Source organism: Misgurnus anguillicaudatus, chromosome 21 (assembly GCF_027580225.2).
Source record: "Misgurnus anguillicaudatus chromosome 21, ASM2758022v2, whole genome shotgun sequence".
Lineage (NCBI taxonomy): Eukaryota > Metazoa > Chordata > Actinopteri > Cypriniformes > Cobitidae > Misgurnus > Misgurnus anguillicaudatus.
The window spans coordinates 4,230,355-4,374,533 of record NC_073357.2 but is presented as its reverse complement, the minus strand read 5'-3'; the positions used below and the strand labels follow the sequence as shown (position 1 = coordinate 4,374,533).

The 144,179-nt window shown below is 40.7% G+C and overlaps 6 protein-coding genes across 6 annotated transcripts; 3 read left to right on the top strand and 3 right to left on the bottom strand.

Moving 5' to 3' along the window:
• Nucleotides 1-5,703: 5,703 nt before the first annotated feature.
• Nucleotides 5,704-42,000, bottom strand: LOC129419150 (E3 ubiquitin-protein ligase TRIM39-like). Its single transcript, XM_073859901.1, has 8 exons — nucleotides 41,883-42,000; nucleotides 41,232-41,321; nucleotides 40,564-41,114; nucleotides 40,367-40,462; nucleotides 40,038-40,271; nucleotides 7,487-7,628; nucleotides 6,927-6,950; nucleotides 5,704-6,793 (listed from the first exon to the last, which is right to left on the bottom strand). Exons 2-8 carry the CDS (start codon nucleotides 41,299-41,301, stop codon nucleotides 6,246-6,248), a joined length of 1,665 nt encoding a protein of 554 aa, XP_073716002.1. The 5' UTR covers nucleotides 41,302-41,321; nucleotides 41,883-42,000; the 3' UTR covers nucleotides 5,704-6,245.
• A 2,324-nt stretch (nucleotides 42,001-44,324) lies between these two features.
• LOC129419222 (E3 ubiquitin-protein ligase TRIM39-like) lies at nucleotides 44,325-49,893 on the bottom strand. Its single transcript, XM_073859640.1, has 8 exons — nucleotides 49,620-49,893; nucleotides 48,375-48,454; nucleotides 47,772-48,289; nucleotides 47,572-47,667; nucleotides 47,240-47,476; nucleotides 47,013-47,154; nucleotides 45,219-45,245; nucleotides 44,325-45,103 (listed from the first exon to the last, which is right to left on the bottom strand). Exons 2-8 carry the CDS (start codon nucleotides 48,442-48,444, stop codon nucleotides 44,556-44,558), a joined length of 1,638 nt encoding a protein of 545 aa, XP_073715741.1. The 5' UTR covers nucleotides 48,445-48,454; nucleotides 49,620-49,893; the 3' UTR covers nucleotides 44,325-44,555.
• A 9,497-nt stretch (nucleotides 49,894-59,390) lies between these two features.
• Nucleotides 59,391-60,970, top strand: LOC141353353 (lymphocyte antigen 75-like). The gene has a single exon (XM_073859911.1). It carries the CDS (start codon nucleotides 59,830-59,832, stop codon nucleotides 60,607-60,609), a length of 780 nt encoding a protein of 259 aa, XP_073716012.1. The 5' UTR covers nucleotides 59,391-59,829; the 3' UTR covers nucleotides 60,610-60,970.
• An 8,088-nt stretch (nucleotides 60,971-69,058) lies between these two features.
• fancd2 (FA complementation group D2) lies at nucleotides 69,059-95,037 on the top strand. The gene is given in 43 exon segments (XM_055173747.2): nucleotides 69,059-69,137; nucleotides 69,825-69,959; nucleotides 70,079-70,146; nucleotides 70,229-70,332; nucleotides 71,388-71,445; nucleotides 71,544-71,596; nucleotides 71,752-71,830; nucleotides 72,002-72,126; nucleotides 72,319-72,406; nucleotides 72,589-72,693; nucleotides 75,116-75,207; nucleotides 75,711-75,813; nucleotides 75,892-75,927; nucleotides 76,018-76,164; nucleotides 76,359-76,493; nucleotides 78,396-78,527; nucleotides 78,638-78,745; nucleotides 78,948-79,057; nucleotides 79,146-79,200; nucleotides 79,285-79,404; nucleotides 79,483-79,556; nucleotides 85,164-85,310; nucleotides 85,442-85,542; nucleotides 85,624-85,739; nucleotides 85,824-85,932; nucleotides 86,105-86,203; nucleotides 88,027-88,118; nucleotides 88,440-88,607; nucleotides 88,709-88,822; nucleotides 88,914-89,042; nucleotides 89,241-89,359; nucleotides 89,560-89,670; nucleotides 90,081-90,214; nucleotides 90,681-90,780; nucleotides 92,018-92,140; nucleotides 92,221-92,314; nucleotides 92,394-92,465; nucleotides 92,624-92,662; nucleotides 93,142-93,216; nucleotides 93,453-93,527; nucleotides 93,619-93,765; nucleotides 93,898-93,978; nucleotides 94,828-95,037. Coding segments are annotated over 43 exon segments (4,305 nt in total). The 5' UTR covers nucleotides 69,059-69,073; the 3' UTR covers nucleotides 94,897-95,037.
• A 1,008-nt stretch (nucleotides 95,038-96,045) lies between these two features.
• rcn1 (reticulocalbin 1, EF-hand calcium binding domain) lies at nucleotides 96,046-105,615 on the bottom strand. The gene is made up of 6 exons (XM_055173858.2): nucleotides 105,187-105,615; nucleotides 100,393-100,586; nucleotides 100,059-100,237; nucleotides 99,913-99,973; nucleotides 99,467-99,666; nucleotides 96,046-96,682 (listed from the first exon to the last, which is right to left on the bottom strand). The coding sequence occupies exons 1-6, from the start codon at nucleotides 105,405-105,407 to the stop codon at nucleotides 96,575-96,577; spliced, it is 963 nt and encodes a 320-aa protein (XP_055029833.2). The 5' UTR covers nucleotides 105,408-105,615; the 3' UTR covers nucleotides 96,046-96,574.
• A 7,921-nt stretch (nucleotides 105,616-113,536) lies between these two features.
• Nucleotides 113,537-121,384, top strand: LOC141352960 (E3 ubiquitin-protein ligase TRIM39-like). The gene is made up of 7 exons (XM_073859201.1): nucleotides 113,537-113,950; nucleotides 114,052-114,632; nucleotides 114,736-114,831; nucleotides 114,925-115,158; nucleotides 118,237-118,375; nucleotides 119,075-119,110; nucleotides 119,235-121,384. The coding sequence occupies exons 1-7, from the start codon at nucleotides 113,881-113,883 to the stop codon at nucleotides 119,777-119,779; spliced, it is 1,701 nt and encodes a 566-aa protein (XP_073715302.1). The 5' UTR covers nucleotides 113,537-113,880; the 3' UTR covers nucleotides 119,780-121,384.
• The last annotated feature ends 22,795 nt before the right edge of the window (nucleotides 121,385-144,179 follow it).

Below are 144,179 nucleotides of genomic sequence, written 5' to 3'. Positions count from 1 at the left end.
ATATATATATATATATATAGAGAGAGAGAGAGAGAGAGAGAGAGTTGCAAAACGAGATAACTCTGTTTTTTAATTGTTCAGAAATCTCGTTTTTTGGTTGCATTCCAATTAATATCAATTCAACTGCAGTTGGTTTGTTTTGATTTAAACCTTCATAACTTAAAAAATACAGCTAAGTAGCACCATAAAACTAAATAATAACATGATAACATAATAATAAACATGTTTTGACAAAAATGTTAAAAACGGATATATCTCGTTTTGCAATGATTGATACATATATTTATATGACAAGTGAAATACAAGATATATAATTGATTAATGTAAATACAAATAAAAAGAGTAGGCCTACAACTTGAATTTTTCCAGTGTTGTGATCTCACACCATTGAATGTTTGTCTTGTGTGTTACAGATAAACTTGTGTTTAAATCCAGTTGTATAAATTTTGTTTATCTTCCAGATGGTCTTTGACAGTCAGTGTAATTTATATAACTGTGATTTGTTTAATCCACATTGTTTTCGTGCTGTTCTGGTCTGTGTAATGACAGATATAGACAAAAAACACAATTATAGACATAAAAAGCCTATAGCACATTTTTAAATCTGTTTCTGAAGTTTTACGATAAAATAAAAAAAAACACTCAGTGATTGACAGCATAAAGCAGTCGATCGTGTTTCTCTTCAACAGTTTAAGCATAAGATTTAGATTTATAGATGTATCTGTTTCTCTGAAGATTATTAAAATAGATGAAGGACTCATTTAGTGCTGGGCAGATGGTGAATGACAGCGCAGTCTTCTGGCTAGTGTGTTTTTAAATATTTCATTGCTTTCTTTTAAATTGCTCAAAGTTATAACTGATTTAAACACACTTGGCGTCACATTCATGATTTTATGGTAAAATTACACTTTTTCGCGTCAATCCACGACCATTTAAACCATAAACAAAACACTGTCACTTTAATTGTGCGTGAGCAGCGCAGCAAAAATAGAAGACGCCAAAACGATCACAGCACTGCTGCTTCAGCGATGCTCCTGTCACTTGAGCACGCACTCCTCACGCGTGCAGTGTGAATGGCTTAACTTGTTAACATGAGCCCGCAAAAACATGCGGTGATGAAAAAAATTGCAGTGTGAAACCGGCGTTAGACATCCCCTGTCATCCTCACTACATCTTCTGTTAGGGATGTGGACCGAGGCAGCTGATCCATACTCAGTGGTTTATTTACTTATAAAACAAAGTTATCCAAATACATAAACAAACGAAGTATCCACAGAATCAAAAGAGAATCCACATACAACGACTGACAAAAGACATCTGGAACACTGCCTGCTATATATACACGAGAAACAATCAACATGAGGACCAATAGACGCTTTTACAACCCACGTGATCAAATAGCATGCGCGCGCATGTAGGCAACAGAAGTGGTGTTATTCCTCATTGGTTCTAATGTGTTAGCACTTTCTCTGTCTGTGTTGCTTCACTGCTGATTCTTACCATACTTCCGTTGCCATATTGGACACAGAGGGTTATTATAGTTTTCAAAAAAAATATTAGTTTTTATTTTTATTTAGTTTTGTAACGTGTTATTTTATTTCAGTTTAGTTTTAGTTCTTTTAAGTGGTGCATAAATAGTTTTGATTTTGTTTTTATTTTTCAAAAATCATTACTTTTAGTTTTTATTTAGTTTTAGTATAGATTTAGTCTTTATCATGGTTGTGTACATACTCCTTGCCAAATCTGGTAATGTTGAAAATAAGATAATAAGATTTTTTTTTAAATAAGTTTTTTTATTAAGTCCTGTCAATCAAAGGGCAGGACAAATACCACACCAACCAACACTCTAAATTCTGCTAGGTTATTTAAGCTATAATATAAATATATAAATATACATGTTTGGTTATAAATAATCATATGCTGGGTTGTTGTTAACCCAAACATGCACTGTAAAAAATGCATGTGAAATCTACAGTAATTAACTGTGTTCATGCACAGCAAATAACTGTAATAAAGTTCACAGTGGATTACAGTGCATTCAGTGTGAAATTACAGTAGTGTTTTAAAACTGTAAAAGTCACAGTAAAAAGGTATGTGCTGTAAAGAGTCACAGTGAATAAAATATCCTGCAAAGATTCACAGTAACCAGCAATGTACTGTAGAGACTCACAGGAACCAACATTGTACTGTAGAGACTCACAGGAGGGGTGAGCAGGGGCGAAAGTAAAATTTTTCAGAAAAACTTATTTTAAAAGATAATGTTATAGACAGATATATTTGCTGTGATCAGTAACTCACAAGTGTGGATTATGAATTCCAGGTGAAATTTGGAAACGACTTCAGTATAATTTCAACATAAGTAGTGCATTGTTGCCTTAGATTCTGTCAGCAGGGACAAAAGTAACACACAGGTGGCTCAAAAGTAACGCAAAAGAACAAGATAGATTTTTGTGTAACACTTGTTTTTAGTAAATAAACATGACTATGATCTTGTATTTTCGGTTAAATTTCAGTTTCATCAAATGTTTCTAAAGCAACCTGACAGTACAAACTTGAATTGTTGAAATTAAAAAAAATGTAACAGTTTGAACTCAATAAAATTAAATCAAATCATATTAAAAATATATAAATTTTCAACATAATGCAACAGTATTGGCAGTGGGAGAAGAGTACCAAGTGCTACTTTCATCCCTACAGGAACTCCTGACATTTAAACCTGACTGACTTTTATTTTGAAAAACTCTGAGAAATCAAACTTCATGATGTGTTACAGCACATTTTACATTCTGCAAACTCATAAATGTATTTAAGTCCAGTCAACAACAAATTTTGTTAGCAACATGCTGATGTCTAATCTTATTCAGGATACACAAAATAAATATAAAAAAAATATATTTTCTTCAATAATCTTTGTTGGGAAAACATTTTAAAGTATATTTGATCTTGTATTATTTTAAGTATTATGCTAGTAATGACAAATTAGATTTATTTTCTATTTCTTTAAAGGAGAAAGTTCACTATGATTATTGAGACCATTCCATTCAATATGTTACCACACTGAAATAAATTGTAGGTTACACTTTATTTTGATAGTCCACTTTAGAAATTCTACTAACTATAAATAACTTTTCAACTACATGTCAAGCAACTTTCACTGATTTGCAACTATATCTCAACTAACTATCCTTAGAGTATTAGTAGACTGTAAGTGTTAGGGAAGAGGTTAGGGTTAGTGGAATAAGTTGAAATGCACCTGCAAAGATAGTCAGTTGAATGTTTGTTGAGGGATCATCACAATAAAGTGTGAATAGATATTAAGCAGACAGTCTACTAATACTGTAAAGATTGATAGTTGATAAGTAGTTGCAAAGTTACTTATAATTAGAAAATGTCTAAAGTGGACTCTCAAAATAAAGTGTTACCAAATTGTATTGGCTGACTCGTCATGTTGCTTTGAGTATGATTGGTTAATATGACTGTCATTCAGTACACTAGCCTGTGACTGCTGTGTGAGCACTGGTTTAGTTTGAACAAAGTAAGGGTGCAAAAGTTGTAACAAAAGTTTAAGATGTTTTAAGATGCATTTCTTGGGAATTTATACTTTTTCATCCAAATTAAAATGTTATTTTACAAATGTTAGCATGCATTTATTGAATTTGACTGTAATTTTTTTTTTTAATTTAGTAATTATCTGTGAAACAGTAGCATTTTCCCTCAAATCAGAAAACTTATTGTATTGTTTTGTAATTTAGCCTATTTAAAGTGGATCATTAACGTTGTGACTTATGTACATTTGATTTTTAATAAGTTTTACATGTTTTCTTAGCCATTTTATTCCATTTGATCCTTTTGCTATTTTATGTGTGTATGTCTTTTATTTTGCTTCTTGGTATGTCTGTCATGTGAGGGGTCACATGACATGGAACTTTGTATAAAAGGAAGGAGCAGGAGCACATGGTTAGCTGACGCTATAGCTAAAACAAGCGGTTGCTGGTGTGAGGAGTTTGTGTATTTGGGCTTACCGGTCCAGTTACATTTTATAGACTTTGGATATCACTTTCTTGGATTGTATATACACGGTGGAAACTTTGCACATTTGGACTTTTAACACGCTTGGACTTTTAAATTGTTTTAGATTTGTTTTTTGAATTTCCTTCTTTTAACAGTCTTGAGTTTTTAAATAATTGTAACTCAACCTTTAAGGCTGACCATTACAACTTTTTTTAATATTGATGAATGTTTACAGAAAATAACTAACCAATCAAATGCTGTAGGGAAAACCACAATTAACTATATATTAAACATATATCATCTCTGGCTAGTTAGTTAAAAAATCACAGTAGTTACCTGGCAGCCATTGACAAGTAACTTACTGTGATTTTTTTCTAAAGTAAGTTACTTGTCAATTGCTGCCAGTTAATTACTGTGAATTTCACAATATGTTTTTTACAGTGTACTTTATTGTTACACTTTTATATTAATTTCTGTTGTCAAATAAATAAACCCATTGAAACATTTCATATGATACCAAACAAGACCAGATTCAGATTCTTTGTGCATGTAGAATGTAGTATTCCATATACAGTTTGTCCTGAGAGAATGTGAAGAGGGGGAGATGGGCAGGAAGTGATGTAGGGTGTGACCTCAAACCAAGAAGTGGCTTGTAGATGTGAATTCTTAGAGAGGGGTCTCAGATGTTATTTCAACCAGAATTAGAAAACAGTTCCCTGTGGATTCAACCATTTGGTTTTGGTCTTACAAATATCTTTTATCAGGGTTTGGTACACCTTAAAGTTAGTGTAATAAAACCATGATTTTGCTGACAGTAATCAATACACCAAAAACATGGTTACTACACCTTTACCACAACAAAATCATTGTCAATTTTCACAAGGGTAAAACGTTTTAAGAAACCTACATTCTTAGAGCTTGTGAATTTCCTGTCAAGACCATAAGGCCTGTATCTGTGTTTCCTGAATTTTCTGTCAAAACCGAGATGGTCACCCCTGAGTTTCTTGTGTCCTGTAAGTCAGCCAACATGGCCACTCCCAGGCTCCATAGACTCTCTGCCCTTGCCAAAATGGCTATGCACGATCTCAAAGAATCTTTGCCATGTCCAAGATGGCCGTTCCTGAATTCTCTAACCCCTCTTACCACTCTGTCCTGTCCATAATAGGGTATTAATGTTACAAATACAGTATGAAATAACAACGCCCTTACAGAACAGTCCCTTGGTTTTCACATGTGCAAATTCACACGTGAAATGCGTTTTTGAAACATTTTTGTGTGAATCCCATGTGAAACCCATGTAAAAAATGTGTTTGAGTCATGGTTTAGTCAGTAGTAAATTATTATAATATGAAAATCTAGACTACTTACAGCCTGTGAGTCAGAAGCGGGTGGAGGTATCTGCCATGCAGGCAGTGTGTCCCAGGCGTAAGGCTGAAAACACAGTAAGGCATGCAAAGGAATTTTAAATTTGAGTGAACGTGGATCGATTTCACTGGAGCGTGATAAAATTGTAGGTGAGTGGGGAGTGGAATTGAGCTAAGCGGTCTGGTCCGACATTTGGCGGTGAAGCGAGGTTAGCGAACACCCACGTGAGCGGGGAGTTGAATTTCTTACCCCTCAGCTCCACTCACATGCTCTGGTTCGGGCACTGGTAAGGACCCTAGCTCACTTCACATTGGGACACTGTTCACACTTAAGTGTGTTGTGATAATGCACAGCTGTTTTTTCAACAACAAAATTAACATCTATCTGACTTCATTTTTAAACATGTGTTCAAGTATTTTATGAAAAATGCTTTCATTATTCTCTTACATACCCGTGCATATATTTGGAGAAATAGTATATTTAAGTTTAAGTAGATTATGGTCCCTTCATATTAAAACTAAAACAAACGTTTGTCTTTATAAAAGTTCTGTTGCATTTCATGAACTTTTAAGGACCATCAGTGCTCACTGGTTTTTGCATTGCAAGTTTGTCAGATTTAATAATTGAAATTACAATTTGTCTTAAAAGTTAGAGTTAATTTAAATAAAACAACCACCATTGCACTTAACAAATTAACCAAACAAAATTACTTTTTATGTCATTTTTAACTCTTTATTCTGATTCTGCAAATTACAAAAGAATGTGTAATTAATTATTATTACAGATGTGTAAAGATAATTACTATTTATTATTTATATTCATAAAGATTAGTTAAGTTTTATTTAGTATTTTATATTCTGGATGTTAATTCATTTGTTGTAATGAACAGGTGAGATGATCAGAGGAGCTGAATTTTTACCTTTATCATTAGGACATGGGCAGAAGTAAGGAAAGAGTTTCTCAGTGAAAGTTTGAGCAGTGAAAGAGTAGATATGAGACCTGGACTCTACATCATAAAAACAAACCAAACCCTCCTCATAATCCACAAACACCCCGACCTTCTGTGGTTTTACTTTCAGAAACAGAGAGACAGCGGGATCCTCACAGGCCAAATATTCATTCTCATTCCTCAGCCACACAGTCCAGAATCCATCCTGAGGAGTTAATCTGATCGGTCTCTTTCTGTTAATAGATTCTCTGGCCACTCCTAAATTCCATTTAGTTTTGTCCTTCACCTGAACCTCAAAATAAAATCTCCCTGAGGTGAATCCCTCTTTTCCCAGGACACTGACACACGAATCAAATCTCTCTGGATTATCTGGGAGTTTATGTCTAATGTCTCCATCTCTCACTTGTTTTCTATCTCTAGACAGGATGAGATTTGGATGAGCTGTATCAGGATCCAGAGTCACATCCACTGAGAGAGAGATGAGAGAATATGAATGACAATATAAAGATGTTGATGTGTTTATAATAGTAGAGATGAGTTTGTGTATGTAAAGTATTATTGTTAGAGAATGTGAGAGAAGAGTGTAGATCACACATTGTACCTGCATACTGCTGCATCATCAACACTGTCAACACAAATCACAATAAAACATCAGCAAGAGTTTACAGAAGAAACTTAAAAACACTGACAGATAACAAGAATCAGTAACTTTATCTCTATAGCAGATAATATTTGGGTTTGTCCTTCATCACTTTTATACATGGACTTAAAACACTTTTTGTCTAATTTGTTTACTCTGTATATACATTTTTTAAATACTCTTTTTCCATTTTTTGCAACATTTCTACAAAGCATAATGTTGAGAATTAATTGAGAGAAAAAGTTTCCTGACTTTTATTCATAACTCATTTTCTAACAATGTCCCTCTATGCATTAAAGCATTATTTTCATAAAATAGACTTTTAAATGCTTGAAGTAAAAAAAATTGTTTTTTTCATATTTTAGAATTGAAGCTGGTGTCTAGGAAAAAAGCAAAACAATAAGACCCTTCAATAAAAACACCTGAGAAAACAAAGTTAATGTTATTGAAGAAACACCGCAAGTGTTTGATGGCAGACACTTAACAACACAAATAATCATTTGTAACTAATATTAACCTACCAGTTTGAGTGAGTTTCTCATTGAGAGTCTCCTGTAGTTGAGTCAGAGCTCTCCTAAGAGTCTCCACACTCACATGAGTCTTCATACTGATCTCAGACCAGTTCTTCATGTCTAGAGGTCTGTACAGGGATGATGAGTCAATCTACAGCAGGAGAGAGAGAGAGATGAGAAATACATATCAGTATAAGAGAGAGAGAGAGAGAGAGAGAGAGAGAGAGGTTTAACAAGACTTTATTAATTACAGAATAAAGACAAAAATCACATCATCATCAAAAACTCAATCAAATAAATAAGTTTAAAAATTAAGAACCAACTGGCCTTCATCAATTGCACACAAAACATCATTAAGACACCAAATATCCTCAAAACACTCCTCATTGTTTGTAAGTTTATAATATACAAACTCTGTATTTAATCTTCCAGCAACCAGGCTTTTGAACATTAATTCAGCATCAGTACTAAGAAGATTCAGCCCTTTATTCTTTCTCGTCTTCCAAATCGCTAACTTTGCCGTTCCAATCAAGTAGTTTAACAGACACGCTTTCCTTCTGATTAAGAATTTGTACATCACACCCCCAATAAACACTTCCTCTAAGAATTCCTCATCAAAAGCTTGAAACCATCCATCAAGTAGATTAAAAAGATCTCTCAACCTATTACATCTTAAGAACAAATGTTTCAAATTTTCTATCATTCCACAAAACCTACACTGTTCACCCACTGCTGGATTCAGGTGCGCTACATGTCTGTCCGTAGCTATCGCCCCGTGAATAAGCCTCCACTGCAGATCAGCCGTACGCTTCTCTATAGGAGGCTTATACAGGGCTCTCCACCTGTCCCTCACAAGGAAGTCTGGCTTCAACAAACCTGGCCACCTTGAGACTTTTTATCCTTTAAGAGAGTTCTGGTGTAAAACTTTAACTGTAGAGTAATATATTGCTTTTTTTGATGCAAACTCAAAGTATTCCAGCTCTGGAGTTCTAAAAGATAGAATTGACCCCGCATTTTCATCTTCATACTCCGTCTTTATAAGATGAGAGATTTTAATTTCTGGAAAATCTTGTTTGTTCGTCATGCCCATCAAAGTTCCTCTCCCAACATACTCTCTGTAGCTACTTGGTAATGCGTTTACAATCTCCTCAATGAACTTTTCTGTCAGGCGTGAAGATCTTAAGAAATCTCTGTGCTGCTTGGATTCTGAAAGCACAGATTCTGCTCCTCATGTCCACCAGACCTTGGCCTCCTTCTTCAACTGGAAGATAAATTGCTGCTGCACGAATCCAGTGTTCTCCACTCCAAAAGAAGTTCACAAAAGTCCTTTGTATCCTGCAGATCAACTCATCAGGTGGCTCCAATACCACCAGTCTATGCCACAAAATAGAGGCAGCCAGGTTGTTTACCACCAGAACTCTCCCTCTGTATTACAATTGTGGTAATAGACATTTCCATTTAGACACTCGAGCATTCACCTTTTCCAGCATTCCCTCCCAATCTTTCCCCTTAAATGTTGCATTTCCTAAAAAAACACCTAAAAATTTTAACCCCTCTCTTACCCCCAGTACTCCACCAGGTAATTTTGGAGGTCCCAACCCTCCCCACTGACCGATAATCAGCCCTTCACTTTTTCCCCAGTTCATTTTTGCTGAAGATGCATTCTCGTATTTCCTAATAATTCCCGTTAAAATATCAACATCATTCTGACTCGTGATAAAGACTGTGATATCGTCCGCATAGGCAGATAACGATACCCTACTACTACTATTTATACCAGGAAGTAGAATTCCATTCAATTCTCTTCTTATCCGACACAACAATGGCTCAATAGCAAGGCTATACAATTGTCCAGAAAGTGGGCATCCCTGTCTAATACCCCTTAATACCTGTATTGGTGCACTTAATCCTCCACCAGCTTTAACCATAATAATAATAATAATAACTTTATTTTTATATAGCGCCTTTAAAGTAGCTTCTCAGGCGCTTTACATAACAGAAAATAAGAAAACAACGCACACAAAATGAGACAAGTAATGCATACATACATGTAAAAATAACACAAGTAAATGCATACGTACATGTAAAAATGAGACAAGTAATGCATACATACATATAAGAACACACAACGAATAAAAGGGTCATAAAAAGGCTATCCTAAAAAAGTTAGTCTTTAAAATATAAATAAAACTACAAAAGTTCTATGCTTCTCAGATGTAAGGAGGGAGTGAATTCCAGAGTCTAGTTCCGTACGATGAAAAAGCCCTATACCCAACTGAGCGCAGCCGTGACTGTGTGACTACTAATAGTCGTGCCTGTAAGGAGTGCAAGTGACGCGTGGGTGTGTAAAAAGTTAAAAGTGCTGACAGATACTGGGGGGCAAGACCATGCAGTGCCTTGTATGCAAGCATGAGGACTTTAAAATCAACTCGGAACCTGACCGGAAGCCAGTGCAGGGACTTGAGAATTGGTGTAATGTGCTCATTTTGCCTGACTCCAGTCAGGATCCTAGCAGCTGAATTTTGCACATATTGTAGTTTATTCAGTGTGGTTTTAGGAACTCCAATCAGAAGTGCATTGCAATAGTCAATGCGAGAGAACACAAAAGTGTTAATAAGCCTTTCAGTCACCGAGCGGGACAGCATAGGATGAAGACTAGCGATATTTCTGAGATGAAAAAATGAGTTCTTAACGGTGTAACGAACGTGGGGGTCAAAAGACAAACCAGAATCAAAGATTACTCCTAGGTTTTTTAATTTGGTTTGTGCTTCCAGGACAGAGCCATCTATGTTTAGCGATAGTGAGCCAGCTTTGCGAAGCTGGTGAGGGGTGCCAAGAAGCAAGACCTCCGTCTTATCACTATTGAGGCACAAAAAGTTTTGAGACATCCATGATTTTATCTCAGCAATACAGTGAGTCAAACGAGAAAGGTCCAGATTATGATTAGTCTTGGAGTGAATATAAATCTGAGTGTAGTCCGCATAAAAGTGATAATTTAGCCCAAGTGATCTTAAAAGCAATCCAAGTGGAAATATGTAAATGCTAAAAAGTAAGGGGCCTAAGATGGAACCTTTAGGAACACCCGTACAGACATAACCAGTGACGGACCGGAATCCACTCATAGATACAAACTGTTGACGATCAGAAAGATATGATCTAAACCAAGTTAAAACAGTCCCAGAAACACCAAAGACAGTTTTCAAACGCTCGAGTAGCAGCTTGTGGTTAACCGTGTCAAAAGCGGCACTAAGATCTAGGAGGATCAGGATGGAGAGAGATCCAGAATCTGAGGCTAATAACAGGTCATTGGTGACCTTGACCAAGGCTGTCTCAGTACTATGAAATTTTCTAAAACCAGACTGAAGGGGTTCGAAAAGATTGTTAACTGTGAGGTGACTATGTAGCTGCAAAGCCACCAAACGTTCCAGAATTTTGGTGAGAAACGGTAAGTTTGAAATGGGGCGATAATTGTTAAAGTTGTCCAAGTCACCGTTATGTATTTTTAGAACAGGTGTTACAGCAGCAGTTCCCTTTCAGTCGGTCACTACGACGTCACGTCGTGACCGACGAATTGGGAGCTCGCTTAGAGAGACCAATCTGCTTCGAATACTACTAAAACGCCAATGAACTTGGCATTGAGATATTTGCATAATGCTGGCGCCGCCCCGCCAGGTGCGTATATAAGGCGCACGTGCAAATAGGGAAATCAGCTTTTTATCGCTTCGAAAGCCGGCAGTATCTGCTACTGAGAAGCTACTTCACTCTGTTGGGATCGATTGCGGAAGTTGGTTGGACTGGCAGTACCACAGCGGACGCTTCGCAGTATTCCACAGGCTCTGCATCTTTTTTGTTTGTTTTGAGTTTAGTGTGTGCGTTGCCTTCCCTGTGCGCATCATCAACTGAGCATCTGAGTGAATTTCCCTAAAAGAGTGATACGAGAGAGCTTTGTGCCTTGTTAAAGGCAGCCACTCTCTCGTATATCCGGACATAAGCGTCCTTTTCAGGATGTCTTTTCGTCCGTGCGATCTTGGATGCGGGAAGTATATGGGTCCGAAGGACGGTCACGAGCGTTGTCTTTCGTGCTTGGGCATCGAGCACGCTGAGGCAGCGTTCGCTGGGGGTAAGTGTTCTCACTGCGAGAACATGTCCCTTGTGGATTTGCGGAGACGGTTGTCTTTCCTCCGGGAAAAACGCAACCCACGTCCGACGAGCTCTGATCGCCGCCACGGTGCGGCTGTGAAGCTCTCGAAGGATGATCTCCGCATCACTGTGCTGAACCGGGCAGGGGATTCGTCCTCTGCCTCTCAGCCTCCTCATCCACAGCCGGTTGATGCGCCGATGGAAACTTCAGAGTCGTGTTATAAGATTTCAGTTGGATATGTCGAGCCTCCCTCCGGGTCCAAGGAGACCCCAGCATACCAGGGTGGGCCCTCTACCTCTGAGGAACTTGATGTACTCCCCCCATCCGGACGGGTCGTGACGCCGGATTTCGATCCAGAGATGGTGGCCGTGCTCTCTCGAGCGGCGGAGACCGTCGGGTTGGAGTGGGTTCACCCCCCACAGCCCGAACCGTCCCGCCTGGATGATTGGTTCTTTGGAGCTGCCCGGGTTTCACAACCCTCTCCGCCGGTGCCTTTCTTCCCCGAGGTGCACGAGGAGCTGACCAGGACCTGGAGGTCGCCGTATTCTACCCGTTTACGGCCGTTTCAGCCCTCCCCCCTCACCTCCCTCACCGATGGAGCCGCTAAGGGCTATACGGGAATCCCCCCCGTGGAGCGTGCGGTTGTGATGCAATTGTGTCCGGCCACCGCTTCCACCTGGAAGGATCGCCCAGCCCTCCCCTCCCGTGCTTGCAGACAGTCTTCCGGTTTAACGGGGGCTGCCTATCATGCATGTGGAGAGGCGGCTTCAGCCCTGCACGCTATGGCGTTGCTGCAGGTCCACCAGGCCAAGGCCTTGAGAGATCTGCACGAGGGAGGACACGACTCGCCTGTGCTTTCGGAGCTCCGGGCCGCTACGGATCTGGCCCTCCGTGCTACGAAGGTCACGGCACAGGCGATCGGTCGTGCGATGTCCACGATGGTGGTCCAGGAACGCCATCTGTGGCTCTGTCTGGCTGACATGTCGGATGCAGAAAAGAACAAGTTCTTGGATGCGCCCGTATCCCAGGCAGGCCTGTTCGGCGAGTCGGTGGAGTCGTTTGCCCAGCAGTTCTCCGCCGCCCAGAAGCAGACGGAAGCGATCGCTCAGATCATGCCCCGGCGCAAGCGACCTGCATCTCGCCCCCCAGCGCCGGCGGCCCCGTCTGCTCCTCGCCGAGGGCGCCCTCCGGCGGCTGCCTCCGCCCCCCCCGCTAGAACGTCTTCTAGACCTCGGAGAGGGAACAGCCGTCGGCAGCCCGCCCCGCCCGCACCACCCGCTTCCCGTGGCAAACGGAAATCGAAGCGGCCCTGAGACGGGCGACCTGGAGTTGGATGGGATCACTCTACGGGAGACGGTGACGGCACCGCTCCTTCCACCGGTAGAGGGCCGGGTGGAAAATCTTTTGTTTCGTTTTGTTTCTGTTCCGCCGGCTTCTCAGCCGGCACCCACAAAACCACAAAAAGAGTGCATTCCTATTCCTTCTCCAGGTCTCCAGAGGATCGAGAGAGATGTGAGCGGGCAGTCAGATGCTCTTCCTCCCTCTCCTCTGTCGCCAGTGGGTGTTCTGAGGAGTTCGAGCTCTCCTCTTCGGAGACCGGACCACCAGCAACCCCTTCGGAGTCTGCGTCCTCAGCTGAGGAGACCGGACGACCGTTTACCTCAGCGGGCTCAGGTCAGTGTCACACACACACATACTGTAGATGCTTATGCTGTCACGGCAGACGCACCGGCAGTCCCGCCTGTCCCGCCTCGCTGCCCCGCCGCGGGTACACCGGTAGTGCCGTTAATTCCTCTCGTACGGTCCCTGGGGGCTTGGCTTCAGCTTCCCAGTCCGTCTCGTTGGGTTTTGCGCGCGGTCCGCCTCGGTTGCGAAGTTCAATTCAATCGGCACGCTCCCAGATTTGCGGGCATGCGTTTCACCGCGGTGAGGGCGTCCGTTGCACGTGTGCTGCGTGCGGGGGTCGAGGTCCTGCTGGCGAAGGACGCGATCGAGCCGATCCCTCTTACCGAGATGAGATCGGGCTTCTACAGCCCGTGTTTCATGGTGCCCAGGAAGGGCGGCGGGTTACGACCGATTTTGGATTTGCGTGTCCTGAACAAATCTCTTCAGAAGAGGTCTTTCGGGATGATTACACCGAAGCAAATTTTCAGTGCGGTGCGCCCCCAGGATTGGTTTGCAGCGATAGACCTGAAAGACGCGTACTTTCATGTGTCCATTCTCCCTCGTCACCGACCGTTTCTCCGGTTTGCGTTCGAGGGGCGGGCATACCAATACAAAGTACTACCGTTCGGGCTGTCTCTCTCTCCCCGTGTGTTCACGAAAGTGGTAGAGGCGGCGTTAAAGCCCCTCAGAGAGAGCGGTGTTCGCATTCTGGCTTACCTCGACGATTGGCTTATAATAGCGCATTCTCGGCGGACGCTGTGCGAACACAGAGATCTAACACTTCAACATCTCGCCCGTTTGGGTCTTCGGGTCAACTGGGAAAAGAGCAAACTCTGCCCCACGCAGAGGATCTCTTTTCTCGGTATGGAACTGGACTCGATCGATTTATCGGCGCGTTTAACAGAAGAGCGCGTCCAATCAATTCTGACTTCCCTCGGTTCATTCCGAGGGAAGAATGCGGTCCCTCTGAAACAATTTCAGAGACTCCTGGGGCGTATGGCAGCAGCAGCGGCCGTGACACCGCTCGGGCTGCTCCATATGAGACCGCTTCAGCGTTGGCTTCACGATCGAGTCCCGAGGAGAGCGTGGCGCGCTGGCATCCATCGTGTAACCATTACACCTGCGTGTCGCCTAACATTCCCCCCGTGGTCAGACCCCGCGTTTCTCAGGGCCGGCGTGTCCATGAGACAGGTCTCCCGGCATGCTGTTGTGCATACAGATGCCTCCGACACGGGCTGGGGAGCCACGTACGACGAGCTCACGGCTTCGGGGGTGTGGACAGCACCCCAGTTGCATTGGCATATCAATTGCCGCGAGTTATGGGCAGTATATCTGGGACTCGTACGCTTCGCTCAGGAGCTGCGAGGGAAGGATGTACTAGTACGCTCAGACAACACTGCGACCGTAGCGTATATCAACCGTCAAGGCGGTTTGCGCTCTCGTCACCTGTCGCATCTCGCTCGTCATCTCCTCCTTTGGAGTCAGAAGCATCTGAGGTCCCTTCGTGCCATTTACATACCGGGCTCGCTCAATACAGCGGCAGACGCGCTTTCCCGAGCAGCGCGCCCCGGCGAATGGCGACTCCACCCCCAGACGGTCCAGCTGATTTGGAGGAAATTCGGTCGAGCGCAGATAGACCTATTTGCGTCACCGAACAATACCCATTGTCGCCTGTTTTATTCACTAACCGAGGGCAGCCTCGGCGTGGATGCGTTGGCACACAGCTGGCCGCGGGGCCTGTGCAAATATGCGTTCCCCCCAGTGAGTTTAATAGCACAGATACTGTGCAAAGTCAGGCAGGACGAGGAGAGCCTTTTAATGATCGCCCCATATTGGACGACCAGGAATTGGTTTCCGGAACTAATGCTCCTCGCGACAGCCCCTCCCTGGCGGATTCCCCTGAGGAAGGACCTTCTTTCTCAGGGAGGGGGCACATTATGGCACCCGCGCCCCGACCTGTGGAATCTCCACGTTTGGTCGTTGAGCGCGCGCAAGGTTTAAGTGATTTGCCCCAGGCGGTATCTAACACTATTGACGCGGCTCGAGCTCCGTCTACGAGACGGGCTTACGCGTTAAAATGGAACCTTTTCGTCACCTGGTGCTCTTCGCAACGCGAGGACCCCAGAGAATGCCCTATTAACATTGTGCTTTTATATCTTCAACATAGGTTAGATGGTAGGCTGTCACCGTCCACTATTAAAGTTGATATCGCCGCTATATCTGCGCATCACTCACTTATTAACGGCAGATCAGTGGGCCAGCATGATTTGGTTGTTAGATTCCTGAGAGGCGCTCGCAGGCTAAACCCCTCGCGCCCTCCTTCTATTCCTCCCTGGGACCTGTCCATGGTGCTGAAAGCGCTACAGAGTCCTCCGTTCGAGCCTTTGCAGTCTGCGAGTCTGAAGCTTCTATCCATGAAGGCTCTGACCCTACTAGCATTGGCCTCGGTGAAGAGAATAGGGGATTTACATGCATTCTCTGTTGACGATTCGTGCCTTCAGTTTGGTCCTTCTGTCTCGAGCGTGACCTTGAGACCCAGACCAGGCTACGTGCCCAAAGTTCCCACTACTCCCTTTAGAGATCAAGTGGTGAGCTTGCAAGCATTGCCTTTGGAGCAGGCAAACCCAACCGAAGCTTTGTTGTGCCCCGTACGCGCACTGCGATTCTACGTGGACCGCACGCAAAGCTTCAGGACCTCAGACCAGCTCTTTGTTTGTTATGGTGGCCAGCAGAAAGGGAAAGCTGTCACTAAGCAGAGGATGTCTCATTGGATAGTTGATACTATCGCCCTGGCTTACAATTTGCAGGGTATTCCTTGCCCCTTTAATTTGAGAGCGCACTCCACTCGGAGTGTTGCCTCATCTTGGGCATTAGCTCGTGGTTCCTCGCTAACAGACATCTGTAGAGCTGCTGGTTGGGCGACACCTAATACGTTCATTAGATTCTACAATGTTCGTATCGAGCCTGTATCCTCTCGTGTTCTGTCCTCACCAGGGAGGACACGGAGAGCAGACTCGCAAGTCGGCTTGCAGCCTCCGACTGAGGCTCTAAATTGAGTTTTCAGTATGGAAGGCTAACAGAGCAAAAATGCGTAATGGTTTGATTTGCTCTCTCCACTGCCTTGACAGCCTTTGTTGCGGAGCATTGGCTGTCAGCCTTTCACTAGTTGTATTCTTACGAACCTACGTGTTTGGCCAGGGCCCCACATTGTGTCCCAACGGGTTCCTTTGTGAGTATTATTCCGTGGGGTTAATCCAACTAGCCCACGTTTCCCTTAGCAGAGCACTGCTTTGCTTACACAGCCACGGCTGTCATTTATACCTCAACTACGGTTGACTTTCGTCCACCATTAGCCCTTAACGGGGCGGTGGCTTCCGCAGCGTCCCTATACCGCTCAGTTAGGGCGCTTCCCAGTCGCTGGCACTACTGTGGGGTTAAAGGAACATCTAGTGCCCGGCCTTCTGCCTTGAAACCTAATTCTCCTATCCTTAAGTGGAACCGGAGGGCTTTAAGCAGACACTGGAAGAGGTCAGCCCCTAGTGGCGTTTTAGTAGGGTTTCCCAATTCGTCGGTCACGACGTGACGTCGTAGTGACCGACTGAAAGGGAACGTCTCGGTTACGGATGTAACCCTCGTTCCCTGAAGGAGGGAACGGAGACGTCACGTCCCGTCGCCACAGGTGCTGCCACCTGCTGTTTAGGCCGGTCCTTCCGGCTTTCTCAGCGAACAGAAGCTGATTTCCCTATTTGCACGTGCGCCTTATATACGCACCTGGCGGGGCGGCGCCAGCATTATGCAAATATCTCAATGCCAAGTTCATTGGCGTTTTAGTAGTATTCGAAGCAGATTGGTCTCTCTAAGCGAGCTCCCAATTCGTCGGTCACGACGTGACGTCTCCGTTCCCTCCTTCAGGGAACGAGGGTTACATCCGTAACCGAGACGTTTTCAATGCTGCTGGCACAACACCAGTATGCAGGGAATCATTTACAATATCGAGAACTGCAGGACACAATGAATTAAAACAGGATTTAAACAGGCTTGTGGGGAGGGGATCAAGTACGTAAGTGGTAACTTTCATACGTGACACCTCCCTAGTGAGCAGCTCATTGTCAATTTGTGAAAAGGTAGAGAAGGGTATACCAGAAAAACTAGGTGAACAAAATGTGGATGATGATACAGGTGCAGCATGAATAAGTTTGTAGACATTGTCAATTTTAGAGCTGAAAAAATTAAGAAAATCATTACACAACTGATTTGAAACAGATAGAGAAGAGCCAACGTTAACTTTGAGGAGTCGGTTTATGGTGTGGAAAAGATGTCGTGGATTCCTTTGATTGCTGTCGATGATCTGGGAGAAATATGCAGATCTTGCAGACTCAATTTCAGCTCTATATTCCCCCAAAGTGTCCTTCCAGGACTGATAGAAGACAGTCAGACCTGAGTCACGCCACTTGCGCTCCAATTTACGACAAGCAGTCTTCTTAGCACGCAGGTCCTCATTGTACCAAGGGGCAGAGCGAGCAAAAGAGACACTGCGAGACTTTAAGGGAGCAAAAAGCTCCAAGTTAGATGCCAGAACAGTGTTCAGTTTTAGGATCTTGTCATCAAGTGGAGCCAAGTGAAGATCACTAAGGGAGGGAACTACAGAGCCAGCAAAATCTGCCGGGTGTATTGATTTCCATTTACGGAAATTAACAGTATGTGAAGGTGATGCACATGGAAGATGCAATTCCAGATTAAAGAAAATTGCCATATGATCAAAAAGACCAATGTCAGCAGAAGACAGCTGAGAGACAATTGCATTATTTGCAATCACAAGGTCCAAAGTGTGACCTTTATTGTGGGTTGGGCCACTTATAAACTGTTTAAGATTAAAACAGTCCAACAGGAATAAAAAATCCTTTGTTATCAAGCAGTCATTTGCATCGATGTGAATATTAAAATCCCCTAAGATGAGGATGTTCTTAAATTTAAAACACAGCATTGACAACAGGTCAGCAAACTCAGATATAAAAACATCATTAGCCTTAGGTGGTCTATAAACAGTAGCAATAGTAATTGCCATAGGAGCAGAAATACATAACACCAGGCATTCAAATGAAGAGAACTGTGGAATACACACAGTGCTGATGGTAAATTGCAGTTTGTGAACCACAATAATTCCCCCACCTCGACCAGTAAGTCGCGGTAGATCGACCAGTCCGTACCCCTCAGGAGTAAGCTGATTAAAGATGAGCCCATCATTTTGTTTGTGCCATGTTTCTGTTAAAAAAAACCATCACATAAACATTGGAATATAACAACTTAATATAAGATATAAAATTTTCTCCAAATCCAAATTGTTTTAAAACCTTAAGAAGATACACATGGTCAACCCGATTGAATGCTTTCTCTTGATCCAAACAAAGAATACCCAGATTTAAATGATTAAATTGGTTAAAATCAATTATATCCCTTAATAAAAAGAGGTTATCCATGATTGACCATTTGGGAATACAATACGTCTGGTCATTTTGAACCAATAAGTCTAAATAACACTTTAACCTATTTGCTAAACACTTTGACAATATTTTATAGTCCAAACAGAGTAACGAAACTGGTCTCCAGTTGTTTAGTAGACCTAGATTTCCTTTTTTTTGGAAGCAAAGACAGTACAGCTCTACGGCAGCTTATAGGAAGTGTACCACTTTTGATACTTTGAATGAGTACTTCATACAGATCTTGTCCTAATATATTCCAAAAAGCTTGGTAGAATTCAACTGGCAGTCCATCAATTCCCGGAGAACGACCATTTGAGAACTGCTTCATTGCTTCTGTAATCTCTTGAAAAGTTATTTGACTGTCCAGTGATTTTTTCCCCTCATCTCCCACCTGAGGTAAATCACTCAACAAATCAGAAGCACTCTCAGCATCACAGTTTTCAGCATCATACAGTTCTTTGTAAAACTTAACTGCGAGCATCTTTATTTCCACAGAGTCTGACGTTATAGTCCCATCGGGCCGTTGAAGATGATATATTTGTTTTTGTTGGGAGCTTTTCTTTTCAAGGTTGAAAAAGAAAGACGTAGGAGCGTCCATGTCTTTAATGGAACAGATTCTCGCCCGTACAATTGCTCCTTTCACTTGCTCTTGTAATAATGAGCCTAGTTCTTTCTTCTTATTATTTAACAGTTCACTCTGGCCAGTTCCATTGTTATTAAAAATAGTACTTTCCATTTTTTGAATGTCTTTCTCCAAACTTTTTACTGCAGATTTCACCTTTGATGTATTATGTGAACTATAATTTTGACAAAATATTCTTATATTTGTGTAGCACCCTCTTCCCTCTACAGACTGTTATTTATCTGAGATATTAGGGCGGGCACTCGGGTTCTTAATAAACAGTCTCTCGACTAAATTGGGACTTCTTTTCCCTTGATACAATAACTTTATATAAATTTCCCCTCTTTACTTTATTAACTGTGATTTAAAGATATCTCCACTTAAGTAATGAAAGTAATGACACCCCTTTATATATACAAAATGAAAATGTTTAATATAATAGTTAAATGATCATAACCAGTAGAAAAGTATTCTAAAAGATAAAGAAAAGATGCTCAATAAACAAAGGTAAACTGGTATACTATACCAGACTTTTACAATATTGTATAGCAAATCTTACAAATGACTTAACTTTGTAAATAAACCAACTTTAGCACAATGACATTTAAATATCCTTTTGAATTTCCTGAGTAAACCAAAATGAATTTACATTTTTAATACAAAACACTGACCGTAATGAAAATACACATAGCACATGAAATACCGTGGGCCCACACTCACGCACACACACAGTCTCAAACTACCCCTCGTGGCAGGCCTGTAGCGTGGCTCGTGTACGTCGTGGCCTTGAAATAAACAACAACTGGCCGCTTCACTCCGAAGAGCCAAACAAAAATATTAAATCGTACCTCAAACTCCTGAGTAATGCACGTGAAATTTCAGCACCGTAACGTTTCGTCCCAGACGAGCTCGTCCATGCCTCCAGGGAAATTACCCGTTGCCAGGGAAACTCTGAACCTTGCGGCGATTACAAGCACAACCTGAATGTCTTCTCCACAGCGTTTAAGATCGCAGTTATTCACTTTGATCCATCAAACTAAACTGTTACTTACAATTCGCCTTATTTAAATACTGAAGACGATCATCTTTAACGTTGGTCCATTGCAGGCAAATCACTCAGCGAGAAGTAGATTAACAACAAAAATAATAAACTGCACAGCGATCTGCTGAATCACATATTACACTCGTTTGGAGTGAATCAATATCAAAATAATCAAACTGAATTACTATATCAACCCGGGTTGGATTAATTTACAGCATCAGCAGGTTCTAGCGTGAGCGAGCTGCTCGTTACTTTCGCTTTCTCTGCTCCACCTGCGTATTCTCTCTCCCACTCTAAAGACCCAATAAAACATCCCGTCTTTCCACTAGGAGGCGGGCTTAACAACTTAAACACCAATAAATGAAAAGAGTTCAAACTTGCTTGCAAAAACCCACGTTTTCTCACATGTACATTGCAACCAAACAAGACATTTCTTAAAGGAACAGTTACACACATACATATAATGAAAATAAACAATTCCAAACCACAAACACAATTAAGAGCATTACATTTAACCTCATTTAAATTAAATGGGGTTACATTCTCCCCCCTCTATATTCTCATGTCCCCATGAGATGACCAGAAGAATCAACATTAGATTTACATGATAGCTACAGTAGCTAAATTAGAACTTACTTTTGTACACTTTGCACACTGAGCTAAGGGATGACACCAGAGTGTACCACAAAAGGTTTTCTTCCTAGAAGAATATTCAATATGTATAACCATACCCTTATACACAACAGACAAAGGTTTGTCTGAAGGTTTACCAAAGTCATCATAACTAAGCTTTATGACAGGTTTCACAGTCCTTTTCGGACGACTGTCAGTAGATGCTGCTTCTACTGTTGGAACATTAGTGACCTGAATTTCTTTCTCTTTTGGTGACTCTAACTCCCTTATTGAGTCTAAGTCCTCCCCCCTATCCTCAACTAGACTTGTGTCAATTACACTATTTCTGGGAGTTCTAGTACCATTAGTATTGATCACAGCTTCTTCAACTGTAGGTTTGTGGTATGGCAGCATAGTATACAGATGCTCTGTGGATATTTTCCCTCTGACAACATCAGATGTTTCTACATTGTCAAGTTCACTTGAGATAGCTACTTTGCCTCTTAACTCTCTTTTCTTTACAGTTTGAGATCTAGTTACAGGAGAGCTTTGGTCTTTTTCCCTAATACTTGGGGCAAGCAGTCTCACACTGTCTCCTATTGACAAGAGATGGTCTCTGTGGAGGGTCCTCACTCTCCCAGTTCCAGTTTCAGGTCTCAACTTGTAAACAGGTAAGTTTCTGTACTTTTCCACTACAATGTAAGGCAAAGAATCCCATCTGTCCTCCAGCTTATGTTTTCCTGTATGAGCCAGATTTCTTATGAGAACACGATCTCCTTTTTCCAGCATTTGAGGTTTTACTCTCTTATCATAACGCTGTTTATTCCTTTGATGGTTTTTCAAGGACATTTCTGTGGCCAATTGGTAAGCCTCTTGGAGTTCATGTTTCATCTTTTCCACATACTGCTGGTATGTTATTTCTTTATCCTCATCAGGTGATGTACCAAAGCAGAGATCTACGGGTAGACGTGCTTCCCTTCCAAATAAGAGGTAGTAAGGCGAGTAGCCTGTAGCTTCATTTTTGGTACAATTATAAGCATGTACTAGCTGGCTAATATGTTGACTCCATTTTGTTTTCTTTGTGGGATCAAGGGTACCCAACATGGAAAGCAGGGTGCGATTGAATCGCTCAGGCTGAGGATCTCCCTGAGGATGGTAAGGCGAGGTACGGGATTTTCGGATCCCCAGCATCCCAAGGAGCTCCTTAATGAGACGACTTTCAAAGTCTCGCCCTTGATCTGAATGTATCCGCGCAGGAAGGCCATAGTGCACAAAGAATTTCTCACACAGAACCTTGGCAACAGTCAGTGCTTTCTGATCTTTTGTGGGGAAGGCCTGTGCATATCTCGTGAAATGATCTGTTATCACTAACACATTTGCAATCCCTTTGGAATCTGGTTCAATGGAGAGGAAATCAATGCATACAAGGTCTAGGGGCCCACTGCTAGTAATGTGATTAAGTGGGGAAACTTCTGTGGCAATGTTTTCCGGGTAATACACCTCCCACAAGACTTTATATATTGTTCCACATCATGGTTCATTTTAGGCCAGTAGAACCTATCTCTTAAAAGCTCAACTGTCCTTTCCACTCCCAGGTGTCCAACATCATCATGAAGGGATTTCAGTACTTGTTGATGGTACTTCTCAGGTAATACCAGCTGGCTTTTTTCTTCTCCATGGTGATCTTTTGTTACTCTGTAGAGAAGATTATCTCTGATAGTTAACTTTTGATTCTGTCTTTGTAACAGCATCACAGCATGATTTAAACTTTTGGGCATGGCATGTATGGTGTTTAAAGCTATTCCCCTTTTCACTGGGGCTATAACTGGGTCTTGATCTTGAGCTGATATCAAGTCTGCTTTTGTCCACCTCTCCAGCTGACCAATTTCTAATTGAGTAGGACAAGAATACAACTGGGGAATACTTTGTGGAGTGACACCGAGTTGGTCAATCAACCTTGTTGGTGACTCATCACTTTGGGAGTTAGTCAAGTGACACACAGCTTTTACTGCAGAATGTGGTATCTCTTTCCATTCATCAACATCCACACTGTATGGACATCGAGACAGTGCATCTGCATCCACATTTTGTTTGCCAGGACGGTACTGCAGGCTGAAATCATAAGTGGCTAAAGCGGCTAGCCATCTATGTCCAGTGGCATTCAACTTGGCGCTCGTCAGAATGTATGTGAGAGGGTTGTTATCTGTTCTTACAACAAATTTAACTCCATACAGGTAGTCATGAAATTTATCAACCACTGCCCACTTGAGAGCAAGGAACTCAAGTTGATGAGTAGGATAATGTTGTTCTGTCAGACTTAGCTTTCTACTTGCATATGCCACTGGACGCAAGCCCTCTGGGTATTCTTGATTCAAGACCGCCCCTAAGCCATTCAAGCTGGCATCAACATGAAGCACGTAGGGTTTAGTAGGATCAGCAAAAGCCAACACTGGAGCATTAGTGAGACAGTGAACAATGTGCTTGAAAGCATCCGTGCATGATTGATTCCAACGTTCCCCAAAGGGTTCAGCTTCTTTAAAGTATTTTCCTACAGCAGCAGCGCTTCGTGTTCCTTTCACTGGGGAATAACCCTTGGTAAGATCTGTCAGTGGTCTTACTATGGCTGAATAGTTCTTAATAAAACGCCGGTAAAACCCACAAAAGCCCAAAAAAGATCGTAGGGACTTAAGGTCTGTTGGCATCTTCCATCGGGTAACTGCTTCCACTTTGTCAGGATCTGGAGAAATTCCAGCAGCCGAGACAATATGTCCTACATACTTGACTTTCTCTTGGCAGAATTGACATTTATCAATGGACACCTTTAGTCCAAATTCTTCAAGACGGTCAAGCACTTTGAACAGTCTCTCTTCGTGTTCTTCAAGCGTACGTCCAAACACAATCAGGTCATCCAGGTAAACGATAACCTGAAGTAGATGCATGTCTCCCACTACCTTTTCCATGAGGCGTTGGAACGTAGCGGGAGCCCCAGTCACGCCCTGTGGCATTCGTTCGAATTGGTAAAATCCTAACGGGCATATGAAAGCTGTTTTATCCTTGCTCTCCTCTTCCATCTCCACCTGATAGTAGCCACTTCGCAAGTCCAAAACTGAAAACCATTTGCTACCCGAAAGGCAATCCAAAGCTCCATCTATTCTCGGCGTGGTATATTGATCAGGCACAGTTCGGCTGTTTAAGGTCCGATAGTCGATACACATCCTTACACTCCCATTTTTCTTCCTAGCAATCACAATTGGTGATGCATAAGGACTTCTAGACTCTTTTATTATGCCAGCAGCCAACAGATCTTTTATGTGTCTGCGCACATCATCAATATCTGCAGGAGCTATGCGCCTGGATCTCTCTCTGAATGGCCTCGAATCATGCAACTGAATGTGGTGTTTCACAGCCTTGGCTAATCCAACATCCCACTCCTCCAAAGAGAAGACATTGCTCCTTTCAGACAACTTTTGACGTAAACGTCTCTCCCATTCAACAGGAACAGCAGATGTGCCAAAGTTAAACAGGGATGGATTCATCTTCTTTGGTACAGTTTTCTCTATGCGAGGTTCAGTGACAGTATCAGTTGGGAACATGTGAGCAATAACAGTGCCTGGGGGAACAGCAACCTCTTTGTATGTTTCGTTCCGTACAGGTAACTGAAAAGTATTTTCATTTACAGCTGAAGATGGAAGCACCACTGGAGGAATAAAGAGCCCTGCAGGTAATTGATCCTCAACAGTGGATTCGACTACAAAGATATCTTTTTGTAAAGGCTCTTCTGATTCCATCATACAGTTTGCAAAGACCTCTCCTCTTGGGGGAACTACAAGGGTGCCTGGACCCACCCATTTGAATCTTCCTGGTTTTTGCACAGAACATACGTCAGGTTGACGAGTCTGAATCCTTAGAGCATGAACTACATTAGAAGTGTCTGACTCTCCACTTAACGCAGCTAATCTGCCAAAGAAACTTGCATTCGTCCCAATTATAACAGGGACTTGCTGGAATCCTTGAGGCTCAGGACAAACCAACGCCAGGATGGAGATAGACTCATTCTTTCCAGTAAGAGCTGTTGGAAATGAAACGTCAATCACAATGTAGCCCTTATAAGGGTAACTTGAAGAGCTCAACCCCCAAATTGAAAGTCCATCAAGGGGCTGCAAAGACACATCAGGCAGGTATTTGGTATACCAGGAGTCAAATACGATTGTCACCTGAGACCCACTGTCTAGCAATGCTGTACATGGATGTCCATTGATCTTTAGGTTGACAGTGGATGATGGACCCACCAACCCTGTTGGAAGACATTTTGCTTGAGAAACATCAACTTGGCTCCTTACTGAATTACAATCATGAGCTCCAGCCTTAGAACTGTCAATAGCTCCTTCGATCCTCCCACTCTTAGCTTTCCTTAGCGAACGGACTAATTTCTGAATAACCAGGGTAGAGTTTTCAGGAGCTTTACACTTTGTGGCTATGTGCCCATTTTCCCCACAACGGTAGCAAAAATACTCCTCTTGGTCTTTAAGAGCTCTAGCCCTTGGCAGTACAGAGACAGGTCTAGGTTGCCGTTGAGCCTGGTCCACTGGCTTACCATATCCAACACTCATTACTCCTATCTGTTGCTGCAATTGTTGTATTTGTTGTTTTAGAGTTTCAAACTCCACGTCCTTTGGTGTCTCTACATTTTTCCTAACAGGCTTTGATTTTGACTCCTGGGGCTTGGCAGTGGTGGAAATCTTTACAGGCTCATCCACTAGTTTTGCTCTTAAATCCTGAATTTCCGCTCTTAGCTCATTCACTACTGCAACACTGAGTTTTTGTTCTTGACACTGCACTGATTTTACCGTAGCTTTGATTTTTTTGTCTGGCAGCTTCACCTTCCTCTGCTTCTCGTATCTCATTTAAAAGAGTTAAGAAAGTAGGTGGTTGCATTTTTCTTTCTCGCAACCTTGGCTGTAGAAGCATCATGTCAGACTCTACTGCTCCTCTAATCAGTTGTTCTACTCTCACTCAATCTACCATCTGTAATGACAATCCTCCCTTTTGCACTACTTTGTTTTGTGATTTTTCCATTCTGCGCAGGAAATCAGACAGCGCTTCACCCGGCGATTGGCGGAGAAGACGGAAAGCAAAGTACAAATCTTCGCCTGATTCAGAGGTTCCAAAAGTATTTTCTATAGCCTCTATATATTTCAGAGCATCTGCTTCAGGACAGGAGAATCTCACTGCTTTAACTATGTCAAGAGCGGGCCCTTTTAAGCTCTCTATGATTCGCCGTCTCTTCTCTTTTTCAGAGCACTCACACTCTGAGATCATCATGCGAGCTTGGTCAACCCAGCTTTCCATAGTTTCTTCCCCAGGAGGTATAGGAAAAGAACCTGAAAAGGTACGTAGCCTTCGGTATGCATTGGTGTCTGTTTGTCGGCCAGTTTTATCCAGCAAATCTCCCACAGCTCGAATTATTGACTCTGGAGAGCCTACACTTGGACTGGTAGGGGCAATTAAAGACTGTAAATCCAACAAAGACTTCCCTTCATTGGCCAGAAACATTGCTAGTTTTTCTGCAAACTCTGCTGCATTGGTATCACCTTCTTGGACAATTACCACTTTCCAGGGATCTCCCCCCTCTACGGGCAGTAATTCAAGGGGACTGGTTTTAGAGCTAACTACCTCCCTACATTCACATAGTACATTTACAGTATTTGAACTAGTACCTGTTTTTGTAGCTCTGACACGGACTCTGCCCCAGGCTTTTACTGTTTGAGCAGCCTCCTCAACCTGAGCCACATCAAGCTCAACTGGAACCCCTATCAGCAAAATAGCATGAGTTTCATCTAACACAGCCTCCTTACACCATGCAGTAAGTTCTGCTTGGAAATCAGAACAGAAAGCCATCACAGCAGTTATAGAAATAACAAATAAAAATTTTACATAAATCAGATTGTGACTGTATTTGTTACTGTACAAGGGTAAACACACAAAAAGTCCCCGTACGGGCCACCACTTTATGTAGCACCCTCTTCCCTCTACAGACTGTTATTTATCTGAGATATTAGGGCGGGCACTCAGGTTCTTAATAAACAGTCTCTCGACTAAATTGGGACTTCTTTTCCCTTGATACAATAACTTTATATAAATTTCCCCTCTTTACTTTATTAACTGTGATTTAAAGATATCTCAACTTAAGTAATGAAAGTAATGACACCCCTTTATATATACAAAATGAAAATGTTTAATATAATAGTTAAATGATCATAACCAGTAGAAAAGTATTCTAAAAGATAAAGAAAAGATGCTCAATAAACAAAGGTAAACTGGTATACTATACCAGACTTTTACAATATTGTATAGCAAATCTTACAAATGACTTAACTTTGTAAATAAACCAACTTTAGCACAATGACATTTAAATATCCTTTTGAATTTCCTGAGTAAACCAAATGAATTTACATTTTAATACAAAACACTGACTGTAAGGAAAATACACATAGCACATGAAATAACGTGGGCCCACATTCACGCACACACATACACACACAGTCTCAAACTACCCCTCGTGGCAGGCCTGTAGCGTGGCTCGGGTGCGTTGTGGCCTTGAAATAAACAACAACTGGCCGCTTCACTCCGAAGAGCCAAACAAAAATATTAAATCGTACCTCAAACTCCTGAGTAATGCACGTGAAATTTCAGCACCGTAACGTTTCGTCCCAGACGAGCTCGTCCATGCCTCCAGGCAAATTTCCCCGTTGCCAGGGAAACCGTGACCCTCGCGGCGATTACAAGCACGACCCGAATGTCTTCTCCACAGCGTTTAAGATCGCAGTTATTCACTTTGATCCGTTAAACTAAACTGTTACTTACAGTCCGCCTTATTTAAATACTGAAGACGATCATCTTTAACGTTAGTCCATTGCAGGCAATTCACTCAGCGAGAGGTAGATTAACAACAAAAATAATAAACTGCACAGCGATCTGCTGAATCACATATTACACTCGTTTGGAGTGAATCAATATCAAAATAATCAAACTGAATTACTATATCAACCCGGGTTGGATTAATTTACAGCATCAGCAGGTTCTAGCGTGAGCGAGCTGCTCGTTACTTTCGCTTTCTCTGCTCGCACCTGCGTATTCTCTCTCCCCCACTCTAAAGACCCAATAAAACATTGCGTCTTTCCACTAGGAGGCGGGCTTAACAACTTAAACACCAATAAATGAAAAGAGTTCAAACTTGCTTGCAAAAACCCACGTTTTCTCACATGTACATTGCAACCAAACAAGACATTTCTTAAAGGAACAGTTACACACATACATATAATGAAAATAAACAATTCCAAACCACAAACACAATTAAGAGCATTACATACTTTTAACCTCATTTAAATTAAATGGGGTTACATTTGCTTTCCCAACATCCCACCACTGACACATGTTTTCAAAAGAATCTTTACGCATTTTCCATTTATTCCAAAATAATTTAAAACTATCATGAAATAAAACATCTTGTAACAATTTTACATTAAAATGCCAAAAATAATTGGGTTTTGTAGTTATCTTCATGTTTAGGTCAAATAAAACCAAGTGGTGATCTGAGAACCCAACAGGTAAAATAACAGCATTCATCACCTTGTTATTCCATGTTTTATCAATATAAAATCTATCTAGTCTTGCCCCACTAACTATATTCTCCGAAACTTTAAGCCATGTATATCGTCTAATTCCTATATTTCTTTTCCTCCAAATATCAATCAAATTTAACTCTTTTATAATTTTTGATAATACCACACTTGACTCATTATGAGGTTCTTCCCCATTCCTATCAATGATAAAATCAACAGTGCAATTCCAGTCACCTCCTATGATAACTGTGACGAGACTGACAGGTTAGGTTCCATTTGCAACTCTTTATTGATGTTCTCAAACAGCAAACAATAGTAAACAATGGGCACATCCAAGTAATCATAAACATATAACAGACCAGGTTCGGGGCAGGCGGCAATCAATCATAAACGTAAATCAGTCCAAGATCGGGGCAGGCAGAAAGCAGTCGTAATCGTAATCCAGTCCAAGATCGGGGCAGGCAGAAAGCAGTCGTAATCGTAATCCAGTCCAAGATCGGGGCAGGCGGCAAGAATCAATAAACCAAGAGACAGTCCAAAATAACACCAGGAAATCAAACACGGGTACACACAGGGAAAACGCTCAGAAATGCTGCTAGGGCAAACAAGACTTCGCAAAGTTCAAGTGGCAGAGTCCCAGGTTAAATAGACCCGCTGATACGCTGCAGCTGGTGTGTAATCAGCGGGTCACAGTGCATGATGGGAAATGAAGTTCAGTATTCGGGTGAATGGGAAGTACCGGGAGCGTTGGCGCTGACATCGTCACAGAGCCCCCCCCCCCTGCGAGCGGCTCCAGACGTGGGAAGTGTTCTTTCGGGGGGCGACCTCGGGAACGAGGGGTTGGTTTATCCGGGTGTAGTCTGTGAAATTCATGGATGAGGTTGGGATCCAAGATGTCGTTAGCGTTCTCCCACGACCTCTCCTCGGGACCATACCCCTCCCAGTTGACGAGGTACTGTAGGTTGGAGCCCTGACGTCTGGAGTCCAGCAGCTCGCTGACCAGATAGGCCTCTTCACCGTCCACCATGATGGGAGGGGGCCCTGATCCTCCAGAATCTACAGCCGCTCCCGGGTCCTCGGCAGGTTTTAGCAGGGAAACATGGAAAGTGGGAGAGATACGGTAATTAGGGGGGAGATCAAGACGGTAGGAGACAGGATTAACTTGTTTCAAAATTTTAAAAGGACCAACATACCTGGGACTCAACTTCTTGCAGGGGAGACGAAGCTTCAGGTCTCTGGATGAAAGCCACACCAACTGACCGGGTTCATAGTGGGGTTCTGAGGTTCTATGGCGATCCGCCTTCTCCTTGACCTTCTTGATGGCTCGAGACAGATGAACGTGAGCTTCTTGCCAGGTTTCCTGACTTCGAGTGAACCATGCATCAATGGCCGGGATGTCTGCGAGTTCCTCGTCCCAGGGAAAGATGGGCGGCTGGTATCCCAGGACGCATTGGAATGGAGTGAGACCCGTGGAAGTTTTCTTAAGGGAATTCTGTGCATATTCCGCCCAAGGTAGGAAGCGACACCAGTCATGCTGATTCTTGTGACAGTAAATTCTGAGAAACTTAGTTAACTCTTGATTAAGACGTTCAACTTGACCATTGGATTGTGGATGATAACCGGATGTAAGACTGATGTTGATGTTTAAAGCTTTGAAGAATGCTTTCCATACCTTGGACGTGAATTGAAATCTAGTGAAGAACAGAGCCCACCTAGCCTGCCGGGTATTAAGACGTTTGGCAGATTGTAAATATTCCAGGTTGCGATGGTCTGTGAGAATCAGGAAAGGGTGTTTGGCGCCCTCTAGCCAATGCCGCCATTCTTCCAAGGCCGCCTTCATGGCCAAAAGCTCCCGGTTACCCACATCATAATTTCTCTCAGCAGGATTCAGTTTTCTAGAATAGAAAGCACAAGGGTAAACTTTGCCTGGGTTACCTTGTCTCTGTGATAATACCGCGCCCACTCCAGAATTCGAGGCATCCACCTCGACTATAAAAGGCTTCTCGGGATCTGGATGATGCAGAATGGGGGCTGAAGTAAAGCGGGTCTTGAGGTCACTGAAGGCAGCTTCGGCTTCCGGGTTCCATGAAAGCTTGTGATTGGACTTGTGCACAAGTGAAGTTAAAGGGGAAGCAACAATACTGAAATTCTTGATAAATCTTCTATAAAAGTTAGCGAATCCCAGAAATCTTTGGAGTTCCTTTACCGTAGTAGGTTTGGGCCACTGTAGAACTGACTCCACCTTCTTTTCATCCATAGCCACCCCGTCTGGACTTATGATATACCCCAGGAAGGACGTAGAGGACTGGTGAAACTCACATTTTTCTGCTTTCACGTAGAGCTGGTGTTCAATGAGGCGTTGGAGGACAGTTCTGACGTGTACCACATGTTGTTCTAGAGAATCAGAATAAATTAGTATATCATCGATGTAAACAATCACAAATCGGTTAAGCATGTCCCGGAGGACATCATTAATAAAGGACTGGAACACGGACGGACTGTTAGATAGACCGAAGGGCATCACCAAATATTCATAGTGACCATCACTAGTGGAGAATGCTGTTTTCCATTCATCCCCTTCACGGATACGAATCAGGTTGTAAGCACTACGAAGGTCCAACTTGCTGTAGATCTTGGCACTGCGTAGTTGTTCCAAAGCAGCTGGTACTAGGGGTAATGGATAGCGGAATTTCACTGTGATGTCATTCAGGCCCCGATAATCAATACATGGTCTAAGACTGCCATCTTTCTTGCCCACGAAGAAAAACCCTGCAGAGGCTGGTGACGTAGAATGACGTATGAAGCCCTTCTCAAGTTCTTCTGCGATGTATTTCTTCATGGCTTGTTGTTCTGGTTCTGATAGAGGAAAGATGCGTCCTCTAGGTGGCACAGCATCGGGTAACAGTTCAATAGCACAATCACTGGTTCGATGAGGTGGTAACTGTGTGGCTTTGATCTTGCTGAATGCAATGGCAAGATCTGAATACTCGTGGGGAACATTATCAGGTAAACTGGGTACTGGATTAATTTGTGACGTGCATACAGAAAGATCAGGTGACTCACTCAAACAGGATTTCATACATTTATCACTCCACTTCAGAATGCTCTTTTCCTTCCAGGAAACGAGTGGATTGTGTAAATGCAACCAGGGGAATCCCAGAATGACTGGATTGTGAGGAGACGATATGACGTAAAAGACAATCTCTTCTGTGTGGTCGTGTTCGGTAACTAGTGTGATGCTTTGAGTGATATGCGTGACGTGACCGGTGCCCAATGGTCTCCCGTCTAACGCTGCGATAGAAAGAGGGGGTACACAAGGGGTTACTGAGATTCCATGAGATTTCACTAATCCCGCATCAATAAAGTTTCCCGCAGCCCCGGAATCAAGTAATGCCTTGGTGTAAAATTTACTTTGTTGCCATGTCAACGATACAGAAACTTCCATACATTCAAATGTAGTAGATGAAATAGATGCACTCACCCGACCTAAACGTGTCTGAGCTGGTCGTGAGGGACAGACAGCCAGGACATGGCCAGCCTCACCACAATACAGGCATAGACGTTGATGAAAGCGGCGTTCTCTCTCATCCGCCGTGAGTCGTGCTCTGCCCACTTGCATGGGTTCACTCGTGTCAGGTGAAGGTACAGAATGAGTTGTGTTAGTCTCAAATACACGGACTGTTCTGCGACAGCGTACTAAATTATCCACTCGTATAGCCAGCTTGACGAATTCATCAAAACTCCTCCCTTCATCACGGCAGGCTAACTCGGACTGTAATTCTTGACTTAAACCTTGACGAAACAATGTCTTCAATGTATCTTCCACCCAGTTGGTCTGTGCAGCGAGTGTGCGGAAGGTCAGAGCGAATTCGGCCGCTGAGCGGCGCCCCTGTCTAAGGGTGAGTAGCTGTTCACCTGGGTCTCGACCTCCTGCTGGGTGTTCAAACACAGCTCGCATGGTGCTCTTAAACTCATCAAAGGTACATTGGTTAAAGTTGCCAGCTGCCCATAATGCTGTAGCCCACTCCAATGCTTTCCCAGTAAGCAAAGAACAAATCAACGAGATTTTACTAACCTCCGTGTTGTAAATGTTGAGTTGCTGGGCGATGTAAAGCTCACACTGCATGAGGAAGCCTTTACATCGGTCTGGAGTGCCATCAAACTTTTCAGGGAATGCCAGACGGGGTGTAACTGAAGCCTGGGGCGTGGCTATAGGTCGAGGTGGAGGAGGCGTGGGAACTGGTGTAGCGGCGGTGTTAGCCGATGTAGCTAAGCTCTGCACAGAGCGAACTAATTCCTCCGTGAGAGATGTCAGTCGGACTAACTGATGTTGATGAGCCGCCAGGATGTTTGCTTGTGTGGACAGCTCGCATGTAAGCTGTGCCACGGTTGCTGGAGCCTGTGGTGGCGAAGTCTTCTGTGACGAGACTGACAGGTTAGGTTCCATTTGCAACTCTTTATTGATGTTCTCAAACAGCAAACAATAGTAAACAATGGGCACATCCAAGTAATCATAAACATATAACAGACCAGGTTCGGGGCAGGCGGCAATCAATCATAAACGTAAATCAGTCCAAGATCGGGGCAGGCAGAAAGCAGTCGTAATCGTAATCCAGTCCAAGATCGGGGCAGGCAGAAAGCAGTCGTAATCGTAATCCAGTCCAAGATCGGGGCAGGCGGCAAGAATCAATAAACCAAGAGACAGTCCAAAATAACACCAGGAAATCAAACACGGGTACACACAGGGAAAACGCTCAGAAATGCTGCTAGGGCAAACAAGACTTCGCAAAGTTCTAGTGGCAGAGTCCCAGGTTAAATAGACCCGCTGATACGCTGCAGCTGGTGTGTAATCAGCGGGTCACAGTGCATGATGGGGAATGTAGTCAGTATTCGGGTGAATGGGAAGTACCGGGAGCGTTGGCGCTGACATCCGTCACAGAGCCCCCCCCCTGCGAGCGGCTCCAGACGCGGGAAGTGTTCTTTCGAGGACGACCTCGGGGACGAGGGGCAGGTTTATCCGGGTGTAGTCTGTGAAATTCATGGATGAGGTTGGGATCCAAGATGTCGTTAGCGTTCTCCCACGACCTCTCCTCGGGACCATACCCCTCCCAGTTGACGAGGTACTGCAGGTTGGAGCCCTGACGTCTGGAGTCCAGCAGCTCGCTGACCAGATAGGCCTCTTCTCCGTCCACCATGATGGGAGGGGGCCCTGATCCTCCAGAATCTTCAGCCGCTCCCGGGTCCTCGGCAGGTTTTAACAGGGAAACATGGAAAGTGGGAGAGATACGGTAATTAGGGGGGAGATCAAGACGGTAGGAGACAGGATTAACTTGTTTCAAAATTTTAAAAGGACCAACATACCTGGGACTCAACTTCTTGCAGGGGAGACGAAGCTTCAGGTCTCTGGATGAAAGCCACACCAACTGACCGGGTTCATAGTGGGGTTCTGAGGTTCTATGGCGATCCGCCTTCTCCTTGACCTTCTTGATGGCTCGAGACAGATGAACGTGAGCTTCTTGCCAGGTTTCCTGACTTCGAGTGAACCATGCATCAATGGCCGGGATGTCTGCGAGTTCCTCGTCCCAGGGAAAGATGGGCGGCTGGTATCCCAGGACGCATTGGAATGGAGTGAGACCCGTGGAAGTTTTCTTAAGGGAATTCTGTGCATATTCCGCCCAAGGTAGGAAGCGACACCAGTCATGCTGATTCTTGTGACAGTAAATTCTGAGAAACTTAGTTAACTCTTGATTAAGACGTTCAACTTGACCATTGGATTGTGGATGATAACCGGATGTAAGACTGATGTTGATGTTTAAAGCTTTGAAGAATGCTTTCCATACCTTGGACGTGAATTGAAATCTAGTGAAGAACAGAGCCCACCTAGCCTGCCGGGTATTAAGACGTTTGGCAGATTGTAAATATTCCAGGTTGCGATGGTCTGTGAGAATCAGGAAAGGGTGTTTGGCGCCCTCTAGCCAATGCCGCCATTCTTCCAAGGCCGCCTTCATGGCCAAAAGCTCCCGGTTACCCACATCATAATTTCTCTCAGCAGGATTCAGTTTTCTAGAATAGAAAGCACAAGGGTAAACTTTGCCTGGGTTACCTTGTCTCTGTGATAATACCGCGCCCACTCCAGAATTCGAGGCATCCACCTCGACTATAAAAGGCTTCTCGGGATCTGGATGATGCAGAATGGGGGCTGAAGTAAAGCGGGTCTTGAGGTCACTGAAGGCAGCTTCGGCTTCCGGGTTCCATGAAAGCTTGTGATTGGACTTGTGCACAAGTGAAGTTAAAGGGGAAGCAACAATACTGAAATTCTTGATAAATCTTCTATAAAAGTTAGCGAATCCCAGAAATCTTTGGAGTTCCTTTACCGTAGTAGGTTTGGGCCACTGTAGAACTGACTCCACCTTCTTTTCATCCATAGCCACCCCGTCTGGACTTATGATATACCCCAGGAAGGACGTAGAGGACTGGTGAAACTCACATTTTTCTGCTTTCACGTAGAGCTGGTGTTCAATGAGGCGTTGGAGGACAGTTCTGACGTGTACCACATGTTGTTCTAGAGAATCAGAATAAATTAGTATATCATCGATTTAAACAATCACAAATCGGTTAAGCATGTCCCGGAGGACATCATTAATAAAGGACTGGAACACGGACGGACTGTTAGATAGACCGAAGGGCATCACCAAATATTCATAGTGACCATCACTAGTGGAGAATGCTGTTTTCCATTCATCCCCTTCACGAATACGAATCAGGTTGTAAGCACTACGGAGGTCCAACTTGCTGTAGATCTTGGCACTGCGTAGTTGTTCCAAAGCAGCTGGTACTAGGGGTAATGGATAGCGGAATTTCACTGTGATGTCATTCAGGCCCCGATAATCAATACATGGTCTAAGACTGCCATCTTTCTTGCCCACGAAGAAAAACCCTGCAGAGGCTGGTGACGTAGAATGACGTATGAAGCCCTTCTCAAGTTCTTCTGCGATGTATTTCTTCATGGCTTGTTGTTCTGGTTCTGATAGAGGAAAGATGCGTCCTCTAGGTGGCACAGCATCGGGTAACAGTTCAATAGCACAATCACTGGTTCGATGAGGTGGTAACTGTGTGGCTTTGATCTTGCTGAATGCAATGGCAAGATCTGAATACTCGTGGGGAACATTATCAGGTAAACTGGGTACTGGATTAATTTGTGACGTGCATACAGAAAGATCAGGTGACTCACTCAAACAGGATTTCATACATTTATCACTCCACTTCAGAATGCTCTTTTCCTTCCAGGAAACGAGTGGATTGTGTAAATGCAACCAGGGGAATCCCAGAATGACTGGATTGTGAGGAGACGATATGACGTAAAAGACAATCTCTTCTGTGTGGTCGTGTTCGGTAACTAGTGTGATGCTTTGAGTGATATGCGTGACGTGACCGGTGCCCAATGGTCTCCCGTCTAACGCTGCGATAGAAAGAGGGGGTACACAAGGGGTTACTGAGATTCCATGAGATTTCACTAATCCCGCATCAATAAAGTTTCCCGCAGCCCCGGAATCAAGTAATGCCTTGGTGTAAAATTTACTTTGTTGCCATGTCAACGATACAGAAACTTCCATACATTCAAATGTAGTAGATGAAATAGATGCACTCACCCGACCTAAACGTGTCTGAGCTGGTCGTGAGGGACAGACAGCCAGGACATGGCCAGCCTCACCACAATACAGGCATAGACGTTGACGAAAGCGGCGTTCTCTCTCATCCGCCGTGAGTCGTGCTCTGCCCACTTGCATGGGTTCACTCGTGTCAGGTGAAGGTACAGAATGAGTTGTGTTAGTCTCAAATACACGGACTGTTCTGCGACAGCGTACTAAATTATCCACTCGTATAGCCAGCTTGACGAATTCATCAAAACTCCTCCCTTCATCACGGCAGGCTAACTCGGACTGTAATTCTTGACTTAAACCTTGACGAAACAATGTCTTCAATGTATCTTCCACCCAGTTGGTCTGTGCAGCGAGTGTGCGGAAGGTCAGAGCGAATTCGGCCGCTGAGCGGCGCCCCTGTCTAAGGGTGAGTAGCTGTTCACCTGGGTCTCGACCTCCTGCTGGGTGTTCAAACACAGCTCGCATGGTGCTCTTAAACTCATCAAAGGTACATTGGTTAAAGTTGCCAGCTGCCCATAATGCCGTAGCCCACTCCAATGCTTTCCCAGTAAGCAAAGAACAAATCAACGAGATTTTACTAACCTCCGTGTTGTAAATGTGGAGTTGTTGGGCGATGAAAAGCTCACACTGCATGAGGAAGCCTTTACATCGATCTGGGGTGCCATCAAACTTTTCAGGGAATGCCAGACGGGGTGTAACTGAAGCCAGGGGCGTGGCTATGGGTTGAGGTGGAGGAGGCGTGGGAACTGGTGTAGCGGCGGTGTTAGCCGATGTAGCTAAGCTCTGCACAGAGCGAACTAATTCCTCCGTGAGAGATGTCAGTCGGACTAACTGATGTTGATGAGCCGCCAGGATGTTTGCTTGTGTGGACAGCTCGCATGTAAGCTGTGCCACGGTTGCTGGAGCCTGTGGTGGCGAAGTCTTCTGTGACGAGACTGACAGGTTAGGTTCCATTTGCAACTCTTTATTGATGTTCTCAAACAGCAAACAATAGTAAACAATGGGCACATCCAAGTAATCATAAACATATAACAGACCAGGTTCGGGGCAGGCGGCAATCAATCATAAACGTAAATCAGTCCAAGATCGGGGCAGGCAGAAAGCAGTCGTAATCGTAATCCAGTCCAAGATCGGGGCAGGCAGAAAGCAGTCGTAATCGTAATCCAGTCCAAGATCGGGGCAGGCGGCAAGAATCAATAAACCAAGAGACAGTCCAAAATAACACCAGGAAATCAAACACGGGTACACACAGGGAAAACGCTCAGAAATGCTGCTAGGGCAAACAAGACTTCGCAAAGTTCAAGTGGCAGAGTCCCAGGTTAAATAGACCCGCTGATACGCTGCAGCTGGTGTGTAATCAGCGGGTCACAGTGCATGATGGGGAATGTAGTCATTATTCGGGTGAATGGGAAGTACCGGGAGCGTTGGCGCTGACATCCGTCACAATAACACACACCTGATCTCCAATGTTTTTAACAGCATCTTTTAATTTCATAAAAACCTCCACCCGCTCAGGCCCAATATTTGGTGCATAAACATTTATAAGCACAAACACAGTTCCCTTAAATTCTATATGTATCAATAATACTCTTCCCTTTACCACTTGTTCTACAACTAAAATCTTTACATTTATATTTTTTGAGAATAATATGGCTACACCAGAGCTAAAATTTGTCCCATGGCTTAGCACACATTTTCCCTCCCACCATCTATCCCATTCCAACTCATTTTCTGTATTAGAATGTGTCTCTTGTAAAAAAGCAATATCCACCTTCTTAATAGACCCCTTCACGGTTCACGTCACAGGCTGTTCCCACTGCGCATGTCGGGGTCAGAAAAGTCATTACAGCAGATTGAGTAAATTTGAGTTGCGTATTATTCGGTATCGTCAAAAATGCCTACTTACGTCGTGGGCTGTGAAAATCGCACGAGGTCTTCCGTTAAGTTTTCGCGATTCATGCACAAAAACAAAAAAATACAACATCTGCGCCTGCAAGCAATTAACGTGCAGACTGGGACAATGCAAAGATCAAAGAGACTTGTGTTGGTAGTGCTCACTTCATTTGAGGTAAGTCATCATTTTTCAGCACTGTTAGATTAAATTATAAAGCCTAAATGGTATGAACAGTTCGACCCCGTGCTGCGCGCGCACCCGATAATCATTCAATGTTTACAAACCTTGAAGGGGTCTATTCTAAATAATTCTGACACCATTGCTAACTTACTTCCATCCCTACCCCCATTTATATTTAAGGAGCCTGCTCTCAAAAACTCCATAAAAAGGGAAAAATATAAAGAGGTCCGAAATAGTGTGAAAAGACAAAGAATAGCGGACACCCTGTGTGTTTTAATCATTTTGTGAAACATTTGCCTTGCTCTTCCTTGACTTCGTTAAAATCTTCCTCAACCGAAATCTTTTCTGCTTGCTTAGAACCTCATAACTAACGTTTCTCTGTAGCAAAGTCACAGACACTATAAATTTCCCTATATCTGGGAAGAAATCTTTGACTTCCACAGTCTTTCCAAACGTTGTATCAAGAAAGTTATTTATTTCTTGCAGTGTATATGTGTCCTCCATAGTTTGTGAACCAATATCTGAAATTTCAGAGAGATTATCATCATCTCCCATTTCAGAATCAGTACACATTTCACCACTGTTTCCTTTGTTGACATCATCAGTCATCCCACTACTTTCCCCCATTTCAGATGCATCATTTACATTTTGTCCACTAGAACTCTCATTTTCATCCACATCATCTTTCTGATCACTATTGTCAATCAAATCAACATTAGCAACATTTATTTCCTCTGTAATCTGATCATAATTTGTTTCATCAGTATTAATCTGGACATTATCATTTTTATCCTGAACATCCTCAACAACAGCGCTATGTTCAGCTACCTCGTCCTGCCTATCCTGAGCCTTATGTGGGCACGCCATCCTCTTAAGCCCAATATCCCCACACTCAAAGCACTTCATGCTACCAGTATTAGCGTAAATCACATACGATTTCCCCTCGTGGCCAACTCTAAACGATATATCCAACTCTGGCTGATTTAAAAACATAAACACTTGCCTCCTGAATGACATCACGTGCTTTAGAGCTTCATTTCGGCATCTCAATGGAATAGTTTTAATCCCACTTGCAAACTTCCCGTACCGTGCCAACGCCATTTCAATTTCATCATTATGAATAAAAAGAGGGACATTAGACACAGTTATACGGGTCGTTGGCGTTACCAGCGGTGAAATAGTAAGAAACTCTCCACTTACCACAATTCCATCGCTTATCAACCGATTTGTCATCTCTTCCTCCTTTACAAACACCACTACCGCCTTATTCATCCGCGACGCTGAAGAAATGTTTTCATATCCGATTAATTCTCCGACCTCCAGTAACACATCCTCCACCGTCACGCCATGTGCAGGCACACACCTGATTCCGTGCCGCAGCGACACAGGTGACGCCACCACCTCCGCGGCCGCGGGGCGAGACGCCATCTCAATGCCGCCACAAAAGTTCCAAATAAACAAAGTCTTTACCTTCTTAGTTGAAACAAAGTATTCCTCTTCTAGTACATTTTAATTAAAATGCAGTAGAAAAAAAGAAAAGGCGCAAAAAGCTCCTACACTCCCCGTGAAACCTTCACGCACACCCCAAACACTCCCAGCATGCACAGAGAGAGAGAGAGAGAGAGAGAGAGAGAGATTTACCTGTATGAGATGAAGATGATCTTCACTGTGTGTGATCTTCTCCAGTTCACTGTCTCTCCACTTCAGCTCAGTGATCTCCTGCTCCAGATCTTTAATGAGATCTTCATCCTGTTTCTCTGCTGCTTTCTGTTCCTCCTCCATCATCTCCAGCAGCTCAGTCTGATATCTCTCAATGGATCTGATCAGATCACTGAAGAGCTCAACACTCGCTGCTTTCTCCTGCTCTCTGCTTCTCTGAGAAATCAGTTTTTCATTACAATTCATCACCTTTATTTATAAGACAAATCAAAACATTATCATCCATCAAATATTTCACATCTTCAACTCACTTTTCTGAGTTCTGCTGAGTGTTTGATGTCTTGAATCTTCTTGATTCTCTTCTGGATCATCTGCTGAATGTCTGTCTGTGTCTTCATCAGTTGAGTCTATAGACAGACACATTTGATCATCTTCTGACAAAAGATGTTGTTTGAATATGTATAACAGATGAATAAAGCATGTATTAAATGTTGTTATGAACTCGTACCTTCTTCTCTTTACTCTCCTCCTCTAGAGGAACAGTGTTGTGATTCTTGTGATCTCCATCAGTACAAAACACACAAACACATGTCTGATCATCTCTACAGAAGAGCTCCAGAGGTCTCTCATGTTTCTCACATATATAGTCCTTTATATTCTCCACAGGATCCATCAGTTTGTGTTTCTTTAAACTCATTTTCTCATGAAGGTCCAGGTGAGTTTGACAGTAAGATGTCTGACACATCAGGCAGGACTTCAGGGCTTTCAGTTTTCTTTCATCACAGATGTCACAGAGGACTTCAGATCTTCTCAGACTGAACTTTTCTTTAAAGATCAGCGTGATCTCTCTAAGTGTTGTGTTGATCTTGAGCTCTGGTCTTTTACTGAATGTTTCTTTACAGTATGGACAGCTGTAGATCTGACTGTTGTCCCAATACTGTTTCAGACAGATCCTGCAGAAGTTGTGTCCACATGGAGTGCTGACTGGATCACTGAACACATCCAGACACACACAACACTGAAGCTCTTCAGACAGAGAAACACTGGAGGATGACAGAGCTGAAAAACACACAGAGAAATCATCAACATTTATCACTTACACACTATTTACCGTTTGTCTTAAATTAATGGAAAGATTTCATATAATAAATAATGTGCTTTGGGTTGTTTGCTTACATGGAGGTGGACTCATACTATTTCTTCTGGTCCGTCTTGGTTTTGGTGATGTTGATGAAGATTCTGCCATTGTCCGTCTTCTCTTTAAATCTTTTGGGGAAACAAACACAACTCACAACATCACATTTGACACAGCCCAGTATCACGAAATTACGTACCTATAGTCACATACATTTTTTATTATTTTTCGTGATACTGTCATGAATTTCCATGTTTTTACGTGACCTTATCACGCATTTCTGTTTACGTGTCATTGTCACGAATTTGTTACTCAACTGTTTTGTCCTATTTTCTTACCATCTTTGCTTCAGTTTAGGGTTAGATTTACATAAAATGACATTCATACCCAAACCCAACACTAACTCTAACACCAGGCGACAATGGTTTAAAAATCAAAAAATAGAAAAAATAAATAAGAAAAAAATATATAAACCAATACTTAAAGTGACATCCTTTGACTTAGAGTAACAAATAACAAAGTCTACATTGATTAACAATCTCTTAACATTTTAGTGTAGATCAACTAGTTCAACTCATGCATTAACCAGACTTTGTCTAATGTTTTCTAGTTAAACATAAACCCCACTGAACCAGAACACTAACATTCGAAACTTTTTCAGAGAAATTTCTCATATATTTCCATTATGTTACCTGTGATCGAGTATCAGATGTGCTCATGTACGACTTTAAAAGTCTCAAATATCTTCTTTCTTGAATAGATGAAGAGTTTAAAAGCTTGCAGCTTGTAGATTGTCAGTTTAGTTTCATTTTTACTCACAGCTGTTACTTACTGATAATCTCATAGCCCCTCCCACATTTTCTCTTACATATGAAGCTAATATAGTAAATGTGGATCTGTATGAGGTGTGTTTGATGTGTAGAGTTTATATACAGATTAAATTTAGATGATACAAAATGTTAACATATTTCTAACTTACACACATAGACATACTCACCTGCCACTTTTTGGGTACATTTACTAGTACCGGGTTGGACCAGCCCCTCACGTTCAATGTCACTTAAATTTCTCCATTATGATGCTCAGTTTACACTTTAGTAAGTCGTCTTTACCACGTCTACCAAAATGCATTGAGTTGCTTTTAGCCTTGTTTGTTTGTTTGTTTGTTATGATTGTTTATCAGTTGTTTCTTTACTAATCGGTTAAGGAGTTAAATATGCGTGATTCACCGCATGATCATTTGTGGAACGTGAGTAAGGACAAGTAAACACCTGTTGCCGAATTGTTTTGTGTTACATGTTATTTATCAGGATCCATTTTAATCAGCAATCGGCAGGCACGTGCACACATTCACATCAAAGGGTCCTTGAGCACCTGCCCCTTTTCTTCTTCGAGAGAAAGTGCCCTTTTTACTATTTGTGCACAGCTTCCTTGTGAAATAAATATATCTGATGAATAAGTAATACATGAATAATAAATCATAATTCATGATGATGTACCCATCTTAGTTAATGTCTTAATTAATTAGTTGTTCTTCTGTGAAGTCATGAATAAAATACTTCGAACTTGTGTTACTAATGATTAGTCCATGCATGTATGTATGCATTAATTCATGATAATTTATGTACCCTTACTATAAAGTGTTACCAATTTCGGGATATTTGTCAAGTTCTGATGCCCCTCCTTAACCCCCCCCCCCCCTCCATGCAATACATGCTCATGTAATACATCAAATATTTGTCTAATTACTTCATCACAATCGCCACACCGATATGCAAATTAGGCATTTACTATTTAAAATGCGCTAGCATGAACACATTTGACAACACACTGCAAATGAATAGGAAAAACAAAATAACTAAAGCATATCACCACAGTTAATGATGTGCATCAATAGTCTTTACTCTGAAATGTTTAAAAATGCAGATTAGCATGTTTTGGTTACTTTAGATGACATCTACAGATACAAACAGATGGAGGGTAATGGGCTTAACACAAACACAGTCTAAGTGTGCATTTTGGCATCTTTCTTTTTATTATAGTAAAAAAGCATGGAAGCCAAATAGACTCAAAACTGACCACCACATGAAACAGCCCCTGCCTCCCAAAATGTCTGTGCATGTACAAGGCAACTGGCCAGGTCTGATTGAATGATTGAAGACAAATTGTACATTTATTTGGACTATGCACACTTTGAAGCATAACACTGATTTAGCAGGTAAACAGGACAGTAGTTAAGAAGAAAATATTTCATCTGTTGTGTGTGTATGAAGGTAAGTTAAGTGTAAAACACAGCCTCATTTCTTCTTTTACATCACAAGAAACACTGACAGCAGAAGATACTTCATTCACTGAGGATGAAGAGAAAATACTTACAGCATTCCCTTCATCTCCTTTCTCCAACCTAAAGAAATCAGCACCATCTAGAAATAAAGAGAAAGCGCATAATGGACAAGGTCTTCTCGGTGCATTGTGGGATTGAAAGTGTTATATCAGAGTTTTATTGATCTTTCAGATAGTGATGCACATCTAACTGAATCAGACAATCAGTAAATCTATCAGTACATGAAAACTCTCTTGACATACAGATGAAAGCAGCATGTTACAACCCAAAGGCTTTTGTTGATTCAATATAAACTCTTTAACATATATATTAAAACAAGTTAATACCAACAGCCTTAAACAGCACATACAGTAAAGATCATGTCCCACACCTGCAGTTTTGTGGCTACTTCACTTCGCATTTAAATTCAAAAACCTTAACACCTCAATGTGCTGTTTTGCAAAACCCACACCAGTGTGGACTTAAGGCTCAGATTGATTTTTATTACAAGAAAAACAATAACATGTATACATCAACGCTTAAAGTCTTCATCACAGTGTTAAAGAAGAACATTTCTTCCATGACTGTAAAGTACAGTAAATTTACAGCAGGACAATACTTGTTAATACCATAAACGTACAATATGCACAATATCATGATGCACCAGACAAGAGAGTCCTCTGTGTGTAAACACATTCACATCTCACAAACATTTACTTGTAAACCATCATGATATAAGCAGACATTATATATTCACATACAATCCAGTTTGCATGCTTTGCTATATGCAGAAGTTTGTATTTTCTGGGTGTATGTTCCACAAAGCAAACGTGAAAGTATGAGCCAACCAAAAATACTGTACGAGCAAAAGTAATACTTATCTTGATTTCTAAAAATTATAAAACCTACATTGAAATGTTCAGCTATCATAGCACAATTGACCACATGAATCAGTCAACATTGAACTCTACTAAATAGACAATGAACAGAGTTGTTTATTTAGCTGTAGTTTCATACAGTATTTTATATTCTGGATATAAATTCATTTGTTGTAATGAACAGGTGAGATGATCATAGGAGCTGAATTTTTACCTTTATCATTAGGACATGGACTGAATAATGGAAAGAGTTTCTCAGTGAAAGTTTGAGCAGTATAAGAGTAGATATGAGACCTGGACCCTACATCATAAAAACAAACCAAACCCTCCTCATAATCCACAAACACCCCGACCTTCTGTGGTTTCACTTTCAGACACAGAGAGACAGACCAATCAGTACAGGCTTTATAATCCTTCTCATTCCACAGAGCCACCGTCCAGAATCCATTCAACGGAGACATTCTGATCGTTCCTTTTCTGTCAATAGATTCTCTGGCAACTCCTAAAACCCAGTTAGTTTTGTCATTCACTTGAACCTCAAAATAAAATCTCCCTGAGGTAAATCCCTCTTTTCCCAGGACATTGGCACATGGATCAAATCTCTCTGGATTATCTGGGAGTTTATGTTTAATGTCTCCATGTTTCACTTGTTTTCTATCTTCAGACAGAATGAGATTTGGATGAGCTGTATCAGGATCCAGAGTCACATCCACTGAGAGAGAGATGAGAGAATATGAATGAAATCATCAGATGTTGATGTGTTTATAATAGTAGTGATGAGTTTGTGTATGTAAAGTATTATTGTTAGTGTAGATCACTCATTGTACCTGCATACTGCTGCTTCTCAATCAACTCTGTCAAGACAAATCAGAAGAAAACATCAGTTTAGATAAGAATTTTAAAAACCATTGAACATAATCAACATTTCTACACAGCATAATGTTGAGAATTAGCTGAGAGAAAACTCAGAGAGTACTCTTATTCTTAACTCATTCTTAACGTCTGATGTTGGACTCTGGAGCAAGCGGGACACCCAGCAAGCCACACGGTGTAAACTGATGTTGCCCTGGAGGACATGGGCTGACACTGGGGCCCGAAAGGACCACTAAGAGGTTCTCCCCACACCCCTCATAAACCTGACAATCAGGTCATGTTGTCCTATTTAAGGGCATAGAGCTGCCTCGTGAAGGGATCTCTAGCTTAGGAGATGGTATCAGCCACAGCTGGAGGAAGTCTAGCAAAACCTTCTTCATCCCTTCCAGGAGCTAGACATGGAGGTTCCAAACATCTGGTCCTGGGTGCCAAACTGTGCCTTAACCCTGAGAAAGAAGGTCCTTCCTCAGGGGAATTGGATAGGGAGGAGACGTTGTTAGGAACAAGAGCTCCAAGAACCACGTCTGAATGGGCCAATGAGGTGCACAGAGGAGAACTTAGTGTCCTTTTTTTCTGACCTTGCTCAAAATCTAAGCATTGAGGCTTACTAGGGGGGAAGGCATCCTTCCTTAGAATCTGTGGTCAGCTATGTGCTAAGACATCCGTGCTGAGAGGACCCTCAGTCAGGGAGTACCATAGCGGGCAATCGTTTTTTTAGAGGAGCTGAAACTGGTCTACTTGGGCCTCGCTGAATATCTTCCAGATGCGCTGAACTACACAGAGGTGGAGTCTCCACTCTCTGCATGTTGTAACCTGCCATCAGAGTCCTTTGGCTGCACAACTGAGGTCGCCTGGAATGTGAGTGGAGTGAAGAGACCTGAGACTTTGCTGACTCCCCAGGAGGAGGCGCCGGGCAAGAAGTAATATTCGCTGTGAGCTTATGCCACCTTGATGATGCTTCCATGGCGGTGCTGTCCATACAGACCAGAACATGTTTGTCCTGCATGATAGGAAGGAAACATCTCAACGCTAGCAGGACAGCCAACTACTCCAAGCAGTTGATATGCCATTGCAGGCGGGGACCCGTCCATCGACCCGACACTGCATGCCCATTGCACGCTGCACCCCAGTCCAGTTTCAAGGCATCCATCATTACCAAGATATACCTGAAAACCTGTTCCATCTGGCTCTCTGCGGCGACACCCTAATGACACTAGAACATGGTTAGCGTTGGTGCTTCAAGCATACCTTGGGACACGGGAGTCTAGTTCCATGCTGATAAAAGAGATGCACTGCACAGGGGAGAGCTTGCTTTTTATCAGTTGACCTGAAAACCAAATTGGTCTAGGTGCTGAAGCACAAGGGCCCTGTGCATGCAAACTAACTCCTGCGTGTGGGCTAGGATGAGTCATCTAGGTAGTTAAGAATGCGAATGCCCTGTTCCCTCGGGGAGCCAGAGCTACCTTCACGACCTTGGTGAAGATGCGGGGGGCAGGGACAGACCGAAAGAGAGGACCTCGTACTTATACACTCTCACTTTGAAGGCAAACCATATAAAGGGCATGTGATGAGGGAGAATTGACAAATGAAAGTACAAGTCCTTCAGGTTGATGGCCACGAACCAGTCCTGATGGCGAACAACCTCTGGGCTTTGCATACAAGTCAGAATAGATTGGGTTTCAAACCCCTAGTGTCGTCATCGACACAACGTTGAGTAAACGACTGAGAGGGAACTTATATTCACCTACCAGTCTGAATTAATTTTTCATTGAGAGTCTCCTGTAGTTGAGTCAGAGCTCTCCTCAGGGTCTCCACACTCACATGAGTCTTCATACTGATCTCAGACCAGTTCTTCATGTCTGGAGGTATGTACGGGAATGATGAGTAAATCTACAACAGGAGAGAGAGAAGAGAAATACATCAGTAGATGTAGAGAGAGAGAGAGAGAGAGAGAGAGAGAGAGAGAGAGATTGACCTGTATGATATTAAGATGATCTTCACTGTGTGTGATCTTCTCCAGAAGCTCACTGTCTCTCAACTTCAGCTCAGTGATCTCCTGCTCCAGATCTTTAATGAGATCTTCATCCTGTTTCTCTTCTGATTTCTGTTCCTGCTCCATCATCTCCAGCAGCTCAGTCTGACATCTCTCAATGGATCTGATCAGATCACTGAAGATCTCAAAACTCGCTGCTTTCTCCTGCTCTCTGCTTCTCTGAAAAATCAGTTTTTCATTACAATTCATCACCTTTATTTATAAGACAAATCAAAACATTATCATCCATCAAATATTTCACATCTTCAACTCACTTTTCTGAGTTCTGCTGAGTGTTTGATGTCTTGAATCTTCTTGATTCTCTCCTGGATCATCTGCTGAATGTCTGGCTGTGTCTTCATCAGTTGAGTCTATAGACAGACACATTTAATCATCTTCTGACAAAAAAATCATGTTGTTTGAATATGTATAACAGATGAATAAAGCATGTATTAATGTTGTTATGAACTCGTACCTTCTTCTCTTTACTCTCCTCCTCTAGAGGAACAGTGTTGTGATTCTTGTGATCTCCATCAGTACAAAACACACAAACACATGTCTGATCATCTCTACAGAAGAGCTCCAGAGGTCTCTCATGTTTCTCACATATATAGAGCTTTATATTCTCCACAGGATCCAGCAGTTTGTGTTTCTTTATATGAAATTTCTCATGAGTGTTCAGATGAGTTTCACAGTAAGACATTTGACATGTTAGGCAGGACTTCAGGGCTTTCAGTTTACTTTCATCACAGATGTCACAGAGGACTTCAGATCTTCTCAGACTGAACTGTTCTTTAAAGATCAGCGTGAGGTATCTAAGTGTTGTGTTGATCTTGAGCTCTGGTCTTTTACTGAATGTTTTTTTACAGTATGGACAGCTGTAGATCTGACTGTTGTCCCAGCACTGTTTCAGACAGATCCTGCAGAAGTTGTGTCCACATGGAGTGATGACTGGATCACTGAACACATCCAGACACACATCACACTGAAGCTCTTCATTCAGACAAACAGAGAAAGAAATCATCCACATTTATCACTGACAGTTTATATATTAATTCATTTTTAATTGTTGACTTACTTGGAGGTATCTCTATACTCTTTCTTATGGTCCATCTTGGTTTTGCTGATGTTGGTTGAGATTCTTCCATTGTTTGTCTTCTTTTTAAATATTTTAATGAAACAATCACAACATCACATCCAGAGATGTATAGTAACGAAGTAGAACTACTTCACTACTGTACTTAAGTACTAAAAGTCAGTATCTGTACTCTACTGAAGTATTATTTTTTTCTCCTACTTCTACTTTTACTTCAGTACATTTTTTCTTTGAGTTTAATACTTTTACTCCGATACATTTTTTATGTGCTGCATAGTTACTCGCTACTCTCAAATGTTACGAATCATGGTCACATGGTGGTCTGAACCAATTGGAGATAGTGAAGGGCGACCCCTCCCTCCCTCTCACTCACAAATATGAGCCGGGGTTGTGGACAAATGTGAAGCGAAGAGAGAACCAAAGTGCGCAAGAAAGACAGAGAGAGAGAGAGAATGCGCAAGAAACCTAAATTCAATGAAACACCTTGTACCTTTACCTATTACCATTTTATCGACTAATATTTCATTAATTCTGAATTCTCTATCGCCATATCAGTTAAATTAATCTGAATTATCTGAACATTCATGTCCTTGTACTCCTGCTACAGCCAAAGGAATTGTGAGTGTCCTTTAGCTTAAACATTTGAAATAATATAAACAATATTATATTCAAACTTTTGACTGTTTTCTTTAATAACTACATTAGACAATACTTGTACTTCTACTTTCAGTACTTGAGTAGTATATTTTAAAATAAACTACTTGCAATACTTAAGTACAAAACATGTTTAATACTTTAGTACTTCCACTTAAGTGCTGTGCTTAAAGAGCACTTCAACTTCTACTCAAGTCACTTTTTTGATAGAGCACTTGTACTTTTACTCAAGTCTGGGTCGCTAGTACTTTATACATCTCTGATCACATCTGATACTCAGTTTAATCACTTTTTTTATTCTGTCTACAGTTCACAAACTGTACTTCCTGTTTTATACCTCTTAAATTTGTGTGACTTAATGACAACACTAAACTTAGAATTAGAATATAACAAATACAAAGTCTACATTTATTAAAGTTCTCTTAACATTTCAGTGTAGCTTAAACTAGTTAAACTCATGCATTAACCAGACTTTGTCTAATATGTTCTAGTTAGACATAAACCCTACTGTATCAGAACACTAACATTAGAAACTTGTTTAGAGAAATGTCTCATATATTTCCATCATGTTACCTGTGAATGAGAATGAGATGTGTTCATGTACGGCTTTAAAAGTCTCAAATATCTTCTTTCTTGAAGCGTTGAAGAGTTTAAAATCTTGCAGCTTGTAGATCGTCAGTTTAGTTTCATTTTCACTCAAAGCTGTCACTCACTGATGATGTCATAGCCCCTCCCACATATCCTTTTACTTATGGAGCTGATGTAAATGTGGATCTGTGAGATGTGTTTGGTGTGTGTAAAGTTTATATACAGACTCAATGATTATTTAAAATGTCAATATATTTATAATACATATAGGGGCGGTTTCCCAGACATGGATTAGACTAGTCCTAGACTAAAATAGATTTGCACTGACACATCTTAAAATACTTCAGTGCCCTTTGTTTTGCCTCATGTAATGGTTTAACTTAAATGCACACTAATAGTTTTAGTAAGGCATGTTTTTTAAAACTAGTTATATTTCCTAATTAAACTAAGGCCAAGTCCTGGTTTAAGCTAATCCCTGCAAGGGAAACTGTCCACTGTTATCCTCTATGTTTAAAATGTAAAAAAAGATCACATAAAGTGAAAACACAATCTGTTTAACTAAACAAGTTAAGAACGTTCAAAGAATTATAATACAGCCATCTTTTACTGCCTTTATAAAAATCATCTGTGACTATATATATGACATTTTAAATATTGATATTTTTCATTGAGGACTAATACCCAATTATTACAATAAATATAAACATTCAGTGATAGTCAAGAAGTCAACATCATACATTTAAAAGTCAGGTGAGTGTAATCTTTTGGACATTGGGGACCAATGTAAATTGTCATTATTTTTTTTTAAAATCGTATTTATTAATTTAGTAATGTCCTGCATTTTCTATAGCTTCTAAAGAAGACAAAATAATAACAATTTACACCAATTATCATTTTCAGGGGTTTACACCCACCTGACTATTCATGAATCTTGCTGACTTCAAGGTGGAGTGGGCCACTTTGGGTAAGAAAATCCAGGGCCAATTTTTAGTCCCATTCCACATTTGTCCCCGAAGCATTAAATCTGCATTTTTATTGTTTTATACTGTTATCTGAGGTTATCACGTTTTACATTTAAACAATTCAAAAGCAATAAGAATCAGGATATTTTGACCCTGGTTTTGAGGCTGGTTCAAGAAATGCTCTGTTTTTAAAACTTTTGAAGACTGTTTTAAAGGTTGCATTAAAGACTTGGAAGTAAATGTAATGAATAGAAGGATACCATTTATCCCACCACCAGGTGGCACCCACTCCACTATTGGACTGTGAACTCTCACTCACTGCTTCTGCATTCATTTCCTTGTCTGTGGCTGCATCCCAAGCCGCATACTGTACGTACTGAATGAGATGAAGTACCCACTTACTGACCGTTAAAACAGATGTACTGTATAGTATGAATCCTGGTAGTATGAATGCATTTCGGATGTACTACATCCGCCATGTTGATACATTACGCAACATACGTCGTCATCAGGTCATGTCATACCACCACAAAAACAGCCTCATTGCCGCTTTCACCTCTTCTTCTTCGTTACCGGGGCATCATGGGCTAGTGAAGTGTCCATCGTATGCACGCTGCAAATCTAACCAGAAGTAGTAGGTCATCCGGGTACTTTTCGCATACTGTTTTCGGAATACTATGTATTCGGACCTACTACTCGTTTTGCCTACTGCTTTTCGCCTTCTATATAGTATGGAAGTAGGCGGTTTTGGACACAGCATGTGTGTATATAACCAAGCCATTATCTCATTCATGTTGTTAAGTATTGTCAGCTGTAACCTGCCTTATTAAGCAGTTTCCTTGTGTTTCCCATAGTTCTTTCATGTTGCTTTGTTCATGTTATGACCCTTGCCTGCTGTTTGGTTTACGTTTGTGGATTACCCTTTTGTCTTGTTTGCCTGGTTTGTTAATAAATTCTGCATTTGGATTCTACACAAAGTCTCCGCACGTTACTTAATACTTAGCTTAATCCTGAATCCAGCAGAAGTTTGCACAACCATGGACCCAGCGGTTTCGAAATCTGAACTACGCCAAGGTTATGGATCTGTTCAGGATTTTACCGCTAAGTTTTGGAGTTTGGGGTTTCAGACTGATTACCCGGAGCAATGCCTTCGGGCGTGGTACTGGCTGGGACTCCAAACTACGCAAGTTTGTACCTTTAGACTGTGACTTTGGCAGATTTTTTGGGGGGCAGTTTTGCGTGCTGCCATACACCTAGATGCCAGATTTATCAAACCAAAGACTATTCATGTAATGCCTGTTCAATCAGAGCCCCCTTGTTTCCTGGCTGGCTCTGTTTAAGTCACGCCTGTTTTGCCACAGCCAGTTAAAGCAATGCCTGTTTTGCCAAAACCAATTCAAACCTTGTCTGTGTCTCAGATGGCCGCCAATGTGCCTGTCTCTGTTACTGTGATGGCTGCCACCATTCCTGTCTCTGTTACTAAGATGGCCGCCACCATGGCTGTCCCTGTACCTAAGATGGCCGTCACCATGCCTGCTCCTGTTTTAAGATGGCTACTGCCATACCTGCACCTGTTGTTAAGCCACTTCACAAGATGGCTGCCGAACCCGAGACACTTCACAGGATGGCTGCCACACCCGAGGCACTTCACAAGATGGCTGCCACACCCAAACCACTTCACAAATGGCCAACCCTGAACTTGGATGGCTTGGATGGACCGCCCACCCACCCACAGTTGGACTCACTGCCTCACGGTCCTGACCCACCCAACACACCCCTTCACTGATTACTGATACTGTTTTGATACTGTTTAGGGGGGAACTATAATAAATGGTAGGGCACCATTCATCCCACCATCAGGTGGCACCCACTCCACTGCTGGACTATGGACTCTCACTCACTGCTTCGGCATTCACTTCCTTGTCTGTGTGTATATAACCCAGCCGTTATCTCATTCATGTTGCTAAGTATTGTCAGTTGTAATCTGCCTTACTAAGCGTTTTCCGTGTATTTGCCATTATTTGCATTTTGATTCTACACAAAGTCTCTGTGTCACGATTCCGTCTGATCGACCGCTTTGCTTTGGGTTTTGTCTTGTGTCTGAGTGTTTTCTATTTTGACAGCTTTCACGTGCGCGTCTCTCACTCGGGTGCCCCTCCTTCCACTCATTACTCTCACCTGCGCCCGCACCTGTTGGTAATTATTCTCTCCCTCGGTTTGCTATTTAGTTCTCCTTCTCCCTCAGTGTCCCTGTGAGTTCGTTATGTTCAGTGCTTCGCCATCCAGTCCTGTCCAGTTTTTGTTTCTTTTTCTAGTTCTAGTTTTCGGAGTTTATTTATTATCTGTGCACTCTGCTGTGTTATCCCGTGCTGCCTGGTATGCTCTTGTGTCTCTCTGCCCTCAGGATTATTTCACCATGGATACTCGCTGCTTCGGACTACTTCTCCGCCTCTTCAGTACTGTCGCTGTCCAGTGGTGTATGCTGACCAACTGCGACGTGTTACGAATACACTTCAGACTGTTTGCTGTCTTCATCGCACCCTGTCGTCATACAGCAGACTTTTCACCCTGTCATTGTACAGCGGAAACATCACCCTGTCTTCGTACAGTGGACTCATCACACTGACATCGTCCAGCGGAATCATCACCCTGCCTGCATACAGTGGAGCCCTTCTCAGTCTGTATCCAGCGGAGGTTACATCTATCATCGCGTCATGGAATCGTCACCCTGTCTATGTGCAGCGGAGATTACTTCTAGACTCTAGCAGCGGGTTCACCCTGTCACCAAGCAGCGGAACACTTTTGCTATTTAGCATTGGAACTTTCACTTTGTCACCAAGCAGTGGATCTCTTTCAGAATTCTCCTCTCTCTCTCTCCATATTCTGCAATAAATATTCACATTTGCAATTGAATCTGTGTTTGTGTTTCTTACCCTGACACTCTGCATGTTACAGTAAACGTTTACTACTGTGATTGGTTAACAGTTTTTTGTAGTAAACTGTCAGGACTCTGCCTTGAAGTCTTATTATATTTGTATTTTGTCATGGTGGCAGAGTTCTGGCAGTCCCTGGCCTTGTGTGGAGGTTCATGCCTTGTTTTTGTGTTTGGCATGTGCCTCCGGTGTCTTGTCCTGTGACCCCGCCCCCTTGTTCTCCTGCTTATTAGTAATCATTGGTTTTCTCCCATCACCTGTTCCCCGCTCGTTATCTTGTTTGGTTCATTCTATTTAATTTCAGTGTGTCTTTAGTTCTGTGCAGGATCATTGTGTTGTGTCGAGTTCTCGTGTTGCATGTACGTTCGAGTCTTGCTACCAAGTCAAGTTATCTAGTCGAGTCTTTGTGTCATCTGTCAGTTTCATGTTTTCGTGTTGTGTACCCCCTCGTGGGTTTTTGTTTTGTAAATAAATAAAGTGTTTTCTGTTTTTCCCCGACATCGTCTGCTCTTGGGTTCATCTGTTCCCCGAATCCTCACAGATGATCCTGCCAACACTGAACCCAGCGACGGTGTCGGGGTCCGTCACGTCGCCACCAGTCAAGGTCCTGCAGCCCATTGCAGTGCGTCCAGCTTCTTGCTGATTGACGGAGGGGGAACGCACAGCACTCCTCAGTGCGCTTTGGAGAGCCATCGCCAGGCCGGAGCCTGCGCATTCTGCGCAGCCAGAGCCGGAGCCCGCGCAGTCCGCGCAGTCCGCGCAGCCAGAGCCGGAGCCCGCGCAGTCCGCGCGGCCAGAGCCGGAGCCCGCGCAGTCCGCGCGGCAAGAGGCGGAGCCCGCGCAATACGTGCAGCCAGAGCCGGAGCCCGCGCAGTCCCAGCTGCGTCCTCGCCCCAAACCCCCGTGGACTGTCCTGTTTTAGTATCTTGTGGACTTATGTGTGTTTGATTTAGTTTTGTTTTTTATCTTGTTTTTGGCACCTCTTGTTAAGTTTTAGTCTGATGTGTTCTAGTCTTGTCATGTTAATTATGTCATGTTCTCTTGTCTTGTGTGTTTCCTTTTTGGATGCCAGGTGGCGTCCTTTGAGGGAGGGCTACTGTCAGGACCCTGCTTTGAAGTCTTGTTATATTTGTATTTTGTCATGGTGGCAGAGCTCTGGCAGTCCCTGGCCTTGTGTGGAGGTTCATGCCTTGTTTTTGTGTTTGGCATGTGCCTCCGGTGTCTTGTCCTGTGACCCCGCCCCCTTGTTCTCCTGCTTATTAGTAATTATTGGTTTTCTCCCATCACCTGTTCCCTGCTCGTTATCTTGTTTGGTTCATTCTATTTAATTTCAGTGTATCTTTAGTTCTGTGCAGGATCATTGTGTTGTGTCGAGTTCTCGTGTTGCATGTACGTTCGAGTCTTGCTACCAAGTCAAGTTATCTAGTCGAGTCTTTGTGTCATCTGTCAGTTTCATGTTTTCGTGTTGTGTACCCCCTCGTGGGTTTTTGTTTTGTAAATAAATAAAGTGTTTTCTGTTTTTCCCCGACATCGTCTGCTCTTGGGTTCATCTGTTCACTGAATCTTCACATAAACTAGCTTTCAATCCTCCGTCATTACATGTGTTTTGAAAACTTCTGATGTGGAAATATGGCAGCAGGAGGGATTAACACAGGGGTGTTAAACTCATTTTAGGCTGAGGGCCGGATGGTAAATAATGGCACGATGTGAGGATATTTTTTTTAAACCTTAGTGTGCTGAAAATTGTGTTAAAACTGCCCCGGTCCGCCTCTGCACCACGGCTCGAGGCCCCTTACTGCTCCACTGCCACGGTCCACCTCTGCACCATGGCCGAGCCCTGCCATGGTTCCACGGTCCTGGCCCGAACAATCTTCATCTTCGCCTGAGTGAGCATCCGTTACATTACCAATCCAGAAGTCCTTGCGAAAGAGCAATCAGATGACGGATGGGAGGAATTCACAATTTCATTACCTATTTCCGACGTGACCCTCAAGTCTGTCCCAGGATACGACTTTGGTGTGGACTTGTATCAAGGACCCTAAGGTCTGCACTACATAATGTCATCAAAGTGTGGACTCTGAGGAACTCCACAAGTCTGGAGTGTGCCATTTCGGACAGGGCCATAGGTTTCATGAAGCCTCATTTTGCCATCACTAACTCAGGTGAAGACAGCAGATGGATAATAATACATGTTTTATACATGTAACTGATAACAAGATCATTAATGAGAAGACAAGGGGGCGGGGTCAGGAGATGATCATGACACATTGTAATATACATGGGGTGGATAACTATGAGAATATCTATGAGTTGGGGTTGGAGTTGGGAACCTGCTTTTCACTATTTTCATAATCATGTTGATCTTAAAACACCAAACAGTTGGGCTAAGGTCACAGCAAAAAATATGGATTTTCAAATATATTTTTAAACATATTTCAAAATATACAAAATTGTCAAAAATATATTTGCTAAAATATATTTTGGAATATGTTTATAAAAATGTTACACCAATTATATTTTGGGCACTTTTGCATATTTTGAAATATATTTAAAAAATAAATATATTTTAAAGCATTTATAGTCACAGTACATTGAAAGAAAAACTTAGTTTCAAGCATAACAGATTTAAAATTAACTATATAATAAACAACAAAGTGTGAGGGTTTGGCAAATGAACCCAAGAGCAGACGATGTCGGGGAAGAACAGAAAACACTTTATTTTTAGACACTAACAAAACAAAACCCACGAGGGGGTACACAACATGAAACACTAAACTGACAGATAACTTCACAACTTGACTGGGTAACTAGACTCTGAAAGACGTGGAACACGAGAACACGACACAACACAATGATCCTGCACAGAACTAAAGATACACTGACATTAAATAGAATAAACCAAACAAGATAACGAGCAGGGAACAGGTGAAAGGAATAAGTGATAATTAACAATAAGCAGGAGGACGAGGGAGCGGGGACAAATGACAAGACACCGGAGGTACATGCCCAAACACAAAAACAAGGCATGAACCTCCACACAAGGCCAGGGACTGCCAGAACTCTGCCACCATGACAAAATACAAATTTAACAAGACTTCAAGGCAGAGTCCTGACAGTAGCCCTCTCTCAAAGGACGCCACCTGGCGTCCAAAAAGGGAACACACAAGACAAGAACATGACAGATAATATACATGACAAGACTATGAACACATCAGACTATAAAAATAACAAAAGGTGCAAAACAAAACTTATCAACACACTGAAGTCCACAAAATACTAATACAAGACAGTCCACGGGGGTTTGGGGTGAGGACGCAGCTGGGACTGCGTAGACCTTGGCTGCGCGGACTGCGCGGGCACCGGCTCTGGCTGCGCGGGATGCGCGGGCTCCGGCCCTGGCTGCGCGGGATGCGCGGGCTCCGGCCCTGGCTGCGCGGGATGCGCGGGCTCCGGCCCTGGCTGCGCGGGATGCGCGGGCTCCGGCCCTGGCTGCGCGGGATGCGCGGGCTCCGGCCCTGGCTGCGCGGGATGCGCGGGCTCCGGCCCTGGCTGCGCGGGATGCGCGGGCTCCGGCCCTGGCTGCGCGGGATGCGCGGGCTCCGGCCCTGGCTGCGCGGGATGCGCGGGCTCCGGCCCTGGCTGCGCGGGATGCGCGGGCTCCGGCTCTGGCTGCGCGGGATGCGCGGGCTCCGGCTCTGGCTGCGCGGGATGCGCGGGCTCCGGCTCTGGCTGCGCGGGATGCGCGGGCTCCGGCTCTGGCTGCGCGGGATGCGCGGGCTCCGGCTTGGCGACGGCTCTCAAGAGCGCACTGAAGAGTGCTGTGCGTTCCCCCTCTGTCAACCAGCAAGGGGCTGGACGCACAGCAATGGGCAGCAGTACCGTGACTGGAGGCGCTGCGACGGACCCCGACACCGTCGCTGGGTTCAGTGTAGGCAGGATCATTCTGTGAGGGTTTGGCAGACAAATGAACCCAAGAGCAGACGATGTCGGGGAAGAACAGAAAACACTTTATTTTTAGACACTAACAAAACAAAACCCACGAGGGGGTACACAACATGAAACACTAAACTGACAGATAACTTCACAACTTGACTGGGTAACTAGACTCTGAAAGACGTGGAACACGAGAACACGACACAACACAATGATCCTGCACAGAACTAAAGATACACTGACATTAAATAGAATAAACCAAACAAGATAACGAGCAGGGAACAGGTGAAAGGAATAAGTGATAATTAACAATAAGCAGGAGGACGAGGGAGCGGGGACAAATGACAAGACACCGGAGGTACATGCCCAAACACAAAAACAAGGCATGAACCTCCACACAAGGCCAGGGACTGCCAGAACTCTGCCACCATGACAAAATACAAATTTAACAAGACTTCAAGGCAGAGTCCTGACACAAAGTTCTTTAAACATAGTTTATTTATATAACAAGCAAAAAACAACACATAGATTACAAGGACACCAAAACATGTATTATTTTCGACGAGGCATTTGTTCAAGAGATCAGTTTAGCAACTAGTCAGACCATTAAAAAAACGAAACCGGAAGTAAAGTTCGGATCCAGACGTGTATCATGTGCGTCCGATGAAACCGTCTATATGTTGTGTGGAAGTTTAAAACATTGATTGAAGCAGAATCAAAAATGTTGTTTTTAACAAGATTAGAGCTTCAGTTTAGATAATTTTTATTTGGGGGAATTAATTATCGTAGGGCTCAACGCTAAGGATTTTTTTCTACTGGCCTTGGCAAGGTTATGACACCAAATATAAAAGTTTATTAAGAATGTTTAAATGTACCATTTTATAACAGGCCCGTAGCCATTATATTTTGGCCAGAACAAAAAAAAAAACATTGGCCAGAAATGGATTTGTTGCCCCTGTAATACATTTTGAAATATATGTTGATATATGAAGTTAAAAGTAAATGTATTTCAAATTCAAAATATATATTTAATTACACTTTACTTTCTACATAATGTATTTAGCATATTTAAAACATATTTTTTGACCAGAGAATTGCAAAATGAGGTCCCACAATTTGGAAACCAGAAAACATACCTACGGTATTTCAAGTAACAACTGCCGAACAAAACTTGTTCAAAACTTTTTTTTGCATGCAAACTAGAGAATATAAGTGACATTGAGCAACCAAACCACTCATGATTTAATGAAGATTTAGCAACCTGATCTCACGAATTTCCGTGAGATTTATACATCGTCTGAAAACTGAATAAATAAGCTTTCCATCGATGTACAGTGTGTATGTTTGTTGGTCAATATTTGGCCAAAACACAACTCTAAGAAAGGATGTGATCATTTTTTACAAATTTTTTGTGTTATGCTTTTAACACATGGGATGGTTTCCCTGACAGGGTTTATCATAGTCCCTGACTAAAATGCATGTTTGAGCTGCCTTAATTTAAAAAAAATATTGCGCTGATATATCTTAACATATATCAGTGTTATTGTATGATTACTATGGTATCCATTTCATGAATGAAGGGCTAATGTTAATTGATGTGTATAACTCTTAAGTTTGTGGAATGGAATGGTCAAATTATATTTCATAAACCAACATCTCAGACATTATGTCAAAACTGAGTCCAAGTGTCCACTACAGATGACGTAGCATAACATATGAATAAAATATTTTAAAAATACCATTTGTTTCATATGCTTTATTTAAACAATGTGACATGTAAAAAAAACTACATTCAAAAAACTTTTTTTCTGTGTCTCAGGAGGATATAGCCTGTAGTGACAGACAATTAGTTATGTAACCCTCACAAAAATGTATAAAAATATAAAATTCTGGAATCTGAAGATGCAAAAATCTAAAAAATAAGAAAATTACCTTTTAAAACTGTCCAAATGAAGTCCTTATATATTACAAATTTTTTATGAATGGTAGGAAATTAACAAAATATCCTCATGAAACATGATCTAATACTAATGCTTTTTGGCATAAAGAAAAATCTATCATTTTGACCCATACAATGTAACCAGTACAAATAAACCTGTGTAATTTATGTTTGTGTTTTTTGGGTCTTAAAGTAACAAGAGAAAACCACATTGTTTGTTTTTTCACAGTAGCCTAGACATCATCTGTTTACTTTGTATGAACAGATTTGCCTTGCAAAATTGTAAAAACTATAAACATTTGCATACACAAAAACTGAACCTGATCATCTGATTGGTCAAAGATTTTCAGCTTTTATTTTGTCCCTATATAACAAAACATTGTAGGGTTGTGATAACATGATTGTTGACTTCTGCTCTACAAGGCTGTATGGTGAAGATCATAAAAATGAAGGCATCTGTTTCTCTTTACCTGTTTTTGAGTCTCTGTGGACTGAGCTCTGCTCTCTTTAGAAAACACTTTTATGTGAATAAAGGACTTTACTGGCAAGATGCACAGAAGTACTGCAGAGAGCATCATGATGATCTGTCCACCGCTAGCAAACAAGAGGCAAAGCAGCTCACCCGTAATCCAGAGGTTAGTAATTCAGAATTCTGGGTTGGACTCAACACTCTAAACTCAACAGAATGGGTTTGGTCCGGAGGTGAAGAAGAAGCATTTGATTATTGGGACGATAACGAACCAAACTCAGATACTGAGCCTTGCACTGCTTTAAAGAAATCAAATTCTAAACTGTTTAATGTTGTGTGCGAGCGAAATTATAAATTTTATTGCATGGAGAGATTTGAACTGATTCTGGTGCAGGACAATAAGACTTGGGAAGAGGCTCTGGACTACTGCAGACAAAACTACATTGATCTCGTCAGTATCGACTCTGTGAGGACAATGGCAGAGGCGATAAATAACACCATGACATCACAGACTGTTAATGTATGGATTGGACTACGGTTTTTAGCTGGACATTGGTTCTGGGTCAATGGGGGAGATGTTGAATATAAAGCCTGGTCTGAGGGAGAGCTCCAGTGCCCTCCCGAAAATCTCCAGTGTGGAGCTTTGGATACAGAAAACAAACGTTGGAAACCTGAAGACTGCGGAAAGCGACTCAACTTTTTCTGTCTTAAGAAGTACAAACAGCCTGAAATATTTTGATGTGTAACACTTACCATGTTATATTTCAAGCTTAACCTTCTCTTTCATTTTAAAAAACAAATATATAAGATTTAAAAGCAGATTTCCTAGTAAGTTGTAAATCAATACAATTATGGTTATAGAATTATAATAATGGCTTCACTTTTACTGATTATTCGTAGGGTGTATATTGTGTTGAATGTGGTATAAAAATAGAAAAATATATGTTTGGTGTTTCTGAGACATACACTGTTTATTTTATGTTTACGTGTTGTAATACATTTTCTTAAGAAAATAAATATTATTAAAATATTTATAAATAAAATTTGCACTGGTATGTGCTATTGATGATGGCATAGGCTATGAACTATATACATTACATTACATTTGATTTTGAACATTAATTGGGAAATTTGTACATTTTAAGAAAGTAAGAAAGTGAAAAACCTAATTAAAAATATTTAATCAACATATATTCTTATATTACAAAATTTATGTCAAGGGCAAGAAATGTATTCTTGGCCAAAATATATTTGAAAAATGCTGAATACAAGTTAATTTTAACGTAGTCAAACCTGCTATTAAAAGTTTTGTAACATAAACAAAGTTTTTTTCAGCAATGTTTTTTTTTCAATTTCCGTGATTTGAAATATATAAAAATATTTTTTGGAAAAAATATAAATGTACGAATTTGACGTAAAAATACAACCCATCCTCACCCCATGTCGTCAATAATTGACGACACTTGACCATTCGTCAATATGTGACGGGGAGGGTATACCTTTCACGTCATTTTTTGACGAACTGGGGACTTCAATACTATTACGTCCGTTGCATTCTCTTTCCTTTTTTCATACCATTTTCGCGTCGGTTTAGGGTTAGATTTACATAATGACATCCCTACCCAAACCTTACTCTAACCCCAACGCCAGGTGACAACTGTCGTACCTAACTCTAACCCCAACGCCAGGTGACAACTGTTTAATTTCGCGTACACTGTTTAATTTTGCGTAATCTAACCCTAAATCGACGCGAAAATGGTAAGAAAATAGGAAAGGGAATGCAACGGACGTAATAGTATTGAAGTCCCCAGTTCGTAAAAAAAATGACGCGAAAGGTATACCCTCCCCGTCACATATTGACGAATGGTCAAGTGTCGTCAAATATTGACGACATGGGGTGAGGATGTGTTGAAAAATACCATTTTGGTATATTTTAAAATATATTTAAAAATAAAAATACACAAAAAATGATTCATTCAATTTACTAAATTTTTTTAAGGTGAGTGGTTGCAATCAATTTATTTAAGCTACATTTAAACAAAAGTTTTTGTTTTGTTTTGTAATTTTCTTTTTTTAATATAGCTTAAATAAATTGATTGCGACCACTTACCTTAAAAAAGTGAGTAAATTGAATGAATCTTTTTTTTCAGTATATATGTTTGCCATATGGTAGGCCATATTAAAGATTTGAAGATTTTAAGAATTTTGATTTTAGAAAATCGTGTTTTTGAGAATTTCTGATTTAAAACAAGCTTTTACTTAAAGGGGTCATAGCGTGAAAATCAGATTTTTTTAATGTTTAAGTGCTATAATTGGGTCCCCAGTGCTTCTATCAACCTAGAAAATATAATAAAGATCAACCCAGTAACTTTGTTTGGGTAAGCCATTTTCTGCAAGAATGTGAAAAATTAGGTCGTTCAGATTTTGCCTGTTTTGTGAAGTAGTTAGCAAGGCGAATTACAATAATACAGCCCCCTTAAACTGCATTATCAAACCACAGCACTGCCATTTAGGGCAGAGAGAAAAATAATAATAATTGACAGCACAATTGAGTATCATTCAACAAACTACCATCATTGTGATCAGTGTTTGAACTTCATCAGCTCATTTGCATTTTAAACGACACACCTAAAAACGGCACACTTTTGCTCAGGCATATAAATTAGCAATTTTAACCTGTTATAATAAATTAGCTGTGGAGTATTTTGAGCTTAAACTTCACTAACACACTCTGGGGACACCAAAGACTTCTTTTACATCTTAAAAAAATATCATAATATCACCCCTTTAATGCTGCAGCACAACCAAATCCCAATTTTCGCATACCATGTGAAAGATTATCCTGTTTTCAATGATACATTCATAAGACATTTCTTAAAATCTTGTAAACAGGTTTATTTATATGATGTGCATATCCAAGAAGCAGAAAAACATTGAAATCATTGTACCAGGTTGCACGTTGAATTTGCGCTTCAAGTGCTGCGTGTCATATTTAGACTCGTTTACTTACCAGCATCCAAAAGCTAAATTCGTCAAGTAGCAGTTTTATTGTATTTAAAAGCTTTATCTTGTCAGAAGTTGAGCTACAAAAACAAATAAGATGTTCCTGCAATTTCAGAGATGACATGGAAAATATCTGCACCGAAAGAAAAAACGGACTAAAGTCACAATTATGTCTTGCCTTGCACTGACCCGAATGTCACTCGTGCGATTTAATATTATGATCTGTTTTCACTTTCTGATGATAGAAAAGAGTTTCCTGAAATTAATGGATATTAATGGATATTAAAAGCTTAGTTTTTAATCTGTCATTTACAGCGATAATCAAATTTTGTTTTTTGACATTTTATGGTCATGCCTTCAGTACTTTGACGCTTTAATCTCAACACAACCCTGTATCACGAAATTACCTCTATTGTCACGTAATTTTGTGAGTTTTTTCCGTGACACTGAAACGTTTTCCGCCTCTTTGCATGAACATGTCACATACTTCTGTTAACGTTTCACTGTCATGTATTTGTTACTCAACTGTTTTGTCCTATTTTCAAACCACTGACGCTTCGGTTTAGGGTTAGGTTTGGTGTTTGCGTTAGGATGTCACTTTAAGTATTGGTTTCAACCTTTTTTTTATGATTTATTTTTTTATAATTTATGATTTTTAAACGATTGTCTTCTGGCATTAGTGTTAGAGTTCGGGTAAGGATGTAATTTTATGTAAATCTAACCCTAAACCAAAGCGATAAGAGTAAGATAATAGGACAAAACAGCTGAGTAACAAATACGTGACAGTGAAACGTAAACAGAAATAAGTGACATGTTCACGCAAAAAGGCCGAAAAACGTGTCAGTGTCACGGAAAATGCTCACAAAATTACGTGACGTACGTAATTTTGTGATACTGGGATAGAGACAGAGCGCAGCGCGTCATAACCTGAAAACCACGCCCACCGGGGGGGAAAGCAATCCTACAGTCTCCATTGACTTTGTATTGCGAGAAGCCGTCTCCTTGTCATTTCTGGCTTATAACAAAAAACTGAATAATGCCTAAAAGCTGCTTTGGGACAATATGTACAGCTAACAAGCCAAAGAACCCAGAAATAAGTTTTTATAAGCTGTCGAGCCGCAAAACCCAGCCCTCAAGGAGAACAAAGTGGATCGCCGACCACGCCTCCCCCCATTGGACACAGCCCCACCAATAGAAGTACTATGAAAAGTTGCCTGTTTCAATTTCTGTGTCTTTAAACGCTGTTTTTTTTTAAGTTGAAAGCCTATAAAAACGTATTTGTTTTTTTTCGGTTGTTAGATGTACACCTTGTCACACAGCAGCTTTTAGGTATTAATCTGTTTTTAATTTTAATCTGTAAATACGTTTTTATAAGCTGTCGATCCCAAAAATGAGCGTTTAAAGACACAGAAATGGATACAGGCAACTTTTCATAGTACTTCTATTAGTAGAACTGCGTCCACCAGGGGGAAACGCAGTCGGCGATCCACTTTATTATCCTTAAAAGCTGGGTTTTACGGCTCGACAGCTTATAAAAACTTATTTCTGGGTTCTTTGGCTTGTTAGCTGTACATATTGTCACACAGCATTTTTTAGACATTATTCTGTTTTTTGTTATAAGCCAGAAATGACAAGGAGGCGGCTTCTCGCAATACAAAGTCAATGGAGACTGTTGGATCGCTTTCCCCCCCGGTGGGCGTGGTTTTTAAATTTGCATAACTGCGCTCTGTCTCTATGCTCAACATAGATTAGGCCTACGTAACTTTAGCTGATGTTTCAAAAGGTGGGGTCACATACGGTTCTCTCACTTTGTAAACTACTTTGGATAAAAGCGTCTGCTAAATTAGTTAATTGAATGTAATGTTTTAATCTAGAAATACATAGCTCTGAAGGTTGCATTAAATCTTTTTTCTAAGATGGTACCACACTCTGAGAGAAAAATAAAGACAAGGAGGCAGGATCCAAGTACAACTGATGACTTTTAACAATCGTGAGCAAACAGACAGATATATATGTGTGTGTGTGTGTGTGTGTGTGTGTGTGTGTGTGTGTGTGTGTGTAGACATAGGAAAACACAATAGGCAGGATAAAGAGAGACAGGACCACAATAGGAAATCAAAATAAAAATAAGTGAAAAAGGCTAGATTACAGAACAGAAGACAAAAACACACAGATGAACATGTAACACTGATTTTAAATTCATTTGTTGTAATGAACAGGTGAGATTATCAGTGGTGCTACATTTTTACCTTTATCATTAAGACATGGACTAAATATTGGAAAGAGTTTTTGAGTGAAAGTTTGAGCAGTGAAAGAGTAGATATGAGACCCGGACTCTACATCATAAAAACAAACCAAACCCTCCTCATAATCCACAAACACCCCGACCTTCTGTGGACTCAACCTCAGAGACAGCAAGACAGGGGGTCCGGCAAAGGCTGAATAATCCCTCTTATCTCTTAAAACCACAACCCAGTGTCCATCCTGAGGAGTCGCTGTGATTCTTCCCTTTCTGTTAATAGATTCACTGGCCACTCCTACATCCCAGTTAGTCTTTCCTTTCACCTGAACCTCAAAATAAAATCTCCCTGAGGTGAATCCCTCTTTTCCCAGGACACAGTGGCAATAATCAAATCTTTTTGAAATATCTGGGAGTCTTTGCTCATTGTCTCCAGTTCTCACTTGTTTACCATCTTCAGACAGGATAAGTTTTGGATGAGCTGTATCAGAATCCAGAGTCACATCCACTGAGAGAGAGATAAGAGAATATGAATGACAATATAAAGATGTTGATGTGTTTATAATAGTAGAGATGAGTTTGTGTATGTAAAGTATTATTGTTAGTGAATGTGAGAGAAGAGTGTAGATCACACATTGTACCTGCATACTGCTGCATCTTCATCAACACTGTCAACACAAATCACAATAAAACATCATGAAGAAACTTAGGGAAAACTAACCCTAACCTCGAAGCTCTCTCCCCAACCCAGTCTCATCCCATGGCGTCAATATTTGACGACACTTGGGGACTTCAATACTATTAAGTCCGTTGCATTCTCTTTCCTATTTTCTTACCATTTTCTACCATTTTCGCGTCGGTTTAGGGTTAGATTTACATAATGACATCCTTACCCAAACCTTTCCCTAACCCCAATGCCAGGCGACAACTGTTTAATTTCGCGTACCTAATAGTATTGAAGTCCCCAGTTCGTCAAAAAATGACGCGAAAGGTATACCCTCCGCGTCAACATATTGACGCATGGTCAAGTGTCGTCAAATATTGACGCCATGGGTGTGAGACCGTGTTACTCTCCCAAGTATTGAACTCACTTCATTTCTTCAATGCTCACTTCCTGCTTGTTATTTTTTTTTAAATTATGTCCATTTCTCAATTTAAAGGCTGCATATGTCATAAAGAAGTATCAAGTTGACAAGTATAAAGTTGACTTTTATTACTAGTTAATCATAAATTGTTGTAATATGCTTATGACGAACGTAATGCCAGTTAAATTAAATAAACCAGGTTTGATGACGTATGTCATATCCCATATGGCACACAAAATACATTTCTCTGGGAAAAAATATGTTTTAAATATGTGCTAGATACATTTTGTGGAAAGTAAACCCTAATTAAATATTATTTTGAATTAAAAAATATATTTAGTTTTAACCTTCATATATTTACATATTTTAAAATGTATTTCAGGGACAGCAAATACATTTTTAATTTTACAACCTTAATGGCAAAATTATATTTTTCCTAGCCAAAAAAAAAGTTTGTATAAAAAAGTAATATAAAAGTATATATTTTTGGCAGTTCAAAAATATATTACATTTTAACCTTTTAAAATTAAATATGTTTACAGGTTTGTAACATACAAAGTTTTTTTCCAATGCAATGCTTTAAAATATATTTATTTTTAAAATATATTTCACAATATCCAAAACAATGTTGTAAACATATTTCAAAATATATTTCAACACAAATATTTTTTAGCCATTTTTTGAAATATATTTAAAAATATATTTTTTGTCGTATGGGATACGAACTCCGCATGCAGCAGCCTTCGGATTGAGAAACGGCCTATCATTGGCGGCGGTGACTTCTCTTCTGAGGGGCGCGAATCCAAAATATGTGTTCGGAGTGTCATGTGTGTGGCTCGTCATTTCAAAATATGGTTAACACGACGTAACAAACACATATTTTGAAATGACAACACACATGATGAGCTAAAGACATGTTGTGATGAGCTTTGCATCGTGCGCCCTCGAAAAATAAGTCACTGGCCACCACTGCGGCCTATGTGCTTGTTTGCTTGATTTATATGTTTTGGGTTACTGTTGTTGGATTGCTTACACTGTCAGAAAAAAAGGTTTGCAAGGTACCTTTTCTGTCACTGGAGTTGTACCCTAAGTTTCTGTTTTGTACCTTTACAGGAATACAAAACAGAATACAATTTTAGGTAGATTACTGTACCTTAAGGACCTACAGAAGTATGGCGCAAAGCTGTCTTCTTGCCCAAATACACAAGGTAAGCTAAGCTTATAATAACGATTTATAATTTGAGCTGTCAAGTTTGACTTTTCTATTTTTTGACAGCACACGTAAAGAATGCAACTCAGGTAACCAGCTTTTTTGTTTCAAACTAAATTATATTTCACATATAAACAGACATATCCCTCTTGTTTAATGTGCTTCCTGTTTCTGTAAGTAAGCTGTGTGACTGACTGACAGCAATACATTTTGAGTTACAACATCTAAAATAAAACATTTCTCATATATTTTCATCATGTTACCTGTGAATGAGTATCAGCTGCGATCATGAACGACTTTGAAAGTCTCAAATATCTTTCTTGAAGAGATTAAAAGAGTTTTAAAGGCTTGCAACCTGTTGTTTCTCGGTTTTAACTTAAAGCTCTCGCTCACCTGTGATGACGTCAAGGCTCCTCCCACATGTTCTCAGACATGATGTAAATATGTATATATGTGAGGGGTGTGTTAAGTTTGTGTAAAGTTTATACAGCTTCCAGTTATATACGTATTTTCTTCCAGTGTTACCAGATTTTTCAAATCTACACATAGCATTAATGCACGTTTGGTCTTTAGTGAGTCTTTTACTTAACTGGCTGATCATGACAAAATAAAATATATTGTCTCAAATATCAGGTCACAGAGGATAGCATAAGAAGGATTAAATGTTAGCACTGTTGCATAAAACGTTTATTGTTTTATTATTCTTATTTATTTAATGTTTAACATTGATTTAGGAGACAAATTATGCACTTTTCTAATACACACAGATGTATAACTCAGTTGGTGAAGCATAGGTTAGCAGCGCAAAACGACAATAGTTCGATCCCATAATAATACAAACGCTAAACCTGGTAACGAATTGTAAGTCGCTCTCGTTAATATTGTCTACCAAATCCGTTAACAAATAATAATTTGTGGCTCATTCCCACAAAAACTACATCTCTGTCCTTTAAAGCTGTAAAACAATGTTTATTAGGTTCAGGAAAATAAACCAAAGCTAAACAGGAAAAGGTCAGGAACTGCTGGGGGCGTAGCGAGTCGCGACGTCACTGCGTGACGTGTTGTACCACGCGGGCACATTGTTAGGGAGTGTCATCAAAATGTTTTGTTCCAAAGTAATATTTATCTATCCTATCTGTGGATCTTAACAGAAAATAAGCGCATTTGTCTTTGTTTCATCTCGTAGAAAAGCATTGATGAAACACAAAGACATAAAGCGACGTCCCTACCCATTTTGCCATACCGTGAACATTCATAATTTCGCCACGATCCCTACATTTTACGAAACACTGGCGCGGGAAGGTTCGTGACATGCGAGTCACTCTGTTAGCAAAGTTGTGAAAATTTTAATTTAACCGAGCGTTTAATAACACGCAATTTCAACGACAAACTCTCAAAGTCATATATAACTATACGGTACACGTTTTCGATTTACATACGTTAAGTGTGATGACTGTTTGACTTAAATTAAGCTCTTTTTTCTGAGGCAGTCAGTCAGTGAAATGATTGTTTACAAAATGCATAGACTGATTTTTAGTAGTTTGTAACGTTACCATCTGTTATTCCACAGTTCAGTTATTCAACTGTGTACACAGCTCTAAGGTGAGCTGAGGAAATCGACTGTTATTCTCTTTATAATTTCCATATAATCTCATCTGAAGTGAAGATGATGCGAAAGAAGAAGAGATCATCTGTTAAAGTGGATGAAGATTCAACACTTGACATTCCCAGTAAGTTTTAATGGTGACATCTGTACAGTTATCTCCTACTACTGTTTGTGTAGTACAGGAATGCAAATATTATTTAACGTATGCCTGTAAAATTTGTTTAACCTACAGTATTAACGTTAACTTTACATTTGCTACTGTGTAACGTTACAAGCAAAACAGCGGTGAGTTTTAACGTTATATCCAATAATGCAATGCGCTTTTCTATTGTAATCACACTACGTCATTGTTTGAAATAATTCATATACCGGGTAATGTTTTATGTACTATTATAAAAGTACTTCGTGTAAACCACATTCCCAGCGAATAATTTTTGGTTCCCAAAACGTTCCCCTAATGTTTCCAGAACGCTATTTTCCAAGGTTTGTTTTTGGTTAGCCAAGAAGTTTTGTTAATGAAAATCGAGCGTTATTTTTAAGTTAGTTTAACGTTTTCCTAATATTAGAATTTTGTCCCCAACGTTATTCTAAAGTTATTTTGGGATTATTTTAAAACTAGCCACCCCGCAACGTTATGGGAACGTTATTTTATGGTTGCAAAATAAAACCTAAATAGAACGTTCCCATAATGTTACTATTTAGTCACTCTATGTTTGCTGGGTTGGTAAGTTACTGTATTCAAATCTGTCCTGGTACATTTAGATGTATGTGTCATATGTATTACTGAACTTAATGGTTTGTCTTTATTCAGAGTCAAAAAAGACCAAAACCAGTGAACGACCTACAAAATCTTCGGTAAAAGAGTCGAACCCAAATTCGATCTTTGTTCAGCTACTCAGAGAATCCGGGGTCACTTTGACACCTGCCAACACGGCTAATGAAATTGGTAAGATGATGGATGGGAAAGTATATAACTATACAATATACAATGCAGGTGATATCATATGATAAACATACATTATGCAATTTGTTGTGTTTCAATTATGTCTATTTTCATTATAACAGCTGTAGACCAAGTTATATTTCAGAAGCGACTCCAGCAGCGTCTACGGAAGAATCCCAGATTCCCCAATGTGAGAAATGGCAAATAAATTGCACAATATTAATAAAGGAAGCTTACAGTATTCATATTTACAGTGATGGTTTATTGTATAGATTCTTCAGGAGTTTATATCTGGGCTGGAAACATACATTGAAGATCCAGAGAGTTTCAGGAACTGCCTGCTTCCCTGTGTGCCAGCTGCTCAGCAGGATAACAAGTAACTTTTTTAAAGGGCACATATTATGCAAAACCCATTTTTACAATGTTTTTGGACATAAATGTGTGTTGGCAGTGTGTGAACACAACCACCCTACAAGGAAAAAAATAAACTCACCCCTTTTTTATTCCACATTACAATAAAGCAGATTTTCTTATTAATGTGACATCATACTGATAAATACCCGACCACGGCCACTGACTGACTAACATTTATTTTACCCAAAACCTTTTCTAAATGTGTTCGTTAGCACATTGTAGCGCTAATGCGGTTGAAGATACTGTTGTCTGTATATGAATCAGATTTTTTTTAACCAAAAGCACTCACTGTCTAGGCACATTCTATAGGTGTGTACACACCAGATGCGAATGGAGCGTTATGTTTGAGTTATTTACATGTTGAGTCAATGCAAAGACGCGATATACATCCTGCGGCACAAACTGTATCTGCCGTAACTCGTGATTTGCGCTGCAGGATGTCTATCAACTCGTGAGTTGAAAAATCTGAACTTTGGTGCATATTTGCGCCGTGTTAACCAATTAGGAATTTGCTTAAGTAGTGAAGTGATTACGATGTAGCAAGAAGGCGGCAGAAATACGAAACTTCAATGGAGGACAAAATCATTGTCGTTGTATGTGGACACCCGCAGCTGTACAACACATCTTCTTACTTTTATAGAAACAGGAATTAAAAGGATCTTTGCTTGGAAGAAAGTGAGTGAGGACGTCGGACAATCTGATAAGTTGTAAAAAAACTTTTTTTTTTAAATCTCAATTTGAGCTCTATATATACATATTGTGACTACAAGCTAATTAAAACCAGCAAATTTAAAGTTTTCGCTTCTGAATTTCACACACGATTAAGCGAGTTAACTCAAATGTTCAAGCGCCCAACTATGTGCGTGTAGCGCGATTTATTCGCGTCTGGTGTGAACGCACAGTAAGTCTTGTATTACATTTTGTAAAAATTGGCATAATATGTCCCCTTTAAGAGAAACTAGTTTTTCATTGTAATGAAATTTATTTATATTTCTCATGGTTTTCTCCAAATATCAGTTCTGGCTCATATCAGGAGAGTCTGGTGCGCTTGTTGCTTGGAATAGAGATGTTGCAGGTAAAATATATCAATACACCTGTGGCATACTTTCACAGATCATGAACCACACAAGAGAAAACTAAGTCATGTTATTTTTTTCTTTTTCATATATTTAGACCCTGGTCATAAACACTTTGTTTGAAAAGCTTCCAGAGTTCATGTTTGAGGGGTAAATGTTTATAAAGTCTGCATTGTTGTTGTCCATTACATATATTTACATTTTGCCTTTTTAAATCTTAATAGTGTGTAACCATTATAACAATAACAATGTAGCACATGTTATGATTGTCACATAATCACTGAGTATAATATTCTCCGTTACAGTGTGACGCAGGATGGACTCAATGTTCCTCGTCTCATTATAAATCAGTTAAAGTGGCTGGACAGAATCATAGACTGCAAGGTACTCTCATATCCACAAAAAAATTGGTCGCAGAGGTCCTCATCATAGCACAAGAAGTTGATAATATTTAGTTACTGACATAACAGATGTTATATTGCAGGCTGTTTTAATCCCATTACTGTTCAGTGCTTTAAGTTCTGTAATGTCTGCCCTGTGTGTTTGTCTGTGTAGGATTTGGGGAGTAAACTGATGGAGATGGTGTCTGTGGCTCCGTTGGAAATCCAGCGGGACATTATCACCAGTCTTCCAGAGATACTTGAGGACTCCCAGCATGGAGACATGGCCAGAGAACTGAAGTACGTCAACGTTATCTGAGCTTGCTGCTGGTGATTCAGTTCCTGTTCATGTGTTTAACCCAGACAAAGTTGCTTTATCTTATCGGCTGGCTTGTTTGGGTCTGTGATATTAAGTAATTGTGGTTGTGATTAGGATGTGATGTTTACTATAATCTTGTATGTGGTGCTTATATTATATATTGTTTTTTACAGTGTTTTACTCCAGCAGAACACTCAGCTCACTGTGCCCATATTGGATTCATTGTCTAGCCTGAATCTCGGATCTGCATTACTCTCAGAGGTACATGACCTTAAATGCCCGTTCACACTAAAATGATAACATTCAAGATTAAGAGAATACCAATATTGCCTGGATTGCATTATAAAGGTGCATGTAAACGTAGTGAGTGCAACCAGTCTAAAACTTACCATCAGCCCTAGTAAAAACAAAAGAAGTGATCTCATGCTTTCTCTGTCTGTCAGGTGCGTGAAGCGGTGATGAGAACTCTCTGTGCTGTACAGTTGGAGGATCTTGCTGTTGTCGTGAAGTTCATCCTTCACTCCATCTCTACTTCTGATGCTAATGAGGTCAGACCTGTGATCCAGTGTGATCCACTCCTGCTCATGTTGTTCTGTGGTTTAGCTCATCAAAGGTCTTTAAGGGGCTTTTTTCACCGGGTATTAAGATCAATCTGATCAGAAGTGGACGAGAGAGACATTTCATCTACACCGGGGCCGTTTCTCAATGTCAAGGATAATTCCTTGGCAGGACTAGTCCTTCCAATTCATTTCCTGCAGAGGCTAGGTGAGGCTCCTCTTAAGAATTGGAGAACACATAAATGGGACATGCTAGCAGGTGCATGTTGTTGTGTCGTTGCGTTAATGAAATGTGTGCTTTTGGCGTTGCGCGCATAGGATTGTGGGTGATTTCAGTGTGCGAAGAGCGCGAAGGATACACATATACATCCATTCCTGTATATGGGATATTTCTCGAACAAGGACTCAGTCCTTGGCTCAAATTCCGAGGATCCTCGACATTGGAACAGTCCTTCGACGGATGTCGATGACGTAGCAAGGATCCTTCCTTGACATTGAGAAACGGCTCCGGAATTTAAATCAGTCTCTTTTGTCCACTTTTGACTAGGGGTGTGACGGTCATTATATAACCATGAGACCGACGGTTATAGTTGAACACCGTCATTAGAACTCTATAACCGCCAAAACCGTGTTATTAAAATATATATATATTTTATTTTTTTAATAAGAATTTTTAAATACTTAATAAAAACAACAGTCTGTGTTACACGCCCCCTCACGTTCTCACACCTTGAAAAATACAGAGCGGAGCAGACACTGACAACGCGCTGACATACATGACAAAGCAGGTTACTTTTCGGTTACTTTTGAGATTAAACATATTAAACAAAGTCTCACCTTTCAAATCATCTCTTCCTCATAGTTAATTTAAAGCATCGAATAAACATGAATGACCATGAGAAGGAATGTTGTTTTAACTGCGGAAAGGCGTCAGTACACTCTGCTTTTCAAGTTCAAATCCTCCCATGCTAATCCACTAACTCACATTCTCTGCTAGTTGTCTTGCTGTTAATTTTAAAGAAACGTAGAGCAAGTAGCTAATCAGTGTCTAGTTTATTCAAACACCGGGTGAGCACTGTGCAGCGTGTCTGCGGAGAGCGTTTGCTGCGCCTGGCCATTGTGCTTTTACACCGGCTGCGTTTAATAACAATCCCAAGTTCACATTACTTTCTTTTACCTGCATTTATGAGCAAAACCTCTTCAATACGCTTTTAAATACACATTGTTTTCGTGCTCTTCTGGTCCGTGTAATGACAGATATTGACACAATTACAGACATAAAAAGCCCAAATGCACAAATCTGTTTCTTTTAAAATGGATGATAGATGAGAGAGTGGCAGCGCAGTCTTCTGGCAACAGTGTTTTTTTTATATATATTTATATATATATTTCATTGCTTTCTGTTAAATTGTTCAAAGTTATTACTGTTTAAAACACACTTGGCATCACATTAGTGATTTTATGGTAAAATGACACTTTCCCGTCAATCCACGAGCATTTAAACGAGCAAAACGCCCCCCACAGACGGTTATGTTACAAACCGTCACATTTGACTCACTTCATAACCGTCATCACCAATTCTGAAACCGGCACACCCCTACTTTTGACCATTTTTGTCCTGATTACTTGAGGGGGTGGTCTGTCGAGACTGTCGGCGAGTCCCTCTGCTTTCATTTAAATGCGAGCGGGAGAAATGACGGGGTTAAATTGACGTGAACTAATATTATGTCAGATTCCGCTGCTTGTGTTGTAAGTAAACATGCTGCACAATATTTTGTACATGTATATTTAAAAGCTTTCTTTTAATATTTCAATGCAATTGATGAAATAAGATCACGCAACTTTCACAAGCTCGCAAAATGCAACCAATTGAAAGATGCTGAGAGCAGCCGCTTTAGTTTTATTAATGAAATCCTAAAGATAGCGCTATCTTTAGGCTTTCATTGTTACACTTGTTTGTTCGCGCTAGAAGTCAGAAACAATGTAAAACATTGTGCTCTGTACATCACATTAAATAAATGAGTGGAGAGTAGGCGGTCTCTTGTGGCTGTTCGAACACATTCGACCACATACGCGTTTACACCACAAAAACTATCTGGTCGAAAGTGTTTTTTGATCTCTGAATGTGGTCGAAAGTGGACGAGCTCAAAATGTTTTACACCTCGTTTACACCTGTCTTTAGCGTCGTCCACTTGTGATCCGATCGACGAAAATGCACCGGGTGTAAACATTCCCTAAGTTTACTTCAAAAGATTAGTTTGGAGACTTAACTCTGCAAGGATACATTTAGATAAGACAGATTACAGGTTTTATTTTATGTCTTTATTATAATTTTTCTTTCCTGAGAAAAAGGAATATCCTAATTTGTTAATGCTTGTGGTAATTTTGCTCATGTTGTGTTGCTGATCATCAGGTGGTGTGTGACCTGCGTAAGAAGCTGGAGTTGGAGCAGTGCGTTTTGCCGGCCATCCTGCAGGCCTCTCAGAGCACCAAAAAAAATGCAGGGTGAGATTTCCTAGTGGTCCAGGTGTTTGTGTGTTCATCACTTGCAGTGTGTGTGTTCAACATTCAATGGATGGCTTAAATGCAAAGGTCACATTCCAAGTATGGGTTATAATACATTGGCTGTGAAGTGAGTATTTGCTAATCAAAACACATTAATTAAAGGGCTTGCACATTTAAAGCACGAAACTGCGGCGTGTAAGTGTAATCATCTGTTGGTGTGGATGCTAATATGTAAGGAATAATTGATAACAGGCTGTTGAATTATTCGAAAATAATCCACACCCAAGATGATGCATTATTTTCAACATTGCTAAGCCATCGCTCTGGTGGTTATTTTTAGACATTTGACAGGTTAGGTGTCCGTTTATCGAAAAATAATGTATACCTTTAGAACATTTCTCAACCATTTAATATAAAGCATTCAACAGCCCCATGGTATAAAGTTTATATAGTGTAAAATGACTTTTATTCTTAAATGTCACATTTTTGTATTGGTCCTCTAGTGTCCCATCAAGCAGCAGCGGTCAGGACAGTGTGGCACTGATTCTGGAAGTCATAAAGTCAGCGATTCGCTTCCAGAAGACCATCTCAGAGGCCTGGCTTAAGGTCAGCCCAGAGGTCTTCACTGTCCTTACATTAAATTTAAATCATTATTATTTAATTTACTGTTAATTTTGTTTGCAGGCCATAGAGAATGTTGATGAGCCAGAGGACCATAAGGTGTGATTTGTTTGTCATTGACATGTAAAGAAAATATTTTACACCTGATCATCGACAATAAAATTGAATGCTACCTGTTACGTTTATCAGGTGATAGATCTGTTGGTGCTCCTCATTCTTCACTCCACTAATGCAAACCACAGCAAACGGGATGCTGAGAGAGTGCTGAGGGTCAAAGTTCGCAAGTCCCTGATTCAGGAGACCCTCCTGCAGAAGACCTTCAAGAGTCACGCTCAGGTCAGTGCTGTCCTGCTTTCAGTTACGCTTTATGATTAAAGATGCAAGTGCCTCAAATGTACATTTGTGCTATAGGTCTACTTTCTGACTGGTGACAGACTGCTATTTCAAGGGTTGTCACATTAGGAATGTACCAGCAGAATAGTCAGCTAGTTTAACTATTGTGCTTTTTGTGTTGTAACTGTGTTGTGCAGGTGATGCGGGGTTATTTCTCCTCGATTCTGGCTCTAGCTCAAGGCCTTTTGCGTTCTTCAGACTGTTGTGTGGTGCCTTTTGGAGGTCACTTGTACAAACAAGCTTTCACTGCCTTTGACTCCTACTGCAAGCAGGTAAGATGCGTCAAAGATACATAATACTAACTGCACTGGTATTGATATGAATAGGGTAGATCGCAACAGTCAGTATGGGTGCTCTAATCCCACCTTCCAGGAAAAACAGCCAATCTTCAACCGTTAAAGAAATTCTTCGGGGAAGGGACTTTGCGCATTGCTTCGGCAAGACCTGGAGGTGTTGCAGATGTGGCTTTGCAGTGCGGGACTTCCTTAAAAAGACTTTTTATGCGTACACACATAACCACCTACTTTGACATTTAAATCCCTTAAAAGAAACAACTAGTAGTTGTTAACTAGTGTTGTCAAAAAGGTTTTTGATACCAAGTCGGTAATAAAAAATAAAAGTAAGTCACTTGAATTTCCCAGTGTTAGGAGCAAACTTGCTTGCTTTCATATTTCCACAACACAGATGTTGATTGGCCCCAATACTGATCTTTGCGGGACATCCTTAGAAACAACAGCAGTGTATAACAAACAGTTTTAACTAGGGATGTTAACAATTAATCGATCTTCGATTAATTGTCGATAAGAATTTACTCGATAAAACTTAACGATTGTTGAAAAACAAGATCATGCACGTGTGTGCGGCGCCTGCGCAAAGCACATACAGTCGGAGAAAAAAAATTAAGCGAGCGCGCAAAAGTTAAACTACTAGCTATGATCACAACGATGCTCGATGCCAAGCACACGCATGTGCTTTATAACGTTATGCGAGACGAGGCTGGCTGGCTGCCAACGCAACGAAATTACATCCGCAGTGGATCTGACAGGGTCCGACGCAGAAAATGCAAATACGTTTAGGATACTGAAAGCAAAGACCCTCTTCGGGGAAGCCTGCAAGATTAGCATAGCAACGCTGCAGAGAAGGAGACCAGAAGCCGTTTTTAATGAACAGATTAAAATGTCATCTTAAATTATGGCAAGAAACTGTCAAATGTAAACTGTAACTGACTGTCGTTACACCCTGAATGGCCGCAACATATATCACTGATCATCATTATTGACTGGCTGAGGCGCTGCGTGTTTTCTAATGGAAGGTTGGCATCTCCGTAATATAAGCATCTTTGCTGAAAGTACGTCTAAGCTGAGGTGACGACGAGAAAAGTGCCCTTCGTGTGCTTCTTGGATATAGTTACAAACAGTGTATCAACGACTCGGAAAGCGAGGTAAACAACTTGATAAATAACACTTGATGATAATAAAACTGTTATTTTGACATGGACTTTCATGCGTCTGTTGCAGAGTGCCCATTTGAGGCGGAGTTATACACTGTGTCTAATAGTCATTATGACGTAATTATTTCATTACGAGATAAGTTTAAATTGATGATTTTATCAAAACAACAACTACATTGACTCATTTTACAATTCCACTAGCATGTTATTTAGACAAAATAAAATCTTTTAATTCGCGTGAGGAAGCTGTCGTTTTTATGCACACTTTTATGTCATTGGCTGTATGCCACTGCAGTGAAGGCTTATTGCACTATTACTGTTAACGATTATTCGATTGATTGATCGTTAATTTAAATGATCATCGAATATGGGAAATTGCATAAATTGACATCCCTAGTTTTAACAAACAAGTGAAATTTCTCAAATCATTTCTTTACACTTATATACTCAAGATGTTTTTGTGTGGAGCACAAAAGAAGCTCCACGCTGCTCTCTTTTGTACACTGAAAGTGGATGGGGAGTTCAGCTGTCAAGTACCATTAAGCTCGACAGTTACCATACACTTTTGTTGTTGTGTAAAGAGTCTCTTGACATTCTGCTAGCTAACCTGCTTTGTGTTTCTTAGAATAATGTAGAATCTTGTTTGTTTTGACATGAAGGTGAATAGATGATGACAGACTTGTATGTGATGCTATAATTGTATTGTGTCATGTGTGTTGTATAGGAGGTTGTGGGTTCTCTGGTCACACATGCGTGTAGTGGTGTTGCTGGGGAGGTGGATGTAGCTCTTGAACTTCTCTGTGAGCTGGTGTCTCAGAAACCGGCAGAGATGAGACAATTCACTGTTTTTGTGAAGGTATGTAGGACGCCTATAACACCTGTCCAGTCAAACTCTTACGTTGATTATTATCTTTATCCTTTAGCTGGCTTGTTACCCGTTTAACCCATTTATGGGTTTTTTGGCAGGGTATTTTGGACTACATGGATAACCTGACCTCACAGCAGATTAGACGTCTCTTTCATCTGCTGAGCCACCTGGCGTTTGGACAAGAGCAGCAAGGAGGAAACATCCAGGTTAGAGACATTTATGTACCCCGTGTTTAATGTGCGGGGTACACTAGAAGAATGTGTTTTGTTGGAGCAATCGGATACTTTCTTGCTGTTTGCTATTGTGGACCACAAGTTTTACTTTTCCTGCACAATGGCAGTGTGGGAGGGATGGTACGAGGAAACCTGTTCACCTGGATGTTAAAGAAAACCCTTTTTTTCTCTCCAGGATGATATGCACATTGTGATTCGTAAGCAGCTGTCCAGCACGGTGCCCAAGTATAAGCGTATTGGTATAATCGGAGCAGTCATGATGGTGGGCAGTATGGGGACCTGCAGGTAAACTCTACAATTCAGACACCATCAGCAAAAAGCAGATATTTCTGTGGTCTTCATCTTTGGCTTTCTTCTTTTCTTGTTTATGTAGAAACTGCCCCGCTGACTCTCAAGGTGGAACGCTGCCCAAAGAAACTCACAGACAGGTGAGTGAGATGATCTGACGGTTTATATGATGTTTGTGGATGTAGATGTGTGTTTTGGCATGTGTTATATGTGTGTGTTTGTAGGTGATGGCTCTGTTGGAGCTGGTACGCTCATGCAGTGAGAGTTCACCTGAAGCTGCTGCTCTCTATTATGATGAGCTGGCCAACCTTCTGCAGACGTGCAAACTGGACCCTCTAGTGCAGGTGTGTCTCCACCACCATTACCCTTTAAAGTGATAGTTTACCAAAACTAAAACCTACCCTGCTGTCATATGTCTTCAGGCGGGGATCGGGAAGAGGGTGTGAGAGGATTTTCAGGACGACTTCATTGTTGATCTAGGACCAGAGATATCAGGGTGAGTAACCACAGTGGATCTGAACATAGGGCTGGGCGATTTGACCTAAAATCAAAACCTCGGTTAATCTAACATTTGACATCGGTTACGATTAATAAATGATTATTTTTTTGCCTCATAGTTCACTGACAAGGTTGGAAAGTTTAGGGCACACCTTAAATCAGCCTGCAATGCAATTATTCACATTTTTCCCCAAAATAACTGCATTACTGAAAAATATTAAATAGACTTAACTCTATGCAGATGTTGCATGTCATTATGTACAATTGATGAAACTTTCAGAATGGGAAGTTATGAACCAAAGAATCGTACAACCCCCATGACTAATTATAGACATAAGATACATACATAATAAGTTGTATCCAGATAGCATATTGTAATGAGATGAGTAGGGCAAAATACATACTTGGACTGTATCCTTTACACGTTTCTTGTATTCAATCCATTTTTTCTTAACTGGGCACTGATGTCTAAGCCATTTATTCTCATCTGTAATGCTTTTGCAGGGAACTACACTAACCTTTTCCACTGGTGGCACTTGCGCTACCAACTTTTTCAGTTACTGGCGCAAAATATGATTTGGTCGCACATATTTTTTTCAAGTTATATTAAGGCGCTCTGGTTAATAATGAACAATAATGAAACTGTATTGCATACAGATATGCTTTTTATTTTACTTGCCATCTTTTAAACCACATGCCGCCTTGTTTTCTTAAACGTTGCAGTCAGTGTTTCCCACAGATCTGAAATTTACTTGGTGGTGGTAACCAGTAAAAAGGGCAATCATTACCCACTGACAAATAATGGTCTACTATACATATGACGAAGAACTAATAATGTGTGACACAACACAATACTTTGATTTATTGAAAATTAATATTAATTTCACATTATATTTCATTAATCTAAACACTCCAAACTTTCTTTGCCATTAACAAAGCTGACACTGTTTGTCAAAGCACCACGAAAACACTTACTGTTTTTGCACTGATATATGAAGCAATTACCCAGCTAGAAATAAAAAGTTCTAAGAACGTTCCCTGAAAGTTCCCGAATGTTCCCAAAAACATTCTGCCAACGTTAACAGCGGCTAGTTTTTTTTAAGTTCTAGGAACGTTTCTGTTGTCTGAACGTTAGAGTAATGTTACATTTTACCATTTTAAACGTTATGACAATGTCATGTTTTAATGTTCACACAATGTTTAAAACAACAGCTGTTTATTATATTGACTTGTTTAATTGTTATGTAAATGATATAGAAACATTGCATTTTATTATTTTATAAAACATTATTTCTGAATGTTCAGTAAATATATTGCTGTAGAAAACACAATTCACTTGCTGGGTTTGGATGTCGATGTTTGTTTCATGTTAAGTCACCCTTATTGTGATTAGTGTTTGTTCTAGTTGGTCCCCTGACACTTGACTTTCTGCTCGCCAGCACTTTCCTGGTTGTGTTAACTTCGTGCTAATGCACCACATTTGCCATGAACATGCCAAGTTAATAGTGTTATTCTGTGGCTGTTGGTACATAATGGCAAAGATCATCACCTAATTCATTCACCAATCAAAAGTTCATTCTCTGTCAAAAATGTAAATGAGATCCAGCACCCTCACAGCAGTTTGTCATTAAGGAGTTTTAGAAACTTTGGACAACAAATACCTGCTGTATAACCGGGATGCACAAACATCAAGAATCAGACCACGAATCTCAACCATGGTGACAATCAAATGAAAAACTTCATGCTGCAATGCATGCTGGGTATCAACAAATTACAAACCTCATTCAGGACTCCCAGCACGCACTGCAGCATGGATAAATAAGGATTTTTTAAACAATTTTATTTGTCACCATGGTTGAGATTCATAGTCTGGTTCTTGATGTTTGGGCGTCCCAGCTGTATAGCGGATATGTTTTGTCCAAAGTTTCTAAAACTCCTTAATGACAAACTGCTGTGAAAGAGCTGGATCTCATTTACATTATTGGCAGAAAATAAACTTTTGATTAGTAAATGAATTGGGTGATGATCTTTACAGTTGTGCCAACTGCCACAGAAATACATTAATAACTTTTCGTGGCAAATGTGGTGCATTACCACAAAGGTAACACAACCAGGAAAAAACTAGTAGGCAAAAAGTCAAGTGTCAAGAGACCAACTAAAACAAACACTAATCACAATAAGGGTGACTTAAAATGAAACATCAACATCTAAACCTAGTAAGTGAATTGGGTTTTCTGCAGCAATGTATTTGCTGCATACAGAAATAATGTTTTATAAAATAATAAAATGCAATGTTTCTTTATAATTTACATAACAATTAAACAAGTCAATATATTAAACAGCTGTTGTTTTAAACATTGTGTGAACATTAGAACATGACATTGTCATACTCATAACGTTTAAAAATGGTAAAATGTAACGTTACTCTAACGTTCAGACAACAGAAACATTCTTAGAACTTAAAAAAAACTAGCCGCTTTTGGCGTTGGCAGAGTGTTTTTGGGAACATTCGGGAGCTTTCGGGGAACGTTCTTGGAGCTTTTTATTTCTAGCTGGGTAGACCCCTTTTATCAAACTCAATATAATACAATACTATGTATAGTATATTAATAGACAGTGCAGGTCTATAGATTATAAATGTGACTGATGTTATGACTGATGTTATAATGGTAATAATTTCTATTAAATAGGCACTTTTACTGCTTCTGCTCTATCTTTCTATTTCTCTCTTGCCGATTTAAAAAGCTTAATCCACTTATTATTTCAATAATATCATTCCACTTATTTTATTTTCAAATCTACTTGCTGTCCCGGTGACAAACTTTACATTGCTTTGCTCGTTTAGTGCAATGGGCTTGACATTAGCACTGCTTTTTTGCTACAATCTGTGCAAACTTAATATGGATATGGTTTTAGAAAATATATGGTTTATTAATAATAAGATTATTAAAAACATGTGAGAAAGAAAACGCAGCGCGTGGTCGTAACAAGAACCATCGCCATAGAAACCGAAGGCACGCTAAACTGCACTCGAGCTTTAGCGCGGTAGCGCTCATGGCCGTTTTCCGATCGACTCGGGTTATAAACTCAATATTAATCAGACTTGGGACCCAAAGTAATTAAACTAAGACCTAACCGGACCCGACAGACCATTTAAAATATAAACCCGGAACCATACGGGTCCCGCGTCCTCAGTGAAGAAAGACCTCTGCTCAAGTTCAGAAACATGGAAGACACTGCGCTTGCGTCGCGTGGCACCCAATTCATTGAGAAACAGCTGAGCACGCAAACGCACACTGATGGGGAGAGACACGACGTGCTTTCACGCAAAATGAAGCCAACGTGTTGATGGCTCAGAGCACGTTATAAAACGTATTCTTAAAATCCACATTTATGTTTTAATAAATGCTCATAGTAAATCATAGCATATTGTCTAAAACATTAGGTAGCACATTTGCGACCCATTAAAAATTAGGGTCGCAACGGCAGTTCAAAAGGTCGCATATGCGACCATTTTGGTCGCAGTGTAGCTCCCTGTTTTGGTGTTAATGTAGACTAGAAGTTCTCCCGTTCTCTCTCTCCGTCATCTCTGAAGTGTCTAATTAAACTCACGCGGGCGCGTCTTTTCGCGGTTTTGAGTGAGTGAGATGTGATGACATTACCCGGGCTGCTTAGAGACCCATCGGTAGATTAAACTGAGCGCGTGTGCGGTAAAAACCCGATCGCGCATTCCGTATTTTTGTCACAGGTGCCTGCACATTCGCGAGTACTTCTTTAAAAAAGTACTGTGCTTCTTTTGGGCACTAGATGATCCTGCTGCTCAGTTAAACAGTGTTTGAGTTCTCCTCCATGTTTCGCTGTCCCACTGACAGGACGGGGCGGAGTTACGCAACATCACACGCAGCAGTTTGTTTTTAAAGGGAAAGTATTAACAGGATTAAAAACCGAAATAACCGACATGATAAAATAATGTCGGTTAGAGGTTCTGAATTTCGGTTTCGGTTATTTTTCGATTAATCGCCCAGCCCTATCTGAACATAATATTTGAGCAATTCCAGCGTTATGAATGTAGGTTTGCAAAGGGGCTGAAAGCTTCTGGTAAATTTCCGACACTTTCCATGGGAACTTAATCTTGGGAATTTTGGAAAATTGGAAACTTAGCGAAAATTTATGGGAATTTACAGGAATTTATGGGGTCCATTAAAGTCCATTAAAATGAGAAAAATCCTGGAATGTTTTCCTCAAAAAAACATAATTTCTTCTCGACTAAACAAAGAAAGACATCAACATTTTGGATGACATGGTGGTGAGTAAATAATCTGGATTTTTTTTAAGAAAATTGACTAATTCTTTAATTCCCATATATTCCTGTTAATTCCCATGAAAAGTTTCCACCCTTAAAAAATTCCCAGAATTTTGCAACACTATATGGATGTGACATTTGCAGTCAAAACATGAAATATAAATTCTTAGAATGAATTTATTAACCATATATTGAAACATCTGTTCATATTTTCCTAAACCCTTGATGATAGAGTGCAGACATAAAAAAATAGTCTATATGTTTTCCGTTATAGGTGATGGAAATAAACATGCATTATGGACGTGAAAGTTTTTGGAGACAACATACTTTGTAGTAATTCGGTGAATTTAAAGGCACAAACCAGAAGCAATAATAAACAAATGGAAAAGGGATGGCTCTTCAAAGAACAAATAATATTTATTTTTATGCACATTTATGAGGTAGAAACGGCGTTATGAATGTAACATTTTAATTGTTATGGACGTAACAATTCTGCAGTTTGCCTTTGCTTAAAGGTGCAGTGTGTAAGTTTTAGCAGCATCTAGTGGTGAGATTGCGAATTGCAACCAACGGCTCAGCCCACTGCTCACCTCTCGCTTTTGAAACAGAGAAGCTACTGTAGCCACCACCGGAAAAAACATGTCATCGTCGGAGACAAAAATGTTTGTCCGTTAAGGGCTTTTGTAGAAACGCTGTGGCAAAAAATGGCGACTTCTACGTAAGGGGACCCTCGTGCATGTAGATAAAAACATCTTATTCTAAGGTAATAAAAACATAATGATTGATTATAAAAAGGTCTTTATAAACCCATGATAATGTAGTTTTGTATATTATATTGCATTTCTGTCAAGAGATCCTTTTAAAAATTACACACTGCACCTTTAACAATCGAAAATAATAGTTAAAAAAGGCATTAAAAACCTTAACAGTGACTTTGCATGGGGTTTAACATTTGATATACCAGAATGGTTAAAAACTTTGGTTAAAAACTTTGCTTTTCATAATAAGGTTGACATTAGGGCTGCACGTTAAATCCGTAAAGCATCTCATTAGTAAAGCCGGTTCCTTGATTAGTAGTAAATCAAGATCACCTGCTTTCAGATGGTAGTTCACTGACAAGTTGGGCCATATCGCATTCTTTATCACAGGTGATACTGAATGCAAAATATCCCTGATTGTCAGAGAACTACAGCTTTGTGTAGCAAATGATGCAGATGATGGCGATTATGAACTATATGATTTTTGTAACATGGACATAATAATAATAAAGTTGTCTTGACTTTTGCCTGTGTCCTGTTTTAGTTCATTTGTGTTTCCGGCATCTGTGATGTATAGTCTGGATGAGGAAGAGAGTCAGGGAGGAATCGCCATCAATCTCCTGCCTTTGATGTCTCAAGACCAACAGAACAAATCAGATACGACACAAACAGCTGGAGAAAAGAAAGAGAGGTCAGTACACATTCATATACCTGACACAAAATACAGTACAAGTTTATAACCACGTTTTATTTGGTAGCAAAACTAAACAAGATCTTTTACAGTGTTGTCAACATGCAGAAATCTCTCTCTGTATCTCTCAGGCGTGTGTCTCCTCTTTGTCTTTTCTCCTTTTTCCGCCTGCTGAGGTTGTGTGAGGAAGTACAGCATGACGGAGATCTGGAAGAGATTGATGCACTTTTAGGTCAGATCTGCTTTATTTATATGTCTATATTTATATTAATTTTTACGGTTTTAATTATTAAGGTTTGTGTGTATGTTTCAGGTTGTCCTCTGGTCCTGACGGATATGGAGGTGATGGATAAGATGGAGAGTTTGTCCAAAACTGAGAGAGAGTTTCTCTGTTCTCTGCTCTTTTACACCATCAACTGGTTCAGAGAGGTCTGTACATATCCACATTTATTACATATGTGTTTGTAAAGCATGTTAATACAAATATATGAAATGTTTTGTTCGTGTATGTAGGTGATAAATGCCTTCTGCAGACAGAAAGATGCTGAGATGAAGATGAAGGTTGTAAATCGTATTCAGAACATCACCTACCTTCAGAGTTTACTACAGATGGGTTTAGCAGGTACCAGAGAGATTACTAAACAATGTTGTCAAATCCTTCTCTTACTTTAGCTTCATTGTATTATACATATTTAATCAATATATATAATATGCAGGCTATTTATACATTTAGCATTTTGTGTGAAATCTTTGGTGGAAGAAAGTTTATGCTGTTGTTGTTTGTGTTGTGTCAGCCACACCGGGCTACGTTCCTCCTCAGGCTAACTTTGATGGAGATCGTGTTGAGGGGATCGTACCTTCTTCAATCGCTCCACCAAAGAAAGTAAAGAAGGGTAAATCAGCTTCACTTCACATACTTCACTTTCCACGGCAGTATTTTTTTTTAAGTTGCCAGCCAGCACCAGCATTTTTTGATTTTCACAAAATTTTAAAAGGACATTCCACTTTTTTTTGAAAATATGCTCATTTTTCAGCTCCCCTAGAGTCAAACACCTGACTCCCACCGTCCTGCAATCCATTCAGCCGATCTCCGGGTCTAGCGCTAGCACTATTAGCATAGCTTAGCACAATCCATTGAATCTGATTAGACCATTAGCATCACGCTAAAAATATAACCACAGAGTTTTACGCAGTGCCCGAAAATAGTCCCCTGCTATTGAAAGTAACCAAGGGGACTATTTTCGGGCAGTGCATAATATCACTACGCCTGCTGTAGCCATGTTACAACAGCAAAGTTTTTGGTTATTACGCCAGTTTGAGAGTATAGTTTTTAGTCATATCTGCCTAGAAAATCGCAACTTTTAATTTTCTGTCTGTCTTAATAGACGATGTAACTACAGAAGAGTCAAGTTTTAAATAGGAAAAATATCTAAACTCCTTGGCTATTTTTTGCGCGATGCCAATGGTCCAATCAAACTCAATGGACTGTGCCAAGCCATGCCAAAAGTGCTAGTGCCAGAGCCGGAGACCAGCCGAATGGATTCCAAAACGGTAAAAATCAAATGTTTAAATCTAGAGCAGTGGTTCTCAAACTGGGGCCGGGGCCGCGAGATGGTGCCAGGGGGCCCTAGTTTTATCACATTTTATAAAATACATTAATTTATAATGATTTCTGTGTAATTAAACCTAAAAAAAATAAGGCTACTAACCAACAGCACTACTTTGTATAATATGTTTTGTTTAATTAAAATAATACATTTTAGAGCACATTTGTCATAAATTTTCTTTGGTGGGGCCGCGAAGGAATGCACGCACACTGAAAAAGTTTAAGAACCACTGATCTAGAGGACAAAATTGACATATTTTCCAAAAAAGTGGAATGTCCCTTAAATGCCTTTGAGAAAATTTTCTTCTGTAAATATATAAAAATACAATAACAAATGAAAGAACAGACCCTCATCCTGTATTCATTTTTTCTCTTTTTATCACTTCTCAAATATTTCTTCAAAAATAAAAAAATTTTGAGCAATAAGTTGAGATAATTGCATTTTTGTAAAAGACTTTTGTTAAGAGATCAGATTCAGAACGATCCTTTTTACTTACACAGAGTTTTGGATGAGTGGATGCTTCATCCGTTTATCGTTACCCTAATCAATTCGGGCATTTTGTTTTTTCTTTTCCCGCCATCATTTTTTTTTTAAGTTGCTTGCCAGCACCAGCATTTTCCATGATTTTCACAAAAGTTTAATGCCCTCCAGAAAATGTTCTTTAAATATATGAACATACAATATATCACATGAAAGAATAGACCCTCTGTTTCATCCTATCTTTATTTGTTATTTTTTATCGCTCTCACATATGAGTAGGTTTCTTCAAAAATTCAACATTTTGAGCAAAAAATCCAATTTTTGTGAAGAGATCAGATTCAGAACGATCCTCAAAACGTACACGGACATGCAGCTGTTTGCCCTAGGTTGATACTTCAGGGTTTATAAGTTGCAATCACCTGGTGGATAATATCGGTATTACGGATTGCCGGAAATACCCGTCATTGGCAGGAAAGCGTTTCTCTTAATTGACACGTTAACTCATCAATGGCAGGAAAAGAGTTAAATTGAAGATGGATTAAAATTAATAAAAGTGTTTTTTACCCAGTCCTAGTAGACACAATGTTTTTGTAAGCAGTTTTTATCTCTTTGTATGTGTTTGGGCTCAGCTGGGAAGAAGAGGAAGGCGTCAGTGAATAAGAACTCTTCGGCTGATAAATCTGACCTGGAAGGAGCAGCAGAGGCAGATGAGTCCCAGCAGGTAACTTGTGTTAAATTATACCAGAATATTTTAGATGTCTCTTCACTTAAAACACCTGTTTCAGCTTGTTAGTGTATTATTATGGGATAAAGGTTTGTTTGACTTCAGTTGCACTGCGTAGACGGATCAGCATATGACATCACAGGATTAATCAAGCAGGATAATTGCCCAAAACTAATATTTATAAAGAACATAAAGACATAACGTTCTTTCATTTACTTCATTCAAATATATTGAGATTGTTTGTCACTAGCATTTTACACTTTCAAATGATGAATTCATTACCATTTGATAAACAATGCAAATGTTGTATTGTGACAGGACCATCCAGAGAAAGAGGGCGAGAAGGAGAAAGAGAAGGAGGGCACATCAGGGGTCAGCCTGTCTTCCTATTGGCCATTCTTTAGAGAGCTGGACGTCGAAGCTTTGAGCATGTTACAGTGTGGTCTTCTGTCACGATCTCTACTGGACACTGAGCTACACAGTAAAGTAAATCAACACTGTACTTTCGGTTTCTAGTACATGTGCATACTTTCCTTCTTTACAAAATGTTCGGTTTGTTCTCATATGCTTTTGTTTTGTATGTATAGATCAGAGAAGAAGTGCAGTTAGGTCCTGCAGAGTTGCACTTCCTGTTAGAGGACATGTGGCGTAAGCTGGACTTCAGTTTGGCTTCTCCAGCCAAAAAGGCACCATTTCTCAAAGTATAAACACCATGTGATTTGTCTATGATTTGTTGTGAATAAATGATATTATAAAGATGATCTATAATCATGATTTGTTGTGTCTCTCTAGAGTAAGACAGACAGAACTGTGGGATTTTCTCACCTGCAGCAGAAAAACGCTAAAGAAATCGTCACCTGTTGCATTGAGCTGCTGCCCACATTGTGCACACACCTGGAGAACTGCCACAATCATTTTCAGGTACATTCTGTACATTTCTCATGACCGTCTTTCATAACATTACAGTAGACAATGTTCGTTATGGTCGGATAACCCAATCCCATAATGGACCGCAATTGAAAATAGGAACTGGGATTGTTGCATTTATTGCTATTTGAATTCCTAATGTTCACACGCATTAATTCCAGCACATTTGTTTGAATGTGTTTGTCCACACAGACTCTGCTGTCGGAGAATCAGGGTGTTGTTGATGCCTCCGGTGTGGATGTGAAGGAACAGCAGCTGATGTCTTCAGCCTATCAACTTCTACTGCAGGTGCTACACACCACATTCAGCTGGTGAGACCAAAAACACTTCAGTCTGTCTTTTTCTTTCTCTGGATAATTTATGTGTTTAGAAACAATTTTCAAGATTATCTTTACAGGGACTTTAAATGATTTACATTAAAACACTTCTGGTACTCACAACCCACTTGTCAACTTCACCAACTGCTTGCCTGGTTGTTGGTAAAGCCATATAATCTGCTGTTTGTCTGCAGGGCTGGATTCTCTGGTACAGAGCATCGTGTTTTGCTGAAGAAAGCTCTGAGAGTTCTGGCTAGTCGACTAAAGGAAGAAGAGACTGACCTGGTTCTGGATCAGCTCAGCAGGTGAGATCAGTGCTCATACGTGAGCTTCTGATAAGTTAGGAGTTTGCATTCCAACCATAGACTGTATAAAACATGGACGTAGTGTCCGTGAAGTCAACCGTAGGTTTCTGAAGAGCATTTTTTAAGCCTAAAGTAGGCAGAGCCGGCCATTGCCATCTTGGCAGTGCGTCACTCTCAGAAGACCAAAACCATGGGTTACAAATAAGAACCCCCTTACAGTTGACATAAAGGGCAAATAGACCAAAACAACCAGGTTTACCAGGTTGTAAACATTTATTTATGCTGTAAATGGAGCCAGTCTCTAGTGGCCAGTCGATGAATTGCAGTTTAGGTCACTTCCGTGTTGGATTCAAGAGAGACCTGAAGGTTGCCCCTTTATTGTAACGTTTTGTCGTGTTTTTTATACTCAGGCACGCTTTTCAGTATCTGCAGAACTTCAGAAGTTCACTACCCAGTCTGACCACAGCCCTGTGTCTCACCCAGCTGCTCATTGTGCTGGCCCAGTTTGGAGGATCAAACCACAGGACCTACAGAGAGCAGATCTGTGCGTTTGCTATATAGTACTGTTTACTCTCAACATATTGGGTTTATATACTGTACAATGGTCATAAAACCATTCAGATGAATACATATCTGAGTTTTATTAGACAGCACAGTGGCAAACAAACTGATACCTACAAACCAATGATGCTAACTTTCTTTTTTTAGACATTTTGTTATTGTGATTTTTAAGGTATATATAATGTAAGTCAGTTTTCTTTAAGTTCACCAGTAACATCTGAAAACCAGCAATAAACATACCACTTTATATGCTGTAAATAGATTTTTAAAATACATGGCTTATGGAAATAATTTTAGATTTTACTTTGTAAACCTGACCTACCCCTCCCCAAACATACTTCTAAACTAAAAAAAGTATTTGAAATGTCCACATTGTAAATTACATAAGATTTTGTTGGTTTTTATTTTCATGTGTAATGCATTGATTTTGAATGCTATTGTTTTCCCAGCATCCCTGGCGAGGCATTTCTTGTGTCAGGAGTGGGTTACAGCGAGTGGAGAGAGAGAGCGAGGAAACAAATACAATGAGGCTCTTCAAACCCTTCTCGGGTATCTTATGAGTTACACACACAAGCACTGACGTTAATTTTAGATCAGGACAGCATTTACTGTTATTATAAGTCCCTCAAGAAAAACGTGATTATGCGATCGCATGATTCAATGCATAATCAGCCAAAGTCCGCATATGCGGGGGCTACATTTTTTTTAATATGCTGCACTTTCACCGCATAAGTTGCGGGGCTTGCATGATTTCATAATCCTCGCATCTTTGTAGCACATATATGTCATGTATGTCTTAGCATGGAGGTTGAAAATTTTTGAATTTACGTCACACATGTGCAGCCATGTATCCTGTTGCCATGGAAATGTTAGGAAGTGATGTAATTACGTGACGTGAACCTCAATGAAATGCAAACAGTTTTTGCATGTTCCCGCAATTTTATAAAATAAAATTGCATAAATATCCCGCATATTCTATCGCATTTTTTAAGAAAATGTGCCGCAAGATCAAGGATTTTTGCCTGCAACAATCACAAAAAAACTGTTTTTCTGGAAGGACTGTATTATACAGCTAATCTAATATCCTGCATTATATAAGATAAAATTTTTGTATTAAATCTTACAAATCTAATACTAAAATATGAAGAGTTTAGATGCAAAAGCAAAAATTAGACAGTGATATTGACTGAATGCTCTTGGCGTGTACATTAAATACTTTCACTTCAAATCTGCTTAATCCCGCATGAATATGTTAAACGTCAAGACAATTTTTCCTTTAAGTGCATGGAAAAATAATTGAATGAACAATGGTGCATGTGGGTCAGGTTGTAATTTGTTTACCCAGTTACAGGTGGTTTACAGAATACATTAGAATATTGGCAGAATTTGAAAAACTTACCTTTATTCATGAAAGAAGGGAAAAGAGATTTTTGCATGCAATTAGAGGGTTTTGCAGCGAAAGACAATTTTTTTTAATATCAATAAAATGACTATAGTGACATTTGTGAAAATAAGGCATTTTAATTACTGACACATAACCTTTTTTTTGCCATTAAAGTTAAATTAATTAATTTTCATTTACAAGAAAACGACAAGATGCACTTAGAGGGTTTTGCATCTGAGCTCTTCGCTTAAGTTACACTCAATTTTGATTGTTGCTTAAAGTTTTTTTCAGTTTTTTTTCTCGACAATACACATTTCAAGTGAAATTGTGTCATGTAAGATAGATGGATTATTTCTGGAGGTGTCCTATATCATATTTTGTTTCAATACTCTTCGGTTGTAGTATTTATTTGGAGCATACCGATGATGTCCTGAAGGCCGTGGAGGAGATCGCAGGTGAGGGAGTTCCAGAGCTGATGAATGCCGCTAAAGACGCCAGCTCACGCAGCTGGCCCACACTCAACAGGTACAGAATATCTCTGATGTTTCACTCATCTGCTGACACAAGGAGCGACGGTGATGTTTCTAATGTTGCTCACCTTATAGACAGACCTTCCTAGTGTACTACAAGAGCCTGATGGCAGAGCTCGAGAAAGCTGTACGCAAGATTCCTCCCAGCAAACCGGCCGATAACAGAGAGGTGAGAGCGTCAATGATAAAAAAAGTGTAGAGCATGTATTTCTCCTAAACTAATGAATCCAATCTGTTGGTTTTGTCAGGTACAAAGTGAGAAACTGCTGACGTGGAATCTAGCCGTGCGTGATTTCCACATTCTCATGAACCTGGTTAAGGTATAGAGGCCTTCACATCTGTCATGCGATCCCTTTATAGCTCTATTAAGGTCTTCTACCACACTGCTGATTGTGATTGTTAAAACAGTGATGACCGATGAACAATCCCAGCAGTCTGTGTGTGTTCCTTAAAGTGTATTTGTTTGTTATTGGCACAGGTGTTTGACAGTAGACCCGTACTTACAGTGTGTTTGAAGGTAAGATTATCCATGTGTATGAATATCTGCTTATGATGATAATGTACAAGCTTTTGGGTAGAATTAACCAGTCAGTCAGTGGCTGTGGGTGGGGCTTTATCAGTGTGATGTCACATTAACAAAAGAATAAAAAAATCATCACACACTGCCAACACATTTATGTCCATCACCTTATAAAAGTGGCACCTTCCCTACTGAAAAATCTAGCTAAGACCAGCATAAGCTGGTGAGCTGGTTTTAGCTGGTGTAGAAAGCTGGTTTTGCTGTGTTTTGGTCACTTTTTAAGCTGGTCTAGCTGGAGATAGCTGGTCAGGCTGGAAGACCAGCTGGTCCAGCAGCATGACCAGCTTTGTCAGACTGGGAGGACCAGCGTAAACCACTGTAAACCAGCTACCAGCTTATGCTGGTCTTAGCTGGATTTTTCAGTAGGGTTATTTTGCATAATATGTGTCCTTTAATTCTTTGATCTTCTCATTTAGTATGGTCGTCTTTTTCTGGAGTCATTTCTTAAGCTTGGAATGCCTCTGCTCGACTACAGCTTTAAAAAACATAAGGTATTTCTATTTTATTTCAACTTAAATAATGTCACACAAGATCCTATACATTTCATCAATTTATGTATTTCCTGAGATTCGAACACATGACCTTACGGTTGCTAGCACGTTTAACCAGTTAGGCAACAAGAGCATTCATCCTGTTTTATCCAACATACTATCCTGAGGGCTCTACCCGAGCTCTAAAACACAAACCTTGAGCGTTTTAATCATTGCACACTGATGGATCTTCTCAGGAGGATGTTCAGAGTCTCCTGAAGACTTTTCAGCTCAGTACAAGACAACTCCATCACATGTGTGGTCATTCAAAGGTAAACAGGTCATTTCCAATGAAACAACATGCTAACCTTTACAAACATACAATAGCATCTCTTAATGGAAGCACTGCTTGACTGTTCTCAGATAAGGCAAGATACGGGGCTGACCAATCACGTGCCGGCTTTGAAGAAAAGTCTGGAGCAGTTTGTTTATCGTGTGAAGGCCATGCTCGCTCTGAATCACTGCCAGGAGGCCTTCTGGCTGGGGAACCTGAAGAACAGAGATCTAAAGGTGAGCGCTGTGGCCCGTTGAGCCTTGGTGCTCATGTGGGCAATAAGAGTTTGAGGCTGGCCCTTTAGTCTCTTCACTTCTCCCTGTATTTTTGTACTGTTTACTGACACAGATTATATGTTTGGTTTTCAGGGTGAAGAGATTCTCTCACAGAGGTCACAGGTCGCTAATGAGCAAGAAGAAGAAACATCTCAAGTTCAGAGCGACAGTGAGGTATAAAACACAAGTCGTGGGGCTATAAATAAGAGTTAACAAGTGTAATGAGTGCATGCTTTTAAAGGCCACCTATTATGCCAATTTTTACAAAATGTAATATGAGTCTCAGGTGTGCCTGTAAAGTTTTGGCTCAAAATACCCCACACAGATTGTTTATTATAGTATGTCCAAAATTATCCTATTTGATTGGGAGCTAAAAAACGCTGTTTTCATGTGTGTACCTTTAAATGCAAATGAGCTCTTCGCTCCCTTACAAACAGACTGTGAGCGCTTTTGGTTAAAAATAGATACAATTCCTGTGAATACAGTCTGAGACAATAATATTTTTAGCTACAAGGTGCTATAAAACACATTTTAAAAAGCTTTTGGGTCAAATTAACCAGTCTGTGGCCATGGGCGGAGCTTTGTTTGTGTGATGTCACATTAACAAGAGAATTAAAACAGCATATCTAATGGGACTGCTTTGATTTAATGGAGATTAAAAAAGGAGAGGGTGAATTTTTACCATCGTAGAGTGGTTGTGTTCACACACATTTATGTACAAACATCTTGTAAAAGTGGATTTAGGTGCCCTTTAAAAGCCACTGTACTCCACCTTAGTGCATTTGACATACTAGTTTCATAGTACTGTGATTTGGCATCCACTTCCATACAAATTTTTTTCAGGACAGATAGTATGCACACTGGGATACTTCCTCATTCTATTAATGAGGTTGCCCCCTGCATTTAGAAAATAAAAAGACATCTAACACGCATATCAACAATCAGCGAAAAACCATTAAAAGAAGTTAAATGTAGTTTTGTGATCATTTTCTTAAAATTTTAATTAAGTTTGTTTTTGTACAGGAGAGTGAAACTGACGAGAAAACTGATCAGCAGCCAGAGGATGATGATGAGGAGGAGGAATCAGATTAAAATAAAATAAAAATTATTTGTTCATTTACATAAGCACGTAATCCATACACTATTATTACCTTCCATGTTATAAGGTATTTCTTTCATTTGTGGTTTTTATTTAAAAGCAAAAATTAATAAAATACACTTTATCTGGTTTAAGTTGCGTAATGTTCATTCATCTAACACAAGGACTCAATTATTATAAAAGCAGCTTTCACATAAATGCTTAAAAATTCATATTATTTACATCAAATATATCCTGCTACTGTGACATGTTAGATGGAAACCAAAACACTGTCTGTGTAATACTGTCTTAAGGGTCGTTCACGTTATGGACGATAACTATAAAAATAAAATCATTCTGTATTAAAGAGTATAGCGGCGTTAACAACACAACTATATTGAGAAAGATACACGGATTGATATCGTTGGGATCACTTTCGCATCGTGTTTCTTTTTAAATAATGAACGATAAGCTATTGGCAGCCAATCAGATCTGTTTGAATTTAAAGTGCTTGCGTATTTGAAATGACAGACGACACTGATGAAGCCCTTTGCTGAGGTCCATAACATAACATTACCTCAGGTATCCAGCGCTCTTGCAGTGAAATTGACTAGGTAATGTTTTTATTTTACTACAATGACTACGGCAATAGATAAGATGATAGATTACACAAATGCCGCGAAACGTAGTGTGCTGAGGACATCAGATGGTTATAGCCACTGTAAATGCAACAAAAACAGCATATTTACACATTAAATGACATGTAAACTATTGCATAGTTTTTAATTAAAGGATTAATTGCGTTTTGAAATTGAAGTTTGTTGCAATTCGCAAAATTACAGCTAGATGCCGTCAAAAAACCATACTGTACCTTTAATGCCATAAAAGGTAAATGATTTGTGCGAGTACTGCAGCACGCAAACAAATTAACATAGTTATTGTTATCATCTGGTGGTGTAATGTGATCGCTAGTTAACGTTATGGTTATCGTTAAAATGTGAATGACCCTTTATAGATAAGAACATACAGTATACTGTAACCAAACATGCACTCTTCTCTAAGATAGATAGCTAGTTGTCTATGTAGTGTGTCAATGTAACCATTTAAATGAAAATGAATCAGACATGAGCAAAAACAAACCACATATGCAAAGTAAAAAGAAATACAGTAAAAGTTCATTTAATCTTGCATCGGAGGCAGCGAAACAAGACTCCATGGAAGCATTGGCAACAAAGTGTAAAAACGAATTGTAATACATGTAGCGCTTGTAATAAATCATAGTAGTATTGTGTCATTAAAATTCTAAATAAATACAATAATCTCTCGTCCGTTTTAATGCATTGACGGTACACCAAAATAGGCAGCATGTGTATGAAAACAGGCGTCATCCTATGACTGCTTCCAAACAAAACAAACAAAAAGTGTGATTGAAAAGGCTCAGCTTTAGCAGCTTATTCAACCACAAGCAGAAGACGTTCTTGACAAAAGAACACAGAGGAATCATCACCTGAGAGACCATCATCCTGCATCCAAACCATACTCTCCTCATATACTCTCTTTATGTCCAGACTGTGAGGTAGAGCTGCAATAGAGATCAGTCTGACAGTGAAATGGCTTTCAGAGATGCCAGGACACAACGTGTTCTCACTAGACCTTAATGTGTTTACTGAGTCCCATCACTTTGAGTTGGGCTCATAGCTCATCGTGGTTCCTGGTCAGGTCTTCACCGTAGTTGGTGGCCTGGCTGCCTACAAACATGTTCCAGTTCTCAAGAATCTCTTCTTTGGTGAGCATCTGGTCCTGAGGATTAAAACATCACAAATGAGAAATATGTGGTTATAATTTCCTACTTTACTTACTACTTAAAGGATTACTCCACTTTCATAAAAAAATCCTGATTATTACTCGCCCTCATGTCATCCAAGATGCTGATGTCTTTCTTTGTTCAGTCGAAAAGAAATTACGTTTTTTTTTTTAGAAAAAACAGGATTTTTTCTCCATCTAGTGGACTTTAGTGGACCGTAACAGTTTACAGTTTTAATGCAGCTTCAAAGGGCTCCAAACAATCCCAATCGAGGCATAAGGGTCTTATCTAGCAAAACCATCATCATTTTAGCCAAAAAATGCTACAACTTTTGCACTAGCCATGTGACGCGCCAGCTCGACCTTACGTATTACGCAATCACGTTGAAAGGTCACACGTTACGTATGTGAAAGGTACACTTATGGACCATTTTAAACCATAAACGGACACAAAGACATTAATTAGTATAATTTCACATGCAACAATGTCTGAACGTTCCTCTTTCTCCACACTTGTAAACACTAGATCTGTGGTTTCACATACATCATGCGTGACCTTTTGATGTGATGAAACATTACATTAGGTCGCGCTGGTGCATCACACGGCTAGTGCAAGACGAGAAGTTATGTAATATGGTTTAAAGTACATATGTTTTATTTTTCTTTCCGAAAATGACAATGGTTTTGCTAGATAAGACCCTTATGCCTCATTTCAGATTGTTTAGAGCCCTTTGAAGCGACATTGAAACTGTAAACTGTTGAGATCCACTAAAGTCCAAAAATCCTGGAATATTTTCCTCAAATAAATTGATTTCTTCTCGACTGAACAAATAAGGACATAAACATCTTAGATGACATGGGGGTAAGTACATTTTCTTGACTTTTTTTATTAAAAGTGGAGTAACCATTTAATTGAGTGTTGATCATATGGTTTCAGGTGCATCATTTATAAAATGCTGCATAGAAACGTCCTAAATCCATCCTAATTTTGATCTTGCAATCATTTCTCAAAAGTGCGTGTACGCCTTATGCTGCGTTTACACCAACCGCGATAGTGGCTTAAGCGTGAGTGATTTCAGTGTTAAGTCAATGTGAAGGCGCGTTGACGCACGTTCGGCGCAGCGCGGAAGACGCGTTTCCGCCTGAGCGTTGTGCGCGGTACGCGCGAATAGTGCTTTTTTGTGCATTTTGCGGTTCACGCGAATTTGCGGCTGATGCCCGAGTTGAAACATTTGAACTTTGGCGGAATTTCACGCCGCGTTAACCAATCAGGAGCCTGCTTGCTGCTGTGGTGGCAGCCCCGCCCGGAGTCACTCATTCAACCAAAGCGTTGATATTGTCTGTAAGCAGTCACCCGGAGCTGTATGACACAAGTTCTTATTTCTATAGAGGAGACAGGAATAAAAAGGACCTCGCTTGGAAGAGTGTCAGTGAGGACATTGGGCAACCTGGTACCTTGTAATACACACTTCACTTTTGAATCACGTGACATTTATCGACCCGCGTTTTCCCCCCATAGTAAGGAATCAGTCATCTTGCAAACAGACAACCGCATAGCACTTGCCCCTCCCACAAGAAGCGGAGTTTGCCTCTAACAAGCGACAAATGCTTGCTTTTTCCGCGCGTCTACTATGCGCTATACGCGCAAATGCATCCAAATTGTTCAAGCGGCAAACCACGCACGGTAGACGTGATTTTGACACCTGAAATGCGATTGATGTAAACTCAGCAATAAGCCGGAGATATACTCGGGCCGTCCGCATGACGTCATCAGGAGAGTCCACTGTCGTCCGCATGTTGCTCAAAATTTGAGACCGCACGTACGACAGCGCATGTGCGTGAAAATGTTGAGACAGGACATTACACAAAGACAATTGACAGCTTTGCACACACACAACATCTTTTCTTCTTTTATTTTTACTTCTTCCAAGAACAGAAAGCTGTGAAGCATTTTGGCACCATAATATTTGATTCCTGTTCTTTGTTTTCCTGTTGTTTGGTCTAAACTTTGTTTGCAATGGTGAATCTGCCGTTTTTCTTTATCTATACAATTTTTCTAATGTACTATAAATGTCACGAATCAATGCTGCCCTGGCGATCTGGTAGAGTAATATTTTGAATAAGAAATCATTTGTATTGCGTACATGTTGAACGCGGCCATCTGTGCGTAGCTCGTTGAGCATACTGGGAAGCTGTGTGGACGTGGAAAAAGGTATACCCGGCCCTTCACTTTGTTATAATGTTCTATGTTTAAATCCTTTTCGAGCAGCAAGAATTATGCTTTATATTTTTTCAAAAACCTGCAGCAATCGGACAAACAAAAGTACCTACGTCTGCTCAGAAAAGTTGTTTCGTGCCCCTTAGGTTTCCAACCCTGCTCCTGGTGAGCTGCCATCCTGCAGATTTTAGCTTCAACCTCAATTAAACAGGGTGTTCAGGGTTGCTTGATAATTACAGACAGACGTGTTGAAGCAGGGTTGGAAATAAAGTCTGCAGGACGGTAGCGCACCAGGAGCCAGGTTGGAGACACCTGGTATAGTGTGTGTTCCCAAAATCCTATGACAACGTTAATTTATAAAAACTTTGACGTGGAAAAGTGTTTTGTGCCACGTCGGGGTCTGAGCAGACATACGCAATTCTGCTTGTCCACACCCTTTATAATTGTGATCCCAGGTAAGGAAGAATCCACGTGTCTATTAGTTTAGTTTTACTCTGGGTTACAAGGACTTTAGCCATTATGAAACAAATAAATAGCATCAAATGCATCTTGAGCACCTTTACCTTATCTATGTCTGACTCGTACACCAAGTGTCTGGCCTCCGCCTGAGCGTGATCGTAGTCCTGTGGAAGAATCCAGGTGCGAATCTCCTCCAGATCCATCTTCCCGTCTTTATTCAGGTCTCTGAAGTCTGAAAACTGGTCTCTCTCGGTCTTCACCCAGTCTGGTTCTGGGCCGTTGTCTTCATTACCAAACATGTCAGCTGGAAAATGGCAGGAACAGATTGAAAATGTGCGTCTTCACCACATGGTATTCCATCCGGTGGGTTTGTCTATCGGTCCAAATCTAAGTCTGTCAGAACCCGCCCTCCAAAAACATGTCAACCAACCAAAGCTCACAAAATTATATTTTAGAGGTAAACTGCATAACTAGCTTACTAAACACAGACAAAAAATATTGTAGTACATCATCTATCTTACGCAATAGTCTAAAATAAAAATAAACCAACCAATGTATTCATCTTCATCTACGTGACCGTCTCCATTCTTGTCAATGTCCTCAAGAGTTTCCTGGCAGAAAAAAGATAGAAACTGTTAACTATCTGCTTTGGCAATTACTTTTTTATTATTTGTCAGTTCAACTGATCACACTTACAAGAACCACAATGTCCTTCATGTGATCAAACTCTTCTGGATGAAGAAAAGCTGTGAACTCCTCTCGCTCTGCAGCCAAGTCACCATCCATATCTGCCGCTCTGAACCTGCGTTCATCTCGCGGCATCATCTTCTTAAAGCTGAACTGATCGGTGGCGTCCTCAAACTCCTCAGGATTGGCTGAAAGGCGGTGATGACCACATCAAAACACAGTAATGTTACAAGGGGGAAACTTTCCACAGCTAAGTTTATCGTTTTGCCAACAATTCTTTGTGTCAATGACGTGTCCCATCCACAATTATTCCACTACGTTTCTGCAAAGTTTAGTCACTCACCCAGATAGTAGCCGTATGTCGCTTGCTTGTACTCGTCCCACGAGATCTTGTTGTCTTTGTTCAGGTCATAATCAGCCCAGACCTTTGCTACGTTCTCATAGACGTAACGCTTCTGTACTCTCTTGATCCAGGCCTTGAGTTCATCAGTGGTGATATATCCATCGGCATCGCCGTCAATACGATCAACTATTTTCCTAAAGAAGACAAAGTGCATATAAAGAAACAGGACTTTTTAAAGGGGTCATGAAGTGGCATATTTTATTATTTAGTACTTTATGGTCCACTAATATTAAGGATGTAGAATAAGGTTTTGCAGAATCAGGTAGTAATATGTGCTTTTTAAGTATTACTAACAGCCAATATCTCAGTCATATTAATAAAAATCAGTTAATAATGAGAATTGAAAACTACACTAGAGGATACATAAAAAACATTAATTTTAACCTTAGACTTTACATTTTGATTGTAAATCAACTATAGTATTATATATAACTGTACTACAATCCAAACACTGTATTTAGTTTAATTACATAAAAAGTAACCATAATTAATGGAAAAATTAGTAATTCCTTACTTTACTTTTTCCCTTGATAAAGTAATTAAAAAACAGTAACTAATTACTTAGTAAGTACTTACACCAAACACTGTGTAGGACCTAAGTGGTTCTAGCAGACCAATCACAGCACTTGTGGCCCATATAGAACTGACGCGTTGCTACATTTTTGGAGAGGTGCGCACCAGAGGTTTCGCGTCTATGCAAAGGCTATGGTGTACAATTGACGCAGATATATAAACTGGGCTTTATCATGCAGAGGTGGTCTTTCGCATTGCTATGATGGTAAAGTCACTCTTTAAAATTAATCGTATTCTGACCTTGGTTTAAAAAAAAATCTGTTTTTGAAATAAGAAGGAAGTGTTGATTTTTTTTTTAACTAACAAGACATTTTAATAGTATAGAACGCTATAATAGTATAATTAATGAAAGTATGAAAACATTCTTTACTCAATTTGAGCTAGACAGGCATGAAAACGGGTCAGGGGTGAAAAAGGTGAGAAGGTCGCTCGAGGGGCGATGTGGCCTCTGATGGGGCCGCGAGGTGGGAGGACCCCCCAGAATAAATATTATGGGCTCATTAGGGAACATGTTGTAACTTAACTTATTTATTCTTTAGGCATGTGATTGGCCAAGGACAAAGAAGAATTAAGGAACTCAACATCCCTCCACGTGCGCAGAAACAAAATTCCCACCATAACATACATGACCATTATTTCAATTATTTAATTCTGACGGACAATTTAGATTTAAAATGTGAACATTTGACTAGTAACAGAAACCATGTTTAATTAAATGGGTTGATAAATGTGGAAAGCTGTAACAAGTAGAATTCCCTTACTATTTTACATCTGCGATAATTTTATTTTGCCATAATCTGACCATCAGTCACAAGGCCATACAATTTTAAAGCAACACCAAAGAGGTTTTTTTACCTTAAAATAACGTTTCCAAAAAAGTTTCGGTGGTTCATCCACACAAAACAGGGTGAATGGCACTTTCACATTCGCTTTGCAGCCCTCTATAGGCCAAAACCGCACTAAAGAAGTTTCCAACCGTCGGGTAGTGGTCCTGTAGTTCGAGTGAAAACTACAAAAACTTGCTTTACGGCAGACCTACAATCCAATCAGAGCCAGCTATGCTGCAGTATTTACGACAGTGGTAATGAACAATTACGCTTCTAACCTGTAGGGGGAGCAAAGAGTCAGAGTTCTTTAGTGTTGCTTTAAGTTAGCCTTGCAATAGGGTGGACCTGAAGGCCTACATCTAATTTAAAATGAATTAATTTTACAATATAGTACTGGTTAAATGAATTACATTATGGTTTTTGAGTCATGGGTTGAATAATTTTCAGATAAGCAAAAAAAGTGATGTGGGAAAATAAAATAAGAACAAATCAAGACATTACAAGCATATAAAATAGAAAAGAACAAAGTTACAAATAAAGTAAGATCTAACATTATTGATTAGGAAGAAAAACAGTATCAAATTAACATAACACTGTTTTCATACTATGATGAATTGAATATAATTAATCTTTTTAAAGCTATAAAAGTGATTTTCCTTTTGTCTTTTGTAGTTTGATTAACATTATGACTCAAACATATGCATTTCTTATGAGACGAACTGTCCCTTTAACAACGGAGAAGCGACCTATACACTGACACATCATCAACTTCTCACTTATAATAAACGACTGTTTTTATGAAAATACTTTAAGAGACTGTGATATTACAATAAAGTTTGTGCGTATATCTCCTGTCAAGCCCCCCCAAAAATATGCGTTTGCTTTGCGTGACTTTTGAAACGCGCGTTGGGCGTGGGCTTTTGAGTTTGTGCGCGTATGCGCACTGAAAACAGTTCACTTTAGCATATTTGTCGCTCAAATAGTCTAAAATCGCTTAAATGTTACTGTAAACGGTAAACTTTCTTATTAACTGTATTAGTAACAGTATGTTCTTATTACAGCATTTCATGCAGTATTTTGCAGTTTCACCATATTTACATTTAAGTACTTACACAGCCGTAGACTAGTAGACCAATGTGACTTACAAGCGAGGAGTAAGTTACGTCCATAATTCCTTCCAATCCATTCCAACAAAAATCTTTTAGGTCACTTTGCAGTGTCAGTCTGTGTAGATATGTTGTTTTAATTGGTTGATGCCTTACAATTCCACAATGATAGTTTTACAGCGTTTTGTGTTGACTTTACGTCCCGAAGGCAGTCGCTCTACGCATCTTCAACAAGCTTGTATGACGAAGAACACAGAAATGCGGATGACATCACAGTAGCGCGAGAGCCGTTCGAAAGCAGACTTCCTTATGGCTTCTCAATTCACTCTCGTGATACTTTGATGTCACCTGCTTGTCTGTCGGTTTTTGCAGCGCAGCATGAACTCAAACAAATCTAATGTCTGGGATACATGTTTGGATGACGGCGAAGGGCGCGTCTTCAAACAACGCGCGCATACCCCCCTCCCCCCCAAAAATGTTTTCTGATCGAATCTACATGATTCACGTGGGTCACCTTTTTTGGCTTCAAAACGGCGAATTTCGCCGAAAGGTGAGGGATTTTCATGCCTGGCTAGATGTTTGTACTATGAGATTGGTTAACGTGGCACAAATATCCGCCATAGTTCAAATTTTTCAACTCCCGTGTTATTGGGCTGACACACCAAACGCGATCAGACGCGTCCTCATGCGACGCGAATAGGGTTGCGCAATTGACACGAAAACACACGCAAAATATTCAACTTAATCGGAAAATTTGCATGACACGAAGTTAAATCACGCAAGTAATCTAGAGCGAGTAACACGATGTTCCACGTTTGGTGCATATGCAGCATTATGTGCGTCAAATTCCCAAAACACTCAATTCGCACTGCTGGTTGTCTATTGCGTCTTTGCATTGACTTAACATGTAAATCACTCGCGCTTAACGCTTCATTCGCATCTGGTGTGAACGCATCGTAAGAGAGCGACAAGACAACCTTAAAACAGACTCCATGATCATCACCTGTCATATTTATAATCTCCATATCTAACAATCTCATATACAGGTATTTTCTAGGGGTGCACTGATAAAAGCCGATATACACTAATAATATGTGGCCAATAACTGTTCTGAATTGCACAGCTATTTCATGTACTATGGATTTTGATCAGTAAGTCCTTATCGATCTAAAATCCCTGTTAGTTTGAGTCGTTTAATGCATTTGAAAAAGCAACACTCGTCAAACATAATCATTTTACATATTCTTCATTATCGTAAAAAATACCTGAAAAGGTTTGAAGAACAGCAATATAAATATATCCTTAAGCCATTTCCTGGAGCTGCGTGTGTATGGTTTTTTGTCTACAGCGCATATTGAGTTTCTGCACGAGAGCGCTCTCTGGCTTTTGGATGTAGCGGCATTTTAACGTGAATTCATTGAGAAGCATAGCAAGCATCATCGGGCGTCATTGGTCTGGTTTGTGCAAATTTCTGCAAAAATAATTTATTCTAAAAACAATATAACGTAAACTGAAAAACATGAAATATACTGTTACCGTGAATTAAAACGACTCATTATGTGAAATGGAATTTTGGTAATACCACCCACCCCTAGCGGCGATATATCGAAATATATTGATAATTTTAGTTACTGCATTGGCCAATAAATCCATTATATTTCTGTTATATCGTCCACAAAGCTTTCTCAGTATCGGCTATCAAATAATTCATATTGGTCAAGTACTAGTCACAGGTTTGTTTTCTTATGACAAAAGCATCTGACAAATATGTAAATGTATTGTAATGATAATAAGCTTTTTAACAAATAACTGTGTAATTTCTTGTTTTTTTGGGTTGTATTGTGACCCAGACATGATCTTGACATGCATAAGATCCACCCACTAATCATGCAGAGTCAAATCTGTCTGGGGTAACTGGAAGACTGTGTTTAAAGAGCAGCAAATGTATTTTTATCCCAGTGCCACGTTGTGATGTTGACCCCTCCCCTAAGCACTAAGCCTGATATGCCCATCAGATCCAGTTGGACAAACTTACCATAATGACAAATAATAATTAAAACAAACAAAAAACTATATTTTACCCATGACATTCATTCTTATATAGTCAATTCAGTGTAATGCGGGGCTTATCTACATTATGCAAATATTGACATGCAAATGTTTAAAGAAGAGACATTTCTACAGTCTGACAGTTTCAAACACCTCAGTCTCTGGATCATTACACTTACCCCAATCTGGCTTTGCTTTCCTCTGGGGTAAGTTGGTCAAAAGTGGTCGCCTCCTCTTTGCCCAGAAAGGCCTCGTGATCGTACTGGTGGCTCTGGTTGTCCTCGTGCGATCGTCTGCTCAGTTCGGGCTCGTGATGAACTCGCTCTTTCCTAACAGTGGGCTTTCCGTACACGAGAAACGCGCAAAGAGATAAAACGCACAAATGCAATGACACGTCCATGTTTACCAGATTCAATCCAAGTTTTAAACCGAAATCAACTTAAACGTAGAATCGAGATCTCGATAAAATCGTCGCCGTTGCCCTTAGCGACGCGTTATAAACGTTATCAATGTATAGCGATTCACGTCATGTGAATACGAGTCAGTTCTGTTCGCTTTCGATTCAAACATACCCGGCGGATCACAAAGCGATACAACCAAACCCGAACGCAAGCGTTTACGTACAGACAATCGCGTTGCTGCTAACGAAACACGGTGATTGTTAGAAGCTCTGTGATTGGTCAATAGGTTGTCTGTTACTGGAGGGGGCGTGGACGCCACGTTGCAAAATGACACGCAGCAGCTGCCACTGCCTTCTTTTTGGAAATGACAAATATTCTGCATGCTGTAGATAGTGAAAAATACAAACAATTCGAAATCCTTTTAGATTTAGCCCAGTTTGCATAAATATGAAATGAATATTTTCTTTAGATTTCTGTTACTGTTCTTAAAGGATTAAGGATCCTAAATGATTTTAATACCCATGCTCGTTCCTATAGGATTCCATTAGGATTATTCTGTAGGATCATTTCTAAAGGATTTTAGGACAAGACAAAAATATCCTATAGGATAATTTCTAAAAGATTTTAATGGGATCCAGTTAAAGTTTTAGTGTCTTGAAATATGCTTTTCCCTATTTGATATTGTTATATCAGTAAAATTTAAACAAGGCTGAAATAACCTGAAAGCAGCAGGAATGTCATTGTTTACTCATTATCCATATAATAATAAACTACTAATGTACGATTATGCCTGAATGATCATTTAAATGGCTCATTTACACAAAAGACCACAGCAACATTTTGAGTACCAGGATAGAGTCATGAATGAATGAACTATTTTACACTTTATTATTTTTGAGTTTATTTTCATTTGAAATCATTCACGCTGTACTGCAAAATGTATTTGTTAAAACATCACGTCGACAAGCAAGAACAATAGCCGTTTTTGCACTATCGGGCTTGTGCGAACCAGGGCTTCAAACGGGCCTCACGGAGCCAATAGCCTCCGACCTCCAGCTGTGTAGCCAAAATCACAACGCGTTTGCATTGTCAAGCCAATAGCGCCGCAGCGCTTCAGAAAACCCCGCCCTTAATACGCCTACCTGGATGTAACGTCACACAACTCCGCCTGTTTTGAATGATGCAACCCTTCAACCTATCCTTGAGACTTTAGGTGTGTTCAACTTCATGCGGCGCTGCGCAGACCGATCGGCGGCTGACTTGAAGCAGTGCATTTTGGTTAGTACTTTTGTCCGGCTTCAGCTGGCGCTGCAGGCACGTGACTGTGTCATATGGTTTTTAAGTACCGCGAGAGCGTTTCGAGAGTAGCCGGCTAGCTCAGCCGGTGCAGCTTCTCCAGAGCGGCTGCCCGGAGTTGTGATGACGTAACAGCTTTACTTGATTGGTCGCCTCATTGATGACAACGATCACGTGCGTTTCAAGTTTAATCCAACCTTTAGTTTCACTAATAAACATTATAATTTCATGTTTTAAAACAGGAAAAAACACTTTAATATCCTTAAATATGTTATATTGTGTCGTGTAATAAAATAAAAATGAAAATAACATACTCTATTGGTATTTTAATAATATATGCTTGTTTCCCGTTATTTTCGGGTATACAGTATAAGCAGCAATTAAAATATTCGATATAAAATGTTTCTGGTTGCAACTTTTTATTAAAAGGTTTGTTTTTATCAAATTCAGCATCTAAGTCACTTCATTTGCGATTACAAACAAGGAAACACGGCGCACACGTCACTACGGCAAGCAGCAGGTGTCCGGCTTGACGGCTCCGTCTTCAGTTCCTCCCTCGACTGCAAGCGGCAAACCTCGCCGATCGGTCTGCGCAGCGCCAGATGATCTCGAACACACCTATTATTTCAACAAAGTCATGTGACCTCGGGAGGCCTGGCCGCCGTCTATAAACCCCCCCCCCCGGTGGCCACGCCTCTTCCTCTTTGCTTTACTCGCCTCATCCGAGACAGGTAAGTGGTGTATTTTGAGACACAAAACTATTTTGGGACTCCGCTGTTGTTAATCCGTCACTTTTTTGTGCAGGTGCCTTGTGTCCCTGAGGATTGTGTGTGGTATTCCCATTGACAGAGAGTTGTTTTTTCTCTACAGGAGTAAAAACCCTTTACTATTACTATTTTGAGTTCATTCCCATTTGCTTGCTGTCCGCAGTAAGTGGGGTTTGTTAACTCCCCCCCCCAGCGTGCGTTCGCGCACCTTATATGGGGGATGTGTGTTTTTTGTTAATATAAAATATAAAGTAAAATGTTTAAAAAAAAAATTTGTTTGGCCTTTTTCTGTTTGTAGAACATTGGCAATTTGTGTTTTTTCACTTATTGAAGCTGCCCAGCAGTTAGACTAATTAATTAATTAATTATTAAATTAATTAGGTAATTGGACGCATACTGTGTTACTGTGTTTATTGCTCTTGTCTTTTGTTACCCTTTTTCCAGCTATACGTAGCTGTTAGGCCCTGACTATTGTGGTTTTTTGTTCGCAAAAAAAACCAAAAAAATAAAACATATCAAAGTGATGTCGTCACACTTGTGTCGTTTTTGTCGGGTGGCACTGGATGCCCGTGATGGCCATCGTGAATGCCCCTCTTGCTTAGGCATGGCTCATTTATTCCGGAATATCCGGAAAGAACTTGTGCAAATGCCGGTTGTCCCAAGACAGGTTTTTCATCCTGACTCCCAGGGGTTGTTGGATAAGGCTGAGCAGTCTCTGCGAACTAGAGATTGCGTCCAACGCACTTTCGACAGGACTATTGTTGCCAGGTATATGCCCAGAGGCTCCCGGCCACCGCACCAACCCAATTGGGGGCATGGCAAGCAGCAGACTGTGGCATTCTCACCTCCTGATGGTGGTTATGGACACCCAACGCAGGCAAGGGTTTCGGCCCTAACCCCCGGCCAGAGGTGCTCCACAGTGAAAACTCCCCACAGAGGCTCAGGGCCTTATGGGAGTCACCCTTAGGGGTATGGGGTAGCCCCTGGAACTCGTCCCCAACTGTGCCTGGGCAGCTGGGTGAGAAAGGTTTCAGACCCGTGGGTACTGGCTACAGTATCAAACGGGTACCGACTACAGTTTCGGCGCCGTCCCCTCCTTTTTCGCGGGTCTGCATGACTCTCGTCAGGGATCCGGTCCAGGCTCAGTTTTTAAAACAGGAGATTTTAATCCTTCTACAGAAGGATGCAATCATGAAAGTCAATCCCAGCGAACAGCTCGCTGGCTTTTATTCCACGTATTTCCTCGTTCCAAAAAAAGATGGTGGGTTGCGCCCCATCTTGGACCTAAGGCGGTTAAACACCTTCATGAAGGTTTTGCCTTTCAAGATGCTGACCACAAATTTGGTATTGGAATCTCTAGAGAGAGGAGAGTGGTTCACCTCCATCGATCTAAGAGATGCATACTTTCACGTGCCCATCTTCCCAGCCCACTGGCCTTTTCTTCGGTTTGCCTTCCAGGGACAAGCATACCAGTTCAAGGTCCTGCCATTTGGCCTATCCCTCTCCCCGAGAGTGTTTACCAGGGTGGTAGGAGCTGCCTTGTCTCCACTCCTACTGTCAGGGATGAAAATCCTCCCCTATCTGGACAATTGGCTGGTTTGCACCCCATCTCCCAGCCAAGTCTCAGAGGACATGAGGTCACTTGTCTCACACATCCAGTCCCTGGGCTTCACAGTGAATGTGAAGAAAAGCAACCTCGAGCCAAGGCAGCAGGCAGTCTTTTTGGGTCTCTGCCTGAATTCTGTCACAATGTCAGCGTCTCTCACTATGCAGAGGGTGCAATCGATTCTGACCCCCTTGGACCAATTTCAGCTGGGCAGGCGGGTGAAACTGGTTCAGTCTCAGCGGCTGCTGGGCATGATTTCGACTGCTGTGGCTGTCGTTCCCTTAGGCCTTCTCAGGGCTCGGCCACTGCAGAGATGGCTAAATGCCCTCAAACTCCACCCGAAGGTGGACAGGCACGTAAAGATTTGTGTGTCACGCAAATGCCTCCAAGCTCTGTGTCCGTGGCGGGACCAAGCACTTTTGGTCCAAGGAGTCCTTCTGGGGCTCATTCCTTCATGCCGAATGGTGGTGACAACAGATGCCTCCCTGACCGGTTGGGGAGGAGTCTGGGAAGGCAGGATGGTGCGAGGTGTGTAGGAACCACCTTGGATGGAAGCACACATCAATGTTTTGAAGTTGAGGGCGGTTCACCTTTCTCTGAAGGCTCTCCTCCCTTTTATTCGGCACAGACATGTCCTAGGGAGAACAGACAGTTCCTGCACTTTGTATCACATAAATCACCAGGGAGGCACCAGGTCTCTACAGTGCCTCCAGGTCGCACAGGAACTCCTGTTTTGGGCCATTCAACACCTGGCTTCACTCAGGGCGATTTACATTCCGGGAGTTCTGAACCAGGCAGCGGACCTTCTGTCCAGGTCTGGCCCTCCCCCAGGAGAGTGGAGACTCCATCCGGAGGTAGTGGCCCTCCTGTGGACTCGGTTTGGCAGGGCACGGACCGATCTGTTTGCATCAACAGCGACTACCCACTGCAAGATGTGGTTCTCCATGCTGGGTCAAGGAGGTCCCCTGGGCCTGGATGCACTCGAGAGTGGCCGAAAGGATTATTGTATGCTTTTCCTCCATTCCCTCTGCTTCCCAAGGTTCTCCACAGGGTCGCCATCGGCCATTACAAGGTGCTACTGATAGCTCCTCGATGGCCAAGAAGGCATTGGTTCCCTGTACTCCTTCGCTTGGTGTATGGGGAGCCTTGGGCCCTGCCAGTCAGAGCGGACCTGCTTTCTCAGGCGGAGGGGCAAATATGGCACCCGAAGCCAGCCATCTTGCAGCTCTGGGCTTGGCCCCTACTCAGCCCCTCTCTCAGGGGCTAGATAAAGGGGTTTTGCACACCATAGATAACGCCAGGGCTCCCTACACTCGTTCTAACTATGCCCAGAAGTGGAGGGTGTTCACAAGATGGTGTCGCAGTAGGCAGGAGGATCCAGCAACTTGCTCTGTCCAACATGTTCTTCGCTTTCTTCAGTCGCTTCTGGACTCAGGGAGGGCGTCTAGCACCATTAAGGTGTTTTCTTCTGCAATATCCCTTTTCCATAAAACTGTAGAGGGTGTTACTTTAGGGAGACATCCCTTGGTGTCCCAGTTCATTAAAGGCGTGTGTAGACTACGCCCATACAGGTCCCCTAGATCTCCTTCATGGGAGCTTCCCTTGGTGCTGAAGGCCTTGATTCAAGCTCCTTATGAACCCCTAGAACAGGCTACACTTAGGTTTCTGTCTCACAAAACAGCCTCTCTTGGCTATATGTTCTTCTAAGAGGGTTGGCGAACTGCATGCTCTATCCGTTAGTGAGGACTGTTTAAGATGGAAGGCCAAAAACACTGGTGTGTCTCTCTGGCCGAACCCCTCTTTTCTGCCTAAGGTGGTCAACCCTCAGACTCTTAACCAGGTGATTGAGATAAGCTCCTTTCAGCTTGACCCGGCTCTTCCACCGGAGGATGCAAGCTTGCTTACTTTATGTCCAGTGAGGGTGCTGCGGGCTTATCTCAGCCGCACTCAGGCTCTGAGACACTCTCATACCCAACTTTTTGTTTGTTTTGGTGACAGGAAGTTGGGGCTCTCTGTGTCTAAACAGACCTTGTCCCACTGGATTGTGCACACCGTCTCTGCAGCCTATTCTGGACAAGATCTCCCAGTTCCAGCTAATCTGGTGGCCCACTCGACCAGGGGCGTGGCCGCTTCCTGGGCTGCTCTAAAAGGAGTTCCTCTTTCAGAAATTTGTGCTGCAGCAACATGGTCTGCTCCCTGTACTTTCTCCAGGTTCTACAGAGTGAATGTGGCATCCCCTACACCATTGGGTTCAGCCGTTCTCCTCTCGGCCTCAGGGTGCGTTTGTGACGGGGCAGAGCCCCCTGTTCCTCGCGACCCTGATGGTACTTGTCATCCAAGGTAAGACCGTGGTGACGGTCTGAGTGAGGTCGAAATAGATCGTAAGTTATAACTATAACTATGGATCTATGAGACCGAACGATGACCCTCACCATCTCTTGTCGCTCGGAACGGGCTGAGGCATTCCAGGCAAGAGGAAGAGGCGTGGCCACCGGGGGGGGTTTTATAGACGGCGGCCAGGCCTCCCGAGGTCACATGACTTTGTTGATATAATGTCTCGAGGATAGGTTGAAGGATTGCATCATTCAAGGTAAGACCGTGGTGACGGTCATCGTTCGGTCTCATAGATCCATAGTTATAGTCATAACTTACGATCGCATCATCTTACAACAAACATAAAGAACATAACTGGGGCGGCTGTTTGCACGGTGAAAGCCAAGATGAGAAGATGGAGATGTTTGCTCCATCCGCGGTGTTACTCTTGAAGTTTATGTTGGCTGCACACGAGCGATCTCATGATGAGACAATATCAGATCAATAAGCAATAGTAAACTTTATGAAGTAGGATAATTACAAATAAAGCGTTCATCTACCTAATATGCCATTATACACAATATTTTACAGAATATAACGAGTCCTAGTTTTACATTTATGCACGTGTGTCTAAATATGTAACGTTAAGTTTGGAATTATAGTTCTATGGCGATGTAAACATACTTACACATTATGAGAGGTGTGATATCTTTAATCATGAAAACGTTAATAGTTGAGCATCACATGAAACACAAGGTAACTGTCTAATAGCTCAATAATGTGTCAATAAATAAATACTTTTGTCTATAAAGAACTGCCTCGGAATAGCTGAATAGGACTAAAAATCACTTTACTTGCATCTCAAAAATCAAAACATTTGAGAAATCATTAGAAAATGTGCTCGTTAAGAATCACTCTGAATATACACAAGTATTTAAAAAGCTATGTTACAGTGGTTAATTTAATGATGGTTATATTTACCAATTTGTTGCATCTTACCATTTCTGTGTTTCAGATGTGATCCTTATTAAGCAATCATTTTCAATAAACTGACAAGCAGCCGTAGTAATAATAGCGCGGTACTTTATTTACATATGAAGTTTATATCAGTGCACAAACAGGTGTATTTAAAGAAATCTCCTCTGGACGGATTTCAACATCCATACGGACTACCGGCACATCCGGGAACTTGACTGTAAATTTCCTCACCGCCCCTTTTTGGGTGATAGAAAAGCAGCCCTTCCATTGGGTTCCATTCAAAATAACGGAACAAAGCAGCGTTTTTACACAGCGGGCAGGCATAAATAACTTATGAAATCACTCAGATTAAACATGTAGAGTATTTATCTGTCCACCCTGCCTGCCATAGAGCCCGAAAGATACATTAACACATTTAATTTGGTAAATATAAAAACATGTCCCTTTCATTCTCACAGCGTCAAATTTGTGTAATTGTCATAACTTTGTAGGAATTTTGTAGTGGTTTTGATGGTAAAAGCTAATGGTTCCTATTGGTATTTTAATGGAAACTATTAGGAATTCCTGTAATGGTTTTATTGTTTTTTTCAGCAGGGAGTCAATTATACAGCTTGATCTCATTTTTAACTGGATAATTTTTGTATGTGACCATATGAATCTTATGCCTCTTATAAATGGGGGGAAAGTATAAATATATAACGTTAGCCTCATAGCATAATTGCCTAAGTCATATTTCAATGTTTTTGGAAAACATGAAAAAATACAATATTTAGAAATAAAAATCACATTGCGATGCTAAGGCAGATAGTGTTTTTGGATTCTAATAAATGTTGTGCTTGGCTAAGGACATATGCAGAAAGACAGGATGATGCAGCAGTGGAAGGACAGTAAAAGTAGGCAGATATTACAATTTGGAAAAAAAATGACTTGAGGCTAATGATAATCTACATTATAGCTGCATGCAATACAAACTTTACACACACCACAATACATGGGAGGAGCTTTGACACGACGGGTGTGACAGCTTTCAGTGAAAATGAAAGTAAACTGACAATCAAGCTGCAAGATTTTAAACTCTTTATCTCTTTAAAAAAAATAAGATATTTAAGACTTTTAAAGCCGTTCATGGACACATCTGATACTCATTCACAGGTAACATGATGGAAATATATGAGAAATTTCTCTGAACAAGATTCTAATGTTAGTGTTCTGGTTCAGTAGAGTTTATGTCTAACTAAAAAAACATTAGACATAGTCTGGTTAATGCATGAGTTAAACTAGTTTAATCATGTTAATCTACAGTAAAAGTATAATATTATTTATTAAATGTAGACTGTAACATTTGTTTCATTGTAACTCAAAGTTTAGTGTTTGTTGTCATTTAGTCACACGGCTTAAAGTGAACCAGGAAGTACAGTATGTGAACTGAAGACAGAATGAAAAACTGAAACGCTGTAAAATGTGATTAGTCTTGGGATTGTTTCCTGAAAAGCTTTAAAGAGAAGACGAACAATGGCAGAATCTTCACCAACATCACCAAAACCAAGACGGACCAGAAGAAAGAGTATGACTGAACCTCCATGTAAGCAAACAACACAAAGCACATTATTTATTATATGAAATCTTATATGAAACATAAACTGTCAGTGATAAATGTTGATGATTTCTCTCTCTGTTTTTCAGTTCTGTCATCCTCCAGTGTTTCTCTGTCTGAAGAGCTTCAGTGTTGTATTTGTCTGGATGTGTTCAGTGATCCAGTCAGCACTCCATGTGGACACAACTTCTGCAGGATCTGTCTGAAACAGTGCTGGGACAACAGTCAGATCTACAGCTGTCCATACTGTAAAGAAACATTCAGTAAAAGACCAGAGCTCAAGATCAACACAACACTTAGAGACCTCACACTGATCTTTAAGGAAAAGTCAAGTCAAGTTAAGTCTGACAAGATCAATCTGAGAAGATCTGATCTCATCCTCTGTGATGTTTGTGATGAAAGAAAACTGAAAGCCCTGAAGTCCTGCCTGATGTGTCAGATGTCTTACTGTAAAACTCACCTGGAGCCTCACAAGAGAGTCCTGAACTTAAAGAAACACAAACTGATAGAACCTGTAGAGAATATAAAGGACTATATATGTGTGAAACATGAGAGACCTCTGGAGCTCTTCTGTAGCGATGATCTGACACGTGTTTGTGTGTTTTGTACTGATGGAGATCACAAGAATCACAACACTGTTCCTCTAGAGGAGGAGAGTAAAGAGAAGAAGGTACGAGTTCATAACAACATTAATACATGCTTTATTCATCTGTTATACATATTCAAACAACATGATCTTTTGTCAGAAGATTATCAAATGTGTCTGTCTATAGACTCAACTGTTGAAGACACAGACAGACATTCAGCAGATGATCCAGAAGAGAATCAAGAAGATTCAAGACATCAAACACTCAGCAGAACTCAGAAAAGTGAGTTGAAGATGAAATATTTAATGGATGATAATGTTTTGATTTGTCTTATAAATAAAGGTGATGCATTGTAATGAAAAACTGATTTCTCAGAGAAGCAGAGAGCAGGAGAAAGCAGCGAGTGTTGAGGTCTTCAGTGATCTGATCAGATTCATTGAGAGATGTCAGACTGAGCTGCTGGAGATGATGGAGGAGGAACAGAAAGCAGCAGAGAAACATGATGAAGATCTCATTGAGGATCTGGAGCATGAGATCACTGAGCTGAAGATGAGAGACAGTGAGCTGCAGAAGATCACAGAAAGTGAAGATCATCTTCATCTAATACAGGTCAATGTCTCTCTCTCTCTCTCTCTCTCTCTCTCTCTCTCTCTCTCTCTCTCTCTCTCTCTCTCTCTCTCTCTTTTCCGGTGTTATTGTTGGGGTGAGCGTGTGCACTGACTGGTGTGAGTTCGTTTGGATCTTTGTAAGTGAATCTTTCTTTTCTTGCTTTTTCTTTGTTGGTTGTTTATCTGTTTTTTTTTTAAGTTTACGTTGGTAGTTGTTTTGGGCCACATGCTATCTGTTTTTATCGGGAGCATGATGGCCATGCGCTCAAAATTTTTGAGTTCATTGACCCGGAGTCATGGAGTGAAAGATGCATCCGTGGTTAGTGTAGAGAAATGCCAGGACCAGGTTATACATCTTGAACAGACATACTGTGTCTCTGGTAGGTAAATCTTTGATAATGTTTCCCTGATTATGGATATTCTTGATGTCTCTAAGATGCTAAATTTAGATTGTGGTCTGATATTATTGTATCAAGAGAAGGTTTTTGGTCATGTTAGGCATGTTTATTTATGGAGGGTTTTGGAAGCTTTTGGTTTTAGATCAGAATTATAGAAAAAGTTCTCTCCAAGCATTCTCAAGGTCTATGTGCTCTTTTTGGAGTTTGTACAGGGGTTCCACCTTTGGGGATCTTTTTAGACGATAAGACCAAAGTTCATAAAAACTGTAAAGGTCTAATTGAAAAAGTCAAAAGACGCCTAGAAAAATTGACATGTTGTCTCCCAAATAGTCATACAGAGGATGCATTTTAATTGTTAATAATTCAGTGGCATCTTCCTTATGGCATACATTGTCTTGTGTAGATCCTCTTTTCTAGCAGCTTTCAAAAATCCAGACTATTCTGGTGGATTTTTTGGGATAGATTACATTGGGTCTCACAAAATGTATTGTTTTTGCTCAAGGAGGAAGATGGTCAAGGACCAATACACCTTCAATTCAGAATTGCATTTGAATTCAAAGACTGTTGGATGGACCATCAAATTTTAGCTGGGGTGCAGTTTCTTGCTAGCCTGGGTGCCAGCCGAACTGTGCCCCGCCCACACCATTTCAGGTCAGGAATTTCGGTCTGGTGTCGCTCCGTTGTGGTGCTACTATACTCAATGCAAAACTGGTCGAACCAATCACATTGTCAGGGAGGTCTTTATACGATGATGGAAAGATGATTAACAGTAGCGTCATCAACCATGTCACCAAAGAACGCTTGTGTTGAATCCACTTCAACAGAGAAGGCTGGTGCTAGAGAATTGAGATGTGAAGATTCAGCCATCTTCCAAGTCTGTTCTAGAAGATATTGACAGCGCATTGATTTTAAAAGAGGAACAGAGAAATGCGATCAAGGCACTTGTTGATCGGAAAGATGTTTTTGCCGTTCCTCCTACGGGATTCGGCAAAAGTTTAATTTATCAGCTGAAGCGAAGCAACTCGGCTTGCACGATATAACTATAACTAGCGGTCGTTGCCAGCTCCTTTCTGAAAGCCCATGGATGAAGTTATGGTGAGAGATAGTCTGACTTCACAATGTCATGAAGTTATATGAATGAAATGTTGTAAACATAGTAGGTGTCGATGTACTTTCGCTAACTCAGACAGATCATAATGTTAGTCTCATTGTAATAACTAGCAAAAAGACAGATGCCATTTCAACATACATCACACACTTGGTTGCTCTGATTGGTTGTAGGTCTATCCAATTGAGTGCAGAGGCACTGATTTTACACAGTTTGCAGGGTTGGGTCTCGACAAAGCACTTTTATTAATGGATCCCCTAAAACTGGATACCTCCATGTTACCAAGAAGATTTTTAATGTTTTGAGTCTATGTTGTTTAATGACCAGAAAACTCACATTCCCTTCATTGGCTACTGGAGGAGCCTTTAATCTTAGGCTCCTGTGGCCGGTTGCATAAAACTTTAAGACTAGTCTTTAAAGTTAGTCATGAATTTTTTTCTTCAAGACTGATCATAACTGTTTTAAGTACGTTACATAGAAAGGTAGATTGGTCAAATTTAAATCCAAATAATAAGACTGATTAGCCCTAACTAATTGCTAGTTAGTCAGAATCATTCTTAAGACGCAGTCTTAATGTCACGGCTATGTTTATGCAACCGGCCACTGGTTAGACTTAACAGGCAATTCTTTTTTCCTGGACTTAGTAAATTGCGGATTGAAAATAACATTGTTACTCTGACTCAGTTACTGGACATAGGGCCAGATTTTAAGAATGCAGCAGTATTAGCTCAATCAGGGAATTAGGTCTATTCGTCTGGTCAACTGGTTGCTCATGAAATGGCAAACTGCGCTTAAATCAACTGAAATGGACTTGTTAACAGACTATTCCGTTAGTTCCTGAGTTCCAAAGACTCTTTTCCTGGTTTGCTTTTATCTATAAATGTTGAAGGGATTACCTCTCCTTTCATTGAAAATGTTGCATCTATGTGTAAAAACTTTTTTTAAGTACCGATAAATCTTTGTAGAGGTCTTGTGTTTTGCATAAAACCTTGGTGTAGGTACTTGTATAAACCACCGTTGATCAAGGGAACAGAGGATTTGCAGTAGAGAATACTTCATGGTGCTATCACAGTTAATGCTTTTATTTCATGAGGTTTCTTCTACATATCCTTTCTGCTCTGATAGAGAAACTCTTTCATGCTTTTATGAATTGTTTTAAATTGCAACATTTATTTCTAGTTGTAAGTAATGTTTTTTAGGAGTTGTAATGAACTGTTCTCTGGAGATGTTTATTTTGGGGTTCAAATATGAAAAAAATACTTTTTTTGTCAACTTCTGAATTTTGTTCTAGGCCAAGCTAAACTGGCCATTTAAGAAAATAGAACAAAATATTAAATAAGAACATAGTCTTGTTTTCTAACTTGGTGAAATCAAGAGTTATGATTCATTTCCTTTACTATAAGTCTATTGGTGATGTCTTCACATTTGAATGTATTTGGTGTTGTAATAAGACTCTGTTATTGAGGGTTAATTGATGTAGAGTGGTGTTTTTGTGTAATAAAAGTTTCTCTCTCTCTCTCTCTCTCTCTCTCTCTCTCTCTCTCTCTCTCTCTCTCTCTCTCTCCTGTTGTAGATTGACTCATCATCCCTGTACAGAGCTCCAGACATGAAGAACTGGTCTGAGATCAGTATGAAGACTCATGTGAGTGTGGAGACTCTAAGAGCTCTGACTCAACTACAGGAGACTCTCAATGAGAAATTTACTCAGACTGGTAGGTCAATACTAGTCATCAAAACTGGAAGATAATTGTGTTTTGTTTTTTTTTGTTTTTAGAAAAATGTGTCATCAAATTAAGTAAATGGTTGTTACTTTAATTGCATTCCATTTAATTTTTTAGGGGTTGAATTTTCTTTTTTTTTTTACTTTTGTTTTATGGTCATTGCCTTTGAACTTTTCTCCTTCATCATTTATTTTTTTACTTTTTAAAAGATTGTTGTTGTTGTTTTATTTATAGTTTTGCTCTTTTCTCAAACCCAAAGTGTTCATCTTAAAGTATTAAAATCCATAAAAATGTTTGAAATGTAAACAAACTTTATTATTTTAAAATAAAGAGTAGTGATGTAAATATGAGTTAGAATTAGTAAATATGAGTCTTGCAAGAATGCAAAAAAAAAAAAATTTGTTTGCTTTTCATTTTTTCCTCATAATTTTTTTCCTCCGATATTTTCCCCCTCTGTTTAATGTTTATGACGTTTTAGAAAAATGCTGAAAAAAAAATGAATTTGCATGCACGTCCACTGTTAGAGATTGTACTCAAAACCTCAAAAAGTCCACATGTAACTGCAATAACTCCAAATATAAAGAAATCATCTGCTATAGAAATATAGTTACTGATTCTTGTTATCTTTCAATGTTTTTAAGTTTCTTCTTTAAACTCTTGTTGATGTTTTATTGTGATTTGTCTTGACAGTGTTGATGAAGATGCAGCAGTATGCAGTTACAATGTGTGATCTACACTCTTCTCTCACATTCACTAACAATAATACTTTACATACACAAACTCATCTCTACTATTATAAACACATCAACAGCTTTATATTGTCATTCATATTCTCTCATCTCTCTCTCAGTGGATGTGACTCTGGATCCTGATACAGCTCATCCAGAACTCATCCTGTCTGAAGATAGAAAACAAGTGAAACATGGAGACATTAGACATGAACTCCCAGATAATCCAGAGAGATTTGATTATTGTGTCAGTGTCATGGGAAAAAAGGGATTCACCTCAGGGAGATTTTATTTTGAGGTTCAGGTGAAGGACAAAACTGACTGGGATTTCGGAGTGGCCAGAGAATCTATTAACAGAAAAGGAAATATGACACGGACGCCTCAGGATGGATTCTGGACTGTGTGGAGGAATAAGGATGCATATGAAGCTCTTGATGATCCTGATGTCTCTCTGTGTCTGAAAGTGAAACCACAGAAGGTCGGGGTGTTTGTGGATTATGAGGAGGGTTTGGTTTGTTTTTATGATGTAGAGTCCAGGTCTCATATCTACTCTTATACTGATCAAACTTTCACTGAGAAACTCTTTCCTTTCTTCAGTCCATGTCCTAATGATGAAGGTAAAAATTCAGCTCCTCTGATCATCTCACCTGTTCATTACAACAAATGAATTTACATCCAGAATATAAAACACTAAATGAAAGGTTTCTAAAAGCTGAGAACTAAGAATAAGAAAACAAAACTTGAACACTCAGTACAAAAGCTGTCACTGTGCCTTTACCCTCTCAATAATTTGAGTGCATATTAGTATCTCTGTTGTAAATACTGGTACTGAACACTACTGGTACAGCACATACAGTATTTGTACCTAAATGGTACACATTATGACGTTTATAAATGATAAATGTTCAGCATTTTTTTCTATTAATATTATTAAAAAGTATGACTGTTTTAGTGTTTGTGGGATTCATTTATGCTGTTGTTGTTGTCTCTGTTAGTTATCTGTTGTGAAATGAATGATGTTTGTTGATCGTCATGAATGAGGTTTGTGTGTTCAGTGTTGGGGTTTAAGTCCATGATGTCTTGTTGCTCAGAGTAATACATTCATCACAACACTTTGAACAGTAACTTGATCAATAGACCCCTTCACGGTTCACGTCACAGGCTGTTCCCACTGCGCATGTCGGGGTCAGAAAAGTCATTACAGCAGATTGAGTTGCGTGTTATTTGGTATCGTCAAAAATGCCTACTTACGTCGTGGGCTGTGAAAATCGCACCAGGTCTTCCGTTAAGTTTTCGCGATTCATGCATAATCTCAAAAACAAAAAAATACAACATATCGTCGCTGTCCGATGAAACTCACGTATGTTCATTTTGCCGATTTTGAGATTTTTCGACAGATTGAATGTCCAGGTTCATTTCCATATACAGTATGCGTCACATACCTAAATGGCCAATGAAAACTTGTGAAATCATGTCATCTGATTTTCACGTACCCATTTGGTGTCAAAGCTGTCAATCACGCCGCATATCTTCCGCCTGTGAAGCATCTCGCCGGTCTCGTAAAGTTTCATCGAACCTCAGCACTGGATATAGCCGAATAAACATGACAATGACTTTACTTCGAGGTAAACGTTTCCCCCGGACGCCAGACTAACATCTAGGAGTTACTTAATTACGGTAGGAATGTGCAAACAAAGTATCTGTCTAGCATTGGTGATATTTACGCTGGGGATTTCCCCACCACTTTTTGAAAGCATTTGGTTAAAATGTTCTGAAAAATCAAGCGATGCTTAAGACTGGTTTTGTGGTCCAGGGTCACATATGTTGCGTTGTATGCTTATGGTGTGTTTTCTTGTACATATGTAATGAAATTCATTGTAATCATTTATTAAACGCGCTGCTGTTTTCTACGGTATGGTGCTTTGGCATTGTTCGGTTGAGCTGGTGTTGCAGGGACTGTTACATGTGTGATGTGTGCATTCGACATTGTTGAGGGTTTATAAATTTATGCTGAGTATTTTCTTGTTGTTTACTGGCCTACGCTATGCCCATTTTTGATGCGCCGTTATTCAATATTTTTCCTGTCCTGCAGTAATGTTTTTATCTGATCTTTTGTCCCCACCACTTTTCAACACAAACTGACGCCCCTGTTGTGTAGCATTACCATGTCAGTGTATTGATTCATTGTCCCTTAATGGTTTGCAAGAGACATTTAATACACTTATAATTAATATTAAATAAAATAAGCGTATTTAACCAAGATGTAGGCTATTTAATAAACTGAGAGTGTTCATCTGTCAATACGAAACGCGACTTTGGCCATTCTAATTAATGATCGGAAGACCGCATAAAAAAGTTACTGTAAAATATGCACGCATGTCCATTTAAACTCAATTTTGGTCAAATGTGGATTATATCATGACACTGGCAAGAATATGGTTACATGTAAATATGCCGTACCAAGTATGAAAACGCTACATTCAACTGCTTTTGATATACGGTGTTTTTTTCACTTTCTGAAAAGTTACCGTTTTGGACATACGTGAGTTTCATCAGACAGCGACGATATGCGTCTGCAAGCAATTAACGTGCAGACTGGGACAATGCAAAGATCAAAGAGGCTTGTGTTTGTAGTGCTCACTTCATTTGAGGTAAGTCATCATTTTTCAGCACTGTTAGATTAAATTATAAAGCCTAAATGGTATGAACAGTTCGACCCCGTGCTGCGCGCGCACCCGATAGTCATTCAATGTTTACAAACCTTGAAGGGGTCTATGGTCTTAAGCAGAGTACAGTGGGGCAAAAAAGTATTTAGTCAACCACCAATTGTGCAAGTTCTCCCACTTGGGGGGATGAGAGAGGCCTGTGGTTTTCGTCGTGGGTGCACTTCAACTGTGAGAGACAAAATGGGGAAGGAGGTCCAGAGAATCACATTGTCTGATTTTTTAAGAGTTTGTTTGCGGTTTATGGTGGAAAATAAGTATTTGGTCAATAACAAAAAAGCAAGATTTCTTTCTCTCACAGACCTGTAACTTCTTCTTTAAGAGGATCCTCTGTCCTCCACTTGTTACCTGTATTAATGGCACCTGTTTGAACTTGTTAGCAGTATAAAAGACACCTGTCCACAACCTAAAACAGTCAGAATGCAAACTCAACTATGGCCAAGACCAAAGAGCTGTCAAAGGACACCAGAAACAAAATTGTAGACCTGCACCAGGCTGGGAAGACTGAATCTGCAATAGGTAAGCAGCTTGGTGTGAAGAAATCAACTGTGAGAGCAATTATTAGAAAATGAAAGACATACAAGAACACTGATAATGTCCCTCGATCTGGGGCTCCACGCAAGATCTCATCCCGTAGGGTAAAAATTATCACCAGAATGGTGAGCAAAAATCCCAGAACCACATGGGGGAACCTAGTGAATGACCTGCAGAGAGCTGGGACCAAAGTAACAAAGGCTACCATCAGTAACACACTATGCAGCCAGGGACTCAATTCCTGCAGTGCCAGATGTGTCCACCTGCTTAAGCCAGTACATGTTCGGACCCGTCTGAAGTTTGCTAGAGAGCATTTGGATGATCCAGAAGAAGAGTGGGAGAATGTCATATGGTCAGATGAAACCAAAACATAACTTTTAGGTAGAAACTCAACTTCTTGTGTTTGGAGGAGAAAGATGCTGAGTTGCATCCAAAGAACACCTTAACTACTGTGAAGCTTTGGGGTGGAAAACTCATGCTTTGTGTGTTTTTTTCTGCAAAGGGACCAGGACAACTGATCCGAGTTAAGGAAAGAATGAATGGGGCCATGTATCGTGAGATTTTGACTCAAAACCTCCTTTCGTCAGCAAGGGCATTGAAGATGAAACGTGGCTGGATCTTTCAGTATGGCAGTGATCCCAAACATACCGCCCGGGCAAAGAAGGAGTGGTTTCGTAAGAATAATTTCAAGGTCCTGGAGTGGCCTAGCTAGTCTCCAGATCTCAACCCCATAGAAAATCTTTGGAGGGAGTTGAAATTCCGTGTTGCCCAGCGACAGCCCCAAAACATCACTGCTCTAGAGGAGATCTGCATGGAGGAATGGGCCAAACTACCAGCAACAATATGTAAAAACCTTGTGGAGACTTACAGAAAACGTTTGATCTCTGTCATTGCCAACAAAGGGTATATAACAAAGTATTGACATAAACTTTTGTTATTGACCAAATACTTATTTTCACCATAATTTACAAATAAATTCTTAAAAAATCAGACAATGTGATTTTCTGGATTTTTTTTTCTCATTTTGTCTCTCATAGTTGACGTGTGCCTTTGACAAAGGTTACAGGCCTCTCTCGTCTTTTTGGGTGTGAGGGCTTGAACAATTGGTGGCTGACTAAATACTTTTTTGCCCCACTGTATGTGTATAATACAATGATATAACAAAATTAAATAAAAAACTGAGCTTTTATATTTTAAATATGAGTTGGGTGGACTTATTTTCTTGTATTACGTTTCCTAATTGTCTTAAGTTGGTTCAACATTTTTTTTTGGTTTGTTTTTGTATTGAGGTTGAAAGACATTGGACATTACTCAGTAAACGTTAGGTGAACTACTTACCTCAGACGTTACTTAAAATGTCCTGAAATAAAAATAAGTTTTCTGTACCTCAGATATACAAAGCAAGTTTTTATTTGTGGTCTAATGAGTTTCATTTATTCATTCATAAAACACACATTATTACACATGTATAATTTGCAAAAAAATAGGGATAGCAGATGGATTTACTAAAAAAATGGTAAGCACTAAGAGTAATAAATTGGTAATCGAGCCAAGAATATGAGAGCGATCAGAGAAGAGTAATAAACTCAACGGTCTGACACAGGACAGGGGAAAAAACAGGGAATAATAATGGAGGAGAAAAGGAAGAACAGGTGCGAACACCAATAAGATAAGGGGAAAACGAGGAGGGAGAGGTGAAGGTCAAGCTGTCAAAACAAAGAGCCATGTGCTCGACAAAACAACACAAGCATGACACGCACATAGGACAACAAGACCCAGGTGATCAGACTGAGGAGATGACATAAAACATTTTAGCTGATCTGTCTGTTAAAGACTGCAAACATCATACTGAAGGTATAAATAAATAAACCTATACTTAAATAAAACTATTTTTTGAATGTTTGTGTGAATGTGTTTATTAAGTTACACATATATTTCTCAATCATGTGTGCATTTGAAGAATGCTAACTGTTATCCAATATCTAGTCTCAACCACAGACGTGCCCACGAACAGTTTGCTGAACATCTGATGCGTATGGCACACTTAACTGGAACCACTTCAGCAGCTTCGAAGTCATCCTCTGATTGGTTGAGGATTTCCAGGAGATGCACGTGTCACAATCTTTAACCCGTCCTCCTGAAAACAGCACAAATCCACGTGATCAAGGTATGTGAGATTCACAGCATAATGTCTTTAAAAGACCTCCAAGAGTTTAGTGGAATCTAAAAGAGATATTTTAACATGTTGCTTTTATGAACTTTAGAGACATTTGTGAATGATGGATGCACAAGACATCTCTTGACCCCTAAAGATGATGTGGCAGAATGGGAAATGTGATTGGTTGCTTTATGTGTGAGTCATATTAAAGACACAAGATGCGTCACTGGTATTGATATGAATGCGGGAGATCACAATGGTCAGTATAGTCGCTCTAATCCCGCCTTACAGTAAAAAGAGTCAATCGCCAACCATTAAAGAATGAAAATATCTGTGGGAGGGACTTTTTGTGCTGCAAATATGGCAGCACAGTGAGGGGACTTCCTTAAAAGGACTTTGGTCATATGGACTCTTGGGCGGTCTTCGGACATTCAAAGCGACCATGGTTCCCATACCTTCAGTATGAACTTCAGTCTGGCAATGTGAGACTATCCAATATAATCAAAAAGTTGGACCAGAACAACATAAAGAGTGGGTGACAAATAAATGTTTACTGTCATCTGAAAGTGTCATAAGATGTAAATATAATTGAGAGAACAAAAGCAAGCAAGATGGGCTTTTTGTGGATTGAGTTTTGTGTTGATTATAAACATCATAAGACTTGGACTGAAACAAACAGTTTGAGCAATAGTAAACAATGATGTTGTCTTAATAAACACGACTAGCATTAATTAAGGAAACTGGTAACATTACAGCGAGACTGTTCCTCAAAACATATCAGTCTCAAGATTCATCCTCACCTCCTTCATCTCATGATCTCTGTAATGTTTCAGGAGCATCAGATGATTATTAACTGATTATTGTACATTGTTTTAAAATTGTTTGTGTTCAAGTGAATAAATGAAATCATATACATTTGGGGTGATATGAGGATGAGCATGTAAAGAATAATTGATGACGGACCTTTGAAATATTAGAAAATAATGTAAACACAAGATGATAATGCAGTTATGATGTAGACTCGAGCGGCTGTTGCACATTGGTTTGCATTATTTAATAATTCAATGTTTAAGTCGCTTAAAGATTTGAATAAATACACATTGATAAGTCTACTTGTTCACGGGATTTTTCGGCCTCATTAATGTAAACATTTGAGCATGATCTGTGTGCTGTGGTGGACTGTGAACCTTTCTTTTATTTCAGTTAACATAGAGAAGTGATATCCATGCAGTCAACATATCTGTAAGTACTTCATAGGTGTGTGTTTCCTGAAATATAATTGCACACTTTTAATCTTTGTCCATCAACCAGAATGAAGCATTTAACAGTTATGTCGTATAAAATTATAACATTTTCATTTTTTATTAATTATTTTTTAAAGTAGTCCTAATATGAGAGGTGATTGACTGAGAAAGTTGAAAGATGTTTGGCGACTGGTCAACATTGTGTACAGCTTAAACCTAAATGTAAAAGTTTCATTGAGGTACCATTTATAAGATATTAAATAGCTTTCAATGGAAAGTGACGGTTGTATGGTTATCAATCTATAAATATTAAAATGTTTATATAATCTATTGGACTTGTGTATAAACTTAATCAAACAAAACACACATGTGGGAGGAGCTTATGTGACATCACCACTAATTAAATGAAATTTAAGTGACAAACAACAATCTGCAAACTTTGCAAACTTCACAAAAGAAGATATTTGAGACTTAAAGCCATACATGAACACATCTGATACTCATTCACAGGTAACATGATGGAAAATATTAGAAATTTCTCTGAACAAGTTATAATGTTAGTGTTCTGGTTCAGTAGGGTTTATAATTAACTAGAACACATTAGACAAAATCTGATTAATGCATGAGTTAAACTCGTTGAACTTTTTAAATCTACTGTAAAAGTATAATATTATTTTTAAAATGTAGACTGTAAAATTTGTTTAATTGTAAATCGAAGTTTAGTGTTTGCTGTCATTGAGTCACACGGCTTAAAGTGAACAAAGTAAACAAAGAAAAAAGTGAAAAAAGGAAGTATAGTATGTCGATTGAAGACATAATGGAAAACTTAAACGCTGTAAAATGTGTTTTTAAAATGGGATTGTTTTTTTGAAAGCTTTAAAGAGAAGATGAACAATGGCAGAATCTTTAACAACATCACCAAAACAAAGACGGACCAGAAGAGAAAGTATGGAGATACATCAACATCCACGAAAGCAAACAACACAAAGCACATTATTTAATTTATGAAATCTTAACATTATCTTAAGATCAGTAAAATAAACTGTCAGTGATAAATGTTTGTGTGTCTCTGTGTTTTCCAGTTCTGTCATCCTCCAGTGTTTCTCTGTCTGAAGAGCTTCAGTGTTGTATTTGTCTGGATGTGTTCAGTGATCCAGTCAGCACTCCATGAGGACACAACTTCTGCAGGATCTGTCTGAAACATTGCTGGGACAACAGTCAGATCTACAGCTGTCCATACTGTAAAGAAACATTCAGTAAAAGACCAGAACTCAACATCAACACAACACTTAGAGAGATCACGCTGATCTTTAAATATGTGCTAAAGGTAAAGTATAGAGATAGAGAGCAGTTTCATGTAGTTTTTATTAATGTTTTTAATTATATAGCTTATATTTGGGGTTCGATTAACATGTATGACACTTTGCTTAAAGGAAAATGTATTTTAAAGTTTGTTTTCTTGCAATTTTATACATATAATGTCCTGTGGACAGAAATGGCACTGACTCTGTGGAATGGCCCATTTACATTATATGATATTAGAGGTTGTTATGGTTAAAGTGTTTTTTTATGTTTTATGGCTCCTTTTTTAAATGTTTGTAACATGTTACTACCAAAATATGCAAGAAAGAAATCCAATTAATAAAAAAATCTGATAACTTATCGTAGTTTGTCAGCTAAACAGAAGGAAAATTAAAAGAAATGAATTATTCTCAGAAAGCAGCAGGGGGCACACTAACACAACTTCAGTGAAACTAAAGGCACAGATTCCTCAGGACAGCTTCAGATGATATCCAGCTTCAAAGTGAATCTTTTTTAAAAAGTATCAATTTAGGATATATAATCACAGTTAAAATCATATAGAGCCAAAGAAGATGCTTAACTAAGCTTAATGTACAAAATATATAAAATACTGTTTTAAAAGAGTCACAATCAGCTCTTATGTTGCTTCAGGGCAACGCTATCCAACACGCACATTGTGCTTTAGTCACCCGATTCATCACCAAACAACATCATTCATACAAAACCATTTCAACTAATCCTCCATCAGTTCTTCAAACATCTTTTGTTCTTTCTTTTATATTATATTTCACAAGAAAGTCATATAAACACATCAAATGTTATAAAAGTCTGTGTAAAGTCATTCCAGAGAATTGTTTCTAAACACATTATTAATGTTAGAAATGTAAGCTATTGCTGAAACACGTTACAAAGACTGTGAACTATATTTTACTGAATTGTGGAGTTACACCAAATGAACTAAAAGGACAAATCTTTACATCCTTCCACAACCAACTAAACTAAATCTCTGTGTTATGAAACAAATAATCAGAGTTATTGACATATGAATGAATAAATGCATGTTTGATATGGTAACATATTGCTGTCATGTTTATACTTTTTTACACTCAGGACAATGCCAATGGTATTTCAGAAAGGGTTTGGTAAGTGGAAAATGCAAAGATGAAATTCTAAAGACAAAGTTAAACTCTGTACTTTATGCTAAGTGAAGAGAGGTGGACCACCTTCTGTGGGCTTCCTCTGACATCAACAGCCAATCACCGTTCTGCATCAGGAAAGCGCCAAGATGCAAACTCCTTCTTATCTAAAATGTTATAAAAGTTCATTTTTTCCAGACATTCCTCGCTCTGAGAAAAAAAACTACTAACCAAAAATGTACTAACCAACCTTTGTCTATGTATACTGTGTTGGACTTGATGAGACTATTTCCAGTGCACTTATGTATTGCTGTTCTGGTGTTGCTATAATTGTTTCTATTGTTTACCTCATTTGTAAGTCGCGTTGGACAAAAGCATCTGCTAAATGACTAAATGTAAATGAAAATGAGTCTCACTCCAAAAAAGAGACATTAACAGAGTACACACAAGCTCTGAGTCTCACCCTGAAAAGAGAGACATAAGCAGAGTACCCCAAAGTTCTGAGTCTTAGGCCCTATGCTAAGAGACTGAAACTGGACAACCCTCATCGCTCAACAGAGCACCCAACTTCTGAGTATCCCGCTGAGAGAAACAATAACAGATCATGGGAAAACCAACAAAGTTTCTGAATCTCTCCTTGATATTTTACAGCTCTTCATCCTGAGTTTGACAACAGAGACTGAACCAGATCGACTACAAGTTCTGAGTTTCTGGCCTGTGCATCTGAAGCGGATTACACCATGTTCCAAGCCTCACATCCTGAAGGGCAATCACAGACGTCTACAACAAGGTGAAGCTCAGAAGAGCAAACCTTCACTTCAAGGGACCTTCATCTGCGTGTTCCAGATTTGTTAAGGACCTTTTGCACCAACAACAGGATCGCGTTTGCGAGTTCCAGATTGCTAGAATCCTCTCGGTGCTTCCCAGAGATCAGCATTTTCACAGCATTTTGTGTTCAAGGCTGTTGAACTGAACCTGACTCATTCCCCATTTTAGCATGAAAAGCCTGAGGATGAAACCTCTAGTGTACTGTGTATGGCATACTAACCAATTGTTACCCATGTAGAAATCACTAAATTAATTGGTGCTCGTGTCAAAACCACTACACGTTTTTGATCCCCAATTTATATTAACATAAACTAATGCATACCTTAATGTCAATATATTATTTTGAACTACTGGCCTTAAAGTTTTGATTTTTATACTTGTCCACCAGGTGGCGCTACTTTTTACCATTTCATGCATTTATTAAAAATTTCACAATTTTGCTGTTTTCTGCGGGCCGCATTGCTACTGAAAAGATAAACCTTTGATGTTAAAAAATGGTGTGTGTGTAAAAAAAAAACGTGTGTCTCAGTGGTAAGGGGGTGAAGTATTCTCTTTTGAAGGCCACATTCTGCTTTATAAACTAATTCAGTAATAAAAATGATGAAAGGCCAGAACTGAAACAAGATCAATCTTCATTTTGGTTCTCGCTCATGTTGTTTATGCAGGTACACTGCTATAAATATGAACAATATAGTAGGAGTAGTGAAAATGGCAAGGCATTACAGCACAAATAAGGCTACTTCCCAGCTTCCAGAGGTTTGATCCCAGGGCTTACACACTATGCCACTGCCCGAATCAGTGCCTTGACTTGACAAGCTTTTCAATGCTGCTGAGGCATGAAATCCTGATGAACCTGCATGGGAGACACTCAATTGTAGACTGGAGACATCTTGAGACACAAAAACTGCAGGCTTATGTGGGGCTGCTCATTCTGGCCGGTGTTTACAGATAAAAAAATGAATCAGCCCTCAGCCTCTGGAGTGAGAAATCAGGACAGAACACCTTCCGGGCTAGGATGTTCCTCAAAAGGTTTCACAACTTCAGCCAACCAGTTAATAGTGAGAATTGAAAACTACACTAGAGGATAGGGAAGGGCACGAGTACTCGATTGCTTGAGTACTCGAACGTGGCATCGATGATCGATTATGAAAACAATGATCATATATCATGAAAACTATGATGTAGTGAATCTTCTGATGCTGCTATATTTTCATATGATGAAATTGAATGAAGCTGATTGAAGCTGTTGGCTCTGTCATATGGGTTTGGAACAACATGAGGTCATGTAAGAAGGTTGCATTTACATCTTATAAGATTTCCAAAATCTGATAGACCACAAACATAAGGATAAAAAATCCTAGATTTAACCAGTTTGCACCTATAGTGTGTGGTGTGCCATGATGTGTCAAAGACCACACACAAACAGATTTTCAACCACAGTCTCAACTGTGAACACAGGAAATCTCAGAAAAATATCATAAAATCTTGCGAGACTTCAGAATAAGCATGGTGAACGATATGCAGTACAAAATTTCCATGATAGTGTTCGGAATGATGTCACGGAGTGACTTTCGAAAGGCGGGACCTAAAGTGGTGGAAATTAGTTCCGCCCGGACAACGCTCCCTGAAACACCAGTCACTTCCGGGAACTCCGGGCAACCCAAATTTGGATTTTATTGGCAGGTGTGCAGATGAGTGTGGCGATCAATGATTGGGCGAGGAATGAAGAGGAGGCATATAAATAGGGCACCAGAAAAACAGGGAGGGGAAGTTTATTCCAGCAGATACTGCAGGTGAGACGGAGTGGTTGAGGCGATTGGAGAGACAGATGTATGGATATTGTGGATTGGGCGAAGGAAACTGCGGATTGGGCATGAACATAACCAGGACTGAGTATACAAACTACCTTTATTAAAGTGTCTTGTTGAGATGTTTACTTCCTTGAGGAGATCGTATACATTGAAAAGCTGCCGGAACTACAGTAGGAAGGAGACAGGAACGAGCTGTATTGTACTGCCAGCCGTGTCTACGTCAGATATCTGGAAGGAAGAGGAAAAGATCTAGTGTCAATGGAACTGTGAGTACCCTGAATTGTCATCGTGTCAGTGTTTGCCTTACAAGTATGGAATATCAGTGTGCCTCTGTCATGACTGGGTAGGTGAGACAGGACGCAAACGCAGAGTTCAAAATATAAATAACATTTAATTATAAAATGGGGAAACAAAAACACGAGAAGTAACAGGGTAGCAAAAACATAGTAACATCCAGAACAAGTAACACGGGAAACAGACATGGTAAGCAATGACAATGACAATAATCCGGCAGTGATCAAACAGAAGACAGAGGTATATATACACACAGACTAAATGACAAACAGGTGTGATGAAGCAGGTAATTAATCAATGAATGTCCAGGTGATAACAATCGGAACAGAGACAAGACATGACACGGATTAACCGTGACATAACCCTCCCCTCTACGAGTGGCTACCAGACACTCACATAAAACACAACAAAAACAAAGTCTGGTAGCGAGAGTCCAAGGGAGGGGTGGAGGGCTTGGGGACCCTGGCGAAGCCGGCAGCCGCCGGGATGAGACCAACAGAACAGTTGGCCGGACTGCGCCAGGAGAACCGGAGAAATCGCTCCGAGAACCGAGGCAGACGAATTACCCCCCTCCTGGGAATCGTCGACGATCAGATGCCCCCGGAAATCATCTCCCATCCCCTTGCAGAAACGGAGACCCTCGCTCGGTAGCCACCCCGGGGAAATGATCGGGCGTGGTCCGTTCCGGATCCCCCTGCGAGCAGGATGGTGGTCCTCCGAGGGACCGTCGACAACGACTCAACCGTTGGGGGACCGCCTGGGCCGATCCTCCTCCCGCAGGCCCACAGGAGCGAGCGATCGCTCACGGTGGTCCCCAAGAGACATCGGGGCTGATGGGGAACGAACCCCGATGTCACTACTCCCCCTCGACGAAACTCCTGGGGGAGCCGCCCTCCGTGAACCTGCTGCGTCCAATATGTCCGGATCATTCTGTCATGACTGGGTAGGTGAGACAGGACGCAAACGCAGAGTTCAAAATATATATAACATTTAATAATAAAATGGGGAAACAAAAACACGAGGAGTAACAGGGTAGCAAAAACATAGTAACATCCAGAACAAGTAACACGGGAAACAGACATGGTAAGCAATGACAATAATCCGGCAGTGATCAAACAAAAGACAGAGGTATATATACACACAGACTAAATGACAAACAGGTGTGATGAAGCATGTAATTAATCAATGAATGTCCAGGTGATAACAATCGGAACAGAGACAAGACATGACACGGATTAACCGTGACAGCCTCTTGTGAGTTGCAATTAGTGTGTAAGCGGCCTCACCGTGGAAAGGATTGGTGGGCGAGCCGGAACCAGCTAAGGAGGGAGTACGTTGCATTGTCGTGGCTGTGACGCTTTCATCTGGCCATCCGCTGCATCAGTGACTTCAATTACTCAGGACAAACCCCGGTCCAACGTGGTGTGCTGACCCTGTTTCACTGTGAGGGTGTGGACTGCAGTGGGTGAGTCTTTCCTTTGACGTGTGTACACCTAAAAAATTGCAGTGTCATGCTGTGTCCATGTTTGTCAGCAATCACTCCATAGGCCGGGAAGGAAACCCTGTTTGAGAGAACGTGCAATGGTGCTGGTGGACGACCACTTTTCTATATACGCCCGCTTGTGATTTCTGATCCCTTTTCCCCACCTGGTGGTGGCGAGGCAACGGTAACAAGTAAGGAACTGTGTGAATATTGTGGGAAATGTCAACGGAGGGAAGTATTGACTGCTGCATGGAAAACTAGCTGTGTTGTCTCTGTGTATGATTACCTGTCTGTTGAGTGATTTCAGATGCCCGCCCCTGTCTAGATCTCTTGTCCTGTCAGTTGGAAGAGAGGAGAGGGAAGCGTTCGACCTATTCCTGTGGTACATACTTGGCGTGACAACCTATCTGAACTTACCCATTGTGGTGACACCAGCGGAGGCCGCGTTAGGCCCAACGAGCAGCAGCTTCGACCCGTACCTCCATCTGCCCTTGTTCGAAGCCAAGAGGCGGTGTATCCTTCCCATATATTCACTGAAGCCAAGTAAATCTGTGAAGGAATTCTGTGTGTCTGTCTGCTACCAGTTCTGCAGGTCCGAGCCTAAGGCTCTGTGTCATCGTGGGAGTGTTTCCTACGGTTGGAAGTGACCGTGTTGAGTGTCTTGTCTGAGAAGTCTGTCGAAGTAAATCTGTGAAGGAATTCTGTGTGTCTGTCTACTATCAGTTCTGCAGGTCCGAGCCTAAGGCTCTGTGTCGTTGTGGGAGTGTTTCCAACCGTTGGAAGTGACCGTGTTGAGTGTCTTGCCTGAGAACTCTGTCCCGGTAAGGAAGGCTACAAGTGCCGTGGCAAATAAATCCTCTCCAGTCCCCCAAGCTCCAAAGGGCTAAAGCCTGTCGTCCACCTCTTCGAGGGTCTGTGAGTTGTACCCATTTCCAGTCATACATTTTGTATACTCACCTGTATGCCCAAAGTCAAGATCCAGTGTGCCATTTTGTATACTCACCTGTACGCCCAGAGCTAAGAGCCAGTGTATTACCCCCATATACTCACCTGTGTGCCCGAAGTAAAGAGTCAGTTTATTACCCCTGTATACTCACCTGTATGCCCAAAGCTAAGAGCCAGCATATTACCCTTGCATACTCACCTGTATGCCCAAAGTCAAGACCCAGTGTACCGTTCTATGAACTCACCTGTATGCCCAAAGCTAAGAGCCAGCGTATTACCCTTGTATACTCACCTGTATGCCCAAAGTAAAGATCCAGTGTGCCATTCTATATACCCACCTGTATTCCCAAAGCTAAGAGCGAGCATATTACCCCTGTATACTCGTCTGTGTGCCCAAAGTAAAGATCCAGCGTGCCATTTTGTATACTCACCTGTACACCTGACCCCGAGAGCTTGATTTTAGATCCCCTTCTCCCCTCCCCTACTTACCTTTTAATTAATTTAAATAAAGCTTGTTTTAATTCACTTGCGCTCTTTGTGTGTCTGGTCATTGGGGTGTTCTTGGGACCTCCTCGAGGTGGAAATTAGGGAGGGGCGAGACTCACGACATTGGTGGTCCGCTCCGACCTGTGACAATGATTTTCACAGAAAATTCAAAGAATAAAAAGAAAAGGGTTTGGGTGAAGTCATGGAGACAGCGGCAACATGGTCTGAACAAGTTCACATTGCATCAACTTCACTTTGTGCTGCGCCATGACTGCTTCCATCTTTCATACTCTTGCTTTCTGATTGGATATTGTTTCATTTCATGTGATAATCTCAAGAGTGTGCAGGTTTGTGCTTGGAGTTCCCCTCACACATCAGGATTTCTGATCGTAAATATTAAACATGTTTCGGTCGGCTCCGACGTTCTTCCGAGCAGGTTCCGACACTCCTAACACACCTCACACAAAGGGAAAATTTAATAAGATACACTGTAGAACCATCAATATAATTGGGACCTAGCTAGGATTGTCGAAAATCAGCCCAATTATCTTTTGGTGTGTACCCAGCATTATACAGTAGGTACGGAAAGTATTCAGACCCCTTTAAATGTTTTACTCTTTGCTTCACTGCAGCCATTTGCTTAAATCTTATTTTATTTCTCATTAATGTACACTCATTACCCCATCTTGACAGAAAAAACAGACATGTAGAAATTTTTGCAAATTTATTAAAAAACCAAAACTGAAGTATCACATGGTCATAAGTGTTCAGACCCTTTTCTGTGGCACTCATATTTAATTCATATGCTGTCAATTTTGTCTGTTCCTCCTTGAGATGGTTCTACCACTTTATTGGAGTGTTTAATTAAATTGATTGAACTTGATTAGTAAAGGCACACACCTATAAGACCTTACAGCTCACAGTGCATGTCAGAGCAAATGAGAATCATGAGGTCAAAGGAAATGCTCAAGGAGCTCAGAGACAGGATTGTGACAGGGCACGGATCTGGCCAAGGTTACAAAAGAATTTCTGCAACACTCAAGGTTCCTAAGAGCACAGTGGCCTCCATAATACTTAAATGGAAGAAGTTTGGGACGAGCAGAACTCTTCCTAGACCTGGCCGTCTAGCCAAACTGAGCAATCATGAAAGAAGAGCCTTGGTGAGAGAGGTAAAAAAGAACTCAAGGATCACTGTGGCTAAGCTCCAGAGATGCAGTAGGGAGATGGGAGAAAGTTCCAGAAAGTCAACTATCACTGCAGCCCTCCACCAGTCTGGGCTCTATGGCACGATGGAAGCACGTGTTTTTGGCAAAATCTATGCAGGCTTTCATATATCTTACACTGAGGAGAGGCTTCCGTCGGGCCACTCTGGCATACATTTTTCTTACTCAGAATTAGCACTTTGGCAGCTTTAACTGTTCTACAGCTGAGTGGACAACAGCAAATACTTACCTCTGGAACTGAGAACTGATTAGTATTGAGAACGGCTATAATGGGAACTGTACTGTTCTGAACTGAATGGTATTATACTGAATAAATATCTGATATATCAGTCATTCAAAAGTTGGAAATTGAATATAACAAACATTGACAAATAGACAGCTATATGTTGTTGTTAAAGGTGGTGATTAGAGGTCACTGATCTTAAAACAAATTGTACACATTAACATCAGGTGATGTAATTGATTTGTTGTTTTCTTTTAATGAATGGGGGAAACGTTTATAAACATCTTACTTACTTAACATGCAGTCTCTTGTCATTAATCAGTATTAAACCCTACCTCCCAAACTGAATATCTTCTGAATCCATTGCCAGCAAATCATTCAATACATCTTTTGTCTTATAAATTTATAAGAGTGCACTTATATGTTATGTAACACTGAAGGCCCTGTTATACTAAGATTTAGTGTACCAAAGTTTAGAACTTAATCCATAAAATATACTCCTGCCAGAGGTATGTCCTCCCAAGAAGATCTAGTTCACAAATGGTTAATAATCCCATTTGGTGCTCCTTCAGGTGACGAGAACCTGACCAACCAAATCCTGATTTGTTTATATATGGTGGCTTGGCAAGGGAAGCATTTTTTAACCAGAATCCTCCCAAACAACTCTGTGTGTGTCATTACAATCACTTTGCATGGTGGAAAGCATAACAGGACTAACCAGTTTACAGAACTCATAACACAGCATCCAAAATGTGGTTTTGGAATTTCTGAAATGAAAAGGTAAAGTCTGTCATCTCATCAAGTCAAAAGGAGTGGGCTTACATTGGTATCATTTAAGTCCATGTGTGTTCCAAATAAGCCCACTTTATGATTGATTCACAAATAAAAAAAAATGAAAAGAAATAATCATTTTACTAATGTTTGCGAGCACCTGTACTAAATAACATTCAACATGAATAACATGCAGTGTTTAAAACTGTTCACTTCAGAATGCAACCCTCACTGTTTTGTGATGTATTAAGTATTTTGTGATGTATAACCACTTGAAGTAAATTTACCACAATAATTTTTTTAAATACATAGATCAGGGGTCTCAAACTCAAACCGGCTTGGGGCCATTTTTAAGACAGACAGTTCATCGGGGGGCCGCAGAGCTATTTTAACGTTCAAAAAAGTACAATGTTTCTGTAAATGTCATGTTTAATTTCTATTATTTAATGTATAATAATACTTGAAAATATATAAGCAATGGTTTTATCTTTTTAATATACATTATTTTATAAAAGTAGCCTAAGTAAATCTTTTCTTAATCTTATTTTAACTAAGACCTATTAAAACCTTGCACTAAACTAACAAATTTAATTCCTGTATACATTTATAAACTATTATAAAAATTACAACCAGTAAGTGTTTCTGTTTTGATTCATTTTGGATTGTTTTCAGTCATAGTATTGACTTCATTATGTTCTTTATTATTTCAGTTTTCATACATTTTCTATTATATGTGGGAAAATATTAATAATTGAAAGTGATCCCATAACTTTTGAATTAGTTCATGTTATATAAGATATATTGGACAGAAAAAATAATAGTACTGCTCTATGTGTAATTAAATAGTTAGCTACATAATAATATATTATACTTCATTATATATAGCAGTATACATACTTTTATCTTCTTTACATTTCTCCTAATCTTTTCTCTTTTCTTAACCTGGGCACTTTGATGGCTCTTTTCTTATCTGTAGTTTAAAATGTGTTGCATTACATCTACCGCTCTGCCTCCATATGCGGTGTCTCCATTAGATGCTGTGACGTGAGGTGAACTAAGCCCACCGCAGCTCAATCTTCTCTCAGTAACAGCTGATATCCACCCGGAAGTAACAAATCTTCTCTAGACAAACACTACAAAGTCCCGACCAGATTAACTGATCGCATGGTGACAATGGTATGATTGACGCGAGGTTCAGTTGAGGAATTAAAATCCGATCACGCATTCAGCGATCCTCGACATCACGGAGCGTGCGGTTCATGGCTGCGTAGCAACCGGTGACGCGCCCCACGCCCCGGAGCGCAACTTCCGCTCTCGAGCACTTTGGAAAGTAATGTTTCGACTCGTTTTAACGCGTTGTTAGACGCGACATGTAAACGAACACTTGAGCGTTTAAATAAAAAATCAAACAAATATAAAAAAGTGAATAAAAATCTTTCTGCGGGCCAGATTATTTTTTGAAAGTTGACGCGGGCCGCAGAGAGGGGGAGGGCGGGCCGCAAATGGCCCGCGGGCCGGGAGTTTGAGACCACTGACATAGATAGTATGTTAGAAATGCATTTACGGTAATTAATATTTATGGTGTCTCAAAATAGAACAGATAAGTACACTCAGTCGTTCTTAAGATTATCTAAGGACTACTGAAGAATGAGTTTTTTTAGTATAATAATTACAAAAATAGTGCACAAAAATATAGTACTTTAAGTACATTATAGTTAGGTTACTTTTCACCTGGGTGTACATTGAGTAAATTTGTCTTTTATAGACTTACAAATTGTTATAATCTCTATTTGTGCTAGTCAATTATAAGCAATAGGTAAAATTAAACTGCTAGCAAAAACTTGGGAGAATTGGGTACGGTTTAGTTGCCGCTGCTGCAAATACCCAAGTGGCCCCTCCCCTAACAGATGTAATTGAGTGACTTTTAGGGCGGAACCAAAGTTGTGAGCAGAGGTTCCGCCTGGACCGAAGACCGCAAACACCGGCACTTCCGGGTAACCCTGGAAAACCGAACTCGGGCCAAATTTACAGCAGGTGGGAGAAGTGACGTGGTGATCGTTGACTGGGTGTTCCTAGGGATGTATGGAGTATAAAAGGAGGAGCAAAGATGCAGGAAAGGAGGCTAATTTTGGGCGAACTCACTCTCGCCAAAGGCGAAGCAGTTGACTTCGAGCGGGCTCGTTTCCGCCAAAGGCGGACCAAACCACACACCCTGGTGAAGAGTTGGAAGGCCCCGCTGATCCGGGGATCACAGGAATGCGAGCGGAGAGAGAGCGGGGCTAGAAGAGACGACAGTAAGGGTGTGTTGATGTTGTTGGAGGAAGAGACGCCACGAGTGAGTCAACGGAGAACACTGTTGGGGAAAGAAGCACCGTGGGCGTAGTGTGAGTGAGTATCTGGGAACAATAGGACGGGTGAGGCTCTGAAGGATTGGCGATTGTATGTTACAAAGGAAAGGAAGTTGACGAGTAAACGGGGTGAGCAACGTAAATACAGATAAGGAAATTTGCTTACCTGTGTGTGTGTGTTGTGTTAAAGACACGGAGAGAGAGACAGCCTGGAGGTAGCTGCGGCGAATTTGTGAGACATCCGTGAAGTGGATGGTGGAGAGAGTACGACCTATATCCACATAGACTGTGAGTAAAGCGGACCTTGATGCTATTTACCTTCTCTTAATAGCGCCACTTTCATGCAAAGCACAGCTGTTGTTTATACCTGACCACTGTGTATGAGGATATCATTGGGAGAGTTAAAGCAGCAGATTTGGGCTGGGTGGTCTTGCGGGCCTGACCGACTGGTCGAAGATTGTGTGAGTACAGGAAACCAAAGTTCCTCTCAGGACAGGCCTCAACCCGGTGGAGGGTGCAGACCTTATTAAATCACTGGAGTGTGTCTGGAGTGCTGTGGGTGAGCTTTATATCTTGACGTGTGTGCACTAAAGCTTGCTGTGCCGTCTCTTTTGCTGTGTGTACCCACTCACAGGTCTGGGGAGCCCTAGGGGAACGAATGAAAGCTGTGGTCACCAGAACATCTTCTGACCGCCCGCTGCCAGCCCTGGCCCCGAAGACACCGAGGTGAATTGTGTCCCCCGAGGAGGTATTGTACAGTATTGTTCTATGTCCTCTTGAGTGGCAAGCCTAAGAGTACAGAAGATTATAACTACTCAAGACACCCACTGTCCACCGACCTAAAGCTAATTCGTCTTTGTGTGGCAAGCCTAAAAGTAAGGAGATTATCACGTCGAACGACACTCACTTGTATTTAGAGCTAAAGCTAATTCCCCTCGTATGGCAAGCCTAACCGTAAGAAGGTCATAACGACAAACAACATTTATTTGTATCCAGAGCTAAAGCTAACTCACCTTACACGTCCCAAGAGCCTAGAGGAAAGAATACGGCAATGAACGATACTTACCCAGAGCTAAAGCTAACTCGCCTTACACGTCCTGAGAGCCTAGAGGAAAGAATACGGCAACGAACGATACTTACCCAGAGCTAAAGCTAACTCACCTTACACGTCCCGAGAGCCTAGAGGAAAGAATACGGCAACGAACGATACTTACCCAGAGCTAAAGCTAACTCACCTTACACGTCCCGAGAGCCTAGAGGAAAGAATATGGCAACGAACGATACTTACCCAGAGCTAAAGCTAACTCACCTTATACATCCCGAGAGCCTAGACGAAAGAATACGGTAATGAACGATACTTACCCAGAGCTAAAGCTAACTCACTTAACACGTCCCGAGAGCCTAGAGGAAAGAATACGGCAACGAACGATACTTACCCAGAGCTAAAGCTAACTCACCTTACACGTCCCGAGAGCCTAGAGGAAATAATATGACCATGAACAATACTTACCCAGAGCCAAACACTCATTCTGATTTGAGTAGGAGAACGAGGCTGCAGGAGACGGGCCTGTGGACATTGGATATTGTGGACCAAGGTAGTGTCGTTTATCTATCTCCCAACATTCATCATTTGTTTTCTCTGCCTTCAGGAGGAAGAGAAGGGCGCCACGGATTAACAAAAACGCTTGGTGGCTGGACGACTTGCCATCCCCCCCTTCCCTTGACCCCCGTCTCTCCCTGGAGGAGAGAGAGAGAGAGCATAATTTTAGACTTCCCTTTCCCATTCCCCATACTTGACTTATCCATTTCGTGTGTCTGGTCATTGGGGTATTTTTGGGACCTCCTCGAGGTGGAACTTAAGGAGGGACGTGACGCACAAGGTCTTTGGTGCGCCTCTGCCTGTGACAGATTTTGGCGTAGTCGGCAGGGTATGAACCTGCGCGGGGAAACCCCGTTTACTCGTCGACTTCCTTTTGTCAGCGATCACCACGTCACTCCTCCCACCTGCTGTAAATTTGGCCCGATTTCGGTTGCCCAGGGTTACCCGGAAGTGACGGTGTTTGCGGTCTTCGGTCCGGGCGGAACCTCTGCTCACAACTTTGGTTCCGCCCTAAAAGTCACTCCGTGACATAATCTCACTCCAAACTTGAGAGACCTGATTTTACACAACACACATGCATTTTTGTTTTGTTGTTTACAGACATGATTGCTTTGAGTTAAATCGTTCACAGTGTACTGCAAAATGTATTTGTCACAGTGTGAGTTTTTCATGGGCGGAACCAAAAGTGGGGAAGATTGGTTCCGCCCAAAGATGGTTTCGGCCCGGATGACTAACCGCAAACAACGGAACTTCCGGTAGATTCCAAAAGGCAAATCAGGCCAGATTGGACACAGGTGTATGCAATAAACATAGCGGTTGGAGGTTGGCTAATAAACAAAGGAGAAGGAGTATAAAAAAGAGCCTTAGAAATACAAACGGGGTGCTTTTCTCTGCCATTGTTGTGTTGTGCATGGTCACGAAAACCGATCCGGTGTGGAAAGAGCGGAAGCCTGGGCGAAGTCTTTATAAGAGGAAACAGAGGTTGTCATTCACTGGGTGAAGAAAGTATCAAGGATACGAGTCACTGGGCTAAGTATGTGAGGAGTGTTTACCATTGTGATGCGGATGTGCTTTCATGTCTAGACCTTGTTGGAACAGTAACATTAGAGAGTATTCACCGGAGATATCGTCAAGGACGATCTACAGCGGCGGACAAGCTGTAAACTGGAACAAGACCAGCAGAGTGTCGTCAGTGGTGTGTGAGTACCAAGTAACGTTTATCATGAAGTATTAAGAAGAGTGCATTACCTGATGTGTGTTGTGAGTTTAATAATCAGTGTTCGGCCCCACCGTGGAGAGAAGCGTGGGCGAGCCGGGGAGTAGTACTGGAAGACAGCAGTGTCCTGAAGTATTGCCAATTGCACGTGAGTAACATCACATATTGTACTACGTAGTGTGGAACGGAGGGTATATTACCTGACGTGTTTTGTGAGTCTAGCACACAGAGTTGCGGCCCCACTGTGGAAAGAAGCGTGGGTGCGCCCGAGAGTAATACGGGAAGACAACGTAGGAAGCCAGCATTGTGAAGTATTGTCCTTTCACGTGAGTTACACCATCCACTGTACTATGTAGTATTGAAGAGGGTATACTACCTGACGTGTGCTGTGAGTTGGATAAACAGATTCGCGGCCCCACTGTGGAGAGAAGCGTGGGTGAGCCGAGGAGTATAATTAGGAGTAAACTCAGGAGGTCCGGCGTCCATCCTTTAGGTGCTTTTCCCCCTCCACTAAGAGAAACGCCCAACCAGCCACACGACGGGCCCGGGGTGAGTTTTGGCTCAGTCCTTAGTTCACTTAACGTGTGTGGAGTGTCATGGGTGAGTCCTTGTCTTCATTGTGCGTGTGTACACTTAAAACTTGCAGTGTAGTGCTGTGCTTGTGTTGACAGAAGCCACTTCGAGGTCAAAGGAGTCGTGAGGAGATCACAGCACGTTGAGGCTAGAGGAGCGTGGGTTAAAGGCAGTTGCAAATAGGACTTCCTGTACAAAAGTGGACGAATCCCTTTCTGGCTCTGAAAGAGGGCAGTGGTGAAGTATACCTGCAAACCAGTGTGAGTAAACCATCTTGTAGTTATTGATCTTGGACGAAGGGTTATTGTTATAACGTCAGCGCGCAATAACTATCCTTGTGTGTGGAGCCTCTTCAAAGGTTCGCCCCTGCTCAGTATCTCTGAAACCATAAGTGGAGGAGGAGCAAGGGAAGCGTTCGGCTCTGCACGACCAGACCCGACATCCTCTCGACACACAGGGAGCCTCAGGTAGGCCGCGTGCTACCCCTGCCCTTCTGGAGGCCTGTAAGTCGACTGCACACTGTGTTGAACATCACCCTGTAAGTCCACTGCCCCAGAGTGAAGGTTGTGTGGAATAAACATTGTGTTTGAGCGAGAAGGAAAAGTCCCAGTCATCTGTGTAATACTCACATCTGTTCGCAGTAGAGAACCTTAGGGAACAGAAGTAAAAGTCCCAGTCACCTGTGTAATACTTACCTCTGCTTACAGCCACGAACCTGAGGAGGAGAAGTAAAAGTCCCAGTCACCTGTGTAATACTTACCTCTGCTTACAGCCACGAACCTGAGGAGGAGAAGTAAAAGTCCCAGTCACCTCTGTAATACTTACCTCTGCTTACAGCCACAAACCTGAGGAGGAGAAGTAAAAGTCCCAGTCACCTGTGTAATACTTACCTCTGCTTACAGCCACAAACCTGAGGAGGAGAAGTAAAAGTTCCATTCGCCTGTGTAACACTTACCTCTGTTTACAGCCACGAACCCGAGGAGGAGAAGTGAAAGTTCCATTCACCTGGGTAATATTTACCTCTGTTTACAGCAAGGAACCCACCACGTCGAGCCATCCTGGTCGGCTGGGAAGTACCCATCTCGATCCACAGCAGAGAGCTTAAGGGCGAGAGAGAAGAGTATCAGTCACTCGGAGGACACCAGAGGATTGAGCGCACCCCCGTTGACCTCTGCATTATTCAGTGTCAGGTAGCCATTTCGTACTGGATCAAAGCCTGACTGTATCTTTCTTTTAATTCTGCCTCCAGGAGAAGAAGAGGGCGCCACGGGTTCAAGAGACCAAGTTATAGGAGCTCTGTTACCTTGTCACATGAACCCACATTGTCAAATGTATCACATGAACCCATGGAAACGTAAAGCATATGGAAATTTTTATTAATACTTAAATAATTAAATATGAAAATCTTTGCAGAAAGCACTGTTATGGGAAAGAACACTATATTAGTAAACTATGGAAAAACCTATATAAACATAAATGTTTTAATATAGATTTTTAATACATGTGACATATATAAAATTGACCATTTTCTTATATTATATGTACATATATGTACCTATATGTACCCCATATATTAGAAAAATTATTAAAATCCATAGCTGCTAGGCAACATAAATAAAAGTCCAACCAATGAAGGTCTGCACCTACAGGAGAAAATCTCCAGACCTTCCGATTATTTGACAACCCGCTCTCCTATCTCCTATTAATTTCTCCAATTAAAACTAACACATCCTTTCTTAGAGTGTAGTTAAATGTCATAACATGCCAATGTAATAACATATTTACGTGTTCACACATACATAAGTTGCATATTTTTTTATTGCCTTGGTAATAGAAAATATGAGCTAGCCATCATGTATGACAGTTGCCAAAGTTAGATATGAGCTACAAAATGACCAGATCCTGTTATTGACGAGGTGGCTAATTTGTATGAATTTATACAACCATATTCCTATGTTTTTGTACGATTTACTTTTGCCTGTGACGTTGGTGTCATGATTCTGCCCTCTTGTCCCTGTTTTATTTTTAGTCTTGAGGCAGGATCATGACCCATGTTTTGTTTTGTCCCCTGGTGGGTCTTTTGTTTTTGACGTCTTGTTTTCAATAAAGCCTTGTGTTCATCTAAAGCTGAAAGTATACTAGGGACGTCTGCACATGCGCGACATCCGT

Excerpts from the sequence above, each read along its gene's own strand:
- LOC129419150 (XM_073859901.1), bottom strand. The coding sequence starts at position 41,301 with ATGGCAGAATCTTCATCAACATCACCAAAACCAAGACGGACCAGAAGA. Across the intron at positions 40,463-40,563 it reads AGGAGAGTAAAGAGAAGAAG|ACTCAACTGATGAAGACACA; the intron begins GTACGAGTTCAT and ends GTCTGTCTATAG. Across the intron at positions 7,629-40,037 it reads ATCATCTTCATCTCATACAG|ATTGACTCATCATCCCTGTA; the intron begins GTAAATCTCTCT and ends CTCCTGCTGTAG.
- LOC129419222 (XM_073859640.1), bottom strand. The coding sequence starts at position 48,444 with ATGGAAGAATCTCAACCAACATCAGCAAAACCAAGATGGACCATAAGA. Across the intron at positions 48,290-48,374 it reads GAGTATAGAGATACCTCCAA|AGCTTCAGTGTGATGTGTGT; the intron begins GTAAGTCAACAA and ends GTCTGAATGAAG. Across the intron at positions 47,477-47,571 it reads ACTCAGCAGAACTCAGAAAA|AGAAGCAGAGAGCAGGAGAA; the intron begins GTGAGTTGAAGA and ends CTGATTTTTCAG.
- LOC141352960 (XM_073859201.1), top strand. The coding sequence starts at position 113,881 with ATGGCAGAATCTTCACCAACATCACCAAAACCAAGACGGACCAGAAGA. Across the intron at positions 113,951-114,051 it reads GAGTATGACTGAACCTCCAT|TTCTGTCATCCTCCAGTGTT; the intron begins GTAAGCAAACAA and ends TCTGTTTTTCAG. Across the intron at positions 118,376-119,074 it reads TGAGAAATTTACTCAGACTG|TGTTGATGAAGATGCAGCAG; the intron begins GTAGGTCAATAC and ends TTGTCTTGACAG.
- LOC141353353 (XM_073859911.1), top strand. The coding sequence starts at position 59,830 with ATGGTGAAGATCATAAAAATGAAGGCATCTGTTTCTCTTTACCTGTTT.
- rcn1 (XM_055173858.2), bottom strand. The coding sequence starts at position 105,407 with ATGGACGTGTCATTGCATTTGTGCGTTTTATCTCTTTGCGCGTTTCTC. Across the intron at positions 100,238-100,392 it reads GACATACGGCTACTATCTGG|CCAATCCTGAGGAGTTTGAG; the intron begins GTGAGTGACTAA and ends ACCGCCTTTCAG. Across the intron at positions 96,683-99,466 it reads ACGAGTCAGACATAGATAAG|GACCAGATGCTCACCAAAGA; the intron begins GTAAAGGTGCTC and ends TTTAATCCTCAG.